The 102,500-nt window shown below is 44.8% G+C and overlaps 2 protein-coding genes across 3 annotated transcripts; both read right to left on the bottom strand.

Annotated features, from left to right (window-relative positions):
• Positions 1–9,761: 9,761 nt before the first annotated feature.
• On the bottom strand, positions 9,762–66,211 carry epc1a (enhancer of polycomb homolog 1 (Drosophila) a). 2 transcript variants are annotated; one of them, XM_063207154.1, is made up of 15 exons: positions 65,890–66,211; positions 54,744–54,835; positions 30,443–30,602; positions 23,861–24,006; positions 23,246–23,452; positions 21,949–22,097; positions 19,475–19,628; positions 18,394–18,549; positions 17,971–18,060; positions 17,510–17,649; positions 16,718–17,259; positions 13,476–13,576; positions 13,032–13,167; positions 12,349–12,754; positions 9,762–11,806 (listed from the first exon to the last, which is right to left on the bottom strand). In XM_063207154.1, the coding sequence occupies exons 3-15, from the start codon at positions 30,540–30,542 to the stop codon at positions 11,737–11,739; spliced, it is 2,397 nt and encodes a 798-aa protein (XP_063063224.1). In that variant the 5' UTR covers positions 30,543–30,602; positions 54,744–54,835; positions 65,890–66,211; the 3' UTR covers positions 9,762–11,736. The 2 variants fall into 2 exon arrangements, with proteins under 2 accessions (XP_063063224.1, XP_063063223.1); XM_063207153.1 differs by lacking the exons at positions 54,744–54,835; positions 65,890–66,211 and adding an exon at positions 52,514–54,727.
• A 16,247-nt stretch (positions 66,212–82,458) lies between these two features.
• On the bottom strand, positions 82,459–87,711 carry LOC134455152 (leukocyte elastase inhibitor-like). Its single transcript, XM_063206191.1, has 7 exons — positions 87,246–87,711; positions 85,822–85,965; positions 85,513–85,630; positions 85,137–85,279; positions 84,802–84,969; positions 83,940–84,155; positions 82,459–83,230 (listed from the first exon to the last, which is right to left on the bottom strand). Exons 1-7 carry the CDS (start codon positions 87,456–87,458, stop codon positions 83,030–83,032), a joined length of 1,203 nt encoding a protein of 400 aa, XP_063062261.1. The 5' UTR covers positions 87,459–87,711; the 3' UTR covers positions 82,459–83,029.
• Between the last annotated feature and the right edge of the window lie 14,789 nt (positions 87,712–102,500).

Below are 102,500 nucleotides of genomic sequence, written 5' to 3'. Positions count from 1 at the left end.
AGCACAACGCTTTCGAGGATCACCACGCCACACCAACTACTTCCACGAGCAGGCCAACTAATTACAAGCATCAAAACAGTTCACATTAGGGCGCCGCAATAATGAGAGGGAGCATATCTAATCGCAGGAATGGAAGCACAACTCACCCAGTGTCCACACAGCTCCTAGCTCCGTGGAGTCACGTAGCTTATCAGTGCGCTCCCAAGCGATCACAAGTGCTGAGTGAACGCCGCACTGCAAGAGGGAAATGGCGCTATAATTTCCAAATCACAGCCGCAATTGCAAGTAAATGCTAAAGACCAAATGCTTACCCTCACGGTTCATCTGCGGCCCCTCGGCAACAAACGCAGCCCAGGCTCACGCCAAAACAATGTGTGGCGGAAACGAGACAGGAAGCAAGGGCCCATTCATATAAATAGATTACGCCCGCCCACTGCTGTCAATCAGCAGCTGTCAATCACACACACTAACGTGATGGCAGGGCCAACCTGCTACAATCCACCCCTACTTTTTGTGTCGGCGCCCCGACGACAACCCAACTCGCTCAGGGGGAGCCTATATGACAAGGACTCTCGGGGGACCAGCCTCCGGTACAGAGGGGACCCAGTTACAGTGACACATGGAGACCCGGCAGTCCAACTGCCGCTATCCAAATAACGCAAGGCCAGTGGACCCAGCCTCTGGTACAGAGGGGACCCAGTGGCAGAGCAAGACAACAAGGAGACCCGGCAGACTAAATGCCGCTATCCACACAATACAAGGTCAGTGGAACCAACCACTGCGACAGAGGAGACCCAGTGACCAAGCTAAACGACAAGGAGACCCGGCAGACTAACTACCGCTATCCAACCAAAGGAGACCCGGCAGTCCAACTACCGCTATCCAAATAACGCAAGGCCAGAGGACCCAACCTCTGATACAGAGGGGACCCTGTTACAGTGAGACATGGAGACCCGGCAGTCCAACTGCCGCTATCCAACCAAAGGAGACCCAGCGGTCCAACTACCGCTATCCAGCTAACGCAAGGCCAGAGGACCCAACCTCTGGTACAGAGGGGACCCAGTGACAAAGCAAGAGATGGGGACCTGGCAGTCCAACCGCCGCTATCCAAATAGTACAATATCAATGGACCCAGCCTCCGGTACAGAGGGGACCCAGTTACAGTGACACATGGAGACCCGGCAGTCCAACTGCCGCTATCCAAATAACGCAAGGCCAGTGGACCCAGCCTCTGGTACAGAGGGGACCCAGTGGCAAAGCAAGACAACAAGGAGACCCGGCAGACTAACTGCCGCTATCCAAACCGATACATTACAGAACCCCTCAACCCCTGCAGTATTTGTAGGCCGCAAAAGGTGCTCATTGTCAATTCGTAACAGGGGTAATCAGCTCTCGCAGTTACTGCTAAAAATTCAAAGGACACCCGTCCTAAATGTCAATGCCTACCTTCTTGACGACCGTCCACCGGCTGCTGCTTCGCCTATTAAAACCACCCAAAAAAAAAAAAAACCTAAACCAAAGAGACAACGAAAAAGAAACAGGGCAAACCCAAACAACCTACTATCACAGGTACCCTGAAAGTAAAAAAATAAAAACAATTTTGCACTTTCACTTCACAAACACAGAGTACAACAACAAATTTGGGACCCACGTCTCTGTAATAAGTATGTGTAAATCCTGCCGAATCCAACGCCAAATGTGACCGAATGGAGGTTTGTACGATTAGAATCAACCAGACTACGCCACCTATGGGGGGTTAGCCCACAGGAAGAAAGAAGTAAACCCTTAAAAAGTACCAATCAGGCAACACAGGTTCGTATACATTAGATATGACAGAGACGTGAGTTCCACCAAGAGATATTTATTAGACTTTGACAAAAGGACATAGACAATACTCGGGTCACTACCCGGAGGCCAAGATGGCCAACTCTGTTCCTCACCAATGACACAACAGGACAAACACAAACACACAAACACACACACACACACACACTAACGTGATGGCAGGGTGTTGTGTAGAGTTGTTGGAAATGACCAAAGGAACAAGTGATTCAATTTTGGTGGTGATCCGGATCACGAAGCCAGTGATTTTTTTTAAAGATTCTTAACCGTTGCTATACTACAAATCCTTGGCGGAGGTCTGCAATCTCTGAATGCATTTCTAGTTTAAAATGTTAATGTTTTAAATGTGCATGTTTGCTACTGTAAGTACAGATTCCAGCATTTCTCACACTCGGAAATTCACAAGCCTCAATGACCTCTATAGGTATCCAAATGGCCTCTATTAGGTATCCACTTTTGATGGAAAAAAATCCCAGTTTGGGGATGAAATGCTACAGCACAGGCAAGGCACTCTAGACAGACCAGCCCTGCGCTCTCATGGCAGCCAAGAGACCAGTCCAAGGTCACGAGGTCACGATATAGCCAGATGAACTCACTGGGGCGTCACCCAGACGCAACTCCATCGTCGCACTCCAGCACTCTGGCACGTCTCCATTTTCCACTTCTAGTGTATCGGGACTTTTCACATCATACCTGCTTTTTTTCAGGTATCATCACTTTTTGCCACTTAAAGCGCTGCTCCCATCATTTTTCACACTGATAGACTCACAAGTAATACTGTCCTGTAGGTATCCACACACTCCTCACGTTTGGGGAAAATCCCAGTTAGGAGATGTAATGCTACATCATAGGCATACCTCAAGTGACCTACAGTAGATAGAATTGTGATATAGGCTACTAAATCTAAGGTGCGTTTACATTTTTCAGCAATAACAGGAGGGTAACAGAAGCAGGTTCAATTAGATTCTGTTCTTTTAAAGCAAATGTAATGTTAGAGTGAGGAGTCAGCACACTTAAAATCCTCATGGCAGAATGGAATAAAAATACAAAGAAAATAGGATTTTAATTGTGCAGACTCCTAGCCTGATTATCATGACTTTCAAATCTCTCCAAGACCTGGTCTGACCAAGAGCATAACAACTAACATTCTCAAACAGCATGGTTGACCCACCTCCCTTGGTTTGAGGGCAGAAAAGGCTGAGCCAAAGTTTAAACCAAACATTTTGTTAGTCCCAATAGAACATCTCTGCTTAAGTCACGTCACTGCCTTCAACACGCCCAGGATCATTGGTGACGCTCAAAGTTGAGTGCTTCCCGACAAAGTGGGTGGAGCTCCCCTGCCAGGGGGAACTCGAATGTACCTGAACAAGCTCTTTTCCTGAGCAAGTGTAGCAGAGCCGAAGGTGTTGCATCACTGCGAGGGCGGAGCCGGGGTAGTAGACTCCTCACTATAAAATTGCCTTTTAGTCTTTGTCCGGCACCTTCTCCTGAGATGAGCACAATCTTCACCTTCAAGTCGCCTTCAAGGGCAGTCATCGATCAGTGGTTAGAGCGCTGGCCTTTAAATCAGAGGGTTGCAGCAGGTTGAAATCCCATCCTTACCAGCACCTTCATCCATGGCTGAAGTGCCCTTGAGCAAGTCACCTAACCCCACATTGCTCCAGGGCTTGTAACCAATACCCTGAACCTAAATAAGTGTAAGTCGCTTTGGATACAAGCGTCAGCTAAATGTAATGGAATGTGATGTACACATTTTAAAGAAACCCACCTCCTCCAAAGCCCTGACCCTTTACTCCGCCCTCGGGACTACAGGTCTATACGTTTTCTACATCTACGTCATGACGCATTTCCCATAATAACTGCAGTAGGCTAACAGCATCAGGCGCACACAAAGCAAGCATGACTGGCACTATAGAAGGCCCGAAGCCATCAATGGGAGGGCATGTGTTGTCTCTTGAACCCACTAGAAAACATGTGTGATGCTCAATTACTGTGGATCCTGTTCTTCTGAAGAAGCATCCTTCTCTGGAGCCCCGACCCCTGGGCATCCACCAACCATGTGGATATTTATATAGCATATGGCATGAGTGAGATAACTGTGGGCGTGTACAGGCGTACACAGACTTAAAAGCAGGCCAAGTGTGGACCTATAGTGATATGCATGTGTGAATCTCAATTAGATTCTGTCCTTCTAAGAAACTCTTCTTGACTCCCCACCCCCCACCTCCCCCCACCCCAATGGAGTATGCTCATGGGAGGCAATCCTGCTCCTCTAAAGAAACTAACCTCCTCCACAATCCCAACCCTTTGGTTAGCCCTTATGACTACAGGCCAATACTCATGCATATAACATTTTACATAGCCTATCTCTGACGTGAGTTTTCCATAATAACTGTAGGCTGACAGATTCAGTTTGTGTGCATGCCTTGTTTGTGTGTTGTTCTTTGAGCTCAGGGGGGGTAAGCATACCACATGCGTGATGCTCAATTAGATTTTGTTCTTAAAGAAACCGAACAACCAAACTCCCCCCTTCCCAACCCCCCAGGAGGCTGCGTATGTTCCTCTCCACATGTGTTGGCATACTATACTATACTACGCTATTCAGAGGTGTCAAAAGTAAAAGTAAAATTACTTTTGTGGTGTAATTACAACACTAGCACATGGCATTGCATAGCTGTTACACCATTTACTTCATTGTACCTACTGAAATAGATAGGCTGTGTTACTGAAAAACACTGAAAACCTAACAAGAACCCACCAAAAGCTTGATCCAACCAGTGCAGAATTAGTATGCAGGTCTATTGGTTACTCAGATAAGTTACTTTTTTTTTTTTATTTTTTTTTTTTTTGCAGCTTTCAACTTTTTAAATATATATTTTTTTCCTACTTTTTTTTTTATTTTTTTTTGCCTTTTTAACATTCTTTTTTAACCTTTTTTGGGACTCCCAGAGCAGGGAAGCTTTTCATTGTATATGTTTCATATATATACACATGACAAATAAAATATCTTGTATCTATCTCTTGTATCTTGTATCTTACTTGTGTTGGAAGGAAACTTTCTTTTTTTACTTTTACTTTTGACACCTCTGCACTATATTATCACTACATTCCTGGATATAGAATTTTAACCATACAAATGAACTCTGCTACTAACCAACCTATGAAATGGTTGTATCAAGGGCTGCTGACGGCTTTGTCCAGGCCAAGGACAAAGTCATCTGAATGGGGCCCTCACTTCACACAATGCAATGTATTGAGGAGCCTATTATGGGCCCCCTCTGTCCCTGGGCCTGGGACAACTGACACCTTTGTGCCCCCCCCCCAGGTCGGCTTCCCTGGTTGTATCACATGAGGAGCATTCTGTATATTCAAGGTTTGATTCACAGCCCCTTCTCCACAACCCGACCCACAATTTGGAAACCACTATTCAAACGTAGAAGGACCAGGAAGCGCGCTCAACACCTTGTAGTCTAATCCTCTTTACTGGGTGCTTGACTTTGTCAATGAATGAACTCAAATCGGAAAATAAATGAATAAAGAAGCACTCATCAGATTTCTTTTACATTTTTTTTTATCGTGATTAAAAAAAACCTAAAATAAATCTGATGAGTGCTTCTTTATTCATTTATTTTTGAGATTTGAGTTCAACCACTATTCAAAAGAATGCAAACAACCTCCTCCTGTCCCTTCCCAGCCTCGACCCCTCAGGAGGCTGCCAATACTCTCCTGCTCTCCCCTCACATCACATCTGTTGGCATGGAGGCATGTGTTCCTGTTTCACTGTAGGGAAGCCTCAGGTCATCCAGCCCACTGTAGTCTAGCACTGCTGTTGCTGCCTCTGTGGTAGAGCAGGGGTTGTTCCCAACCTATTGCCACTTTGGGCACACTTGAGATTTTCACAAATGTTCGGGCCCCTCACCCACTTCTGACCCAACAAACAATAAAACCCAATTAAATAGTCAACAGCAACACACACACACAAATATTATTACCTCCGGCAAGGAGGTTGTGTTTTTCGGTCACGTTGGTTTGTCTGTCCGTCAGCAGTACGCTACCAACGGATTTGGATGAAACTCGGTGGAGTTGTTAGTAATGACCCAATGAACAAGTGATTAAATTCAGGTGCTGATCCGGATCACAAACCGGAACTAGGACTTTTTAAAAGATACTTCACCATTGCTAGCGTACAAATGTAGATGCCCCTAGTGACCTCAAATTGAACTGCGCGACAGGGCGCATGTGGACATTCCAGTTTCTAACTCCACAAAAAGAAGGCAGGAAGACTATTATAACAAAAATTGGGTGTAATGTAGTCAAATGTTCTAACAGACCGCTTCCTTGGCAGAGGTCTGCACTCTCAGAGTGCACTCTAGTTTTGATTTTAGACAATGATTTTAAGGCTTTTCACTTAGAATACGTTCAAGGCCCACCACTGGGCCCCAGCTCACAGTTTGAGAACCATTGGTGTAGAGCCCCAGTTGGGCACAAAGGGCTGACGGACAGGTGGAGGGGGGAGGGGCGGGCGGCAGGAGGAGCAGGGGGGTATTCAAGTAGAGCAGATTGATGAGCTCCTCTGCTGACAGCTGACAACACCCCTGCCCTGCTGCACCCACAACACGACCCACCCCTCACTAAAGTGGTGGAGGCCTAGCCCTAGCCCAGGGAAACCAGTCTTGAATTGGCAGGCTGCTTTTGTTGCTCTCGTTGTTGTTCCCGGCTTTTTCATTGCTCCTCTTGAGTTTGTGTGGTGGTGGATGAGCTCTCCCAAACAACACACTTTAACAGGAGGAGCTCTAGGGTTGTCTTTTCAATGGTAATTGAGTGGAAGCTGGCGAAGCACAGGCTATGCCCTTTTTTAAGAACTGAACTGGTACTGTACCTGTTGCAATTATCTTCTCCAGTTTGGGTCGGTGGTTTTATTTTGTGTATTTAACCACTTTATGTCAGGCTGTCCCTGGCTCCCTTCATTTGACAAGTTTTGAAATGAAGTTTTATGGAAAATGACATTATGCCCCATAAGTCACAGTATTGATTTTCTCTCAAGTGGCATGGCAGCTGATGACAATTCATCCCTTACCCCTTAAAGCCCTCCTAACTATGGAAGCCAGTAGGCTCGTTCGTGACGACGCAGTAAGATTTTTGCTTGGCAGTGGGCATGCGCACTTTGCCAGTTTGATGCATTGTGGTTAGAAAAGTCTAACCAGAATGCATCAAACTGGCAAAGTGTGCATGCCCACTGCCTAGCAAAAATCTTACTGCGTTGTCACGACCGAGCCCAGCGTTCAACACTCCTCTTATATTGTGATGCACTGCACCATACAAACTAATTTGACAGTAATATTAGTGCAGTGTTACTGTAGTCTTTGGCACTGAGTGCAGTATTGGGCACGAGAATGCTGCATTGTACAGTTATTTTGACACGAAAAGATGACAATCCTCCCCGATAAGGGCCATCTCACAAACAACACTCTTTCACAACAGGAGCAGCTATGACCTCAACTTCCGGTAATAGGGTTGCCAACCGTCCCTTGAAATACGGAATCGTCCTGTATTTAGAGATGAAAGTACGGGTTCCGTATTGAACTGAAACGGGACACGGGACGTTAAAATGCAGGAAATCACATCTGAGAAATGCTAAATTTTCTGGGGGACGACACCCAGACCCCCGGCATGATGAAGTGTCCCGTATTTTTTTCATTGACAGTTGGCAACCCTATCCGGTAAGGACTTCCAAAACAATGTGGTGTCAGGTAAAAGAAAGCTCTTCTGCTGTGTCGGTTGGTTTATGCCATGGTGTATGCTTTTATTAGCCTGGTCCTGACCATCCCATAATACTACCATTTCATTTCGTATTTATGGTCTGGCATTTGTTTGCTCTGAAGCGATTGTAGAAAGCAGGAAGTTTGCACTCAGTTATAGTTTGAAATTATTGGACACCTCTCACCCAATCGCTGGCAGTTACTCAACAACAACATAGCGGAGACCAATGGCTCTGGCGCAGATGTGTACGTCATTGTCACGAGCGTTCTCCCCCTTTCGTCCCCACGTGGGGGGCGTATTCGATTATTGGCTGTTTTCTGGGGGGGCGTTGCAATCAAAATTCTACTGCTGCAAGCACTCCACAGAGAAGCACGGCCAGACTACAGTAGTGGAGCCAATCCTTTGGCGGAAGTACGTAGGATGGCTCGCGAGGCTATGCTTTTATATCCTCAGCAAAGCCAACACATTGTCCTTATATGTTCAGGTGCATAGTGTATTGCATACATCTGCAAATTTGGTGTAATAATACTTCAGTAAATGCAGTAATTTGGACGCAAAATATTGTAAATTACAAATACTGCATTATGTAGTAAAACAATAGTACAATAATTACCACATTTGTTCCCATAAGGATTTATTATTATTATACCCTAACCAGCTAACCGGGGAAACATGGTGCTCCAGAGCAGATTGGTGATTTTTCCACTGACAGCTGACAACACTCCCCTCCCCATCTCACAATTACAGCTCAAGGGGAGAACTACGAGACAACAAAAGCAGCCAAGACGGGTCTCTCCACCTTTGTCTCACTGGTGATGGTCACAAAGGCTCTTTGCTTCTTGAGTTGCTTGCAGCGCGGCTTATCCACAGGGAAGGAGGAAGGAGTGCAATGGCCACATACTTGAGTGACCCCCCCCCACTCCACAAAATGTTTTTTTGCTACCTTTTCACTCAAATTATCCTACATCTCGGGGAATCTCAAATTGATAGGCACCACAGCCAAATTGACAGTCTTATCTAAGAGCAACAACAACAAAAAAGTTTAGGAAAATCTGACGGCGGAATTATTTACCTGTAAATAAAAAAGGTGTAATAGGAGCTAAGGGAGCAACAGCCGCCGCCTAGACTTGTCTGGAAAGCCTTCTTCCAGTCAGTGCCAGTTCTCTTGTGCATTTTAGTGTGGTGGTGGTATGACTTAGAGCAAGACCCGGGAGTGGATTTTCACTCCCGTCCCATCCCCATTCCTGAAAAAAAAAAAACCAACCCGGACTGGAGTAAAAGAAACAAATCCCATCCCTTCCACTCCTGAAAAGAATGTTTCCCAATCCTGCCCACTCCCACACAAAATCAATCCCACTCCCACACAAAATCAATCCCACTCTTGTTTTGTAAAAAAAACGAGGCTTTTTTTCCATGAAAAAATAAGCAACTCGCAGTAGTTCACACCGCCATCTCTCAGAGCCTGCACACACGTCGTCTCCAGGGTGAAACTGTGTAACAATGGACAGATGTAGGCTACTTTTTTGTTGTTTCAAATATGAAAATCATCTATTTTAGGCATTCCCGCTCCCGTTCATTTTTATTCCCGCTCCCATTCATCTTTATTCCCGTTACCACCCGCTCATCTTTCAAATTTTGACTCCCATCCCGCGGGACCCTCGGAATTCCCAAAAAATGTCATCCTCTAGTCTAGTGTGACTTAGGAGCTTAACCCACAGGAAAGAAGTACCCTGGCCTGGCATACATATCAGGGTGTTTCCCCACCCATTCATGTGGATGTATTGTGGAGAATTTACAGTGTCAACTTGTATTCAAAATATTCATCAAAAAAGGAAATAAAAAACCCATAAGCTTTCTGTTGCCTGTGATTTGTTTCACTTTGAAATTGAAGGCGATAAAAGTTCTTACAAAATGTTATTGTCCTACCAGGCATGTGAAAACACACCATTATAAAAAGCAGCTATCGGAAGGACAGAATAGTGACACATTTGACCCGACCATTTTCTGAACTGACGGATCGCCACAGATCCCTTCGGTATAAACATTGGCTGTATTATTTAAAACTAAAACAAACATTTCTTTTAATTTTTTTTACTGAATTTGCGCATTGACACATCTGACCACAACAAGCATTCAAGAAACCCACACAAGACCAGCAGTCATTTTTATAAATAAATGATCCACAAGAGACGAGAGCATCTCACATATATGGACCTGGGCTTTATTGTCTGATTCACGCACTGAGTCCTCACATTTTTTTTTTTTAATTCTTATTCATTTCATTCAGTTTTTTTTTTCTTCCATCCATTTTAAAATCTTTTTTTTTCTTCTTTTTCTTCCATCTTTCGTTCGTTCATTCATTTCTGCAGACTTTGTTGATAAATTTATCCTGTCTGTATAGGGCGTAAGGGGGGAGGTGGGGGGTGGACATGGGAGGAGGAGGGGGGATGGGAATGGGCGGGTGGGTGTCTAAGTGGGTGCCAGTTAGCAGGGGCACCCAGGCTACGCCAGTGTAGCCGTGCCAAGCTGCTACCTCTTCACAGAAGAGACCAGGTGCTGCTACCCTTCACGGTGGCGCTGCGATGCGATGCGATCCGATTCAATGCTTTCGCGTTGGGAAAAGTGGGTCCCGCGCTGCGATGCTTTCGCGTTGGGGAACGTGGGTCCCGCGCTGCGATGCTTTCGCGTTGGGGGAACATGTGTCCGTGTTGTGAGGCCAAGGGGTAAGGGGTGTGGGTTAGGAGGCATCAACGGTTGGGATAAGAGGGTGTGTGTTTGGAAGGGAAAGGTGTTTTAATAGAGGTGTGAATGTGGTGCTGGTATGTGCCTTTTTTTCAAGTGTGTGTGTGCGTGTGTCAGGGATAAAGAGCTATACGAGAGCCAGGGGGGTTGGAATGATGACTGCGAGATCTACAGAGGACCCCGTGGGTGAGGGTGTGTATGTGTGTGTAGGGGTGGGGGTGGGGGGGGTTTCGAGGGGCGGAGAAAGTCTGTTGCTTTAGCACAAAAACACCCAAACATGACATGAACAAACGGAACCAGTAGAAAAATAGCCTCTTGTATACAGACAGAGTGGGGGAGGAGGAGAGGAAAACCAGGGTGTGTAGCTGTCTAGAGGGGGAGAGGGGGAACGTACGTGTGTGTGTGTATGTGTGTGTGTGTGTGTGTGTGTGTGTGTGTGAAGGTGGAGGGGGTGGGTGGTTTGAGGGGGATTATGAGTGTATCGAGCAGCTGATTGGGAAAAGGGGGAGGGCGCATGGGAGTGGAGGAAAGGGGATGGTGACAGCAGTGCCCAAATGAGAGAGGTACAGACGATTTAACCCCTCACACACACACACACACACACACACACACACACACACACACGCACACACAGGGAGTGAGGGAGGAACAGAGTATACAAAAGTTACAAAAAGGAAAAAAAAAACATAAAATAAAAATAAAATTGTAAACACTCACAATAAATAAAACAGCAGGGTTGGCACCATGCCTTTCCATCCTCACTCTCTCCCTCACTCACTCCCCCACCCTCTTCCCCCTGACAGACAGACAAACTGCCTCTCTCAAATGCCCCCGCTAACCCCCCCCACCCCGCACCTTTTACCCACCCAAGACTCGCCCCCACTCTATCTGCAGTTTTTTCATTTTTTTACTCTTTCATTTTCATTTTTTATCTTTTTTATGTTGATTCCCAAGTGCAAAACATCACAAATGAACAGTTTCTGTATTCAAGTAACTTATATACAGGGAGTCCAGACACAGTTCCTGTACAGTGGATGCTCTCATTTTTCGAAGGTCTGCAAAGTCGTGAAGTTGTACAAAAAGAAGGGGGGTGGGGGAGAGACGAAAAACTGGGCCGGGGGAGGAGATTGGGGTAATCCAGGAAACAAAGAGAGGAACACACAAAAACAAACAAACAAAAACAAAAAAAACAAAAAAACGGCAGAGAGATGAGTCGTTGCTGTCCAGTCCGCAGTCAGACTGGCCGTTGCCGTGGAAACGCACCACGGCGGGCGGCCGAGCGTTAGCGACCGACGGCTGTCCCTTTGCATCCCCGGTTGGTGATTGGTGCATAGCACCGGGTTGATGGACAGGTGGAGCGGCGTTTTAGGGCCCCTCCCCCCGTCCAGCTCACTACGTCACCTCCATCGCTACTGTGGTCTCCGCCAAGCTGCTCAGGGACTTCTCCTGCTCATGGTTCTCCCTGAACACACACACACACACAGACGCACAGACACACACGCGCGCAAACACAAAATAGACTGTCAGCTGGTTGAAAATCATCTAAATTGCATGAAAAAGAAAAGGAAAGGAAATTAAAAGTCTATCAGGACGGGGAAAAAAAGCCCATCAGGATGATTCCCCCCCCCAAAGCTATTCTTGTCTAAGCTATACTCAAAAAGTCTGGGTGAGAATATCAGAGCTGGACCTTGAGGCTCATGGCGAATTAAGTAAAGAAAGATGCATGACTTAAGCTCTTTGTTTACATTTACAAATGGTCCTATATGAAGTCTTATCGGACCATGCTCTCAGAGCTTGTTCCTTCAGATGACAGCACATTTATAGGCCATGTTGGTGGCACCCTTAAAACAAATATTCATATTCTATAAACAGCTGAATCCTGAAGGCAACCTTAGAGAAGACAACAGCAATGAGGTAGCCTGGCTACTTTGCTTGAGATCAGCACTCTTAAAACCCAAAAGCATGTGAGGTGAACATGGCGTGACGTTGGCGTGGGCATCTCACCTGGGCACCAGGTCTATGTTGCTGGCGGCCGAGGGCACCTTGGGCATCTGACAGTTGTTGTTGAGCTTGAGGGCGGCGGGGCTGACGCTGAGGCTGCGGGGCAGGTGGTGCCGCGCGCTCAGGTGGGCGGCCGGGGCCGGCATGCTGAGCCGCAGGTTGTTGCCGATCAGCACGGGCGGCGCCGCGTTGGCCCCTGGGTTGGCGTGGTTACCCAGCGACGACAGGTGGGCATTGGGGGGCGCGGTCGTGGACGAGGCCGTGTGGCCGCCACCAGAGCTGCTGCTGCTACTGCCATTGTTAGGGGTGGAGGAGGAGGCGGAGCCTGGGGTGGTTGCCGAGGAAACGCCAGAGGATGCTGACGAGGGACTGGAGGTGGTGTTGGGGAGCAGCAAGCCCTTGTACACACCTGAAGCAAAGGACAGACAAGCACACATACTGTCAACTCAAAGTTATAGCCCATATGCAAAACCTTATACACGGCTGTACTCCAAACATAATTTACTTAGTCTGACAATGATAAAACTCCTGAGCCTTGAAGTTGGTCTTTTCTACCAGCCAAAATGAAATTTCTCCAGCATTTGGCTGGTTGGCTGGTGTTAACTTAGAGTCCTGTCAGCTACCCATGTTTTCTTTAGCTTCTCTTCCTGTATTTAAATATAAATATAAATGCAGGTGAGTGCTACCTGAGGGCTGCAGGACCCCGTTGACTCCTCCTCCCGATCCGCCCTCCTCCTTCACCTTCAGGGTCAGCAGGTGATCTGCCGTCACCAGAGCCGACGCAGCAAACTGGGCACCCGCCGAGTCCAGAGTCTGGGCCGTCTACAGGGGAAAAACACATACAAGAACATGAGCTTAGACATGTATTATCAGTCTATCTTTACACACATTTCAACAGTCTATACCCAGGATATCGCACGCACGCACGCACGCACGTCACGTCACGTCTCAAGAGGCATTCCCCATGTGCAAATAAATAGTTGGAAACACATATGTAGTTTTAGCAGAATACATACAAAAAAATCTGAACAATCATTTCAACTATCACACGCTGATTTGGAACCAAGATAGACTGTAACCTAAAACAGACGGGCAGGCATACACGACACGGTGCGTTGTGGTGCATTTACCTGTGCGGGCGTGAAGGTCTGATTGGCTTGCTGCTCCAGCTGATCTTTCTGCATGAGGGCCAGCTGCTCCTGATGCTGCTGGAACTGCTCTGCTGTCACCACTACACACAAACACACACATTAGGAACTAGCCACAAAACACACATCTAACACCACTAGTGCAAGTGCGAGCACCCACACACACCCTCTCTTAACACATTTTTATTTCACTTTGTAGAAGCAAGTCACACACACACACCTGCTGTGATGACGACACACAGACACTTATTCCACGTTAAAATGAAGCCTCAGAAAACGCACGCATACATGTCAACCCCTCGCACACACCACTGCTCGATTTGAATGACTGTAGAATGAGTCAACACTGCCGTTTGCAGTAGATGAAAATGTAGTCCCTCCCCCCATCCCCCAACACACACACACACACACACACAAACACACAGTAATCAATGGCACAATGAGCGTTTCAAACCATTTCATGCTTGGTGACATTTTCCAATTATAACCAGCCCCAAATGGGTGCGAAAAGCAGGGCTTCGAACCGGTTCAAGGAACGAAAACGAAAACCAGGAACTTTTTGTATTTTACAGGGAACAGAAACGAAACCGGAAACTTTATTATTTTTTATGTTCTGGAACGGGAACACTTATTTAAAAATAATGGTAACCGGTTAATACCGGTTAATACCGTTCCTCAAACTACAAAAAAAGGTAATTATATTCCTGCGCACGTTACCATGACGGCTGAGGTTCAGGTCTTGTGTGACATCAGACATTCTCTGACTGAATGGAGAGAGAGCTGTAGATTACAAAGTCTTCACTCCACATCTTAATTAAGAGAAACCACTGTCATACAAAAGGACAGAGTTTGCATTGCATTATTGTAAGACATTGCAGGGAAGCGTGTGTAAAGCGCACCGATAATGTTTCGGCGTTATTGGGCATCCATGGCCGCTTCAAATATGCACAAACTCACAATGTCCATCATAGTGCTCCCCGTGACCCAAGTCAGAGTAGAGCGCACATTTTCATAATTGAGGTTTATTCTCTGCTTCTCCGCTTAGGTCGTCCCTGAATGATACAATTCTGGAGGATATTCTTTTCATCCGCTTGAATAAGCAGTTTTGAATGTAGGCTGACTCATTTGCACTTCCGTCTTTCTTGGTTAAAGTGGTAGTTCGCTATTTTAGACATTAATCCCTGTTTGTGTGACTTCTGGGGTGAAGTAGAGATGTTCTCATCACAATTTTGACATTTGGTGCTGAACGGAGCATTTGGGTATCCAAGACTGCAGCCCCCCCACCTTTTCATTGACTCCAATAGAGCACTCAAGCAATCGATTATAAAATGGCATTAAACTTTTGTTTGAGAAGACATGGAACTCACCGTGTGGTCAGTGGTAGACAGCGATAAATTGACCCGAAAATTGCAGCGAAATATGCCTTCTAACTGTTGTTTAGCATTTGGCGGACCTATTTTTCCCCAGACGCCGTTGAATAGCAGTAGACATCCAGCCAGTAGGTAGCGATAGTGTGTTGTTAATGTAGACATCAAGGAGCGAGGTAGAACGGCTATCTTTGAGCGGGGCTGGCTACAAAAACTACAGCTTGCATACAAACCATAGATAGTAACGTAAACAAACGCACCCCCATTTCCGGTCACGCGGAGTAATACTAGTCAAACCAATACAATCAATGAAGACGGACAATAATGAATATATCTTCTCTGGAAGCGTATTTCGCGGTGATTTTCGAGCCAACGTATCGCTGCCCACCTCTGACCACTCGGTGAGTTTCATGTCTCTGCAAACGAAAGTTTAATGCCATTTTATGATCGATTGCTTGAGTGCTTCATTGGAGTCAATGTAAAGGTGGGGGGGCTGCAGTCTTGAATACCCAAATGCTCCGTTCAGCACCAAATGTCACAATTGTGATGAGAACATCTCTACTTCACCCCAGAAGTCACACAAACAAGGCTTAATGTCTAAAATAGCGAACTACCACTTTAACGTCAGTTAGGCCTATTGGGAGTAATCAGCTGACAGGAACGAAATTAACCGTTCCGGGAACAATATTTTTTGGTTCTAACCGGTTCGGGAACGTCAATTTATTGGTGGAACTCAAAACCGGAAACATTATAACTCAACTTCAAACACAGTTGCTAGTTTGCTAGTGGGCTTTGTAAGCCAGCTACAACTATGTAGTGACCACGGAAACCCAATCAATAAAATGTCAAACAGCAAAGTGAATGATCAGAATACAACCGCCAAATTCAAAACATAGCCTGTAATGTCCGCTTTAAACAGTGTGCGCTTTTCCTGAGATTGAAAAGTGCCAGACAGATCTGTGATGCTAATAGCCACGGTAAATACTGCTGGACTGCTACATGATATGGCTTCAAACACAGTCAAAGTCATAATGAATCCTACATTTGTCACGGCGGACATTGTGTGAAAGAATCCCATTTTTCCTACCTCGTGGGCATGCTGCGATTGGCTCCTTGCTAGACACAGCTATCCTTGCTTTGAGGAGTCACACTATCCATTTGCCTTCTTTTAATGGTATTATTCCAGTTGTGCTTGAAATACATGATAAGCCTTGTACTTTATTTTCTGATAAAGTATGTTGGAGTATTCTGGTGGTGCAGTCCGCATCATTCTTTGACTAAAGCTCAGTGAGACTGAGCATGTTGACTTGCGCTGGAATTCTGATATTCGTTACCATCAGGTGAGAAAGGGGGGGGTCACTTGGGTGTAGTTATTATATTTGTTTAACAAATCACGGGAATACTTCACTTTGACACCCTAGCTCCCTCAGCTCAAAACACATAATTTTAAAGTGCACCAAAGCCCTGCATCTCAGTTCTGCCTAAAGTTTTGACTACTCGAACTGCGGGGATGCGAAACGTCGGCTGGTGGTACAGTCCATTGAAGGGATGTTCGAAAACCCATTTAATTTGATTATTCATAGTACAGTTTGAAAAATACTAAGTAGCAAGATATTTTACACCTGATTTTAATATTACCTCACTTTTTTCAGTACCCCCCAAAATTGTAATGTAGCCTCATTTGGGGGGTATAAAGTCCCAATTGGGGGGGGTCAGACCCCCCTGTACCACCCGTAATTCAAACAGTGCAATACCCTGTACCACAACCTAAGTAACTGTAACCCGCTTTGGATGAAAGTGTTGGCTAAGTATAATGCTTCGTCATGTGTTTTGAGCAGGCGTGGCACGGACACTCACCGACCAACGGCGTGCCTCGTCCCTGCCCGGCGCCGGCTCCCCCTCGGCCAATCCCGCGAAGCGCTCGGCGTGACGCGGCGGCGGCAGCAGCTGCGGCCAGGGCGGCGGCCGACTGGCTGTCGGCGTGCGTCCGAGGGCGGAAGTGCCTCCAGCGGCGCGCCCTGATGTTCAGCAGCACCTGCCGCAGCTCAGACGCCAGGCAACGCGATGCTGATGCTGAGCCCGACGACAGTTGCCTGGGCAACTGCGACGGATGCTGCTGCTGCTGTAGCGAGGAGGAGAGTGTTGAGGTGTTGTGCGTGTCTGTGTTGTGTGTGGTGGTGGTGGTTGTGTCCATAGAGGCGGTGGAGGCTGCAATGCCGTCCCCGCGGGTCCTGTCCGTGGTTGGGGGGCGTGTGGTGTGGTGTGCGTCCGTGTCCATGTCCGTGTGTGTGTCTGAGGTACTGGAGGAGTGCAGGGGGGAGGAGAGGTCGGCGTCTGACATGGAGTCCAGCCGCTGGAACACGCTGTCCAGGTCCGAGGAGGCCCGGTCCAACACGATCCTACAGGACACAGATGGGAAGAACATTGAGCATCAAAACAACCTTGGGATGCTCACATTCATTTCATTTTAGTTTAGACTTAGTTTGCAACGGGCATACATGCCTGGTTCAGTCTACCTTATATATACACTAAGAATGTCATTAAAAATAATTTTCCATTTGTAATATTGTATATTTGTGTGTATTTGTTAAATGTAGTTGGATGTATAAGTATCAATTCCTTGTGTACGCATCAGCATCTGTTACGTACCTGCCCCCTCGTCCGAGGCGTCTGCGCGCGAGTCCCAGGCAGTGTGGGGGGCTGCTGAGGGAGGTGAGGGAGAAGCGGAAACGCGAGTCTCCAGAGCCCCCCTCCTCACTCCACGGCCACCCGCCACTCTCAGACCGCGCCTAAAAACACAACACACAGTTAGTGGAGGAAGGGTATGGGTACGGGGTAGTATGTGCTCCAACACTCAGAGGACATTCAATGTATGTGTGCAAGGATGAACACACGAGACAGTCAATGGAGGAGCAAGTCTGAGTAAGAAGGTGAGTGTGTGTGTGTTGGAATTGGAGTGTGAGGATGAGTGCTAGCTGCAGGGGGTGCATCTGGGGGTAGTGTGCATGTGTCAGCATTAATGAGGGGTGGGAGGAGGGGCAGAAAAGACAGTCAAGCAGGAGTGTGTGTGTGTGTGTGTGTGTGTGTGTGTGTGTGTGTGTGTCACTCACTGAGTGGTATACGCAGCCAGCCTTCCTCCTGAAGGCAAACACTCCATCTGGGTCGTTCTCCTCCTCTGCCTCGGACGAACCTGAGTGGATCTGGAGACACAAAGACAGAATCAGTACAACATTTCCACATTTTGGAATCAGGGCCAACATGAGCTGAAGATGAGCTGAAATTGACATATCTGTTCCGATTATCCCATTCAGTACACACCAGTGTGAGTGGGTGTTTTGTGTATAATCGTACTGGTTGAGGTGTGTGTGTGTGTGTGTGTGTGTGTGTGTGTGTGCGGGCGCGTGCGTGTCCTGAGTGTAGGGCTCGTCGTCTGAGCTGGGGAAGTCGTACTGGTTGAGGTCTATAAGTGTGTGTGTGTGTGTGTGTGTGTGTGTGTGTGTGTGTGTGTGTGTGTGTGTGTGTGTGTGTATTACCTGAGTGTAGGGCTCGTCGTCTGAGCTGGGGAAGTCGTACTGGTTGAGGTCTTTGGGGTTGAAGAGGGCGGGGCCGCTGTGCTGGGGGGCCGACAGGGGAGCCTTCTGCTTCTTCTCATATTTCCTCTTGGTGCGCACCACCTCCGTCTTCTCAGGCTGCAGAGTTGGGGGGAGAAAAAAAAATCATGAATGACTGTGCAACGAGTTGGATATAAAGATTATAGCAACAGTGCAGAGGGAAAGAAGGAGAAGGAAGTTACAAGAGAGCGTGTGCAGGACAGAGAGCAAGATAAAGAAGAAAGAGAGAGAAAAATCATGATGACAACATCCGAGACGAGCGGAGAGAGCGAGAGCGAGAGAGAAAAAGAAGTGACGGCACAAGAAAAGGAAAGAGACAGGGAAGGAGAACGAAGAGAGATGGGTCATGAGAACAAAGACACAGAAAAGATCTGACGAAGATCTGAGGAATTAGAGCGTCTTTGATCAGAGCTGATCCCCTACTGAGTGGGATTCATATGCGAATGTACACGTGACGCAAATATGTTTGTTTCCCTTATAGGACACACATGCACAAGCTATTTATACACCAACATGGGATAAAACGCCATATTCATGTGCATATGTACACACGTCAACAAAAGGACCACCGTGTGGGTGGTCGATGCACACACGCAATTGGTATGCATTAAGAAAATATATAATTTGTAGACAGTTGCAGCGTACAAGATGACTATGTACATACAATCAATTTGTATGCACTGTATGTGAAGACCAACTCCCTCCATACTGCCTGCAACGTTGGTCTGCCTGGTAGAGGCACTCTCTAGCAGTAGCCTATACTTGTGCATCTGATAAGACACTCACTGATCTATTACTAAGGCAACTTTCTATACGAGGGCTGTCAGAACAGCCCAGGTCGTTCTTTGGTACATGCACATATGCACATACTTCTGCACACACAGCCTGGTTATGGTACAATCAATCCAGAATTTGCAAAAAATAAAACAAATAAAAGCTGTTTTTTTGTCCAATAACCTGGCTGTGCCCGTGTTTGCATGAGGGTGAAAGAAGGCATGTGTACCTTGCTCCTGTAGTCCTTGAGCTCCAGGAGGTCGTGGTGTCGTATCTGTCCACTGGAGAGGGGCAGCAGGGGCATGTTGTAGACCGGCTTCACCAGGGCCCTCTGGGCCAGCGCCTCAGCCATCACCTCATCACCAAAGTCAGGCATGATGTTCCTACGAGGGGAGGGGAGAAGAAGGGTTACACACAAGTCCACTGTTATCGGACTGTCCAGAATGCGCGCGCACACACGCACACGCACACACCCTTACTACTTTGTACAGTGTGAGTGAATGGGAGTGCATCTCTTCAACATTTCCACTTTAAGGCAAGTGGGCATTTGATTGCCCAGAATGCTCTTGGAAAAGTAGACAGGCATGTACTTCCTTACTACTCTGTAAAATGTGAATGCGAGTGCAGCTGTTCAATATTGTGTGCAGAAGTGCATACCTGCCAACCTTTAACATTTTTTTTGAGTAGCAACTTATCGCGGCGCTGCAATTCACGGCGCAACAACTTGGCATGGCAAAGCAACGGGGTCGCCAGCGGGCCCATCTGAGAGGCTACTTTGTTTTGCATAGTCTGCCCTACACCTAGGGTTGCCAAATGTCAACAGGGAAGATATGAGACACTTCATTTAGGCAGGGGGGTCCTCCCCCAGAAAAAAATGCTTTTCTTAGATGCAATTTCCTGCATTTTAATGCATTTTAGCCTAACATCCCGTGTATCTGGCAAATAGTTTATCTTGCTCTTCACAGTACTTTGAACTACCATAATTTAATAAACATTCATGAAAGATGTTTTTTTTTTTGTTTCACACCATAACACCAATAAAATGCTATAATATAGTGTGCTGGAATTCAGGCCTCTAAATTAATATCACCATATCACCATAATATCAACATACCACCAGTTGCTAGTGGGCCTAGGCCTAAGTGGCTATGTACCAGCCAAACAGAGCATTTGGTCACTTGGGGGGTGTTAAGGAGCTGGAATTGAGTATGAAATTGAGTCATTTGCTGATTACTTTTTTTGGCTGTAGAAGGTACATGTAGGAAAATGTATAATTTGATTATAAAATACAGAGGCATTTCAGTGATTTTTATGAACAAAAAGTTGAATTGTGATGATTCTTACATCATCTCCCCCAATATTAATAAATGGTGATGTTGTCACCTACTGTGAAGAAGCATCAGCAGTAGAGAAAAAGATAAAGACAAGTGTTATCTAAGCTAGGATAATATCAGGTTAATGTTATTACCTTGGGGGCTAACATCAAAATCACACTTTCAGCATTCATTCAGTACAAAATGCGTCATGTAGTGGCTCTACTGAGGGACGGGGGCTAATGGCCAATGCTCTTGGAACTTCCACGGTAACTTGAGGGGCATCGCTTCTTTTTTTTCACTTCTCTGCATAATAGTAGGCCTATCTACCCTCATCTGCCGTCATGAGTTGGCTATTGTTCACTGTTCGGCACATATATGATGATAGGAGAATTGATTTTATTAATAGATTGCCATGATTACGAATAGTAGTCGTGGAGTGATGCATATTTGGTATGACGCACGACCTGTTACACCTGTTCACAGAATGGGCCATGACTCAGGGGGGAACAGTATTCCTATACGGTGTCAGGGTAGGTTACGGATGTAGACCTACTCCGAGCACAACCGTTAGAACTATCGCTTTATTTTCCCGAGTTAAAATGATCCGGCGCAAAGGGAAACCGAATTTAGTTTGCTGCTAATCTGCTAGTTTATAGCGCGGTCACCGACACATTTTCTCATTCGGAAGTAATCTCGTTTCGGTCCAATATCAAAACAAGCAACAACATATTGCCGTCAAATACGGCGAAACATTGGGTGAATCATTACGACAGACCTCGGCCTTTATTTATTTTCATAAGTTTACGGATTTAGCAACTGGACGCAATTCACTATTCCCATACAGGCTACCTTTGTCAAAGTCCATTTACCTTTGAAACGGTGATTTTGACGGTGCTCACTTGTAAAACTACAGCGACAGTACCAAGATGGATAATACATGATGACAGGAGGAGGACACTTGTTTCAGAGATTATAGGAGTACATTAACCAGTCTCTCTGCTTGTGTGATTTCGGAGCAAACTTTCTATCGGCAGCTGATGCCTCCACTCGAGAGGAGCGCAGCCACTGAGTATTCAAGTCAGTGAGCGCAGTACAACAAATGAAGACATCCAAACTAGCGCGCTGATTGGTCAATATTCCCCCCCACACGTTGCTGGCCAATGGAAAGGCCAGCGCGAGACAATTGCAAGCAGAGCCATGTCTACGGCTCTGTCTGGTTGCAAGTCTACAGAGCAATTTATAAGGGCCATTGAACACACTTTGCTATTGGTTTTTCCCGTATTTTGAAGTGACAGCGCCGTAGTTTGATGTCAAAATCCGTATCTGCTACACAAAATGCGTAATGGTCGGCAGGTATGGAAGTGTGTGCAAGCATATAGATCCGTACCTCTTCTCCACGATCTCGAGCGTGAGGCTGAGCAGCTCCCGTTTGCTTCGCTCACGCCTCTTGATCATCTCCAGGATAGAGACGGCGCGGCTCAGGTCCCGACGCAGCTTCAGCATCTTCTCGTACGACGCCTCGTCATTCTTACGGTTCTAAACACACAAAACCAAAACACAAACAAACATTAGGCCTCATTTTAGTTTAAAGCTCCCTTGTGACAGTTCTACAAACACACAGATGCAAAAAGTCGTCCATTATTAATCAATGACGCCTCAACATTCAAAAAGTTCTGGCATTATTACTTTAATTCACTAAGGCTGAATTGTGAGCTCTGGTGCCTGGAGCTGCATGACGCAACATTCAGGCTCATGACATTTGAGATATTTTTATTAAAAATGTTGGCATGTTAGAGCTAAATAAAGACATTGTAATGCAGGAAGAGTGTCTTGGTGTTTTAAATGCAACTCGTGTTTTTGTGTGCTTCAGAGGCTGAGATATTTAGGTTTCTAAAAGCTGACCGTACCTTTTCCCAAAAAATGCTTAGGCATTTAGCACCCATTTCTGTAGGTGCTTCAGGTATCAATGGGTGAAATCACTGATGCCTTGTTGCTACCCTTCTATACACATGGTAGTCGTTAAATCTTCGCACACAAGTCAGACTTTCCAGTTACGGCCTTCAACTTAACGACAGTTGTGGTTTTGCACGCAAACATTGATTAGAGCCACTTTGATTCGGAATGCTTTATGCAGACTTCAGCAAATTCATGACGCTTTTACAAGTGCGCTATACGTGATAAAGGCAGAAAATCTAAATGCCCATGAGTAATTCCCTGCGCAATCATGTTCTCCATGAGTTAAGTGCAATTATTGCAATTACATGAGGTGAGAAATTGCGTATGAGCCGGCGCTGCAAGTTCTCCTGACTGTGGGTCTCAGGAGCTAAGCTTAGAGCAGCGACAGACTACTATGCATGTTTGTGTGTTTGAAGAGTCGCACAGCTGCTGAAAATAGACTTGTGGGTGTCTGACAAGGTGTCATCATTTGAATGTGAGCGAGCCTGTGCATGGCACCCACTTTTCATGTCTGCATCTTCTCAGTACAGAACAGCGAGGGTGCAAGCGTGTGCATGTGCTTTTGTATGGCACACATCTTCGGCACACAGTGCGTGCGTGCATGCGTCTTGCTTACGCATGTGCAGGGCACCCACCTTCTCTGTACAGAACAGGGGACGTGTGTGTGAGCATTGGATGTGGGTGACGGCATGCGTGCGTGCGTACGAGAGCTTGTGCAGGCCACCCACCTTTCGCGTCTGCATCTTCTCTGTGCGTCTGCGGAAGGCCACGTAGGGGTCGTTGGTGCTGGAGCCGTCCCTCTTCTCCTGCTTGACGGTGGGGATGAGGGAGCCGCTGCTGCAGCCTCTCCGCTTGCGGCTCCAGTACTCGTACACCTCCTGGATCAAAGCGTCGTCCTCCTTCAGCAGCAGCTTCGCCTCCTGCAGCGTCACCAGCTACGGAACAAGACATTTCATTTGGTTTACACATCTGGTACCGGAGTTTTTAATTTGGTTCTTACTTCTTTTGTGAACAATCAAACCAGGACTGCAACTCTTCTCAGTTTCTCTGTTAGCCAGTTAGCAACCAACAGATTTCCAGTTTAACAAACATTCGCTCTCTGTGAGGAGGGGCAAAATGCTAAGCACCCAATCATGTGAGCGCCTTTTTTGAGTGACAGCAGTTTCCAAACAATCAGAGGTTGCAGAGGGAGCCTCAGCTGCGCACACAGACCTGAATGTTTGCATACAATAAACAAGAAACCTAAGCATCATATCTATGCAGGTATGTATTATACCTATTTACAGAGCTTACACATCCCATTCCCAGCATCTGCTATTGTGTGTACTATGTGGCTGCTGTACCTGCTGCCCACTGCCCTTCTCCAGCCGCTCGATCATCTCCTCGAACTGCATGGCCCCCAGCTCCATCCTCTTCTGCAGCTGCTGCATACATGCCTCGTCCTCCGAGTCCAGGTCATAGTCCGGCTGCTCCGCATCCAAGCTGAAGGCTGAGGGGAACACACACGGGGAGACAGGGGAAGAGGGGTCACATATTATTGATGTGATCACACTTAGGCTCACATACATCTCCCCATTCCTCACACACTCACGGTTACACATTGATGAAATCACACTTAGAGGCTTACATACATCTCTCCTCCTAACTCTCTCTCACATGCTCTCACACAGACACAAGCAGAAGGCTGAGGGAACACGCAGAGAGGGAGAGGTGGTCACCTACTGAAGCAATCACACTATTGCACACATTCACGGACAGGTGGCCAGTCACTTAGAAGCAGTGTCCAGGCAGTAGCCCAGCTGCTCCTCATGCAAGCTGAAGGCTGGTCATGCACATATCGGGAGGGGACGGGTGAGGACGCACAAATGCTCCTACTCATGCACACACGCACATGCTACTTAAAGGGGTATGCCACTATTTTGGGGCTTAATACAGTTTAAATCGTTGGCCAGGGTTTATAAAGGTGCTAAAGAGTCTTATTTTTCATGTTAAGCCTTGTCTTGCTTTAAGACAAGTTAAAAGAGGGAATATGTCGCTAAGCTAGTGAAAGTCAATGGATCCGTGTAGCATGCTACAATATAATTTTAACTTTACTTAACTTTAACGTGGCATACCTCTTTAACGTCCTTCCAGACTGATATTTACTATACATGGGGGAATGTAGTCATACAGTTGCTCCCGCACACATGCATTCTCTTTCCCTACCAATTTCTCTCCCCTTCACATCCACCCTCCCCGACTGCTCCACATCCAGACTGAACAATGGGACGCAGAAGAGTCGGGGGCAGGTGGATACACAAATGGTGACGCCCACTTACTCCCCTCAACCCCCTCCCCCACACACACACCTAGTCATTTATCATGCCATCCCTGTCAAACAAACACATTGCGAGTGCGCTGAAGCGTGATGGCAGCTACTTCAAACTGGGGAGGGGCAGTCACGCATGCAGTCACCGTCACTCACTCAGTGGCAGGCACAAATCACATACAAATGCTGGCACTCTCAGTCTCTCCGAAGACACTATAGGAGGTGCAGGAGCAGATGCTGCTCTGCATTCAGGCTGAGACAGACAGACAGCGAAAGGCAGGGGAAGACAGGAGAATGGTCACACACAACTGCTGGCACACACACACAATACATAAATGCAAACACACTCGCTCACACACAAATGCAAACACACATTTTCTTGTACACACTTCCAAACACAGAGAGGAAAGGTGGTCATACGCAAAGACAGGCACACTGTCTCACATGCACACACTTTCACTCTTGCTTACACACAGACACACACACACACACTTTCACTCTTGCTTACACACAGACACACTCTCTTGCTCACCCTCCCACAAACAGATAGGAATGGTGGTCACACACAACTGTAATCCCTCTCGCTCACACATAGTTGAGGTTAGATAGTGGTCAATCACATACTCACCCCCCCCCCTAATCGACAATTAAAATAATCGTTAGTTGCAGCCCTAGACTCTACGCATTATTCCTCAGCTTACAGGTGCATCACAGTGGGACAGACATCACTGGAAAGATGAGGCTGGAGCACACTGCAGCTTACTTTTCAAGACTTCATTCTATGTACACACCTGACTAACTTTTTTGAGTCCGAAGAAGAAGGTGTAGCAACACCTAATGTTAGTCAGGTGTGTGCACACTCAGCCACACACATACACACACACACACACACACGAGGTTGCGCTAGACTTTTTCACAGTCCGTCATTTTGACGGACAGGGTCGAAAAAAATCCGTCATCGCTTATTTTTTTAATTCTCCACCTGGTTTCTCAATGTGGGGGTCGCGACCCCGCACGAGAACAACACATGCGCAATTGCGGCCAACATAGAGTAAACCGCTGTGAATACACCCCCTTTCACTCGACATTCATTCTCCAACTTCGAGGATGGAGTCAATTTTGCTGTACACTTCTCTCTCTGCCTCCCTCATTGCACTGTTGAAAAAGCTGCAGATATCTCTCATGACGCACGTCTGATTCAGTGTTCAGCGCTATGGTCACCACAAGCACTTTTTTAAAAGACGCGTGCAGGGCTTTATCCAACAGCTGTCCGTCACTCGTTTTGCTCTGATTAATGCACCGATTGTAATATACAGGCGCAGTGTTAAATAACATTCGCGTTGGACTTCACATGCACGATGGAAAGGACAGCCGTCTTGAAGCAGAAAGGTGTAGCCCAGACAGTAGATAAAGGCGCTGAAGCCTACATCAGGAAGACAACCAGATTTCGCAAACCTTTGTTGAAAAATGTCAGCGACGGTAAAGGGAGCCTCTCCATACGCAGCCCCATCGGCTTATTTGTTGGCTCTGGGAGCGCGGTAAAGTTGTCTGAATAAAAACATATATCGCCTATAATGAGTGAACCAGCTATCGAAATGAGAGAAGGTTAGCCGTTTCTGGCAACGTTTGCCAAGTTGTAAGTTTCGTTGCCTGGTAATATTTAGGTTCTTGAATATCCGTCGTTTTTATTAGTTAATGTCCTGAAGCCGTTTTAGACCTGCGTTGCCTTTGAGTGAATGTTCTGGCTAGCAAACGTGCTATTCGCATAGGCCTATTTGTTTCATGCGAGGAGTTATGAAAGAATGCTTCTATGAAGGGCCATAGAGGGACAACTTAGTCATTGGCAGAAAATCAGATAGTCGGTAAATGTAGTAGGCCTAGGTCTACACTTAGTTCTGAATCTTAAAGGAAGGGAAGGGAAGATCATTATGCACACACAGGAAGAACTCACTAAGTCCCTTGCTCAAACAGTCAAGAGACACATACCCTGGCACCTCACAAGCACACTCCCGCCCTCTCTTACACGCACACACTTCCTCCCACACATACACTCCCTCACACACTCCCTCACACTCGCACACACACACACACACACACACACACACACACACACACACACACACACACACACACACACACACACTATACGCATTCGGCGTGACGTGTGACGTGTGCGTTACACCCTTTTTTGGGGGGAAAACATTGGGGAGGAAGCCAGTGCAAGTCAATTGGTGGTATTGGGAAAGAATTAACGAAAGACAAAGACCTGTAGACTAGTGTTGCTCACGCTCAACATGCCGAAAACGTGTTGTATTGCCGGCTGTTCAAATAATAGTCCATGCTTCAGCCACGGCTGTTTGGCTATGTGTTCATTTAGGCTAGCCGATGTAGCACGTAATTTATGAGCCATTCGGTTTGTTTTCCCCTAAAAAGGCGCGTAACGCACATACACAAGCAAAGTACCCAAAAGGCCATAATGCGTATTCCACAGTCCCACTGAGCTACCGTCATACACTCCTCTGACCACTTCTAACACTGGTTGCATAACCACTGACAGGAAGAGTAGTGGTGACCATCAAATTCCCCACTGAACCACATCCACGAAAAAAAATATAATTTGAAAGATTTCCATCCAGCCATAAGCGTATCCATCCATCAGTCCATCCATCCAGACATCTTTAAGTTATCCGGTCCTGTCAACCTCCACAACAATAACACTAGGCCTCAGGAGCATTTAGACCTCAGGAGCAGACTGCTTGCGGTCTGGGCAAGGAGAGGGGAGAAAAAAAATCCCCAGCCTGCTTCCACTAGCCTGATTATCATCGATGTTCAAATCTCTTCGAGACTTGGTCTGACCAAGAGCATAACAATTAACGTTTCCCAAACGGCATGGTTGACCTGCCTCCCTTGGTTTGCTTATGGTTGTTTGCTTATCCACAAAGTGGGAGGAGTTCCCGTATTTGCAGGAACGCAGAAAGTACTTGCATTGCTCTTGACCTGACTAGTTGCAACGCTGAAAGTATTGAGTCACTAGGAGGGCACAGCCTGGCTAGGCTTCCACATCCTGGGCTGCAGCACTGCCCCATCTGCTGCTAAATAAATGCATGAACCTTTCGCAGACAGACACAATTAGAAACTGGACCAGACACTTAACACACACACAGCGCGTATACAGAGTTCCTCTCCTCCTCCGGAAGTTACTGGAGCCCCCAGTGTGGTCTCGCTTAAAGAATAGCTATTTCAACTTGCAGTTGTAATGCTCACACTAACCTGGACTTGTCAGTACCAGATGTTTTTTTTTTCTTTTCTTCTTCACCCTTTTCCGAGATCCTGGTCATTGTAATGGGGGCAGCGGTTTGTTTACATTTAAAAAAAAAAAAACATTTTTTATTTATTCCCAAAAACATCCAAAAGGTTATGCAACATCAGCAGACAACTAGCAAACAGTGGTACCTTTTGGGAAAATATTTGGAGTAGAACTATGTTAATTAAAAAAAAAAATGTAAACAAACGCTGCCCCATTAGAATAGCTCATATCTCGGAGAGGGCTGAGCCGGAAAATGTGGCATCACCGGGTACTGACAAGTCAAGGGTAGCGTGAGCAATACAACAGCATATTGAAATTGACTGAAGTGGTCCTTTAAGACCCCCCCACATGCACACCACAGCAAATTCCTTGATGGCTGTGCTTACAGGTACAGTTCATCCTTCAGCAGTCATCGCAGAACATTTCCACATTAACAAAGTGTCACACCCAGATTATGCCAAGAAACTCGCACTGCTAAGAGACACATTTGCACAGGCAGACAGACTCATGCATGTGTGCACCTTGAATAAACGACTTTGTGAATCAGCGCAAAGACATTTTCCTACTTCTCAGACGACAGAAAGAGGAATGCTTTCCTGCTCTATGCTGTCCCTCAGAGAGAGAGAGAGAGAGAGAGAGAGACAGCACAAGAAAAAGGAGAGCGAGGGAGACTCCGAAACTAGAGCAGACAGAATACATCAGCTCTAGTCCCCCTTGGGGGGCACGGACACACACACACACACTTTATGAGTGCCAGAATAAATGTTTCAGACAGCGCGGTCTCATTGTATTGTAGATTTGATAAATATTCTATGTCCAAAACGCATCCACTTGACAGACACACTGATTTTAGCACTTTCTGACCATTTATTTGTTCAAATCTTAACAGAACAGAACTGAGATGCCTGTAAGAGAATCCAACAGAGAAATGCCTCTACCTCATCCTCACACAGGCTGGAGCATGACAAAGCACCACATGCCAAAACACCTGTCGTAATTTATCCATCAACATACACACTACACACTAATCTCTCCCTCGGACAAATCTGTATCCTTCCAACAAGTCCCAAATAACTAGAAGCACTCAGAGTGCAAACCTCCGCCAAGGCTATGGGGTAACACCTATTTTTGTGGTGTTTTGTTTAACACTTATTTTTGTGGAGTTAGAAACTGGAAATAAACATTCCGGGATCCAGATCACCACCAAAATTCAATCGCTTCTTCCTTTTGTCATTTCCAACAACTCCACAAAATGTCAGGAAACTCCGTTCATAATCGAGTTATCCTGCTGACAGACAGACAGACAAACCAACACAACCGAAAACAACCTCCTTGGCAGAGGTAAAAAGGTCAGCACAAGCTTGATGCTTGCTGACATTTCAGCTAAAAACGTACTGCATGTGCACACACGCAACTTGCACATACAGACACACTACAATGTGATGAACTAATGCATTTGTGCAGACATGGGCTACATGCCAACTGACACACACATGAAATCCCACATGGTGTGATATAATATCACACAAACACAGGCCAACAGCAACACACAGACAGACGTAATGGGTGTGTGCGCGCAAACGTTTGTTGATACGCACGTGTACATGTGCACACCCTTGCATGCTCATACACAGTTACTGCCCTATGGTGAACTAACACAGGCCAATAGCAACACACAGACAGACGTGTGTGTGTGTGTGTGTGGTGTGTGTGTGTGTGTGTGCGTGCGTTATATACACGTGTGCATCTGCACACCCATGCATGTTCATACGCGGAACTGACTCATGGTGCATGCGGATGACGTAACCATAACAACCACCCTGTACCTTAATAACTAAGTCGTTTTGGACAAAACCCGCCGCAACTACATGTAGTGTAATGGAATGTAAACGTCTAACACACACACACACACACACACACACACACACACACACACACACACACACACACACACACACACACACACACACACACACACACACACGATGGATGGTATGACAACCACAGGTATACCACTCACCCACCCCCACAGCCATACCAATATAGACTGCTGACGCTAGATGGTGTGAAGATACAATGCAAACATATACCAGTACGCACTCACACACACCATTATGGTGTACTCTGGGGTACCCTCTTCTCGACAGCCAAGTTGCCTTATGCAATGCAAATGTCCTCACAATGGATGTGGGAGAAGGGCCTGGCCCCAAGCACAATGCAACTCTGCCGCGCACACACACACACACCAAGATGTGGTACTCTGATGCACTCTTGCCAGCTAAGCGTAATGCAATGTAAATGTGTACTCACGCTGGATGTGTATGAGCTGCTTTGGCATCTTGAAGTCCCCGGGGTAGAGGGAGTCGTAGTAGGGGATGTTGCTCTCGGCCTCGGGCACGGGGATCACCATGCTGTCCCGCTTCTCCCCATACACCTGCTGCGCCGAGATGGCCCTCTGGAGATGGTGCTCCTATTGGGGACACAGGAAGGAATACACACATTAGTGCCAGAATAAAGGGTGAACGCACGCACACACCAGACTACAGGTCAACACACACACATTGACATCGCAAAGATGGTCCTCTGGAGATGGTGCTCCTATTGGGGACACAGGAGTTAAGTTAATACACACATTTAGTGCCACACTACAGATCGCAGAGTTCTAGGTCAACAAGCAAACACAGACGCCGAGATGGCCCTCTGGAGGTCGTGCTGCTAATAGGGAGGGACACAGGAATGAGTGACACACGTGTGCCACTCTACAGGTAGGGATGCACCGATACACATTTTTTCACTTCCGATCCGATCCCGATATCTAAATTTCGATATCTGCCGATACCGATACTACTCCGATCCAATACCAAAACCTCATATATGCATGAATTTCAACTTGAGGTAGGCCCAAGATGACTATTTGGTCAGAAAAGGAAGTCAGAAGAACAGGAAACCAATTCATAAGTGAAAGTATCAAGTACAAAAGTAGCAATCCCATCCTGAAAACTAATATGCAAGTGTTATGACTTCAAATTAACATTACACTTGTCCTTTGAAAATTCCGATACTTTGAGAAAATTCCGATCCGATCCGATATCTGAAAATATGTTGATATCTGAACCCGATACCGATACACCGATACCGATATCCCATCCCTACAGTGCGCGCACACGCGCACACACAAGGGTACAGGTCAACACACACATTAGTGCCAAGCTACAGGTCAACAACACACATTCGTGCCAAGCTACAGGTCAACACACACACACACACATCTGGAGACTATGTGGGACACAGACTACAGGTTAACACAAATTCATTCTGACATTAAGGAGATCGCCCTATGAAATGGTGCTCTGATACATGACAATATTAATATATACACACAGAGCCAGGGTACAGGTCAACACACATACATGTCCGGAGACGGCGCTCCTTTTGGGGGACGCAGGAAATACACACATAAAATTAGTACCAGAGTACAGGTCAACACACACACACAGCAGAGATTGCCGCCTGGAGACAGCACTCCTTTGGAGGTCGTAGTGCTATTGAATAAGGACAAAACTAACATTACACACACACACACACACACACACACACACACACACACACACACACACACACACACACACACACACACACACACACACGCGCCAGGGTACAGGTCATAACATACTAGCAAATAGAAATGGCCAAGATGGCGCTTCTAGACCTAGGAAATGCTCCCAGGGAAATACTAGTTGCTGCCAGGGTACAGGTCAGCACGCACACGCTCACACACACAGTCATGGGAGGCACACACTAAATGTCAACTCAGCATTCACACACACAAACTCGACTGACCAGAAGCAGAACACCCCATCCAGTGACACAGGCACACACACACACACACAGAGACAGACACACACAGAGACAGACAGACAGACAGACAGACACACAGGGATAGAAATATCAGCATTGATATACACGGCAGGCATACAGGCACAGGAACAGGTCAATACACGCATACAAATGGGCCATACAATGCTCACGCACGCGTACACTCATGTACAGGACAGAGCATAATAAGTAACTTAGGTTGCACACTGAGCAATGCTGCTTCTCTCAGTTATCTGACTTGATAAAAAAAGTTTTCGACCATAGATTTTCATCAGGTACCTAGCCTAGTAAACTAGCCCCACTCGCCAGCGGCCAAAATCATTTTTGCCTGCGAGTGGGTCTAGCCTCGGACAATTCATCAGGCACTGAAACTGGCAGACCGATCACAGCGCAGGAGATTTGTTTTGAATCTTTGGATGCTGGGTTTTGGCCAGGGTGTTGGCCTATAGGCACAGACATGGTTTGAAAAACAGGTCGTTCCCATCAAAAGGTCTCATTGATCAGGGCCAGACTAAATATTCACATTTAATCTCACATTTAGTCTGGCTTGCCAGGCTACTAGGTACCTCTGCTACAGGTCAACACATACACTAAATGTCAACTGAGCATTCGCACACACGAACTCTACTGCCCGGAAACAGGCACACCCCATCCATATGGGACGGACGGGCAGACGGACGCACACACACACACGGTTGTCGTGTATAGGAATAATATTTCTAGCACCAAGCATGACACGTGCAGAGAAATAGGCCATACAATGCTTGTGCACACCCCCCCTAACGTGCAGGTCAGTGCATAATTAATAACTCTGGTTTAGAGGTGCACCGAAAATTTGGCCGCAGAAAATATTCGGCCGAAAACGCAAAAAAAAAAAGACACTTTCGGTTTTCCTCCGAAAGCCAATTGAGTGGCCGAATCGGAGGCCGAATAGAAAATGAATTAAACTAATAGAAAATGAATTAAACTAATTTCAGTTCTACTGTAACATTGAAAGACACACTTCAAATACACACTTGTTTTTTTCAAAAGCATGTGTAAACATTTATTCTAAGACATAGATTTGAGCAATACTTAAAAAAAAACCTAACTTTTGGTAACTTAACGGAATTGTAGTACCGGTATTTGGTTTCGGTTTCGGTATTCGGCCAAGTGATTAATTATTATCCGGTTTCGGCCACAAATTTCCATTTCGGTGCACCTCTATCAAACAAAATTAGACAATCCGCATAATTCAGTGTAGATGTCCACCAGGTTCATCTACAACAGGTCAACAGACACACACACTATGTTAAGCTTACATATCAGCTTATGCCTCTGGACAGACGGACGGACAGATGGAGGGGGCATACACACACACACACCTCAGCTCAAGGGTACAAGTCGGCAGTCACACCCTACCAGGCCAATATAGACTGCTATATAGTGCAATCAAAATCACACTCACAGTAGCTCCGGGGTTAGCACAAATCCATAACACACACATACACACACCTCAAGGATAGATCAGCATGCATACAGAGCTCCAATAGAAATCAATTCCACACCAGTGTAACACCCATGATACAATGGGCACAAGCCCAATCTATTTATTTCTATAAGAAACACACAGAGTTGAGTTCCCACTCCAAGTCAAATTTGAGCTGTTCTTTGTCTAAATGTAAACATGCAAACACAACGCATTTCTAACAAATACATGAAGTTTTGACTCTCACTGTGCGCAATGGCACCAAAGCACGTCTCTCCCCCCCCCAAGTTGCATGGCTTCACAATGTGTACTCTCTCCCATATTCCATGACTGAATAAACCTCTACTGAATTTCCATGATATTCCAGGAATTCAATGACTCGCAAGAACCGCATCAACCATTTCATTCCACTCCAGCACAGCGTTAGGGGTGCACCAAGACAAGAGTTGCTAATGTGGCGCATTCAGAAGTTTAGGTACAAACTTTCTGCAAGGAATCTGCACACTGCAACCGTATCGAGATGAGTCGAGTGCCCAACAGAAGAGCAAGAATCATGGCCAGTCATGAGTAGGGCTGGGTAAAATAATCGATTCAATCGATAATCGATCGATATCATTTAAAATTCACATAATCGATTCACAGGGCACAAAATCGATTTTTTTGCTCTTTTTCTTTTTGTTCTTTTTGTTTCATTTAGGTCTATGGAAAATACCCAGTAGGTATTAGTCAATTAGGCCTAGGCCTACTTATTACAAATATGCAATCTGTTAACACTGTCAAGCCACAGCCCTTTGACATTTTTATATAAAAATAGGCAACAGCATCTTTTGGGGGAAATCCTTGCACCAAAAAGGGAACGGATTGAATCGATTCGGAGTGAATCGAATCGAATCGTGATTAATCGATTCAAAACCCTCAGAATCGAAATCGAATCGATACAGGAACATAGCTACAATACCCAGCCCTAGTCACGAGTGAGTAAGCGTCACACTTGTAGCCCAAAGTTTGCCACTTCGACTCCCGACCCGCCAGGTTGGTGGGGGGAGTAATTAACCAGTGCTCTCCCTCATCCTCCTCCATGACTGAGGTACCCTGAGCATGGTACCGTCTCGTCGCACTGCTCCCTTTTGGATGCCATTGGCCTTGGGGGCTGTCCCCTTCCACGGGTGAGGCATGAATGCAATTTCATTTGTTGTGTGCAGTGAACACTGTGTGCTGTGGAGTGCAGTGTTGTAATGACAACAGGAGTTGGCAGTTTCCCAATTTGGTCACAGTAGCAGTTTTACATATTGTATACAGTTATCAAAGCATCAGTACCGCTAAGGTCAACACACGTAGCCTACTGCGTACCTACAATGGGGGAAAAAAGCAAGAAATATTTGAAATCAAAACATTACAGTGACCAATCTAACAGCAGAAGTTCCCACACCTATTTTCAGGCTTTATGACTGGGCAAAACGCCCAGGATTTTTGAACACCGCCCACACCCACATGCATATGTCAACACTACATAAAGCATGCATCTTGGTGCAAGAGGCAGCCCACAAACTGGATACTGTGATCAAAATGACGTTGACAACTGAATTAACAGGCAAGACAAGATTCTGTGCATACATACTATGGATGTAAAGCACAGTGATCAAGCACATGAATGAAGCCATTGCCAACTTGGAGGAACACATTTGATGTAAAGCCTTAGAATGTGGCTCTGGGCCCCAAAATAAATGAAGTTGGGTTGGGGGTCACAAAAAGTCCACATCTTGTGGCATGTCTACATAAACGCAAAAATGTGTGGAGGGAGAGTTCCATTGAAGGATCCAAGGAGAAAGCAAGACAGAATGCGAGAGCATACTTACTACAGACAGGCAGAGAGACAGAGATGGACACAGAAAGAAATGGAGAGGCACACACAGAGACAGACCGAAACAGACACACAGAGGATGGAAGAGAGACATTGATGCACGCACGCACACACACGCTCTTCAGCCAGTTCACACCTCCACTGAGTCATCAGTTTCGGTGGGCTGCCAAAGGCACGCCAGAGTGAGTAGGAGCTATCGCCGCCGTTGCTAAGTCCCCAAGGGACCACTAGCACACAGTTCTGATGAATTTTATTCAGCTCTACGCTAGCTTCCGCTTCACACCCACAAAGCCACAGCCACAGTAGTCCATCACACGCAGCCCCACGACACACACACACACACAGACCCCACAACACACACACACACACACACACACCACAACACACACACACAGCCCCACAACACATACACACACACACACACACAGCCCCACAACACATACACACACACACACACACAGCCCCACAACACACACACACACAGCCCCACAACACACACACACACACACACACACGCAGCCCCACAACACACACACGCAGCCCCACAACACACACACGCGCGCGCGCAGCCCCACAACACACACACGCAGCCCCACAACACACACACACACACACACACGCAGCCCCACAACACACACACACACACACACGCACGCAGCCCCACAACACACACACACACACACACACACACGCAGCCCCACAACACACACACACACACACGCAGCCCCACAACACACACACACACACACACGCGCAGCCCCACAACACACACACACACACGCAGCCCCACAACACACACACACACGCACAGCCCCACAACACACACGCACACACACACGCAGCCCCACAACACACACACACGCAGCCCCACAACACACACACACACACACGCAGCCCCACAACACACACACACACGCAGCCCCACAACACACACACACGCAGCCCCACAACACACACACACGCAGCCCCACAACACACACACACACGCAGCCCCACAACACACACACACACGCAGCCCCACAACACACACACACACGCAGCCCCACAACACACACACACACGCAGCCCCACAACACACACACACACACGCAGCCCCACAACACACACACACGCACGCAGCCCCACAACACACACACACGCACGCAGCCCCACAACACACACACACGCACGCAGCCCCACAACACACACACACGCACACGCAGCCCCACAACACACACACGCACACGCAGCCCCACAACACACACACACACACACACACACACACACAGCCCCACAACACACACACACAGCCCCACAACACACACACACACACAGCCCCACAACACACACACACACAGCCCCACAACACACACACACACACAGCCCCACAACACACACACACACACACAGCCCCACAACACACACACACACACACAGCCCCACAACACACACACAGCCCCACAACACACACACACAGCCCCACAACACACAGCCCCACAACACACACACACACACACAGCCCCACAACACACACACACACACAGCCCCACAACACACACACACACACACACACACAGCCCCACAACACACACACACACACACACACACAGCCCCACAACACACACACACACACAGCCCCACAACACACACACACACACACACAGCCCCACAACACACACACACACACAGCCCCACAACACACACACACACACACAGCCCCACAACACACACACACACACACAGCCCCACAACACACACACACACACACAGCCCCACAACACACACACACACAGCCCCACAACACACACACACACACACAGCCCCACAACACACACAGCCCCACAACACACACACATACACAGCCCCACAACACACACACACAGCCCCACAACACACACACACACACAGCCCCACAACACACACAGCCCCACAACACACACACACACAGCCCCACAACACACACACACACAGCCCCACAACACACACACACACAGCCCCACAACACACACACAGCCCCACAACACACACACAGCCCCACAACACACACGGCATCTCGCCTTTGAGCAGTTGTATGAAAATCGAAATCTGTCATCAAGCTGTAAAGAGGTAACCCCAGAGTCACGCAAGCCTGCTCACTAGCTACAGCATACACCACAGAGGAACCCAAATGCAGCCCAGGTTAAAGGATTTATCCGGAGTTGGAACAAATTTGCCTGTTTTTTGCATGTTTGGGATGAAATACAGTCACTCTAGAGCAAAATCAAGGCAAAAGGATGCGTTTTGAGAAAGTTTGATAATATCACGTTAGCCTCGTTAGCCATATCAGCTATGCAATATGAAAGATGCGGGCATCGTTTTTCGGCGGTTACACACATTTCAAAAACACAACATTTTAAAGTCTTGCACAGCTCAAAACAACGTCACACTTACCTCGTAATATGTTGAGGGTATCCACACATAAACCGAAGTGTCCAAAGCCCTTCATGTATTCTTGAAAGGTCTGCAGAATGTGTTTTGTGAAGCTACTACCTTGACAATATCTACAATTACGGCCATGAAACTATTTGACACAAAAGTCCACAAAGGAGATTGCCGAGTGCGTCGCACCATCAGCTGTGGTTACTCGCTATGGAAATAATCATAGCTGATGGTGCGACGCACTCGGCAATCTACTTGGTGGGCTTTAGTGTCAAATAGTTGTCTTGACCGTAATTTAGATATTCTCAAGGTAGTAGCTTCACAAAACACATTCTGCAGACCTTTCAAGAATACACGAAGGACTTTGGACACTTCGGTTTATGTGTGGATACCCTCAACATATTACGAGGTAAGTGTGACGTTGTTTTGAGTTGTGCAAGACTTTAAAATGTTGTGTTTTTGAAATGTGTGTAACCGCCGAAAAACGATGCCCGCATCTTTCATATTGCATAGCTGATATGGCTAACGAGGCTAACGTGATATTATCAAACTTTCTCAAAACGCATCCTTTTGCCTTGATTTTGCTCTAGAGTGACTGTATTTCATCCCAAACATGCAAAAAACAGGCAAATTTGTTCCAACTCCGGATAAATCCTTTAAGGGCAAACGTACATACAGCTCCAGGCCTTCTTATTAGAATACCATGAAAAAGTTGATTTATTTCCATAATTCCATCAATAATGTTAAACTGTCATGGATTGTAGATTCATGGCCCAGTTTTTTAACTATTCCAATCATTATTTTTTTTTCTTTTTATATATGTTGGCCTTCCAGCTCATAAAACCCATGAATTGGGGAATTCGCATTATTAGAATATTGTTATAAAATCACATTTTTCTTCATCAAAATTCGGGTCACATTAAATCAGTTGAAATTTGGTACTTTCTACATAACATGCAATGGTCAATACTTGGTTAGGACATTCTCTGTCTTCATAATGGCCATGATGCGTTTAACATTGAAGTCAATGGCAAAAACAGTGCATGGGAGTTATGGAAGCCCAGATATCCTTGATGCTTTGCTGTCAGCTGTTCTTGTTTGTTGACCTGGTACCCCACACTTCACTCTTCAATATACCCTGTAGATTTCCATGCCACGTTTTGGCGCTAGCTCACCAGTTTAATTCTAAATAACCAGAAATGAAACCCCATTGAAAATGAATGGGGTTTAATTTCTGTTGAGTTAGAATTAAACTGGTGCGTTAACACCAAAACGTGGCATGGAAATCTTCGGGTATATTGAAGAGGGAAGTGTGGGGCACCAGGTCAACAAACAAGAGTCAAAGCTTTGTTGTTATTATTGTGGTGTGGGAGTGCAGTACTGTTTACAACTCCCACCCCTCCCCCCCTTGGCTTACATCCTGCAGGTGTGAGAATGAGGGTCAGCTGCCACACAGCAGGGGTATAGAAATGACCACATCACCTCCCTCACACTTCAGCCTGCATGCAGATGCGGTGACCAACTGTGCCTTTCTCTAACCTGCTCCTGTGCCAATATGCTTTCCACAGGGCTTGGAATGGAAAATGGAATGGAGAATGAAGCTTACGAATGGAGAATAGAGTGTTGTACAAAAATAAAACCATTTAAAACGGTTAAGCTTAACCTGCTCTTGTTCAAAGTCTACTTGCAGCATACCATAGGCCGCTTGTCATTCTGTGTAATCAAAACCCAAGAAGTTAATATTACAGAGGAAAATTAAACAAATTAAAAGTGGCCCGTTACGGTACCGTAAGTGACAAGTACACCACTAGCTGTGTTCATTTTTTTCTGACGTTATACCACCATTACTCCATCTCCTCCACTAAAATTCGATTGGAAACAAACGAACAAACAAACAAAAACAGTAGCTCAAAGCCTGAGCCCCCAAACAGCACATCATGCTCAAAGAAAGGGGAATGAATAGTCAGTCATAGCAAACTGAAACTGCACACAGTCCCACTACACACAGTATTTCCAGCACGCTGCAATGATGATGAAATCATGTTGCACAACAGAACTGGCTCTGGCAAAAACCCTCCAGGGGCGTCAATTTCATGAGAAACAGAGCCCCAAGGCGGTCTCCAGCCCTCAATGCGTGTGTGTGCGTGCGCGCGCGTGTGTGTAATGTACTGTGTCCAGCAACGTCTCACATATGTGCAAGCAGGCCATGTTGGTTTTGTGCGTCTTGGATAGTATGTAACTGCAGGACACTTGTTCAGAAATGAAACTTCCACAACACAGACACACAATGACTTGACCTTTGAATCAACTACCTTGTGAATACAGGGGTGCATTTCTGGAAAACTTAGTTGTTAGCAGTTAGCAACGGGAAACTGCATTGTAACCAACAAAGTAGGTAACATCGTTAGCAACTACCCATTTCAGAAATGCACCCCAGACCAGTAAAAACAGCAAGGAGCGCAAGCCAATTACAAGGAGCAGGAGAGGACGGAGGCAACTTGAATAACACAGCACAAGTTGTGGTACATTAATAAAAATGGTGAAGTAGGGGCGGTGTGGCACAGTGCGCTAAGCCCCACCACATCTGGGCTTGCATGCCCATGGGGACACAGGTTTGAGTCTGGCAGCTGACCCGAGTCATATGCTAATCCTACCCTGTCTCTCCCTCACACCCTGTCTCCATCTTCAACTCTCTAAATGAAAGCTAAAATGGGCGCACACACACACACACACACACACACCTAGTGAGCTATTAAAATACAAGACAGAGCATAGGATAACACAGGACTGCAAGGTCCTCACACTGCCAATGAGTGGTGTGTTAACAAAAGGGTGATTGTTGCTTTGCCGCGATGATGCAATACTGGTGATCTACCTGGTTAACTCATTAGCCAGACATAAGATGCAAGACAACTACATGGAGACAAATGACAAAAAAAACTGTACACAGAATGGTATACGACTGCATGGTACATGTCTTTTATTCATTAAAAATATGTGGCATGTTAGTTTCGAGGCTAAAGCTAGCTTTGTCATGATTGTGGTGGCTGTGCTGGTGAGGTTCTGTGATGTGCTTGCTACTGCAAACCACATGTGCAAATGAATGAAAACGAACATGCGCACGCACACACACAAAAGGAGTGCCGCTGGAAGAGGTCATGCAGGGTGTGACTAGACAGGGGTTAGGGAGAACATAGGCTTGTGGACTTTAACCCATCTATGCATCTTATCCGACATTTTTTTCTCTGATTGCCCGAGAGTGAACCCACCACAACACCCACACAGAGATCAGTGACTAGTCTTGAAGAGCCGCAACCTCTGCCTGTGGTCAGGAGATAGGGAGAGTGTGGGTGTGGGAGTTGTAGTCTACATGGTAATGGCTGTATCTCAGCTCAGTTAGGACTCTCCACCAACTTATCTTGTGCACACCAGAAAAATGAGAGTTTATGTCGACAACAGGAGTTTCAGTGCTTTTGCGTGCCTGTTGCAGACGATAGAAACTGAGAGCGCCGTGGCCTGTGCGATTACTCAAAATGAAAGTGAAACTCATATTCTGAATCGAGAGCCTAATCAGTGCGTGTGGAGTCAAATACACTCCCTTGTCTTGGTGCCGCCAGTTTAAGTTTAAGAGAGGACTAGAATTTAGCAGTTGCTAGGCTTAATCATGCACAACAGTGGTATTTGCATGTGGTTTCAGTGCTTTGACACCATAAATGCAATCGAAAATAATTAACATAATGAAGTGCACTCTGACTTGCTAGTTTTGTCACAAGCACTTCAGAGGAACATTGACATTTCATGATTTTCTTAAATGTTTGGTGACTGGAGAAATGCGGTCACACACGCGCACACTACTTGCAGACTGCAGCAGCACACTAGCTAGACAGGATAAAGCCCATCTTGCTAGCTTTGACTGTACACGATACAGTTATACAGCATTATAGGCCTTCTTGTTAGACAAGACAGCCAGGTTAGCCAACCTCCCAGCATAAAATAATGCTTTAAATTCAATACCAACAGTGTTCAACTGAGAACCTATCAAGTTAAGTATTTGGACGCACTTCAACACACTCAGACTAATTTATGATTGTGTTACCTGGGTGTGTCAAACGTTATCTTCTACATTTCTGCTTTTCCTGATGCTGAGTGAGGTCCATGCCAGGCCAAGTCATAAATTACGTAGTGCAGTACAGTCAAGTGACACACCTTGAATATGGGCCATCTTCAAACATGCACACAGTCCAGGGGCCTATATACAGCCATTCCCAACAAAGGCAGGCACACACCCAAAACCACTACATCCTACCACACAGTAAATCACCAATCACATCCTTTACATTGAAATACCAAACTAGAATGATGAATAATAAATAAACACAGACAGTAATAGCACCTTGATGTGCACCACAAACACAAACCTACCAAAAAAACACCCAGATTAATATAGCCCATTGGCATGAACTCACTGACACCTGGCCTGACACACAAACTGCTACGCCTGTGTGTACCCTGAGATTAATCTTTTATTAGAGAAGGAGCTGCATTCGCATGAAAAATTAACCAGGTAGCCTCGCTCGCTTAAAACACACCAGCCTATCCAGACTTCCCATCGACTAAATTACAGGGTGTTTGGGCCGTGCTTCCAGTGTGTGTGGACATACTCCTGTCAAAAGCCAGTGCACTGCCAATAGTGGCATCATGCTTGGTAGCCTGAAGACTTTTGCTGTGCTCGAGGTGCAGCTGTTCAATCATCGGAAAAGTAAAAATACATCAATAACCCCCCGAACATCTTCAATATAACTTTGCATGGCTAAGGTAAGCGTACCCATTAAGCCCATGTACCCTTTAAGCCCACTTTCAACTTTGAGGTCAATTTAAAGAAAGGGAAAAGGTGAATTTTGTTGTTCATCACCCTATCCAATTAAAGGGTTTAGTAACTGACAAAATGCTTTTTATTGCAAACAAATCACATGTTTTATCGTGGAGTTATCCCCGTCCAAGTGAACCCAGTCTCAGGACTACTGACAAGAAGTTGCCTCAAAACTTTGCTGTTTTGGGACATGTCAGAAATCATAGAATTTCAGCTAGTTTAAGTAAAATATTTTGAAAATACTTTCATATTTAGTGAACTAAGAGGTAAATGTAATGATTTTTATATATATATACATGCAGTGTTTTACTAAATTATAGCATTTCCCTTCAAATGGAAAGATGTGTTTTATGAGCGAACAAACGCAGATATTCTCTTGATACAACCACACACCATCTTTATCTTACTCTACCGTAAGACTTAAGGTGGTTAGGTATGAATTCTAAGCATATTCCAGTTTGTTTGGCATTGATCTTTAAAGAAATGCATCATGAAATGTTTTTGTGGAGTTGATTATTTCCATAAAATAGCTTTTTGTATAGGCGGGCTTAATGGGTACAAGGTGGGCTTAAATGGTACACCCCATTGAAATGAATGCAAGTTGGCATGCATGCTAATGAAAAATGCCTTTGAGGGACATAAAAAGTGCTGTACAATCTGAAGTAGTAGGTCAAAAAGGCGTAATGTAATGAACTAACAATAATCAATAAGAAAAAATAAATTTCTCTGTTTGGATGAAGAATTTTATTAAGTATATGAAGTAAGAGATGCTGTAATGTTTAATTTGGTTTTATGCATTATTTTTTTAGCAAATCTTACATTTTGGAAGAATATTTTGATCTGAAACCATTTATGCCATGTAGGCTACACTGTTTAAACTCAACTCACACACCTCACCACGTATTTTGATAGAGAAATAACAAGTGGGCTTAAATGGTACCAAAGGTACCATTTAAGCCCATTCAGACTTTTCACTTTTCTCGTAAAAAATCTTCCTATTGTACTTTGAAATATTCATCAATTCAGTGATAAACATTGAGAAGAGAGGTAAATCTTACTATTTAAGAAATCATTTCACAAAAAAATTGTGTGAAGATGATTGAAAAATAAAGAAATTTAGATTTTGGTGGGCTTAATGGGTACGCTTACCTTACACCTGCTCTTATGGGTTTAACGTTCGTCAACAATCCCCGTCTGCGCGAGTAGCCAGGGGTCCCTCTTCAACCTCTGATTGTTGGAAACAGCCGCCACTCAAAAAATGCACTCACGTGGTTGGCTACTTAGCATCTTGCCCTTCCTCACATTGCAAATGTTTGTAAACAGGAACCCAAGTTATCTATATAAGGAATCTTAATTACGCTCAATTAAGAACCAGTGACGTTGGCATAAGCTGGTAGGGCTACATGCTGGGTGACCCACGAGTAAGCTCTGCTCCAGTTCCAGTGGGCCATCACTATTGGTGACCACTTTTTACCTGCAACAGAGTAGGACCAGAGAGAGAGAGAATCTCTGGTAGGACAGTTAACCATAACCATCCCTATAACAATACACCTGCCAGATGGGAGAGAGATGTGAAGTGACTAGGCAAGGTTAAAGAGTGTGTTAAGAGCCTTGTGCCATGGCAGTTGACAACAAGCTGGGTGGCAGTCACAATAATTAGCAGAGTAGCAGGTGAGCGTTAGAGCGCCTGCATGAGCACCACAAAGCAACACAAATTAACCAACAGGTGACATAGGTAAAAAAGAACTCAAAGCAGCCAATAAACAGACTTCCCAAGTAATAAACAGACTTCGCAAGCAACCAACAGCCATAAATAGCTCCAGGATTGGGTTTGTAAGTTCTAGCATCAAGACAACATTTAGGCTAGGCTTCAGCGATTATTTTGGAAGGGGGCTTGCGATACCGCATGCCTTCCAGCCAACACATTTGCCAATTCACACTATAGTTCTCAAAGTCACACAGTATTTTTTTTTAATTCATTCACATGGAATAATGCAAACTGCTTCTTCACAATCCCCAGTGAATAGATATTTGTGAATTAGGGAGTCTTGTGCCCTACTTTTCAAGCTCCCTGTGACTTCCAAAGTGCTTTGTGAATAACCCTTACTCCTGCTAAGAGTCCTGCAGCCTTGACACATCAATTATTTTTACGGGCAAGTCGCCTCGTTACAGGCTAAACTCATTTGAGCCTGGGGACTCAGGCGATTGTGCTCCCTGGACATAAGTTGGATAGAGTAGCATGTCTTTTACATATAAATTAGTCGTTCATCATAAAGCCTATATATTCACTTGGTGGCCTGGCATTTGTTCCAGGCGACAATGTCACCTTTGTGACTTTATAGTGGAAAGAAATGCCCCGGGTATAATAAAACGACCATTATCAGCAAAGCGATAAATATACTTGGCTTCTCCAGTCTCCACGGTAGAAAGCACATTACAAGTCTGGTGTCTGTGTGTAGGAGTTTTACAACACTTTAAATACCGTCTACTACTACTGAGCGGCCAATACAAAGACAAAGGCTGAATGACAAAGCCTGAAAAGACCAAGCAGGGGCAGACCAGTTTCTAACGGCCGTAAGCAAAAGTTATTTGAGCTAGCATGTCCAGCTAGCATGTGCCCATATTTGCCCTCACATGCAGTGTCATCAATCTGGAATCTGATCAAAACACACATCTTCCCTTTCACTTAGCTCTCAGCCTCAATGTCAACTAGTGTTGTTTCATAAACCAGACATAATTAAGCTTACAAGAAACAACCATCACCATCTCAGCTCGGATAGAGCCCATCAGAGACCTAGGACAGCATCAGTGCAATCCTGATCATAAGTTAATGGGCTAGTGTTACAGTGACACTCTTCCGTTCACAGGAGTTAGCCCATGTTGCAGGAAGTCCCATGATGAGTGAGAATACCCTATAGCAAGACCATATAGAAAGAATGCATTTCATTTCAAAGCCTGAGCATTAAAATGCTCCTCCCACACAGTTTTATGAATATTTCAAAATCCACTAGGCCTTTAAGTTCTCATGTTAACTTAGTAGTCTAGTAATGAGCTTATCCTTATCTTCTGGCAAGCAGTGGCGTTGCACTCATACATTAATGAAGAAAATCCACCATATAGAAACGGCAAAAGCTGAACTGTAGTGCACAGAGGAGAGATCACTGCTACAGAAACGCAAAATCCAACTTGCATCACCACTAGCTGAAGCAGTTTGAGTGATCTGTGCTAAATCTCTTCAGATTTCCAGGTATCCAAACCACTGTGGAAGACAGGTCCCCACCAGACCCAAGCTTATCATCTTTTAACATGCATGGTGGTGTGCCATTCGTACATAAATAAAAAACACACTATGTAAACGCCAAAAGCCGTGCAGCGATACAGCAGGGGATGTGCTGCAAATCATGTGCTGTTGACACTTAGTACATCCCCCGCAATATCCAGCATCTGCAACAGCTTCTAGTACGCATGCCTCTTTCATGACTTCCAGGTAACCATACCAGTACGGTAGACATGTCTGCACCTGACCAGCCGCCTCACCTGGTTCACTGATCTCATCACCACTAGGGATGTTAACCGGTAACCGTTTAACTGATAGTCGAACGGATCAACGTTAAGCTTGACCGGTTAAAAATTTCTGCCACCGGTTAACCGGTTGTTGTTGTAGTAATAATAATAATAATAATAATTTCCTCCCAAAAAAACGATAATTTTGAGGTTTTAGTACGATAATTCAGCATATTCCATCTGGCAACAGTGGATGGACATGGCAGGTCCTTGTCTGCGTAGCAAAAAAAAAAGGCTTATGTGAAAGATGAAATGTAAAAAAAAAATCAGTGCTGTGCATATCAGGCACGCGAACGTTGTATAATTTATGATTACCGGTTAACCACCGGTTAATGAGTCTCAGTTGCCGGTTAAGAGTGTTTTCAATTTTCGCCATCCCTAATCACCACATGTTACAGCAACAGCAAAGAAAAAAACACTTCACTTTAGGCCCCCTTCATTACTTTCAAGGAATCTTAACAGCTATAACCTCCACATTGACACACAACTGGTTTCACTTCCCCATTCAAGCCCACTCACCGTAACAAAACTAACCCACTGTGTGTGTGTGTGTGTGTGTGTGTGTGTGTGTGTGTGTGTGTGTGTGTGTGTGTGTGTGTGTGTGTGTGTGTTCCTTCTACATCTATGAATGTGTGAGGACATACGGGTGATTGATTTTTTGGTGGGGGTGGGGAAAACATTGACCACTGCAACAGCTCTTTTAAGTTTACAACAAGGTTACAACACGATTTCAGAAATAAACAGAGTAACGTTTCTGTGTTTACCAACCATTTGGAAAGACACACCCTATGTCTGTCTGCTAACCCTCTACAGCACAGATTCAATAGCTCATGCAGACATGTGCAAACATGCACACACACCGTGAGACACAGACACGCAGTGACAGTACACGCACTAGACCAGACCTGACCAGGGCTGTGAAAGTAAACACATGTCCTTTGCCCTCTCTAGTCTGTCAAGAACACACATTTACAAACAAACACTGACCATCTAAACATGCAGACTCGGAACATAACTACTCAGATAGTAGGGGTGTAACGGTACACAAAAATCACGGTTCGGTACGTACCTCGGTTTTTGGGGTCACGGTTCGGTACATTTTCGGTACAGTATATGGGAACAAAATAGAAAACTATTTTCTTCCTCAGCACGTTGTTAATTTCACAAAAAAATTGTCAAAATACAAACAAAAAAAGAAATACATTCAACCTGCTACTTTGGGTCGGAGATTTCATCAGTGTAAGAAACTTTCTCCTCAAGGTTTCACAAAGACCAAGCCTCTACACCTGTTTTTTCTTGCATTCTCTCTCAGGGTTCTGCACGAGCCTCTGCATGTAGTAGCAGCATAATGTAAAAACATGAACAAGTTTTAGCCTTTTAGTCAACCTTTCGGTATGGCACTGTTCGGTTCGGTACAGGTCTTTTCGGTACGATACGTCGGTTCGGTTGGATATCGCTACACCCCTATCAGATAGCAATGACACACACATCTTTTAGCCTAGGCTACATGTGGGTGCGCGTTTTTAAGTGTGTGTGCGAGACTCAGAGAGGGTGAAATTGCTGTCAGAGGGGGGAAAAGCACACTAAGTTACATATCTGACCAGTGTGGTCATTCCCCCTCAACCACACACACCTCAACATAATGAGTACAAGACGAGACAGCGCATGCAGGAGGAAGTGCAGGGGGGATGGAATTAAAACAACATGGGGGACGGGATCATAGTGGATCATGATTAGGGCTGGATAAAATACTCGATTTAATCGATCGATTTCATTTGAAATTCACATTATCGATTCACAGGGCAAAAAATCGATTATTTGGTTCTTTTTCTTTTTTTTCCTTTTTGTTTAATTTAGGTCTATAGAAAATACCCAGTAGGTATTAGTCAATTAGGCCTAGGCCTACTTATTACAAATCAGCAATCGGTCAACACGGTCAAGCCACAGCCCTTTGACATTTTTTATATAAAAACAGGCGACAGCATCTTTTGTGGGAAATCCTGGCACCAAGAAGGGAACGAATTGAATCGAAGGGCGATTAATCGATTCAAAGCCATAAGAACTGAAATCGAATCGATACAGGAACATGGCTGCGATACCCAGCCCTAATCATGATGACCATGATGACGATGATGACGCATGGAAAAACAACAGGGGACTCCAAGCAGAGTGGGGCCAGATTGGACACGGTTTGGGTTAACAATCATATGCCAAATATGGGAGGGGCGTGTGTATGTGCATGTGCATGTGCATTCTTGTGTGTAGTGTTGTGTGTGTGTGACTAGGCGTAAGTTACCGGTCAGTGTGTGTGAGCGTGTGTGCGACAATGATTGTGTATTGAGCAGCAATGTATGTGTGTAGGTGCTCGACTCATCATACTTGCTTCGAAAAAGACTACGTTATAGACTGGGATCTACTCAACACCCACTCCCAGGTCAGTGGGTCAGGAGTCAATTATCACATACGGCCTCCTCGCACAAATCCCCCGAGAGCGTTACATAACACACACACACACTCACTCTGGGGAGCACAGGGGGACAAAGGACTCACCCGCACCCCCGAAGCATCTGTTCTTGAATAATAAACACGAACGAATGCACACCAACTGACACGCACAAACAAAATACACAGAACAAAATTAGTCACTCGCAACACTGCTTTTCCTGGGGACATAAAAAAAAAAAACTTTTCCACCATTAAAATATAAGTAAGCCTCTCGTCTTCAGCACTCCATAACCCAACCATCAATCCATCAAGCCGTCCATTTTTTATCATGACTTGCACACTCATCTCCCAACCACACCACCACCCCCCACCCCCCACCCCCCCCCCCCCCACCCCGTCCCCCTCCCGTTATAAATCCATGGCTGGTGACCTCTGTAGCGCTTTGGTGACCCTGAGCCGAGCGTCCCCACGGCGATGGCATTCCCATCCGTCTAGCCCCGGGTGACAGCGGCAGCAGCCAGCAGCCTCCAGCCACCTCATCATCAGCAGCAGCTATTCCCAGCAGTGGCAGAAGCAGCAGCAACCCTTACCGGACCGCACGTGACGTCTGCTGGCTGCACAGCTACAGAGAGTGTGTGTGTGTGTGTATCTACGTGTTTGTGAAAAGGTTCACATTGGGCTGACCAGAGGGGTGTGTGTGTGTTTCTATCCAGAGTGTGCTTATGACAAGGTTCACATAGGGCTGGCCAGCCACTTAATGTCTGTGCTTGTGTGTGTGTGTGTGTGTGTGTGTGTGTGTGTGTGTGTGTGTGTGTGCGCGTCCATCCAGTGTGCTTATGACCAGGTTCACATGAGGCTGGCCAGCCACTTAATGTCGGTGTGTGTGTGTGTGTGTCCAGTGTGCGTATGAAAAGGTTCACATGGGGCCAGGAGCGACTGCTGTGCATCTAGGGCAAACGGCGAACATTATGAATGGAGGGAGGACAGTTGATTCAAAACAGGACCATCCTGGAGTGAACAAGAGCAGGTCATGAGCAGACGCACGCACAACAAACCTGATTTCTTTCCGTAAGTACAGAACAGAGTTACATTAAAATGCCAGTAGATTGAAAATCTACAATGGCCATTACCAAGCTTCAATCCCACTACACCACAATCAATAGCCTAGCTCAGAGGGCCTACAGGACAATAAATAAGAAAGATCATTAAAATATCCAGAGAAGCTTTCTGTTCTTGGTGGGGCAAATAGGCCTATGCTACAACAAGAAATCTACATAGTAACTAGACAACCCAACACGCACGCACACCAACCCAAGTGGGTTGTCAGGACACTGCAACAATACCACTTCACAATCAGGACTCATTCTATAGGCCTGCGGGGGTTGCACTTAGGTAGACTAGAGTAGACCAGCTCTGTGAGTGCGGTATGTGTGCATGTGTGTGCCCTCGTGGGAGAGGGCATCGCTGTGCCTGCTCGCATAGGATAATTAAGCCATCGTTAACAGGCTCATAATTAACACACTAGCTCCGTCTAACGGGCGGCTTAACGAGCTCATAAATATTCCTCCTCTGCTCGGAATGAGATCTGATCCGATCTGGGCTCAATCATGAGTAAGGTGAATCAAAGTCACCGTATTTCAACCCCCCTCCGGGTAACGGCGGCGGCACCACACATACACACAAAACTTTGCTAACTAAGCTTACACTGGCCAGCTCAAACGTTGTACCCAGAGCAGAGGAAACAGCACTGACTGTAGTCTAGGCCTTAATTGTCAGTGCTACAGTCGACTTGCTCTCTCGGTCACACACACAGGGCCCAATTACTACAGCAGCTCACACATGGTGCTCTCGCGCAAGCTCTCACACACAATAATCAGACTGCGCTCAAATGTCTTTGCTCCGTCTCACAGACGTGCACACATAACCCCCATGGGGAACATGCTAGTCAGGTTTGGTGGACACACACACACACACCCACACCCACATAATACACATCAGCAATAAAACCTGTTCTACTAGGGGTATGCTCAGTTCGCGGTCAACAACAAAGTACAACCAACACCGATATGAAGAAACAAGGAAGTCTGTTAATTTGCAGGGTAGAGGGAGTTGAACAATGTCTTGGCAAATGATTCATTCAACGATAATGAATGATGGAGGATGTGATGTCTCTCTCGCTCGCTCACACAACTAGTTAATGCCAGACTGCTTCAGGTACACAGCTCATGGTCCCTTCCTTTCACTCTCTCTCACACACACACACACACACCTCTGCAGTCTTCTGTCGACAGTACCCCCACGTGGGCAAACTCCAGTATCATACACATCCCAGGCAAATATTTTTTTTAAAGATTAAGCAAACTTATGCACTAACGGCATCATAAACTTCCCTCCATTAACCCTTCCTATTCAATACCCAAGTCTTACCCATCTCACGCTACACCTGACAGGGCATTGCAAGCACTGATAAGTAATGATAGCATTATACACTGCATGATGTAGTAACATCAACCTGGCAAACAAGCTTGACAGATGCACTTGTATTGGAAGCACTGTGTCAAAGAGGCAGGCATGTCAGAGTTACTATTGATTTGACAGAGCACAGACCTGCAAGGCCTTCTTATTTACATAGGGCAGACACAGAAAACAGAGCATCCACATGTTTACAACTTAGTGCATCTCCATTTCCATTGCAAATGGCCTCATCAAAATGATCCAATTGAAAAAACTGTACAAGAACAGACTTGACACAGCATCGGTTGTTATGACAGCAGGCACTATGCACACACAGCTTAAAATGCTACCTACCAACAACTGTCATGTTAGCAGACACACCATGCATTTCTTTACATTTCCTATAAATTGACATGCACGGCGGCTTTGTAGGCTACTGTGTCTTTTTAAAACTACTACACGCATAGCTTCAGGCGCAGAGAATACTATCTGGTCTGGGGACACGTGCGCACAGCACTGACAAGGGGATATCGCAAGTCCCGGGGCTGTCACATAGCAGCCGCCTTCGCATACCAAGACATACAGCCACTAGGCTATGCGAAATACATTTGTAGGGAAATGTACAGGAATACATTACGAAATGCCATGTTCTCTGGTTCATTCAGCGAGAATACCGGAGCGACTGTAGAGGTTTGTAAACTAAGCAAACGCATCTTCGCCATGTTAATATGAAAACCGGTTAAAAGTAATGCAAGGTGCAAAAGATAGCTGTGCCCATCATGACTTGGGGAGGGGGTTCGCTGAATTCTGTAATTAACGCAACGTTGACGTGTGATGTATGGGTAGGCTAGCTACCGGCAAATAGGGTTACAACTAAAAGGCGATGCTTCCAGCGTCTGGCAACAAGACACAGTGACAATAACAAATACATCTTGACACGCGCTTTGGGTTGCAACTCTCCTAAATGTTGCTTAAATGCCATCTGTGGTGGTAAAACGAATGGCTGTTTCAGCACAAGGACGTAGACCCTTACTAATCCCATTCTGCACAACATTGCTAACATCACAGACTCAGCTTCGCCACCTGGTGTCCGTTCACATCACTTGCAGCCTTCTCAGGCCCATCCCAAGCACAGAGAAAGTCAACAAAATGGCGGATTGAAGCAAAGTCACGTGACTCCTTTGTGCGTTGCAAACCAATTCCTGACAAAACAACTCGATACAACCCGACTATTGCACTCAAAATCGAGCAAATACCACCTTATAAACCACAAGGTTGCACAAATTTCGACGGAGCACGACGATTAAATGCCATACTACCGTGTCAAAGAAAAACAGAAATGGCGGCCATTTTGTGCAAGCTTGCGCAGGCAAGATAGGGGCGCCCGCCGTATCAAGAAAACATGGCGAAATAGCTAAATACCCATATTGAAACCTTAAAACATACCGATTCCTCCTCCTTTTCCATCCCCGTCGGCATCTGCGGCACCGCCCGGTTAATTGAGGCATATTCGTGCAGGTCTGGCAAATCCTCGCAGCGGAAAACGGGTAGAGGCTTGGTAGCGTCCAGCGCCCGTGCCCGAAACGACAATTTACTCATTTTTTATAATGAAAGATGCAGCATATATCTATCCGATACCCTACGAAACACAACTGTACAAATGTTAGTTCTCATTGATGAAACTGTGACGTTCTCCAGGAGTCTACCGTTCGATTGGTTACAAAATATGGGTATGGCGAGAAGAACGGAGCCGGGAAGGCCCGGATCTTGGTCGCTCTCTCTCGGTCTCTTTTTTTCCGTAGCTCCGCTCCCTCTCCCTAGTTCAATACGCCATGGCCAACATGGCGGACATTAAAAACTCTTTAACTCTGCGTTCGCTTCCAGCGGCCCAACCCCCGATCACACACCAGCCATTCCCACACGGTTTAGCACGCGTGCGCGTCAGAGCCGCCCGCAGGGAAGAAGGCGGGGGGATGGGGTACGCTCTTTCTTGCGTCTGTTTCCCACCCACGATGACACCAGGCACTCCGCGTCAGTCGCGAACCAAACTCCTTGCATCCATGATTTTCTCCATCAATGCTCCAGTGCAAAATGCAGACCTGTCGCATTCCTAATTAAATACTATGCCTCGTCATCAAGACCACCCCAACTCTTCTATGAAGAATATAGCGGATACATGGACTGAATCTGTTTCTCAAACATATTTATATTCCACTGTCAGATAACGTCCATGTACACATAGCAAGGATGGTGAAAATTTAACGTAGGTATTGAACGAAAATTGTGTCAACACAAAATGCTATTCCACGTCGAAAAAGAACTGTGAGCTGACTTTTTCCATTAACGATTTTTTGCGTGCCAATATGACACCATCAGAATATGCACACATCCCCCTCAGATAGAGGATATTTAATTCCATAACACACTGTGACACGTCGCCCTCCTGTGGCCCAACAGAGCAAAGCATCCTGTCAATTAACAACTCAATGAGGAGTTACATTAAGTTACTGTATTGGAAGTTGTTGTGCAAACCATAGTCAGACCACATCTTTGCAATCCCATCAAATTATAGAGAAAAAAAATAGTTTCAAACCAGTACTTGACCGATTACAGCCCAATAAATTACTGACACTGAAAACTATATATAAATAAAAAAAGTAAATGGGGTGCCTTTTTCCTGCAGATTTAACCATAGGATTTTGACTTTAGGGGACATAACATAATTACATTCAGTCTACTTGGAACATTAGAGCAACCCCTTTTTATCACCAACAAAAAAAGAATAGTTATTTTACAGAAACAAATAACAATATTAGCACAGATTACCAACAAAACAACAAAAAACCAACAACATTGCGTAATCTCCACCAACTAAGCAAAGTACCAAATGTGACAATACTGAATGCGGATCTGGGCATGTGCATTTGGAGTAATCTATGACATTATGGCAAAATTGCATATTTTGGATGTCACACGTTAGGCTGCATGCACAAAAAGGCCAGGCTGAAAGGCCAGTCAAATTAATCTAGTCCATTACTGTATGTGCAAACAGCATGCTGAGTGAATGGAAATTGATTAATTTATTCTAATGGAAAAGAAAATAGAAGGCTGCGCACCAAAAACCCCAACTGACAATGTCTTACTAGAACACGCACTGCTTTGACCAACCAGGATGTTCCTCACATTTTTGTCCTGCACCTGGCCTTAGTGAGGGGGTTTGCATCTATGGTGTTGAAAAATATTTCATTTCTTAACCCACCACTTAACCCCATTCACAGCATTTTTTTGGAGGGCTCACACAGAACAGACAGCACAAGGACGGAGAGGAACGGGCTGCACAATTTCATAGTGCTAGATTAGAATATCAAGACTGTCAAACATACTCAAACACGTCAAAACATACACAAAAGCTGAGCTGTATATCAGAACACCGATGCAGATGAGCAGTTCACAGAAGTAGAAACCGGTATGGGCACAAGATGCCAAAACTGAGAGGATGTATTGCATAAGCTGGATTTGTGATTTGATTTTCATTCTTATAAGTTTGTTTATCGGTTCTTGACTTCAAATCCCAGTTTCGTTTACAAATGTATCTTGCACAGAGAGCTTGAAAAATTACATATGCCAATGCTTATATTTCTCTGTGGACCCAGAAAATATGTTCCCACAGGCTTACCTCTCCAATGACTTTGCCTATCCATTGTCATAGTGCATAGTCCACACATTCTGATTGCAACTATCCACCTGGAAAGCCATCTCCTCTTCGTTCTGTGGGGACAAAAACAAAGTAACCATGAGCTTAGAGAGTCAGACTAGTGTTGCTACTTGTCCCAGACGTCCCTCATTGTCCCAGTATTTATTTTTTTAAATATTGTTTCGGTCTTTTTTTACTTTATTCGTGATAGTACAGTGCAGACAGGAAGCGAGTTGGGAGAGAGAGACGGGGAAGGGCTGACAAAGGACCCGGACCGGGAATTAAATCCGGGTCGGCCGCATAGCAAACCAATGCCCTACCATATGCTCCACGGTAGGGCCGATTGTGACAGTATTTGACGTTTTGTCCAAGGGACAATGAATTAAGCATGTCATAGAGAAGAAGGAAAAAAAAGAGTTTGAAATGTCCAGGTTTTTGTCAGACAGAGGTGGCAACCCTGGACAAAGACATGGCCCAACAGAAATGAAGAAAACAAGAAAAAAAGAATCACACACTGAAGACCCACACAAATTAAGCCATGGGCAAGAGGTTACAGTACATCTTGGCAGGGGAACACACAGCCACACTACTAGAGAGGCAAAAATGCTGTGACTACATGGAAAACATAGGAGAAAAATGAGAGGGGAAATTCTCTCATTCAAACTAAAGTACCATGCTTCCGAGTGCAGCTGTCCCTAAAACTGAAATTTCCCTAGTCAGTTTCTCAAGGGCCATGTTTTCCCAAAAGCAACGTGTCAGTATCTGTATGATACCATTACCCAGCCCAAAGCAGCTTTCCGACAGCCAGAAGTTGAGAAATGTATTGGGCTGAAATAAATTGGTCATTAGTAGGCTTTGATTTGGCATTTATGAATATTAAGCAATAGAAAAGCAATGACTCACTCTGCAGTGCTGTGCACACTGCCCTCGGAATGAACACAATGGAAAGTTCAACCATATTTTTATTATGTACAACACTGTACATTTTAACCTACTGGTGCCAGATGCTGCATAGCGCAACATTGACCCTACCGTCTGGAGCTGCATGTTTTTGTGTAGAAATTGTGTTGGAGCTGAATGAACATCTTCAAATGCAAGATGGGGGTCTTAGCCTCTGAAGTACATAACATATGAAATAAATTGCATTAAGAAGATGAGATACTTCAGGTTTTATAGGCTGACTGTATCTTTTCCCTTAGACTGTATCTACCCTTAGGCGTTTTAGGCGTCAATGGGATAAACTTTGATTTTTTACTTAAGTTAAGCTATAATATCAGTAGCATCTCTTGAGTGGGTCATTGCCGAGATAAGTGACTTTTAAGGTTAAGTAAGCTGTAGTGAGAAAGTAGTAGTAGAGAGGTATTGGAAACGATTACACTGCCTGAACTTAGTAGTCCACTTGACACCATGTCCAAAACACTAATGAGCAGAGTAAATGGGTAGTCGTGGGAAAGCGGTTAGGGCGTCAGACTTGTAGCCCAAAGGTTGCCGGTTCGACTCCCGACCCGCCAGGTTGGTGGGGTGAGTAATTAACCACCAGTGCTCTCCCCCATCCTCCTCCATGACTAAGGTACCGTTCCCTTGGAGCGCCCTTGAGGGCTGCCCCCTTGCACGGGTGAGGCATAAATGCAATTTCGTTGTGTGCAGTGTTCACTTGCGTGCTGTGGAGTGCTGTGTCACTAGGCCTGTCACGATAACAATTTTTGCCAGACGATAACGATAACAAGAAATTATTGCGATAATCGATAATATTGTCTCTCTCGCCATTTTCAAACAATATAATGTGCAATAAAAAACACTGCTATGCAAGGTGCGGCCTCCTTCTTGAAACATTGAATGTAACATTTGGGCCAGCAGACTCAGAGGTTTAAATAATTAAGATTGACGCCTGCTCCAAGAAGAAATGTGTCAAACAATATAATGACGTAAAAATGCAATAAAAATGTGACTACACCCCTTCACATTTTTAAAGCATCACGGCAGGGGGTATATATATGTTTTTAAATACATCCTCATGGAGCACAATAGGCTCTAAATAGGCTTTTTTGTATTTATTATTAAGGTAAGTTATATAGTCTTTCTTTAACATTTTCTGCTATTTATCTTTCTCAAGCACACTGAATGGCTTATAGGCCTATCCATGGTGTGATGTAAAATAACCTACTGGTGGGGTATTGTTAATTCACAAATTATCACTTAGACAGCTTATTTCAAACAAATGCACGTTGTTACTAGCTAATTGTCAGTCAAAACCCAAATCAGCCCTGTTAAAGGCATTTCAACATCAGTAAAAAGCAAAAGAGCATGAACAGATGCACAAGTTCCAGCTCTCTCTCTCTCTCTCTCTCTCTCTCTCTCTCTCTCTCCGATACCCTCGACTGGAACAAATTGCAATTCTGCGCACTTTAAAGTCCTTTATGAACGCCCATACATTGATTCTTATGAGTTATGAGTCGCCATGCCTCTGTTTCCCCTGTAGCGCGCTCAACCGTTCACATTCTCCTGGTGTGACAGATTTAAATCCACAAATCTTATCTTCATGATTTGCTTGCGGACTGCCTACTCATATTGTTAGGTCTAAATAAACAAGAAATATAGCGAAAATCACAAAAAGAACAGACAACGAACGTCGGGGTAGGAGGCGCATTGAAATAATAGTGGAAACTCGGCGAGGTTTAAAATAACAGCCTCAGAGCAAGTTTGTCACGACGGCACCACTATTTCATGTTTGCACAAACACGTCTTCGTCGTGGATATTGGGTTGCTGCGGATGTTTCAAAATGAACATTTGCCTCCGTGTTGGAGCCTCCGTGTTGGAGCTGTTCATTCCCCTTTCTGAGGAACGTTGCAGATGCGCTGACTGAGACTGGAAGAATATTGCGCTCCTAGTCTCTAGCGCTGATTCTTTGTCGAGGCTTATAAGCGACGCGCGGGAACACCAGCGTTCTATTTCAAAGACGCAAGTAGCCAGATCAATGCACTTTTTTCCAACCAGAACTGCACTGAAACTTAAAATTACACCAACATTTAAGCGTCATTGCGCTGCGTTGGCCTATAACGCGCCATTAGTAGTCTTACGGCTATGGTAGAGAAAGGGAGAGAGGGAAAACAAAACATCACGCAAATAACTTATCGTTACTTATCGGGGCCAGAAAAGTGATCGTTCTTGTAAAAAGTTATCGTCCGATTTATTGACTTATCGTATATCGTGACAGGCTTATGTGTCACAATGACAATGGTTACAAGAAATTAAATGTACTGACTGGACCATGTGACGTGAAAGCCCATTGGGAAACTCCAACTCCCAAACACATCTCCTATGCTTCTGGAACAGCATATTCCCTTCAGAATAGCGCAACACATGTACTTTTAGGATCTTTTTTTCCCCACAACGGTACACACTTCAGTCCACATGTATTCTGTCTTCAGGGTCTGCACTGTCTGTGTGTGTGTGTGTTTGAGCTAACAATGTGCGCACGGTCAGTGATTTCATAACTTCTAAAGTGGTCTATAAAAACCTCACCTGCACCAACCACGCCTACAACGCCGGTTCCTCCCAGGCAGTTAAGAATTGGGTTTGTAGCCAGTGGGTTGCCAGTTCAAATGTAGACAAGACATTACCAATGGACTGAATACCACTCTCCCTGAATCCTCCTCCATGACTGAAGTAATCTGAGCATGGTATTGACAACCTGAAATGCCCCCTTACTGGGGTGAAGCATAGATGCAATCAGGGATCTAAATGATCTTCTTTCATCACCAATCAGAATGGCTAGTAGATATTAATCTCACTAGCCAAACGTACACTCACTAATGGGTCAAAATGACTGGTAAGTTGGTCTTTTCTACCAGTCCTAACTGAATTTTCAACAGCATTTGGTCGGCTGGCTGGTGTTAATGTAGGGCCCTGAATACAATTTAACTATGTGCATTGGGTGCTATAATCCATTTCATTCCATGCCATTCACTTTTTTTAAAGGCCGCTTTAGATTTAAAGTGATACTGTACCATTTTTGGAAATGAGCTTATTTTACACCTCCCCTTGAGTTAGATAATAGGGTTTTACCGTTGTCTTGTACTTTCAACCGTTCTCTGGGTATGGCACTGCAAATTTTACCTCCAAGCTAGCAGTTAACATCGAGTCCTATGAGACCAGCTGGCGGCTAACTGGTCTCATAGGACTCAATGTTAACTGTTAGCTTGGAGGTAAAATTTGCACTGCCATAGCTAGGGAACGGTTGAAAGTACAAGAAAACAGTGAAACCCTATTATCTAACTCAAGGGGAGGTGTAAAATAAGCTCATTTCCAAAAATGGGACAGTATCACTTTAAGTGTTTGTTATTTAATGTAACACAACTACCTGAAAGTGAAAGCCCAACTGGGAAACTCCAACTCCCATTGTCACTGTGACACCGCACTCTGCACACAACAAAAGTGCATTTCTGCCTCATCCGTGCCCCGCCTCGAGGCAGCCTCCAATGGTGCCCGAAAAGGAGCAGTGCGGCGGGACGGTGCCATGCTCATGGTACCTCAGTCATCAAGGAGGATGGGGAAAACACACTGGTTAATTACTCCCCCCACCAACTTGGCAGGTCGGGAGTCGAACCGGCAACCTTTGGGCTACAATTGTGACGCCCTAAGCGCTTACCCATGACTGCCCATGACCTACTCCACCCACATTATACTAATGTCCATTGTCTCATATTTATGACGCCTAGTGCAGGGCCTTGCTAACAAATACTTCACTCCAATTTTCTTAACAGGAGAGGGGCAAAGACTGAGACAAGAAAATTCCTTTTACGCCATTGTAGCCATACTGAAAAAAAGAAAGAAATTGTGGGGAGAACAGACTAGGCTACTTCATCCTTGCAGTAATCAACAAAAGCCAAACACATGTGTTTACACATCTTTTGCACTACAATACATTAAGCTGACACTTGTCTCCAAAAGGTATGTGACTTCAAAAGAAGGACATAATCCACAACATACAGTGTGGGGAAATACAGAGCAGGGGTCCCCAAACGTTCTGGGTCTGATGGCTATACCTGAGGGCTCCTGTCTTGTTTGTTCAAAATCCTATAACAATGTCTTGACTTCCTTTTCAAATCACACTATGACATGAATGATAATTTGCTTATGGGATAATAATTAATGTTCTAATAGTTTTATGAAGAAATGCACTCATTTAAATTCAGAAAAACTTTAACAGTGACTAAAATCTTGTCTTGGTCACTCTTGTTGCTTCTGGAGGTTGGTTCCAACACTGAGATAAAATGACAGAACAGTTTTGACTAATCACTCAGAGCAAGCAAAACTGTTCTCTGTCATAGTCCCTCAGTGGTGGAACACGCTTCCAGAAGCAACAAGACTAGAGTCATCTCTCTTCCCTTCTTGAAAGTGAAAGCCCATTGGGAAACTCCAACTCCCATTGTCATTGGGATACAGCACTCTACAGCACACAAGTGAACACTGCACACAACTAAATTGCATTTATGCCTCACCCATTCAAGGGGGCAGCCCTCAATGGCGCCCCAAGAGAGCAGTGCGGCGGGATGGTACCATGCTCAGGGTACCTCAGTCATGGAGGAGGATAGGGGAGAGCACTGGTTAATTACACCCCCCCCCGAACAACCTGGCGGGTCAGGAGTCGAACTGGCAAACTTTGGGCTACAAGTCTGCTGCTCTAACCGCTTACCAATGACCCATTATGGTTCCTCCGTGATTCGTGGTGACGTCACCTCCGTCAAACACCTGAAATTTCAGGGTTTGGTTCTTGAGTCCTTTCAGAAATAATGTGACCTAAAAGTTGCAATGAGATGAAATAAAGTAGTAATAGGGTAGTGTTAGAGAAGAGTTCCCCATTTGACGCGAGTATCCGACCTGACTCTATTACTACTTTACTACAACTCCTTTCACCTAGCAGTCATGGGTAAGCGGAAGCGGTTAGGGCGTCAGACTTGTAGCCCAAAGGTTGCTGGTTCGACTCCCGACCCGCCAGGTTGGTTGGGGGAGTAGGTTTAATCAACCAGTGCTCTCCCCATCCTCCTCCATGACTGAGGTACCCTGAGCATAGTACCGTCCAGCCGCACTGCTCCCTAGGGGCGCCATTGAGGGCTGCCCCCTTGCAAGGGTGAGGCATAAATGCAATTTTGTTGTGTGCAGTGTTCACTTGTGTGCTGTGGAGTGCTGTGTCCCAATGACAATGGGAGTTGGAGTTTCCCAATGGGCTTTCACTTCACTACAACTCCTTTCACCCTTTAAGTCACTATCTCTGAAATGACCCAAGAACGAAACACCAAAACTTGTTCATGACACTACGTGCTAAGTTTAAGCTTAGATAAGATATCGGCCATTATAAAATAAGGTAAGCGTACCCAATAAGCCCATGTACCCTTTAAGCCCACTTTCAACTTTGAGGTCAATTTAAAGAAAGGGGAAAGGTGGATTTCGTTGTTCATCACCCTATCCAATTAAAGGGTTTAGTAACTGACAAAATGTTTTTTATTGCAAACAAATCACATTTTCTATCGTTGAGTTATCCCCATCCAAGTGAATCCAGTCACAGGACTACTGACAAGAAGTTGCCTCAAAACTTTGCTGTTTTGGGACATGTCAGAAATCATAGAATTTCAGCTAGTTAAAGTCAAATGTTTTGAAAATACTTTCATATTTAGTGAACTAAGAGGTAAATGTAATGATTTTTATATATAAACGTCCAGTGTTTTGCCAAATTATAGCAGTTCCCTTCAAATGGAAAGATGTGTTTTATGAGCGAGCAAACGCCGATATTTTCTTGATACAACCACACACCATCTTTATCTTACTCTGCCGTAAGACTTAAGGTGGTTAGGTATGAATTCTAAGCATATTCCAGTTTGTTTGGCATTGATCTTGAAAGAAATGCATCATAAAATGTTTTGTGGAGCTGATTATTTCCATAAAATAGCTTTTTGTATAGGCGGGCTTAATGGGTACTAGGTGGGCTTAAATGGTACAGCCCATTGAAATGCATGCAAGCTGGCATGCATGCTAACCAAAAATGTCTTTGAGGGACAGAAAAAAGTGCTGTACAATCTCAAGTTGTTGGTTAAAAAGGCGTAATGTAATGAACTAACAATAATCAATAAGAAAAAAATACATTCCTCTGTTTGGATGAAGAATTTTATGAAGTATATGAAGTAAGAGATGCCGTAATATTTAATTAGGTTTTATGCATTATTTTTTGAGCAAATCTTACATTTTTGGTCTGAAACCATTTATGCCATGTGGGCTACACTGTTTAAACTCAATTCACACACCTCACCAGGTATTTTGATAGAGAAATAACTATATGAGCTTATTTGGAACACAAGTGGGCTTAAATGGTACCAATGGTACCATTTAAGCCCATTCAGACTTTTCACTTTTCTCGTAAAAAATCTTCATATTGTACTTTGAAATATTCATCAACTCAGTGACAAACATTGAGAAGAGAGGTAAATCTTACTATTTAACAAATTATTTCACAAAAACATTATGTGAAGATGATTGAAAAATAAAGAAATTTAGATTTTGGTGGGCTTAATGGGTACGCTTACCTTAAAGCTTTTTGCATTCAATTTTTTACAGTTTAATTTCTCATAAGCCATACTCTGATGATGGTTGTGTTCCATGCATGCCGTTTGTGTAATTTGTAGAGTCAGAAAAAGAGTTTTCAAACATCAAAACCTTTCCTTTGTGATTTGTATTGACTGACGTAATAAAGGATGAATGCAGTGTCCTACCCTATTAATTAAAACTTCTCCCTCAATATTAGTGTCAGACTTGCAAATGCAGTTCTGGGGTTCTTCCTTGCCACTAAAAAGGTACACTAAGATTTATTAAAATCTCTGTCGGTCAGGCCCAAAGTGTCTGATTTCATGTGAAATGCTCCCCAATTTCCCCAATGCTTTGTGATGTCCTTCAAAAGACAGGAGACAGTTGCTGGGCTACCACTACCAACACCATGGAAATGTTGATCAGATCAAAATCAAAATGACTGTTCATGTCACCCAGAGTGCGTCTTAATATGCGACCTTGCCTCCTCCACTTGTGCTTGTCTTCTCGTCCCGCCTCCTGGCCCCTCCTCCGTGGAGAAAACGATAAAGTTTCCCAGCTGTCAGCCTAGCCACAACAACTTTTGAGGGACTGCATTTCATTCACCATCCCAATTGCAAATGAGAAAAAGACTCTACAATTGAGCTTTTGCAAGATATTGAAATATAATGCTGTTGTCAGTGATGTCATCATGACGAGAAGCAAGTGGAGGAGGCAAGTTCACATATTAAGACGCACTCCCAGTCTCAGCTTTTGTCATATCCTGCCAAGCATTTCTGTGAATTCTGGATAATACCATATATGGGATAGTAGAGAAAAAGTATTCACATGTGCAATGTGCAACAGATCTGCCTTTTAAGGGCACAATTCAATATGGTTATGCATCAAGACCACTGGGTGTTGAGATAACACACCCCAAAAATTGGATCCAACTTGAAATAAATTTAAAAGGCAATAAACATCTGGATTAAAACTACATTTTCCTAGTAAGTCAATGGGACAGTTTCTTCAAGATTCTCCAAGGTAAACTTAGTCCTTGGGTACCATGGTACCTAGGCCTAGTAGTTATTCTAAATGCTAAGTGTGTGCAGTAAAGGATGTAACTTAATTGGTGACTTCAGTGAGTGTGGGTGTCAAAGAGAATACTCCTGCTGTTTTTGACACGCTCTTAAAGAAATGGGTAAAATATTCTAGCCCAGTGGTTCTCAAAGTGGTCGTCATGGGGGTCCCGTGGCACATTGAGCTAGGGGGTCTGTGAAGACAAAATGGATCAAAAGAATACTGTGAAAAGACAAAAAACAAGTGGGTTTAAGTGGAACTCTGACACTTCTGGTGTCTGAAGGGCTCCTTGGAAAGGGGCAGCACTAAACTTTAAGAGAACCCCTGTTCTAGTGCATGTCTCCTTACTTATTTCAATTTGCCACTGCAGCATGCTTTGGAGAGAGAATCATCATCCATTTAAGGGAAAATGGTCTGGCACTAGAATCGGAAAAAGGAAAAGAGGTGACACAAGGCCATCACCAGCAGAGGGCTCCATGAGCTCCACATCATAGATGCCTTCCTCATATTAAAGTTACTACAGCTGGGAGTGGTGGACAGAGAGCGAGAGGCACAGTTTTGCTGTGAATCTAATTCCCAAAATGTACCCATCCTATTGTGAGCAAAAATGTTAAATGGGTCAGTAGGCACAAAATGGTTGAGTCTCCAGTAGGCCTATAGGCAGTTATGTTCACAATTTCTTTGTGAAACAGATTTGGCACAATTTAGTCAGCCAATACAATATCACACCAAACATTTTCCTTTCTACCCACATCCTCGTGGTTAATCTCAAACAAAACGGGGGGAAATCAAGGTAGCCTGCACTTCTTTTTATGGTGTGAAAAGAGGAAGGGGAAGACTGTAGTCAGTCCTAACCTTGAAGAAATTGGGTCATATCTGGCGAATGCCAGACTGCTGTACTGGAGTATCGGAAGTGCCATTTTCAGAGACACTGGAAGAGGATTGTGCAATTCAGGGCGAATGTGGGGGAGGGGGGCAAAAGTACACGACGGTCAACAACTAGGGGGCACTTCACGCATTTACACGTACGCGTATTTCCTTTAATACACCTGGGAAGTAGCAAAAGTCGAGGCTGGGATGTCAACTTAACATGGAGACGCTCATGTTTCCTGTTGGTAAAATACAATGTGGGGACAGCCCCGCCTTTCCTCAAATCGTTACTGTATCAGCTGCAATTATATGAGACGCAGGCGGTGGGGAAGACAACCAACCACGCCAGAAAAAAATAATACCGATCAGCTGAGAAATCACGCCACGATTATCGACTGTGCGCCCAAAGCTATATGCTACCCAAATGTCCACTACCTCTACATCTTCCAAAGAATATGTTAGTCATTATACGTTTTAAAAGATAGAGTCGAGTGCATCTAGCAGATGGTGTCACAGCGCCACCGTAAAGAAGCCAGCAAGCCGTCTCTATTTCCACCTTTCCAACACCCCCTCCCTCTCCATGCGCAACAGAGCGAACCACCGGTGCAACCGAATTTAACACAACAGTGTGAAAAAAAGCATTTTCTCCAGTCTTACGAGTTTCAAACGCCAACATTATAATTAACACACCACCTCCGCGTCCCGAAACGACACACAACATCAAGGAACAGCCAAGGAGGAAGTCAGCCGCGAAGTTTAAGGCGAGCATCCTCGAGAGAGAAAAAAAGCCAACAAGTAAAGAAAAAAAAAGAGAGAGAGACCCCGCGTTATCGTATTTTACGCAATAAAATCTCTAGTTTATTAGCTCTAGGTGCATTACCAAGCAAGGCATACACATTCAGGCTAAACAAATCGCGTAATTTGGAAAATAAATGAGAACATATGTTAATTGATGGAGAGCCAAAGGGCTGGCTATAATTTCCTTTAGGTCACCCAATTTTGCCAATGTTTCGACATGATTGCTTGATGTGGCAATATTAAAATATGGCGAGTTGATGGACGATTTGAAACCGACGCTGAAAAGCCAACACTGGCCTTGTTCCTTGGCAAAAACGAATGGAGAAAAAACTATAATAGGCTTCCGAAAAAGACTTCTACAAAAAGTGCAACGTACACATTTTGCGCTGCAGGCATTTCGCTGGCTAGATGAACTCCCCTTTCAGCAGGGAAAAAGTATCTGCTCAGCCAACCAAGACAGCTTATAGTAGCATGGTAAAGTTTAATTTAATCACATTCATACATTTATAAATCACAAGTAGATCATATAATTATGTGGCCAGGTTCCAGTTCGACAAGCCGGAAGAAACGATTGATTATTTTTCTAGATGCATTTATTTTTCGGTCACAATATTTCCGAGGAAATCGAAGGTTAAAGCGACACCCTGGGCGGAATTCGCATTGAAGAATGTCTGACGAGCTAGCTAACTGGCTAACGTCATACATTTCAGCCAGCTACTGTTACTAACGGAAAGAAGACCAAAAAGAATTACATCACATTCACCAATCACAAGACATCAATAAGACCCCCAAGTACAGAAACATAGAGCAACAACAATAACTTACCGTGTACGCCTCCAGGGTGAAAGATGGCATTTTTGCTCAACATGATAAGCAAGTGAGCCATCCCTCGGGCAGACAGCATAGTTGGGTAGCTAGCCAATGTAGAGCTGTACGCTAGCCACTAGGGCTAACAGAAAACAGACACCACGTATCGCTGGTCAAATCACTTTAGAGTACTTCCACAATATTGTTGGCTTCGCCTGGCTTTTCGGTTCTTAGGTACACGTCCAAGCATATAAAATCCATCGACTGACCATCCAAGAGATAACTGTGGGACACAGAACACAGCTTTTTAACCAAACGACCACGACTCTGGTTTGGGGTTAACAACTTTGCAATGGTAGATCAGAGCTCTGTGATTGGACGACAAATGGCACCAATCACCTGTGGAGAGCGCCGGGCCGTGCTGCACGCAGAAAGTTCGGTGTTATGCACTATGCAGACCAACATCAGCTCAGAGGCCGTCGCTCAAAGCCTGTGTGTGGGGAGAAAAGATCAAATATTTTATAACAGGTGACATGTGTAGTTCTAGCTCTAGTTATTACACATCCACCATTCAGTTTTCTAGAATCACATAGACCACCAACGTAAATGGCACGTAGCCTATGCTCCATTTATATAACTTTGATTTAGATATGGATTTATCTAACATTTTTAATACAATATGACGTGTCAATTATTAGATTAGGCTAATGAGTTGGACAGCATGACTGCATTAGCTGGCTTGTCTGTGACACAAAGTCACACAGAAAGAGTAGGCCTAGGGCCTAATGACACCAGTGTCACTGTCACCATGCCATGGTGGTGTGACCCCTTGTCACCTCTTATTGTCCATGAAGCCTATATGAGTCACAGTGCAAAAGAATATAGGCCTACCTAAATAGCCTACGCCTTTGCCGTACTTTATAAATTCACAAAACAAGTGGAAGGTCAAATAGTCTTTATAATTCAACCTGCGGTCATATTAGTCTTTGGCCGTAGCCATAGGCCTACTAAAAGTCAAAACCACAGATATATTGGAAGTAACTATTTTTATTTATGTATTGGGGGCAGTATATTACCAGGGGGTCTAATGAAAAATTAGACCAACATTGCAATATGGCCTACACGAAGTAGCAACAGCAGTAGGTCCCCATTTCAGAAAAAAAAAAAACTGTTCATACACATAGGCTACCTCACTTTTACATGACAATTATTATTGATGACAAATGTGACAACTAATTCGGTGTACAATTATGAGAGGTTCCTTGACAACTGAATGAGGAAAAGGGAGTGGGAGGGTTCGGTTGATCTTTAGCTGCTTAGTAGGCCTACTACTACATGTGCTGGCTAATAAATTAGAATATCATTAAAAAGTTGTTTTATTTCCATAATACCATCAATAATGTCAAATTCTCATGGATTATAGATGCATTGCTCACATTTTTAACTATATCAATCATTCATTTGTTTATTCTTACATATTTTGGCCTTCCAGCTCAACAAAACCATGAATTGAGGTGTTCACAAAATTAGAATATTTTAATGAAATCACCATTTTTTTCAGAAAAAAAGAAAACCGTTCGAGTCACTTCAAGTCAGATGAAATGGGGTACTTCCTGAATGACATGTCTATCAATAGGCTACTTGGTTTGGAATCTCTTTGACTTAATCACTGCCATGATGTGTTTAACATTGAAGTCAATGGCAGGTGCATTGCGTGGAAGTTATGGAGGCAGATATCCTTGATGCTTTGCTGCCAGCTGTTTCTTGTTTGTTGATCCGGTGACCCACACTTCCCTCTTCATTATACCCTGTAGATTTCCATGCCACGTTTTGGTGCTTTGGTGGTATGGACATTTGAACTCACCAGAAATAAAACCCCCCATTGAAAATGAATGTTGCCTGGTGAGTTAAAATGTCCGTACCACCAAAGCACCAAAATGTGGCATGGAAATCAATGGAAAATTTTCAAAGAATATGAATGATAACACAAATCCTTGTCTATCACTATGCTCTTTGTTTGAATGAAGCCATTTATTGCAAAACAACTGTGTTTTGTCCTTTGAAATAATAATAATAACAAAAACTACCCAAATAAGTTTGATCATAAGTTTACATACCCCATGATTGGGGCTGATAATATTCATACACTTCACACCCAAATGGGTCAGAATGGCCATTGCTGATAACGCAGAGACGTTCTAGGGTTAGAACTAAGAACTTCTTTGGATAATCATCTTCACTGGTCATCTGTTTTCTTGTGATTTGTTTGTGTTTAAAATGCCAATGACTTACTGGACTCCTGCTAGAACCTTGCAACCCTGAAGTCAATGCTTTACGGACAATTTTCATGTTCTATGTCATGAAGAAAGCAAAAAATTGTCAAAAGGGTCTTTGAAGAGAGATAATTGAACTCTACGAAACAGAAAAGGGACACATGAAAGCATAAAAGAAATGAAGAATGTCAATTGGCACTGTTGAAATTCGAAGTCAGAAGTGTTATGTGAGGCATTCTGTTGAAATCAAGCCATATTCATGTAACGGAGGTCAACTAGCAGAGTGTGGCGTGGAACGTTATAAACCTCCCTCCCGAAACCTTGTACGTACAGAATCAGTAGCGCTGAGCTATCGGACTGGTCCTTTAGGTCATTGGTAGCGGGCTGTGCCTCCCATGCCCGAACCGAGGTGTTGACTAGGAGGTGGTGAGTTTGAGACCCGAGGGGTAGACTGCGCGGGAACACCTCAGTCACAGCGGTGCCGTTGACCCGGGAAGGGAGTGAGGTTTAGGGGGGTGAGTGTAACGGAGGCAACTAGCAGAGTGTGCCGTGGAACGTTAGTAAACTTCCCTCTCGAAGCCTCATACAGTGTTGGGTGCGCTAAGCTATCAGACTGGTCCTTACTCAGCGGTATCGTGCTGTGCCTCCCATGCCCGAACCGATGCGTTGACTAGGAGGTGGCGAGTTCGAGACCCGGGGGGGTGACTGCGCAGGAACACCTCAGTTACAGTCAGGCAGATCAAATATACTTTCAGCCATAATTGCAAGGAAAATTATTAATGAGGCAAAGGACAACCAAAAATAACTTTAGGTAATCTAGGACAACATGAAAAAACATGTCAAGCTGTGCAGTAGGAGGCGCTTGAGATGGGCTGTAGTGGGTTGCCAGAAGAAAAACATAACTACAAAAATGGCACAAATTATTTTGCTTATGATACACCAAACAGCATAGAGACAAGCCTCAAAACGACAAAACAAGGCCTATGATGAAAGTTAAACCCCTTCTATGAAACATGGTGGTGGATCGCTGATATTATGGGGATATGAATTACAAATACACAGTACGTTTGGTCCATATTCACGGAACAATGAATACATGAACTAGTGAATAATACTGGAGGAAACTCATCAGCCTCGGACGTGGGACATTGTTTGGGCATGCCAATATGCCAAAAATCCAAAACCAGAAAGAGACTTCAACCTGTCATTAGCTTCCGAACAAATCAAAGGAAGATTGGAATGGCCATTTCACTATCCTGACCTCAAGATCATTGAGCAACTCAGGTGAGACCTCAAACGTGAGGTTCCAGAAAGACACCAGCCGCACACACGCACGCACGCACGCACACACACACACACACACACACACACACACACACACACACACACACACACACACACACACACACACACACACACACACACACACACACACACACACACACACACACACACACACACACCTGCCTGACTCAGTGCTGAGATGGTTAGGGTGTGGTCATAGTCTGGACAAAACAACAACACAGCTTTAATAGCACTCCTATACACCAGCCTTATGTAATGCTCCCCCCTGGAAGACATGGACAGTCTCTGCTCCCTTATCTCTCTCTCTCTCTCTCTCTCTCTCTCTCTCTCTCTCTCTCTCTCTCTCTCTCTCTCTCTCTCTCTCTCTCTCTCTCTCTCTCTCTCTCTCTCTCTCTCTCTCTCTCTCTCTCTCCTTCTCTCTTCTTCACACCTCCCTCTTATTCTTTTGTCTGTCTGTCTGTCTGTGTATCGTTATCTCTCTCTCTCTCTCTCTCTCTCTCTCTCTCTCTCTCTCTCTCTCTCTCTCTCTCTCTCTCTCTCTCTCTCTCTCTCTCTCTCTCTCTCCATCTCTCTCTCCCTGAAGTGTCTGTATAGGATCATGTCATGTGATGTTTGCTGCTCTATCAGTCGCAGCTAAGTGAGCAAGTGAGTGAGTGAGTGAGAGAGTGAAGCAGAGGCAAAAGGGAGAGGGATGGGGAGTGGGAGAGGGAGAGGGCTGCGTTGGCTTGTGGTTGGGGTTGGGGAGGGAAGGTGTCGAAGCTGTACAGTTTTTCTTTTTCTTATTAGCGCGGCTCCCCCGTTTGCTCGCCGTAAGCTTTTTAGCCCTTAATGACAGGATGAGAGATAGGGAAGGATGAAAGAAGGACATGAGGGAGAGGGGGAACGAAGGGAGAGGGGAGAAACGGAGGAGAGGAAAGGCAGGAAGTGAACACTGTTGGCAGTCTTCTCACTGCAAAAAAAACACATGCACTTGTTGACACAGAATGACCACACAACGTGCACGCACACCGTGCACACGACACACAACACACAAATATGCATGCACACGCACGCACACACGGACACACACACACACACACACACACACACACACACACACACACACACACACACACACACACACACACACACACACACACACACACACACACACACACACACACACACGACACGACACAGCTAACACAGCTAACACAGCTAACCCCTGGTGGTTGGTGGTATAGAGTCTGACACCTCTGTACATCATGTGCGCACCGTGAAGCATGTTCACAGCACAATCTCCTTCTCTGGTGAACGCAGACACACGTAGGCTAGGTATGGGTGCAGCACAGTCAAAGCCAGGAGAGGGGTGTTCCATGTCACACAGACACGGGGCTTTGCACTGCCTCGGCCACTATGGGCAGGAATTTGCTGGCAGCTGAGCGACTCCAGAAATAGCCACAGTGTCCACCACCACCACCCCCTCTCCGCAGGCACATGGTACAGTCTGCCATTGTTTAGGAGCAGAGCATGAGTGCAGAGATTAGGAATGTCTGTGGTGTTTGAGGAGAAGAGGAATGGCTGCTGCTGTGCTGCCGCTGCTGCTGCACTCTGGACAGTGCTCTCTGGTCTTTTAAACACAGACATTCACAAACGTGCACACACACACACACACACACACTCTCTGGTCTTTTTCTCACTTTGACACATTTATGTACACAGACACGCATGCACACACGCACAAGAATGCATGCATGCACGCACGCACGCACACCACACACACACACACACACACCTGTATCTTATCATATTGGACAGGTTTTCTAAGTATACTCGAACACAGACCAGTGATCAGGAAGAACAAGTGTACAGCAACACTGTACGTGTGTCATGTGATCCCAGCGCCGTGGTGTGTCTGGCGCCATGCTGTGGCCAAAAAGAGAACTGCTTGATGCAATCACCAAAGCGATTTTCAGGCAGGAGTACAGTGTTCAAAGGGAAAGTTGTATTAAGGAGGATATGCATTTTTGGTCACCTTGAATTCCTATTTTACATACATGCAGGGCCACTGACAGCTTTGATTAGGACCAGGGCAAAATCATTTAAAAGGGCTCCCTACCCAATTCTGGGCCCCCTTTCTCTATGGACTGCATGGGAACAAGTGACCTGACCTTTGTTTGGCCCTTTCTGAGATCCTGGTCATTCTAATAGGGGCATTGTTTTGTTTAGATTTTTTCAAACTACTCTCCATACTCCAAATATCACTCAAAACATATGCAACATCAGCAAACATCTTAACACACAATCACTTTTGGGATAATATTTGGAGCATTTGTACGTACATACTGTATTGTTATATGTTTTTTGTTACATGCTTTTACATGTTGTAAAAATGTAACCAAACCATGGCCAGGATCTCAGGGGCGAACAAAAAAAGGACTGCATCATTCATCATGTGAGCAATACAACTGCATGTTGAAACTGGCAGGAATTCTCTTGTAAGGCATCCATGGAACATTTCTATACTTCCTCAATGGCGGAAGGTTTTCCAGCCGGCAACTCTGTGCTCTTTTTGACTTTTTGGTTGAAAGGCTCTGAAGGGGTGTAGTGTAGAGATCAGGGCCTCTGACAGCTTTTTCTTGGCCCAGGACAAAGTAATCTGAATGGGCCCCCAACCCAATACATATAACGTAACTGGGACTCAATTCTGGGCCCCCTATCTCCCTGGCCCCGTGACAACCCGTTTGTCCCCCCCCCCTATCGGCGGGCCTGGTAGATGACACATTGAGCCTATTTTGGGAAACTGGGAAGCACATCACGCAGTAGCTGATTCATAAGCCTACCAATACTCAAGAGTCAAACTAAAGTTATGTATCGCTCCATTGCCCTGGTGTGTGCATGTGTGTGTGTGAGTGTGTGTGTGTGTGTGTTTGTGGGCATGTGGGCGTGTGTGTGTGGGCATGTGGGCGTGTGGTCATTTGGTGTCAGTGTACAGTAATGTGGTCTTGATAATGGCTTTACGGTAATTCATGAAGATTAGTACCTCACCCAATCTCTTGCTTTAATCTATTTTTGAATATGCAGAGCAGTGACAGCCACTGTAGAGGATAGTTCTGTAGGCCTAAGCAGACTGTGGGTGGGCAGAAATAAAGGGTTCTAATCACGGATTAAGTGATGTATTAAGTGTTGTATTCATCTTCCTCTCAGCAGCATATATCCTTCCTTTGAATCCAAGTGAGCATTGGAAAGACCTATTTAATTGCTGAGATCTAACCATGCCCTTAACCATTCAAAGAAGATCTGCTTTTTATTTATGTTGAAGTGTACAGTGTCAAGGTTAGCTTACATAGGCCTACCATATGGTGCCTTGACTGAGAATCAAGGCTATTGAAATAGGGCAGTTGTGACTTCTCTAATGGCAGTTGTTCAGAGAGAGAGAGAGAGAGAGAGAGAGAGAGAGAGAGAGAGAGAGAGAGAGAGAGAGAGAGAGAGAGAGAGAGAGAGAGAGAGAGAGAGAGAAGATAGTCTTATGTTGGTTGATTTTATGTTTGATATGTTTTATGTTGGTGCTGCTGACATATTAATGTAAAAATGTTCATAAACAGCATATGGTGAAATCATATATGCACATCCATATGCTGCTGCAAGGTACGATCCTAAAGAAATGACAATGACAGCCTTTTTGTTCTGAGCAGTGCACACCTGGGGAATTACTTGAATACAAATATGGATAACAAAAATGATAAACATCGACTGACAGATATTTAATCATTTAACAATATGTAATTATTTGTTTACTTTGCCGTGTGCCTCAAAGTGTCCACGAGTCAATGTTATGTTGTTTTGTATATTGTATTTTCTTTGTCACTGCTAAACCTTTATTTTGACTTTTCTTGCTTTTATTGACAGACTTTGAGAGGAGAGAGGACATTAGAGAGATTGAGGATCGGGTAACGCCCTCGGGACAGAATTGAACCCTGGACCCCTTTCTCGAAAGCATCGTTGCTAACAAGTTAGCAACTTAGAAGGTTGTCAATGGGATATTAAACCAAGTAAGTTGCTAACTTAGTTAGCAACGACACTGTCCAGAAACGCACCCCAGGTCTCTGTCGTAATTATCCTGCACCCTCCCCTACAAAATTGTGTCTGAGTAAATCAGGGGCGCTGCCAGAAATGTTGGGCCCCATGAAAGACTCAATTTTTTTGCCACCTTCAAGGTCCCTGTCAATGCTGTCAGTACTTGGTCCCTTAAAATCTGTAACACCTTTCCCCCCTAGCAGCACCCATGTCTGAGTTACACTGATGTCAGTGAGTATCCAGGGGTTCTCAGACTTTTGTGGGCTGAGGACCCTTTTTTCATTTTTTTCAGGGAACCCCATAACTGCATATCGAGGATTTTGGCAGCTTGATGCAATTTTTCAACAAAGTGTTTCAGTGTCTGTATGTGTAATCTGTCAGTGCCCTGCTTTTTTCAAATGTTTATTAAGGCATTTTTGTCCTTTATTTTTGACAGGACAGTGGAGGAGAGACAGGAAACGAGTGGGGTGAGAGAGATAGGGAAGGATTGGCAAATGACCCGGGCCGGAATCGAACCTGAGTCGGCGCGGTGTAGTAACCCAGTGCCAACCCGTTATAGGTGCACGGAAGGGCCAGTGCCCTGCTTTCATGTTTTAATGCATGTGAGCCTCTTTATTATTGTTATGTTATTAACATCCAGCCCTTGTCTTAATCCGAAACATTTACAGGCCCTGTGTGAACGTGTGCACGCCAGTTAATATACTGCACATTGTCACTTTTTCAAGGAATACCCATAAAGCTTTTGGCAAGGAACTACACCTCTGGAAATGCTATGTCTGACACAGGCTTGGATGCATGCCAATACACACACTTACATGCACGCACACACATCTGCACACCCGCACACACCCGCACACACACACACACACACACACACACACACACACACACACACACACACACACACACACACCCTTTCTTGTTTTGTTCGTCTATATTATATATCTTTTTCCCTCCAAAGTGCATAGACGCGCGCGCGCGCGCGCACACACACACACACACACACACACACACACACACACACACACACACACACACACACACACACACGCACACACGCACACACAAACACACACTTCCTTTCTCGTTTTCTATCTATCTTTCTTTGCACGTTCATCTTTGTGTGTGTTTGTGTGTGCGTGTGTGTGTACATCGTGCACGCTCCCTTTTGTTTGTTTGTTTGTTTGTCTTCTGCGGGCAAACATTTTGCTGACTAAATGAGAAAGGTCTTGTTTTCGCGGCTGCACACGAGCTATGATTTATTTGTTGTGCACTCTCATTTATCTAACGCTCACAGCCTGGGAGCGGCTCCCTCTGTTGCCCACACGGGCATGATCGGCCGTGATAAATCTTTATTGGAATCTGAAACAGGGAGACCATTTTTATTCCTCTATATTTTCCCACCATGTGGCGTGGGTGTGAGAGGTTAGCAACAGTCAGCAGTCTTGGCTCTGTTTGTCGGCCTGTCGGTCTGTCAGTCAGTCAAGATACTCTTCTGGTCTTTTTTTCTCTCTGGTGTCGGACAGATGTTTTTCACTGTTGTTCCACCAGAGGGCATAAGATACCTTCATTTTCAACGGAATGAAAAGAAGGCACCTGTATTGTATGGTGTCAAAAGTATTCAGTTTTACTTGCGTAGTATTCACTTTTGCTACTTAAGGATAGATATGGGTTTAGAAAAACGCATTTACATGTAGAAGTATCAACTGAAGTTTTTAACGCAAGAAAAAGCAAAAAAAGCATACAGTTTCTAAGCTACTGTAAAAGTTAAAAGAAAAAATAATAAAATGGAAAAAATGTCAATGAAGACAACAGCGTAGCCTATGGAGGAGAGGGTAAATTTGTTTGAATGTATGGGTTTGGAATATAACAACAACAACAACAAAAAAAACTATTATTATCATTGTTATTGTTGTTAATAATGACGATGATAATAATAATAATGATAATAATAATAATAATAATAATAATAATAATAATAATATGCTGACATGGTGACGATGCTTCAAGGTTGATAGGTTTGTTGTTCAGCACCAAGTTAGCCTTTGTTGCTTTGAGTCAACTATGGTATGGTGAAGCTCATCGTGATGTACTGAAACAGGTAATCTTTACTTTCATTGTAATTGAGGAACTTCTGCCTGCTGGCATATCACCTCCAGTCACAGGAGCTTCTTTGGCTGATGGAGACTGGGCCAGGATCCTGGTAAACACCCAGTAATTCCTGGTTAACACTCAAGAATATCGGACTTGGCTCCTGAGTTTGCCTTAATTTTGGTAATGGTTTTCAAGCAAAATGGTTGGTTTGGTAATGGTTTTCAAGCACCGTTTTCAAGCAAAAAGTTACCATGACCAGACATAAAATTACAGTACCTTCAAATAGTTTAATTGTTTTATTCATCCAAATGGATGTAGCTGCACTACAATAAGTTCAGACTAAACTGGTGGGATTAAACCTTAGAGGTACAACATAAGACTAGAGGGTTCACAGCAATTTGCATCAGCACCGGAAAACGGCAAACAGCCTCCATCTTGTGTCGGAAGACCTGTGGTCTTCAGTCAATGCAAATAAACGGAGAGCATACCCACGCCTGTCAAAACATGGCCTAAACTGTGTGCCTATGAAGCGACACATTAATCAAGGACCAGATTTGAAATGTCAGGCTAAATATCTACTAAAATCATAATCGATAAAATACATTAAATAAATTACTTTGACAGCCTTTTTGTTCTGAGCAGTGCACACCTGGGACATTACCTGAATAAAATAAGGATGACAAAAAACGACAGATATTTAATAATTTAACAATATGTAATTAGCTTGTTTACTTTGCCTTGTGCCTCAAAGTGTCCAGAAGTCCATGCCTCAGATGGTGCACTTGTGCACCTCGGGCACTTTGTTTTAGTGCGTCATTATTACACCATACACAGTACAACATCATTACTGAAGTGCACAAGTGCACCATTTGAGATCCAGCATCGATGCCTATCTGTTGGAAAGATGGACTCTCATCTCCACTGTGGATCATTTCAGACTGCTGTTGCAAAAGGAAACTATTGCAAAGTTACTTCCTATATTAAGTTATGACACACAGCTGCCATCCTGGTGACGCTCTCGGGGTGCGATTAGTAAGACCATGGCTGTGTCTCAAATGACGCACTTTTGTCAGTGCACTGACAGTCAGTGCACAGTGCACACAGTGTACTGAGGTCTTTAGTGCATAGTGTCATGGAAAATTTTGAGCACTATGCACTGTGCCCTCGCTGGAAGTGACGGCTCAGCATGGCATTAGCTTGCCAAAATAAGAGTTGGCTACTGTTTACAATGCACAGCGTCTGGTGCTTGTATTTACATGTCCTTCACCCCAAAGGACAACAATCACACATACAATACTTTGGTACTTTGGTTGGCATGAAAAGGTTGGTGTCCCATCAACATTACTTACAGAATTAGGAGACTGTTGACCAAACTCTTCTACTGAACTGAATACCACATTTCCTTCATGTCATTGTCAACATGGCCGCCGTTTAGTGCATGCAGTGTCAAAGAAAATGGAATATTGTACAAGAACGACCACTAGCTGGTGGCCAGGAGTGGCACTGCAGCTATGTTATCGCAGCCAAGTAAATAATGAATGGGTGCCAATGGGGCTGTACGCTTCTCATAGAACTATCTGCCCGTGTGATTTTTTCCCTGGAAACAATGCAGTCGCGTTCGATAGATATGAGTAAGTGAAAGCATTTGCCGACACGTTTGCATCTTGTCAAGTGTTAGATTCGTGAAAATGACCCTTATTTCAACTATAGCAATGACATAACACGTGACAATCGACTTTACGGCACTACGCCATTTGTTTTGTAGTTTTAAGTCTGACTTCAGATGTCGATGTGTTTAAAGTTATGTTAGGATTGTTGCGGACACCTGTTATTTATTGCAGTTAAGGTGGTGGAAAAGCGGCATGTGTACATGGGGTAAAGGAAATGACTGCGCTCATCCTTAAGAATTTGGGCACCTTCAATTAACAAGTTGGATGGTGGTGGGGGGTTTTGAGGTGTGTGACCGTAGATGTCTCTGCTAGGATCAGTCAGAGTACGTTTCTCGTCAGCTATGGTCGTGAATAGTCGCAGAGATTCCTCAGCCAGCAGGTATTAGCCGAATGCTAGCGTGTTGCAGGGCAAAACTAACACGTCTTTGGGAGAACAAAGCCATGTCAGGAACCTTTAACTTCACTTCTAATACAACTTCCATGATAAGGTACAGAATGTGCACACATCTTTACAAACCAGAGAACAGAACCGTCACAAATCCCTGCTGAGCCATTTAGCCCAATAGGCTCCCATTCATCTTTTACTTGGCTGCGTTCGCCAACGGGGCTATAATGGGAGCCAATGAGAGATGCCTTTCTCAGCTTAGACAATCTCTGGCAGTGTCCATCATTCAAGCACTGCATTTTTCCGCCATTGTTAGGGGATTATCCTGGCACTTTCAGTGCACTGGCTCAACTGAAATTTTCAGCGTGAGCGCCCTAGGCACTGAAAAACAGTGCCCAAAGTGCACAAGTGCGGCATTTGACACACGGCCCAGATCTGAGAGTCAATGGGAAAAATTAATGGAGAAACTGAGTATAGGACGGGAGGGTGAAAGCCAAATGGTTGAAACCGCTGTGAAAAGTTGATCAATGTAGAGAGTTTAGTTGTGTCATGTGAGTCAAAATAAAGCTTTTTAAGCCACTTTTCTCACATTTTTTTGACAGAGCACACAGCACAGGCGCAGTCCATAACGGCACAGGAGCGACAGCTTTCCACAAGTACGCATGGGCAACAATTTGTGTGCACCGATGCAGCCAGATGATTGGATCAATGACAGCGCAGCTCAGCAGGCAATTGGCTGTTGTTGCCAGAAAGACGGGAGATGTGCTGTTAGACGCCATATTTGCATTACGAAACTTCACCGTTAATGCCTATGGACGCTCAGGGGCGCTGCCAGAAATGTTGGGCCCCATGAAAGATTCGAATTTTGGGCCCCTTTAAGGGCCCCTCTCAGTGCTTGGGCCCCCTTAAGGGCCCCTATCAGTGCTTGGGCCCTTAGAATATGTACCACTTTTCCCCCCCTAGCGGCCCCCATGTGGACGCTTACACCACTGACCCGTCTTCTTACCAAACCTTCTCTATTGCCACAATAGTTCACTGGTAGGTCATTCACGTCTTGAGAGGTGAACTAATGCAGATGACCTCCATTGCACTCGCCAAAATAAAACTCTAACCTTAACCCTTATGTTGTGTTCGGGTCATTTTTGACCCGTTTTCAAGTTTTAGTGTGAAAAAAACACACTTTCCTTTATTTTCTTGGAATAAGGCTTCATCTAATCCTCAGTCACAATCATTTCAACACAAAAAAAATACGTTTTATCTAGTGGTGGGCCGTTATCGGCGTTAACGTGCTGCGATAATGTGAGACTCTTGTCGCGCGATAAAGAAAATATCGCACGTTAATCTATTCTCAAAATATGGGTTTTGGTATGCACATCACTAGCGTTCCATTGACAGACGCTTTCAGACTGCGCTCCAGTGGCTTTCTCCTCTCCACCTGTTGCTTCAGCAGACCTACTAAATATGAACAGTGTTTGCATGCTGAAAACATTAATCCCTCTGCCGTGGTAGGTGTTGTTTGAGTGCTTTTTCATCAGTGGTAGACTAAAGAGATGTTATTGTTTGAGGTGAAGCATAGAGACATTATTGTGTGTGAGTAGCCTACCAGCCCGACATAGCCTACATTTCCTCTGGCATTGCATGGAACACATAAACAACTTCCAGAAATCTTGCCTGTGCCATAATTGCAAAATATTCCGTGCGATATGCATTTTTGAAGATTGTCAAACTGAAACTGCCAATATCTACTCTCGCTGAATGTTTGTGTTGCATTCGCGCATTTGCGACTCAGTGAGATATTCTCATGTCAGACGGTAATAAACCTCGCGGTTGTCGCGCTTGATTTTTTTTTTTTGCAAACTGAATTAATTTCGAGTTGTAACTCCTCTGGCATTCTAACTCTGAGAACAACTGTCAGGTTTAGGCCAAATTGCCGTGGGCCAGTGCTGTTGGTTCTACATATCCAGTAGCCTGCCTCTGCTGAGAGCTGCTGAGTTTACTGTGCGCAGAGCTCCTCCCTCTGTTAAAGGAGCCGCTGCTCTTTTTAACAGTCAGTGGTAGATTCTCTCTCTCTCTCTCTCTCTCTCTCTCTCTCTCTCTCTCTCTCTCTCTCTCTCTCTCTCTCTCTCTCTCTTAGAAATGCTGAATTGTTGAGGTCATTTTGTTTAAATAGCCTAAATGTTTGATAGATTTATCTGTATTTGCCATTCATTTGAAATCTCAGTATCTTATAACTGTAAATACTTCCTATTGGACACACTTATGACATATTGCAGTGCGTTTTTTTTCATCACCAAGTATCAACATGACCATTTTTTGAAGATGAGATGCATTTTGGAAAAAAAGATGAGCTCTGTTCTAATGCGCCATCTGTCTTAAGAAACTCCAAGGGTTTTTTCGGCATTATTTCGCTAGCGCGCCATTTCTGAATGAGCCATTTTGATATAGATTAATCTAGATTAATCTAGATTAATTTTAAAATTACAGTGAGATTAATCTAGATTAAAAAAATTAATCTATGCCCACCCCTAGTTTTATCATTTTAGTAAATTTTGAAGGTCCAAAAAAAAAAAAGTTACATCTGTGGTGTTCGGGGGTCAAAATTGACCCGGTATAGATTTTTGGTTGTTTTATGCATTTCTGAAAAGCTGTTGGTTGCCCTTTGTCTTCAGTTTGGTGATTTATGGTGAGGAAAATATATTTCTTGCCTGAACTTTTTTTTGCCAGCTTTTTGATATTACAAATCCAATATGGCCGCCGGACAGTCCCATACACTACAATACGTCATATCTCCTGTTGTGAAAGGAGTACAGATGTATTTCTGGTGTCTACTCATATGTTTTCATGGTCAGGGAATCCATTTCTGCATTATATAATGAGATTTTTGCACATTTCTTTGCAAAATACATTTTTGCACATTATTTTTTCCAAAAAACGTATCAAAAATTCATAATGGCACCCAAACCTGTAGAACTGGTCTTATACTTTCCATAAAGTTGATGTGGCAATGACATAATGGTCCATGTTCATGGCATAGGGGATTCAGATGAATAGTGTGACTTTTTTCATGTTCATTGAGGTGTTCATTTCCAATACCTTTGCATTAGATTGGCGGAATAGCTGTGACTCTGACAGAATTGTTATTTTGTATATTTACCACACTAAAATCATATAAATATTGAAAAACACCAAGTCAACATATTTAAACATTAATTTTATGCACTGAAAAACTAATTTAGTTGACATTTGGTCTTTATCCTGCTATAAATCTCTTTGGGTTGGTTTGGACCCGAACACCACAAATGCCACTCTTGATGCTATTTTTTAATATTAGAGAAAAACTAATAAAATAAATTTGGGGATTGTTGTACTCTCATATCAGCTGTAATACATGGACAACATAATCACTAATTGTATCACTTTGGGAGGTATTAATAGTGAATTTATGCAGATTTGATAGTTTTGGTCATCAAAAACGATTTGCATAATGTAAGATAAAAGATCTTTAAAGTCAAAAAGATGAATACATCAAGTAATATTTCCATGGATATGAATACATACCAAGTTAGCCATGAGATGAAAAACAATATCTGATGATAACTAGTGTTTTTAGGTATTTTATAGCTGAGTTTTGTTATCACGGGTCAAAAATGACCCGAACACCACAGGTGTATGCAGCTTATGAACACAACACAAGGGTTAAATAAAAAAGATAACCAAAGAACCAAAATTAAAATCACACCCATAGACCAGTGTAATCTACATTGCATTAACAAAAGTATTCGCTAACCTAACTTTACTCACATGAACTTAACTGCCACTCCATTCCTAACCAATTGGGGTCAATATGATATTGTTTCACGTACTGCTGCTATCACAGCTTCAACTCAACTGGGAAGGCTGTCCACAAAGTTGAGGTGTGTGTTTATATGATTTTTTAACCATTCTTCGCTTTGGTGAGGTCACACACTGACAGTCTCCGCTCTAATTCACCCCAAAGGTGTTATATCGCAGGGGTTCCCAAACTTTACCATGGCAAGGCCCCCCATATACCTATTCCAGCCAAAGACATGGGTCATGCCACACTATTTTTCTATACATCCTCTTTTACAACCATAGGTCTGTTAGTCAGTGCCTGTAGTAATATTCAGAGATGCGATAGATTATTATATTGCGGGTCTTAACTGAGGGGAATATTGACAATCTTGTAGTTGGTGTATTTTATGAATACATTAGCTATTCAATTTATTTCAATATTTATTTGCTTTTGCTGCCACGGCCACCCTAGCAGCCCCTCATGGCCCCCCAGGGGTTCCCGGCCCCCACTTTGAATAGCAGTGTTTTATCGTTCAGGTTATGTATGAAGTGTAATATGAATGCTTTAATAGAAAGAAGCAATAAAGGTCCATGACACAACAAAACACTCCTTAATTCAGCTCATGTTGTGCTTCATCAAAGTGCAGTATGAGACTGTGTGTAACCCACTAGTAGGATGAACAGGTAGTATTTTTCTCTCTGGTCAATCACTGCTTAGAACTACACTGCTCATACTAACACATCATGATGTAAGAAGACGTCACACAAGAACAAAGATACTCTGATTTATTTAACTCTGAATGTACTTAGGTCACAATTACGTACCTTGATATTGACAATACAGCAATAGTTTCAGAAAGTTTTCACTAGGTGTGCTGCCATTATCTCTAGTGCAATGAAAAGAAAAAGGAAATTGCAGTAAGGCCTTAGGTTACAAGTGACCACACAAAGACAGTGTATTGTTTGTATTTAATTTATTTAAGGATGCCAATGTTCCATTTCATTTTTATTATTGAACTATTATACTATTATTCTTCCATAATGTTTAGCATTCAGCATTTTGCATTATTTTGTAAAGCCACTTGGGCAGTGTGTTCTTCTGTTCATTTCATGAACACACTCCAAGCTGGTCTTTGGTCTGGCACACTAGTTATGTTTACATGAGCATTTGTCTCAGGAATAGATCTAATCTGATTGCCTGACCCAAATGCAGTGTTTATATGAGTTACAAAAATGACACAAGATGTTCAAAACATCTGTCACGGGCAGGTATAGCCGTCACAGCAGTTGGTAGCCAGTCAAATCTGCGTTACAAATTGTTTCCTTCCTGAAACAGAATTTCATGTATGATGAATATGAATATGTGTATCACAACTGGCACGGACTAGCCTACACTACATCTTTCAATCCGTTAACAATTTTAATCAGACTAGATGTATTTATTCAGCTCAAGGTGTTAATATGTAGAATTATGATCCGATTGAGTTATTATTCCCTTTCTAATTGGATTAAAAACATTCATGTGAACATAGCTAGTGATGAGTATGGTGATGGTGGCCAGCTTAGGGGGAAGAGTAGCGGCCATAGAAGAGGATGCTCTGTGTGAGGTTGTGTCGGATGAAGAAGAGGAAGGGGTGGTCTGCCATGAACTCCTCCGGGTCCTCCCTGGTCGTCATGAGGCAGCCAGTTATCATTGCCATCGCTGTTGCCGCTGCCGCCTCCGTGTACTCTTCGTTCACCTCCACAAATGATTTGTGCACCACCTTGGATTACATTACATGTCATTCAACTTTATGTCATTACCCTAGTAGTACAACTTGTGATTTTTTCGTACACATCAACTGGCAGGTGCATCGGAGATAACTGTCGCTAATCAAAAAAAGCTACCTGAAGAAGGTGCTAGACCAAAATGTTGTGAATAAAGTAGGCCTAAAAGTGAAATGGTCAGTGTGCAGGAGTTTTCTTTTTTCTTTTTCAGTACCCTTGTACAAAAAGGCTAATGAAATTTTAATGCATTTATAAGCATCTAACCAGAAGTGCAAATTATAGGAGTGCAGTATCGTGCAGATTGAACATAGTGTGAGGGATGATATATACTGTACGATGTAGTGTGAATTCTAAATGTGAATAACAATAAAAGGCGTACTATTCATTAGATGGGTCCTATAGTTTTTAGACCTATAGTACTGTGTGTGGAGAGAACAGATAATGATCAGATCAGATCAGATCACCTTGAACAGTACGAGGTCGTCGCTGGGCGACATGCCGGAGAAGTTGCACTTGTAGGGATCAAAGGTATCCACCATAATACTGGCTACTCTGATTTCCCATACCAAGGAATAAGCTACCTGCCAAATTGGCTAGTTACACTGAAACTATTACCAGCCACAGCCACGTTTTACCAACATTTGGCCGTTTAGCAGGTGCCAATGTCACTCCCTGATGGACAGATAAATGAGAAAAATCCATCACCTCGGACAGCACAAGTTCTTGGTCGGGTGACATGCCGGAGAAGTCACACTTGTTGGGATCAAAGGCATCCGCCATTCCCATGCTGACCAGGGTCTTCTTGAGGTCGTAGGTCTCCTCCAGCTTAAACTTCGGGAGGCCCACATTCACCTTCACCGTGTTCATCATATGCGGCTTGGTCCAATTTATGAAGTTGTCGTACGTAAGGGCCTGCTCCAGCTGAAAGAGTGGGTGGTTAGCAGGGATAAAACAATGGTTGATTGGTTTCACGGTAGAATGTAACAAAAGCACACTAGTGTAGACCTTTGTGACCTTTTGTGTATTATGTGTATGAACGACAAGAAAAAAATCTTTCAAAGGTGTTGTCACAGATAGGAATAGTAGCAGTAGTAGTGTCTCCAATGAGAGATACTGCATCTATACATGGGGTTTCCCATTAACTAGCATATGCGCTGTGAGGAGGAGCAAGATGCTACGGAGCCAATCATATGTCACAGTTTTTGAGTGACAGCAATTTGCAAACAATAAGAGGTTAGAGAGGCAACCTCAGCTGCGTCTGCAGCCTAAATGATTGAATATGACAACGCGCTCTATTTGAGCTCATCCACTTTTTTACCACACCCACTAACCTCAGCCATTTCAACGTTTTTGTGCTACCATAGGATTTCCGGTCAACTAGTTCCCAGGCTGCCCATAGCCCTTCTGAATGATTTAGCATTAGCAATCGCTACCCAAATAGTAATGGCACAGTACTTGAAACAGTGGATAAAATGCTGGCTAGGCAAGTTTACAAATGTAGTGTATAAGTATAACACATTTACTCCAATTTCCACTGAATCTATGTTCACCTCTCTACCAGTATTACCTTCTCCAATCCTGTGGTGCCGTCCTCCATTTCATTGGGCAGCATTACAAGCATGCTTAGATCTTTACCCTTGTAGGGGAGTTCTAGAATCTTGCAGTTGACATCAGGGATGCGGGTAAATGGAAAATGCTCCATCTGATGCATCATCTGCACTGGCCTAGTTTCCTTCTGAAAAAACAAATATAATGCTCATACAGCTAAATTCAATCAGATCATTATAGATCAAAACACTTAATTAGGAAAACAATTACATATTATCATATATACAGTATAAATGTCACAGAATGTATATATATATATATTACATATTTATGTATATAGGTCCTATATTTTACCTTATTAAGTCGAAATGGAACCTCCTTGGTGTCAGCCCTACGAAATTGACTCTCCCAGCAGGCTATGAAGTAGATGGCACTCACTAAAACAAGTTGTGTTGCTCTATTCACCGTCCCTTTAGCCAGTAGATCCTTGATTTTCTCTAAAACACAAAGTAATTATTAATGAGTGGGATCGGGGCTGTTTTTAAAACAGAGACTGGCTCTCTGAAGAGATAATTATTTGAAAACAATGACAGGAACTTCCAAGTACATAGGGTACATGAAGCACACTTAAGTGTTCTCCCCAACCAAAGTATAGAATAAGGTCTATCAAAGGTAGTCATTTATAAGAGAAATACATCTTGCATTTTGTTGCAGCCATTTCAATAATTACCCTGAGTCTCTCCTTCAACCCATTTGTTGATTTTCACTCGTGCTGCCTCTGCATTTGCCTTGAAGTCGATGGGCTCCAGCTCTGTCAGGTAGTACAGCTTCGTATCGGCAAGGAATTTCTAACGAGCACAGAATGATGAGATCACCAAAGCATGTTGAGTGGTGCAAGGTAAAGTCATAATTGTGTAAGAGCAGTGAGTGACATATTGCTTATCTGAAATGACACTGGTACATCTTAGATCTGTTATATCTTTAATAACTCGTACTAATACCTATATAGAGTCATCCAGTGTAAATAAGCTGGGCTCACCTCAACAAACTGGTAGGACTGCTCTCCATAGAGGCGATTAGCCATGCTCAGTACGTATGGGTCGCAGGCTTTCGGCCGGAATTCAGCCAACAGCTTGTTGAAGCCAACATGGACATCACCTTCAGCTTTGTCCAGGCTGAGAACCTACAGGGATGATGTCAACAAGTTATCACAACATTATGGCTGGCCATATCATATTCTTTAGATGTACAGCACTGTGGTATGCTCCATGCAAATAAGGGCCACTTTAAGGGCCATCTAGCCACCCGCACCAGTACTGGAGCAACTTAAATTATGTTGATGAACAAAACGTGTCACACAATTATATTTGCACCAGGTTTTCTTTGAAATGTTACAGATCCACCGTATCATATTTCTGTGCCTGACCAAATTCGCATAGGCTTTACACCTAAAGAGACGCTATGGTACAGACTAGTGTAGTACAGTGTTTTCATGGCTTGGATGGAGCAGAGATGAGAGCACTGTGGAATTGCTTTCCAAGTTTCTTTTCTTTGGTATGAAATTATGAAAGCCAAAAGGCATCCCTTCACCACTACTCCACATAGACAACGATACCATGGCGACACACCAGAAGGAAATTTGACAGACCCAAAGTCTTGCCTCCTGAGTCCTGCCACACCATGGTACTTCCAGCAAAGCAGTCAGTCATCAAAAATGACACTCATCTTTTCTTTCCAGACACGCAGGTTAGTCAACCGCAATGACAAGTTTTTTTGTTGACCCTGTCGACCCTTGTTACATACAGAACAGGGTTTGGCCTAGTCCTCTCGTGCAATACCCCTTTCAGTTGTTTGTTAAAAGACAGGACCTATGAATAAATAAAACCTGACTGAAATCAAATGTTTAGTCAGCATAAGGACATACTAGTTTTGTGCACAACTATGAAGATTCTCATTAATCTAAGTCAAAGTGGTTTAGTTGTAGGCAACTGAATTTATTTTTGAAGACATTTGTCTGCTGCTCTGACAACTGAATAACAACTGAGGAAGTTTGACAGATGAACAGACAAAACTTTTTTAATCTACAATTATTTTTTTACAGCCTGATGATGCTTATAATAATACATCTCACCACTATATTCAGAAATCAAGGAATTCGAGGCACAGCAGAATAAACCAAAACCAAAGGCTACCTTATGTCCTTTTTCACGAGTCCATAATAATAATTACTGTATTAATATTATTGGACACACAGGTGGTAACTCCGTGATGTAACACCATACACCGATAGTCTCTGATGCCACCACCTGCATATAACCTATAAATGAATCGAATTGGGCCATGGTGCAATAATCTTTGTAGTGAAGTCAGTAGAGAGTGGGGTGTTTTCCTCATCTGAAACTGAATGTGAAGGCACACATGTATCTGTACAATAGGTTACTATCTTGTCTGTTGAGAACTCACCGCGTGCATCTGCGTTGATGTATTTCCCTTGGCTCCAAGGTAGACCATGGCCAGTGCAGAGGAAATGCTGAATGGTGAGAAGAAGACATTGCCGGTCTTGTTGCTCGCCGCGATTTTCTTGTAGAGCTCAAGGGAGAAGTTGGTGTTTGCAGCTGCCATGGACGCCATGCTGTGACTTAATGTCTGTAAATAGAATAATTGGATGATTGACATAGCATGCTTCTTGACAGAGGCGATTTTAGCTTCTGATCTTTAGGGGGGCCTGGCCCCCAGTGGTAGGCTGACGTGAGCGGCAAGCGTTCCATTTCTATTTCAGATCTGAGAATTTGTTTTAAAAAGGCTTTTTCAATTTTAAATAACAGCTCACTCAATGAAGGACTACCAACAAGACATCACGTTTTCCCCCACTAAATCTAACTTACATTACCTGAATAGGTAGGCCTAATCCTTGTGTTTGGTACTAGGCCTACACCCTACTACACCTGCTATTACACCCTATTGGTTGTCATAGTTATTTCTATATGATTGAGAATATAATGTGTTATCGAGGTCACACCTGTTGCTTGCATGCACAGGGCAGGTCTGTGTCTGTATCTATAAATAAGAGGCGCTCCCTCTTATCTGTGTGCATAATGGAATAAACCCTTTTGTTGCTACAACTCTTGTGTTTCTTCCTCTGTGCACCGAGCGCTCTGACTTGCAGGACTTCTCAGGGTAGTACAGGGAACGGACAGTCTCTTTGGTTTCTCAACGAGGAATTGTTGAAGACACTCCTCAAGATTAAACATGGTTTAGAGAAAGAAAGAGAGAGGAAAAATGTTATAGGAAGTCGAAAGTAGGCTATATGAAGTATTAGGCCTATGGAGGGCAGATACAAAGCCAGATAAAAATGAAGCTTTTAAAAAAAGTCTATTGAAAAAATGATAGTGTTGGGACAGTTCTAATTTGAACATGAAGCTTGTTCCATCATTTGGCAGTATAATGGCTAAATGCCATCACATTGTCTAGATTTTATCCTAGGCACAACCAGTAGAGAAGAAGACTATGCATACCTAAGACTACTTGGATGGTATTACTGTAGCCTGTCTGCAATATATTTAGGGCTAGGCCATTGAGTGACTTAAAGATTATCAGAAAAAAATTCCCTCTCATGCACACTCCTTGCACTGGGAATCACAGTTGCAAACGGTAGCTCAACAGATAAATGTTCATCATGGGTTCATCATAAAATCTGATCTCTCCTTCTCAAGCAATAACAATTAAAACATTCCCCTACCCAAAGTCATACCAATTAGTGCAGAGGCTAACCAAAACAATCGTTCAGTTTGTGATACAAGCATGAAAATGGATACACATGTAGCCAAAGGCATTCTAAAAAGAACTGGATATGGAGCCATCGTGAATTTTCAACATGGTGGCCATATCAGCCATTTTTCAAAATGGCCACCAGCAACAACAGTTTTCTTACGAGTAATGGATATAATATGACATTTTAGACATATTTACCATTCATACTACTTGGTAAATGTCTTATGGATAATTTAAAAGTTGTCATGAATATTCAAGATGGCTGCCATTTTCAAGAAAAAGGCCATTACCGTTACGGAGCTGAAAACAGCGTGAAATTTAGAATGTTGCTTCCTTACGACCCAGTACTATACTGACTGTACTGTACTATACTCTAGTATACTGTACTGTAATGTGAAATACCGTACTGTACTGTACTGTACTATACTGTATGCTACTGTACTGTACTATACTCTATTATACTGTACTGTACTGTAATGTGAAATACTGTACTGTACTATACTGTATGCTACTGTACTGTACTTTGCTATACTGCACCGTACTGTATGCAACTGTACTGTACTATACTGTACTGCACCGTACTGTATACTACTGTACTATACTGTACAGTACAATTATAGAACTGAAACAGGTAGGCCTAGAGCATTTTGAGGTCATGTACGATAGAAAGCAAAAAAGTGTAGTGGAAATGAGTTAGGGACTGTACGTTATTTACTGGGGGTTGGGGGGCTGGTGCGCTGGAAAAAAAAAAATCATGGCCCTCCCCCCCACCTCAATTTTTTCCCCATGGCCCTCCCCCCACTTCAATTTTGTTTTCCCATGGCCCTCCCCCTACAGGTACAAAAATTTAAATGCTAAATATTTTTTGGTGCTCTTGTGTGAGAAGACCTTGCGCCATTTGACCCCGACGCAGGGCGCCCTCCAGCTCTGTTTCGCTATCCTTGTCGACTTAAACATTTGGTCATGTCAGTGCATGGCAATTGTGACAGAGAGATGTGCACGAACAGTGTAGCCTATTAACTGTTCTGTTCAACTTTGGACCGAGAGATTCGAGGCGGCTGCTCAACTGCGGAATCTCGAAGTGAACCCCCCACCCCCTCTTCTCTCTCGCTCTGCCCGCATGATTGACAACCTAGACTCTAGGTTGTCAATCATGTGGGTCCTAGACCTCACGTGCAGGATGACTCGAGTTGGTGGGATTACAGGGTTGAAGTAGGCGTATGGCTCCAAACAGTCGCTCTAGCTTATACTATTTCAAAACGTGTTTTTATTTTCCCAAAAGTAAACATTCTTGTGGACACCGATGAACAATTAAACAAACCGCTGCATTTTTAGGGTGGCGCGCTCCAGTTTGACAGCTGATGCCGGTTGGAAGAAAATAGGCTACATTTCACTTCGAGATTCCGAAGTTGAGCCGCCTCGAAGCTCTGTCCAAAGTTAGTAGGCTTGTTCGTGCACATCTCTCTGTGCCTTGCGATGCACTGACACATCACCAAATGTTGAAGTCGAGTATGATAGCGAGCGAAACACTGGAGGGGCGCCCTGCGTTGGGCACGGTGACTGCGATTTCGTTGGGTTACTGTTGTTCCTGGAACGACATCGCAAAGTTGGCCCTGGATCAACATCTGGTATGTTAGCCTATTCTAGGTCTGATTCCAAAAATTAACGGGCATGCCAAGTGCCGTCACGGTGGTATACGGCTCTGGTTATGGCTATGTAGCGTGTAGGACTGAAGGCAGAGTAGTTCTGTAATTCATTTTCCTTTTTAAATGGTTGTCTTCCAACCCCCTCCTGTGTATGTGTTGGCCTTAGCGCAAACGTGATTGGTTCATTAGGCGCTGGCATCTATATGGGCACCTGGGGTCCTTAGGCAGGTAGCATTTCTCCGGTGTTAGCTGGGAGCTGTGTGGCTGGCGGCGTTGGCGTTTGTTTCACCCTAAGGTATGCAGCGGTTTTATTTTACTTTATCGGGGTTAATCTGTGATGGTACTTTTGCTGAGCACTAAATTCTACTGTTTGGTTTAGGGGGAAATAGCCAGGAGCCTCTTGCCTTGTGCTCGCAGCGTTATCTGCTGCCTTGGTACAGCGTCTGGCTGAGCGTGCGACTGTTGATGAGGCACGACTGCCTAGGCATCCGTATGATGTGCATCCAGGTATGCTACCGTTTTGGTTGCTGCCATGTCTCCATGTTTGTAAGCGTAAACGCTCAGCAGTGTAATGATCGCTCTCTTGCGTTCTCTCTCTCTCTCTCTCTCTCTCTCTCTCTCTCTCTCTCTCTCTCTCTCTCTCTCTCTCTCTCTCTCTCTCTCTCTCTCTCTCTCTCTCTCTTTGCTTAACCAGTGCCTGTCTGAGTAGCGGGGTTGCCTGTGGACCCACCCCAACGCTTGTCTGTGTGTAGCAAAAGATAGCCACAGGTATGTTATAACTTACGCAAAAGTGTTATATTCTGATAACCCTCTTGTTCTCATTGCCTGTCACTATCTCCGGGGAGATAGTGGTAATTTTGTAGACGTTGATTGTTAACTAATTCTGATTAGTCAACTTCATAGTGGAGTTTTATTGACAATGTTGTACAACCTTGTGTTTTAAACAGGGAATGAAAGTATCATATCTGTGTGGTAATGGTGTTTGTATTTTTCTTTTGTTTTTCTTCTTTTTCATTCCTGATTCAGATCCATATGCTGCGCAGTGCAGCTGCTGTTCTCTTTTTAGTTCTTTTGAGTGCATGAGTTGTGTGGATGTGTACTGCTAGCTGCTGCCTGCTGGTTGGCTGAGTCTGACCCGGTTAGTTTTGTTTTTTGTTTATCCCCCTCTGTCCTGTTGGCCAGAGGGACAGGTGACTAAGTGTATAGTGAGCCACAGGCTGAGGGGGACTCATTTATTTTCTTGTTTACTCTTTTGTTTGTCTTATTTGTTTGGTCCCCACATCCAACCCCCCTTCAACTCCCGGTCCGCACCCAGCCCTATTGGGTAGGCCTACTAGCGGTGGCGGGCTTAGGGCATAGTCTCCGTGTTACCAGTCACCAGTAGTAGAGTGAAATAGTGAACCCTGAGTGATCAAGAGTGTTTAATTGTAAACTTAAGGTTGCAGTGTATGACTCTGACTGTGTCTTACCATAAGGGTGGTTTCCCCTCTCGTGTGTAAAAAAGGGTGCAGTGCTGGAATATTCTGAATTATTTGTAGTCTGCCTTAAGGGGTTTGTTTCCCGTCACGTGTGTAATGAGACTGAGCTCTAGTCTGTCGCCGTACTGCTGAGTGGGCTGGGTGCCGCCTGGGTACTTGTGGTTCCCCCCCCATGTATTTGTTTGTTTATTTTCTTTCCCTTCTGCAACACTTCCAAGAGTCTTTTTTATTGTATAACTTAATAAAAACGTGTATTTTTATACTTTTCTAAACAACCTTGTCGTGTGGATTTCTGACAGAGTTCCTCTTGCTCTAAGGGTGTTAATCAAGGGGTGGCGTAGTCTAAGTTACTGTAGGGGGCGCTGCCGCTACATGGTGTACTGTAGGGGGCGCTACAACTTTGGCGTAGTCAGGCAGGACGATTCCATTGAAGTGTTGCATTAGGATTTCTTTTTTTTTTGGTTTGTTTTGTTTTTGGCGCAGCAGTGTGTGGGTGTTTGTGTGTGTGAGTGTAGAGAACAGCAGCTGACGAGAAGATGTCTGAGGTCCAGGAGCTACGTGAACGCCTGGAGCAACTGGAAGCAGAAAATCAAAGACTGTCAAATGCTAGAGGTGATGGTTCTCAATCTGGGCAGCGCAGTGATGGTGCTCAATCTGGGCAGCGTGACCAGATATTGTACATACCCAGAGAGAGACGGTGTTCGAAATTTTCTGGTACTCCTGCATCTGGCTCTTTATCCGTGGAAGAATGGGTCGAGGAAGCAGAGAGCTGCATTCGGGCAAGACACATGTCCAGTCATGAAAAAGCTTTGTTTTTGTATGACCACCTTGAAGGTGAAGCCAGAAATGAAATCAAATATCGATCCACTGCAACTAGGGAAAACCCTGTTGAAATTGTTAAAATCTTGAAAGAGGTTTTTGGATGTGCTAAATCTTATGTATTATGGCAACAGCGTTTTTTCGATAGGAAGCAAAAAGAAACCGAGTCCTTGTTTGAATTCTCACATGCCCTAATGGAGTTGATGGAGAAAATCAAAATGTCAAAGGCTGACTGTATTACTAATCCTGATTTAGTTTTACGGGACCAATTCTGTGAAAATGTCCATGACCCTACTCTGCGAAGAGAGCTTAAACAGCAGGTACGGGCTAACACTAGCTGGACTATTTTGGATGTGCGGCGGGAAGCCATTAGGTGGGTGGAGGAAGGTCAGACGGGGCGTGATCGTGGCCATCGCACTGTGGTGCGTAACAGTGAGGCCCAATACACATCTCAATGTGAGGCCACCCTCACTCAAACCTCGGAGCTGGCTGAGTTGAAGGATTTGGTGTTAAAACAACAAGTCCAGCTAGATCTGCTAATGAAACATTTGGGGCAGCCACCTACGCAAACTCCCACCTCCCAGCCATACAGGGAGGGTCGTTTTAGGCGGACACCCGATGGGCGACCAATCTGTATTAAATGTGGACAACCGGGCCACATAGCTCGTTATTGTCCGACCTCTCGCCCCCTAGCTGGTAGGTCCACCCATCAGCCGTCTGCTGATTCTACCGCCACACAGCCCCCAGCTCCGTCCGTTAGCACCACTGGTTTGCCGGGAAACTAGTGACGCCCAGTGTACAGAGCCATACACTGGGGGGAAATGCATCTGGCTCTGTCTGTTTGCCCCCTCGTAGCCAGTTAGTGGGGAAATGTCCTGTTTTGAATGTCAGTATGGGGGGGGTAGTTGTCCCTTGTCTTGTGGATACTGGCTCCATGGTTACTACCATTACTGAGAGTTATTTTAATGAACATTTCGCACATCTACAGAGGAAAGAGTGTAATTGGCTTGGCCTCAAGGCCGCAAACGGGCTTGACATACCGTATAGTGGCTATGTGGAGATGGAGATAGTGGTGCTGGGGCAATGTATTTCTGGGAGGGGGGTCCTGATAGTCAAAGACCCAGAGGATGCCGCGTCTATCTACCGCAAGGCAGCCATACCAGGGATTTTAGGTATGAATGTACTGGGGGAATGTTATCAGGCCCTTTTTGAAAAGTTAGGCTCTCAGCTCTTTCATTCCCCCCTGATTGAATCGGCAGGCCCGGCGGCTCGACAAGCTTTGAAGCAATGTGAGAGGATCAAGGCTGTCGTCAACGCCACCAAGCCCTTTAGGGTCAAAGTCCAAGGGACGGCATCCATCTGCCTCAAGGCAGGTGCCCTCACCATGGTCCCAGTCTCATGCCCCCACCTGGAGACCGCCGATTTCCTGCTGGAGCCACCCAGTTTTGAAGAGGAGCAGTTGCCGGAGGGTCTCCTGATGTCACCCACCCTCGTCTGCGCCCGGAAGGGGCTCCTGTATGCACCCGTGGTGAACGTGAATCAGGCTGAAGTGTGGCTCCCCCCACGTCGTGTCATTGGCACAGTGCAGGCTGTGGCGACGACTCCGGTCCGAAGTACACCCATCACAGTAGAGCCATCCTGGGAGAAATGTTACGCGTATGTGTCCGCTCAAGAAGTGTCCCCACCAGTGTCCACCCCTGACCATGTGCAAGATTTTGTTGGTCTTACTCAGCAGCAGGCCACCCAAGCCCAGTCCCTCCTCCACAAGTATGGCAGTATATTCTCTCAGAGCGAGGCAGATCTAGGCTGTACCACACTGATCACTCACGAAATCCCCTTGTTAGATGAGGCCCCTGTTCGTCAACCATACCGACGCATCCCACCCTCCCAGTACGAGATGGTAAAGGCGCATATTCAACAACTCCTTGACAGCCAGGTAATTAGGGAGAGCTCCAGCCCCTACTCCTCCCCCATTGTCCTCGTAACCAAGAAGGACGGCAGTCTCAGGCTTTGCGTTGATTATCGCCAGTTAAACTCCAAGACTCGCCGTGATGCCTACCCCCTCCCCAGGATAGAGGAGTCACTGGATGCGTTGTCAGGGGCCAGGTGGTTTTCCACTTTAGACCTTGCAAGTGGGTACCATCAAGTCCCAGTGGCAGAGAAGGACAAGTTTAAAACGGCCTTCTGCACCCCGTTTGGCCTTTTTGAGTTTAACAGGATGGCATTTGGCCTCTGCAACGCACCCAGTACCTTTCAGCGCCTCATGGAGCGTATATTCGGGGATTGCCGATACCAATCTGTTCTCCTGTATCTTGATGATGTCATCATTTTTTCCTCCTCGGTCGAACAACACCTTGAGCGGCTGGAAGAGGTGTTCCGGAGGCTGGACGAGCAAGGACTGAAGGCTAAGCTGTCAAAGTGCAAATTCTTTCAGCGTGAGGTGAGCTACCTGGGGCACGTTGTCTCTGCTGAGGGGGTATCCACCGATCCGTCTAAAATTGAAGTAGTGAGGGAGTGGAGGCGTCCAGGCCATCTTGCAGAGCTCCGGTCCTTCCTGGGCTTTGCGAGTTATTATCGTCGTTTCGTGGAGGGATTTGCCAAGATTGCCGCCCCTCTACACCAACTGGTGGGAAAGCTCAGTGGGCCCCGGCGGAAGGGGAAGACTCCACCCCTACCCCTGGGCACGGCGTGGGATGACTCTTGCGAGCATGCGTTTGAGGTCCTGAAGAAGAAACTCACCTCTGCCCCTGTGTTGGCCTATGCCGACTTCCAGAAGCCCTTCATATTGGAGGTGGATGCCAGCCATGGTGGGCTTGGGGCCATCTTGTCTCAAGAACATGGGGGAAAGGTCCGGCCAGTGGCATTTGCCAGCCGTGGACTCAAGCCAACTGAGAAGAACATGGAGAATTACAGCTCCATGAAGTTGGAACTCCTGGCAGTAAAGTGGGCCGTTACAGAGAAGTTCCGAGAGTACCTGCTCGGGCACCAGTTTACCATCTTAACTGATAACAACCCACTGAGCCATCTGCAGACGGCAAAGCTCGGTGCACTCGAACAACGATGGCCCTCACAACTTGCCTCCTTCAACTTTGTTATCAAGTACCGCCCCGGCCGGACTAATCAGAATGCAGATGGCCTGTCCAGGCAGTACTTGGAGCGGTTCACCTTTGGCACAGCGGTACCGGAACTGGGTCCCTTGGTTGCGAGGTGCCAGCCTTTGGCTCTGGGGGCTCACTGTGAAGAGGTTACTGCCTTGCCAGAGCGCATGCCTCAAGATCTCCAGGGCCTGCAGGAGACTGACCCTGTCATTGGGCCTGTCCGGTTGCACTTTCAAAGGGGACAGTGGCCGCGCACTGAAGAACGTGGGTTGATGCCACAAGCCAGCCGGCGTCTTCTCCGTGAGTGGGACCGGCTGGTGGAGCGTGAAGGGGTGCTGTACCGCCTTGTTCAAATCGTGAGTGGTGGTCCAGAGGTGCCACAACTGCTGCTGCCCCAATGCCTGAAGGACGAAGTGCTGCGAAGTGTGCATGACGACCAGGGCCACCAAGGAGCAGAAAGGACCTTTGAACTCCTGCGAGCCCGCTGCTTTTGGCCGAACATGTTTCAAGATGTGGAGGAATGGTGTCGGAAGTGCAAGAGGTGCGTGCTGGGGAAGGGAGTGCTACCAAAGGTGCGGGCTTACTGGGGCACACTACAAGCGAGTAGGCCAAATGAAATCCTAGCCATGGACTTCACTTCCCTGGACCCTGCAAGTGATGGGAGGGAGAGTGTGCTGGTCCTTACTGACGTCTTCACAAAATACACCCAGGCCATCCCGACCCATGATCAGAAAGCGACCACTGTAGCCCGTACCCTGGTGCAGCAATGGTTCTATAGATTTGGCCCGCCAGCACGGATACATTCTGACCAAGGGAGGAACTTTGAGAGCCTTGTGATTAAACAGCTCTGCCAAATGTACGGAATCCAGAAAAGCAGGACAACTCCTTACCATCCACAAGGAAATGGTCAGTGTGAAAGGTTCAACAGGACGCTACATGACCTCCTACGCACATTACCAGTGGCCGAGAAGCGCCGGTGGCCCCAGCACCTGCCCCAGCTCACCTACGCTTACAACACCACCCCACACCAGACCACTGGTCACTCACCATACTTTCTGATGTTTGGCCAGCACCCCAGGCTGCCAGTAGACTTCCTCCTCGGCACCAACAGTACACCTCATGAGCACGAGGGCCTGGAGGAGTGGATCCGAAAACACCAACAGAGCGTACATATGACCCAGGAACATGTCAGACAACGGGCTGCTGACCAGGCACGAAGGCGGAATCAGGGCCACAACGATCGAGTGAATGACTCTGGATTCAGAGAGGGCCAGCTGGTACTTTTGCGTAATCATGCCCAGGGTCGGAACAAGATCCAAGACCATTGGCTTGCCAACACGTTCCAGGTACTTCACAGTGCCGGTACTGTCTACACTGTGGCTCCCTTGGGGGGGGGGTCCTGCCGCCAGGTCCATCGGACCGAGTTAAGGGCCGTGCCAGATGGGTGGCAGCCAGAGACAGATGGGCACGCTCACCCAGTGGCGCAGTCCAAAGGACAGCGAATGGGGAGGAGGCCTTCTCCTACAGAGACAGACCCAACTGATGGCGCAGTGGTTCTGTACCGTGAAGGGGGGGGCCCAGAGCACTCCCTCCCGGCCCCCGGAAAAGGAGAAGCCCTGGCCGACGATCTGAGAGTCCACGAACCAATGCCTGGTGCTGGAACGGACCAAGCACAAGCCCCGCCCCCAGATGACGTGCCAGTTTCACTGGAGGATGCACCCTTGCCTTTGCGGCATACCAATCCCCACCGTCTTCCACAGAGCAGCGTCATAGCCAGTGGAGAGGACGACCACCAAGGGGAGGGCAACCGGGAGGAAGAGTAAGCTTGTGATCGTCGGGTCGCCGATTCAATTGGAGGGGGTGAATGTAGCGTGTAGGACTGAAGGCAGAGTAGTTCTGTAATTCATTTTCCTTTTTAAATGGTTGTCTTCCAACCCCCTCCTGTGTATGTGTTGGCCTTAGCGCAAACGTGATTGGTTCATTAGGCGCTGGCATCTATATGGGCACCTGGGGTCCTTAGGCAGGTAGCATTTCTCCGGTGTTAGCTGGGAGCTGTGTGGCTGGCGGCGTTGGCGTTTGTTTCACCCTAAGGTATGCAGCGGTTTTATTTTACTTTATCGGGGTTAATCTGTGATGGTACTTTTGCTGAACACTAAATTCTACTGTTTGGTTTAGGGGGAAATAGCCAGGAGCCTTTTGCCTTGTGCTCGCAGCGTTATCTGCTGCCTTGGTACAGCGTCTGGCTGAGCGTGCGACTGTTGATGAGGCACGACTGCCTAGGCATCCGTATGATGTGCATCCAGGTATGCTACCGTTTTGGTTGCTGCCATGTCTCCATGTTTGTAAGCGTAAACGCTCAGCAGTGTAATGATCGCTCTCTTGCGTTCTCTCTCTCTCTCTCTCTCTCTCTCTCTCTCTCTCTCTCTCTCTCTCCTCTCTCTCCCTCTCTCTCTCTCTCTCTCTCTCTCTCTCTCTCTCTCTCTCTCTCTCTTTGCTTAACCAGTGCCTGTCTGAGTAGCGGGGTTGCCTGTGGACCCACCCCAACGCTTGTCTGTGTGTAGCAAAAGATAGCCACAGGTATGTTATAACTTACGCAAAAGTGTTATATTCTGATAACCCTCTTGTTCTCATTGCCTGTCACTATCTCCGGGGAGATAGTGGTAATTTTGTAGACGTTGATTGTTAACTAATTCTGATTAGTCAACTTCATAGTGGAGTTTTATTGACAATGTTGTACAACCTTGTGTTTTAAACAGGGAATGAAAGTATCATATCTGTGTGGTAATGGTGTTTGTATTTTTCTTTTGTTTTTCTTCTTTTTCATTCCTGATTCAGATCCATATGCTGCGCAGTTCAGCTGCTGTTCTCTTTTTAGTTCTTTTGAGTGCATGAGTTGTGTGGATGTGCTAGCTGCTGCCTGCTGGTTGGCTGAGTCTGACCCGGTTAGTTTTGTTTCTGTTTATCCCCCTCTGTCCTGTTGGCCAGAGGGACAGGTGACTAAGTGTATAGTGAGCCACAGGCTGAGGGGGACTCATTTACTTTCTTGTTTACTTTTTTGTTTGTCTTATTTGTTTGGTCCCCACATCCAGACCCCCTTCAACTCCCGGTCCGCACCCAGCCCTATTGGGTAGGCCTACTAGCGGTGGCGGTCTTAGGGCATAGTCTTCGTATTACCAGTCACCAGTAGTAGAGTGAAATAGTGAACCCTGAGTGGTCAAGTGTGTTTAATTGTAAACTTAAGGTTGCAGTGTATATGACTCTGACCGTGTCTTACCATAAGGGTTGTTTCCCCTCTCGTGTGTAAAAAAGGGTGCAGTGCTTGAATATTCTGAATTATTTGTGGTCTGCCTTAAGGGGTTTGTTTCCCGTCACGTGTGTAATGAGACTGAGCTCTAGTCTGTCGCCGTACTGCTGAGTGGGCTGGGTGCCGCCTGGGTACTTGGGGTTCCCCCCCCCATGTATTTGTTTGTTTATTTTCTTTCCCTTCTGCAACACTTCCAAGAGTCTTTTTATTGTATAACTTAATAAAAACGTGTATTTTTATACTTTTCTAAACAACCTTGTCGTGTGGATTTCTGACAGAGTTCCTCTTGCTCTAAGGGTGTTAATCAAGGGGTGGCGTAGTCTAAGTTACTGTAGGGGGCGCTGCCGCTACATGGTGTACTGTAGGGGGCGCTACAACTTGGTAGGCTATTACAGTGGCTATGTGGAACTGTGCCTAAACCAAAACTAATTCCTGTCAGTGAAAATGTGTGCACCAACCTAACAACATGCCAAATTATGCCTTTACCAAAACATATTCCTAAACTTAACCTGTCAGTGAATAATTGTATTGTGTAACAGCGTGGCACTTCTGCATAACTGATCTTAATCCATAGGCTACAGAAGACGTTACTGGCGCGAAATCTGACATAGATAACCACTCAAACCAGATGTTGATCCAGGACCAACTTTGCGATGTCGTTCCAGCAGTAGCCTAACCCGAGGAAATCGCGGTCACCGTTATGGCACAAGGTCTTTTCCACACAAAAGCACCAAAAATAATATTTAGCCTAGGCTAACACATAATTCGGTATGCCTACACGAATCCCTAGGTATGCCTAGGGATGACTACAGATAGGCTACACGCTTCAGTGCTAAAGTATGCGGCCGGGACCTTGCATCGCAAAGCGATGTGTTTCAGAGAAGTATTGCATTTTTTATTATTATTTAAAACAAAAATAATAAATAAATAAATAAATTCGGTTTTTTTTCCATGGCCCTCCCCCTAACTCCGATTTTTTTGCCATGGCCCTCCCCTCCACCTCATTTTTTTCATCATGGCCCTCCCCCCCTACGCACCAGCCCCCCCCCCCCGGTAAATTGGGCTGGTTGGGTTGGGTTTATTTATGGATATAGAAAGACAAAAAGGTATCCAAGAGATAGCATGTAAAAGCGAAAAACACTTATTTCCAACATGGTCCTTGATGGAAGAGGACAGGACATACAAAAACATGTAACAGATATCACATACACATACAGTCAATCCGGAAAGTATTCACAGCGCTTCACTTTTTTCACATTTTATTATCTTACAGCCTTATTCCAAATGCTACAAATGAATCTCTGTTGTCAAAATCCTACACAAAGTATTCCATTATGACCATGTGAAAAACAAGTTGTCTTGACAGTTTTGAAAATTTATAAAAAATAAAAAACAAAGAAATCATTTTTACAAAAGTATTCACAGCCTTTGCTTAATACTTTGTAGAACCACCTTTGGCAGCAACTACATTCATTTTTTCATTTCGAAATGAAAAGGGATTAAAAGGGAGGTCATCTGTGTGTGTTTCAACCTTTCAGTACATTGAAATTGTACATTTTGAGTCTGCACCTGGCTAAAATAGATGGGTGTGAGTTTTGAATGAAATCCTATGGAGAGTATCATGATCTGCTTCTGTAGTCACAGTGCATGTTGACACGCATGCTTCTTTAGGTGTAATTCAGATTTCCAATGTTGACGGCATCCATACATCGCCAAACCATGTCAGTCCCACTACCATGCTTGACTAGCCAGATGATGCACTTTTTGTGTAAAACTCACTTGTTTACCACCACACATGCTTTACGCCATCTAAAGCAAATTTGTTTATCTTGCCATTCGATCTTTTCATGAATATTTATAACAAACTATAAAGTATAACAAACTAATATTCACTAGTTTAAACAAAGTAGATAAGTTTTGCAGCTAAACATGTCAATTTATGGAAATGCAAAATGGCAGACAATGGAGATGATCCCCCTGTTCATGTATGGAAAGTGCAATTTTCCCCGTCATAATATACTGTATACTTTAATTTGATGGTGGCAGTAAATATTCATGACAAAGGTAACATTTGTGAGTGGGCAGCATGAATTCTGGAAATAAACTATTAGAATTATTACACAGTGCACCTTTAAAATTAAAAAAATGTTCACACCACAAGACTGATTGTCCTCCATGTTGTCATCCCGTCTTAATCTTTTATTCAGAAAAGTAGGTACAGTAGGTGGTCACTCCTACTAGGAAAGTCCAGCTAAACACAAGAAATTTGTGACACCAGAATAAACATTATGCATTGTTTGAAAATGATCAGCGAATTATCTTGCTAAAATCCATGAATGCTATAACAGAATTAACTTACCGTTGTGTTAGTCTATAGTTTGGTACTGGTACTGTGTTTCTGTACAGACACAAACTGCAATTTTCCCAGTCATAATTAATACTTAGAATGTGATGGTGGTGGTAAATATTCGGTGAAAAACATTTGTCAATGGGCAGCAATTCAGGGACAGAAGCTTGCATAAGACTCAGCAACTTGCATAAGACTCAGAGCTTGCAACTCACCGAAAGATTATCCATCTACCGGTTCTAAACCTCAAACATTAGCCCTCTTTAGCTGCTGAATCTCATTGACTTTTGTAGTTTAATTTGATTACCCCCTGAAGGCAATTGCAAAAAAACATGTAAAACTTACCTTACTGTCTCTCTCCTGCTCTGTCTATCTGTCTGTCTCTACCCTCTAAAAGAGAGAGACATATAGGATTGCCAACTGTCTGTGGGAAAAAAACAGGACAATTTATAGTTGTGGGGGTCCGGGGGTCCTCCCCCAGAAAAATGTATCTCTTAGATGCAGTTTCCTGCCTTATAAACAAACTGTGTCTCGTTTCAACACGGAACTGTAGCCCTACTTTTATTTCTAAATACGGGACGGTTCCGTATTTCAAGGGACGGTTGATAACCTTAGTAATATACCATTCTCCATATTATTCTTGCAGCTTGTGGAGCTGCCCAGGCATTTTTTCCCTGTTCTTTTCGTTATCCTTCAAGGCTACTCTCAAAGCCTGGAGACGGTTCTGGCCACCTTTGGGCTAAAGCTCCCCCTTGTGGACAGATAGAGAGTGTCTCTCGAAGAGAAAAGGAGAAGGAAATTCTGATGTATTCTGAAAGAGCAACTCAACATGTTTCATACAATGCATACATTCTCTGAGGCCACAAGTAGCACCTGAGACAGGTAGATGAATGAACTGATGGTGTGTGTATGAGAGCGGTATCATGTGCGCACGCACGCGCACACACGCACACACACACACACACGCACGCACGTAAGCACGCACACACACAAACACACACACTCTCTCTCTCTCTCTCTCTCTCTCTCTCTCTCTCTCTCTCTCTGTCTGCCTCTCTCTCTCTCTCTCTCTCCTCCACAGAATCCTTCCACTTAAGAAATATCTGAAATGATGGGCCAGCATTCCGAGTTAAGAGCAGAGCTCTATTGGGTGGCATTAGGCTTTTTGTTATATCTGCAGCTCAGCTTAGTGTAGTTTGGCTGTGCTCCTCCGAACAATATGGCACTGACAGCATTGCATTCTCATCTCCTCTCT

The sequence above is a fragment of the Engraulis encrasicolus genome, chromosome 9 (genome assembly GCF_034702125.1).
Source record: "Engraulis encrasicolus isolate BLACKSEA-1 chromosome 9, IST_EnEncr_1.0, whole genome shotgun sequence".
In the NCBI taxonomy this organism is placed as follows: domain Eukaryota; kingdom Metazoa; phylum Chordata; class Actinopteri; order Clupeiformes; family Engraulidae; genus Engraulis; species Engraulis encrasicolus.
Note: the sequence above shows the minus strand (reverse complement) of the source record. Positions and strands in the feature narration are given on the sequence as shown.

Excerpts from the sequence above, each read along its gene's own strand:
- epc1a (XM_063207153.1), bottom strand. The coding sequence starts at position 52,666 with ATGAGTAAATTGTCGTTTCGGGCACGGGCGCTGGACGCTACCAAGCCT. Across the intron at positions 22,098-23,245 it reads AGAAGATGCAGACGCGAAAG|AACCGTAAGAATGACGAGGC; the intron begins GTGGGTGGCCTG and ends TTGTGTGTTTAG. Across the intron at positions 12,755-13,031 it reads CGGGGTCCTGCAGCCCTCAG|GTGTGTACAAGGGCTTGCTG; the intron begins GTAGCACTCACC and ends CCTTTGCTTCAG.
- LOC134455152 (XM_063206191.1), bottom strand. The coding sequence starts at position 87,458 with ATGTCAATCATCCAATTATTCTATTTACAGACATTAAGTCACAGCATG. Across the intron at positions 85,631-85,821 it reads AGTCCTACCAGTTTGTTGAG|AAATTCCTTGCCGATACGAA; the intron begins GTGAGCCCAGCT and ends TGTGCTCGTTAG. Across the intron at positions 84,156-84,801 it reads GCACCACAGGATTGGAGAAG|CTGGAGCAGGCCCTTACGTA; the intron begins GTAATACTGGTA and ends CCACTCTTTCAG.